Here is a 142,250-nt window from a genome sequence, read left to right as displayed (position 1 = left end):
GAGTGACAACCCTATAATACCAGTCTCCTTTGATATTAGTTATTATAAGTTACTGTTATTAGCGTAATGGCCTGGCTGTAATTAAACGCAATTAGCTACTTATTCATTAGAACAATTAAGCACTAATATCAATTTCCTTTTAATACAAATTTTACCCTGTAACTACACTTCTTGCATACTAACCACTGGTAATTTATGGCCTGCAGCCTAAATCAATATCAACAAAACAGCTATGAGATGTAGTGGCTGAGTGCGGCATGTGAGGCTCTGTCATAAATAAGGATGAGTCTGTTAAATAATGGTGATGTTGACAGTCTGTATTCTGATCTCAAAGCAAACAGCAGAATTTGATTTTTTTTTTTTTTTTAATGTTATACATAAATTAAACTGCTGACTTGCAATTAGCTGCTGTGCAGCCGTCCGCAGGGGTACACTAACTCCACCGTGCAGCTGCTCTGCAAAACCCAAAACACAATCGAGAGATGGTATCTTTTTATTCCTCTGAGCAGTGGACCATGGCTTGGCTCATTATACAGTGTCATGCCGCTGATGCCATCGGTGTAACCAAGGAGAGGCCTAAGTGTCTTTTTATCATGTCGCTCTGCTAATTCCACGTAAGTGATTGTACTAACTGGCTAGAACTGAAGAACAGGGATCTATGCTGTGTGTATCTTATGGTCAATTACAAGAATAGAGCGGTAATTGGTGACCGTTCAAAAGAAAATAGCTCGGCTGGGTGGCCTACACTGTCCCAGGAAAAGGAAAACAAAAAAAAAAAAAAAAAAAAAAAAAGCATCACAAGGAGTAATTGCTAGTGGTTTAAATTGGCCTCGTGTAGAGCACAGACAAAGTTATCTCACCAATGTTTAAATTATCCACTGCAGATAGCCCTGTAAAAAAAAAAAAAAAAAAAAAAAAAATCATTCTTTGGTATGGAAATGAAACACAAAATAAGAGTAAAAGGGAGGCATTCATTTCCTAGGGGTGGGTTTTGGGTGGAGGGCTAGGGACAGGGGTGAGACAGCCAAGCAGTTTAACCCATCTCCAATTAGCTGTGAAAGTCCTTTGATTTTAATGCAGCGGTGCAGACCAGCAGCACAGTACATGTCCCTCAACCCTCATTATTCCACAGCCTAATTTTCTGACATAGCTCGCAGTATATCCCCAGATATAACGGCGCTGCTTAATTACTGCTGCAGAGCTGGAGACGAGTGGTCGGCAGGATTGAGGAAGAGTGAAAGCGATGAAGAACCACGGGACGAAGGAGGGCAGCTCTTGAGAAAAAGGCTGAACTCCCCGTGCCTGTGAATCTATACAGTCGTTTATCTTAAAATGCATAGGGGTGCAAACCATCCAAACAATGGCAAAGGGGCTCGGTCATCTGGAGAGTATGCTAATGAGGGTTCAATGCAAAAGAAGAAAAGCACACCCCTTACAAATAACATAGTTACATATTAATCACCAATGGGTGCACTGTCTCGTCTGAGTGCCGCTTAAAGGATGAGTGGGTACAGTGCCTGACGTTGCACCTGCACTCAGGAAATATCTCTCTTTCCCGTAAACTGACACCTTACATGACACACCAGATCAAAGCATGCAAAACACAATGCAGTAAGGTGACTCCCTGCAAAAAAAATCTCGAATCCCAATCTTGTGATTCTGTGAAGGTGACATTGCTCAAAAACTTCCCCCGTCTCTGTCTCCAACGGTACAATAAAGTCCTTTGTGACAGTCACCGGTGATCCAAGCGCTCTCTCGTGCTACTGTGATGTACAAGAGCAGCGCTAAAAGGCAAAACATAGGAGTTTCATTATTTAAGTCATAGGAATAGACAGAGTAAAAGGGCAGGGCTGGGGGGATGTCTAGCCTGAAGTTACCAAAAAGCTCATAAAATATAAACACTGAGGAAAATATTCTTTGCCACACTTGCTTTCTCATCCCGACTTCATGAAAGTGCCAAGTGTGCAGCTATTCTAGACACCGTTTAATAGTCCATAACACCAAGGCACTTAGGGCCAACTTAATTGAAGGACACTTTTCTGATTATGGCATTGTTATAGGGTTATTACAGAATTTTATATTATTATTACAACAATATAAGTGACTGTACTTGTATAGGAGCGAATTTCATCTCATTCTTATGCAATTACAAAGATCATAAAAATATCAAGATAACCCTATTAGCCATGTTACAGGGGGTGATTGGAATTTGTCTGCTTCCAATGTCTGCAAGAAGAAAAAAAAAAAGAATATTGTTGGAAAATAAAGAGCACAAGTAATGAGCTGTATTCTGTGCTCCGACTCATTGTCCTCCATTGTTTACGCCACAGTTGTTCACTGAGATAATATATTGTAACCTTAACCTTTATTCTCAAAATGTTTTTTTTGTCACCACACATTGTTGCAAAGTCAATTTATCTCTGCCATAGTTTGTCAGGAAGTAAATTGCACTTAGATTGCATTTAACTATTTCAAACATGACCCTTGCTGGTCGTCACACTCGTGGTGTGTTTCTTTTGTATTCCCTTTACAGTTTCAGCTCCATTGTGTTGCAATTAGATGAATCTCAATGGATATTTCTGGCATCAAACAGTTTAATTATCCTCTATTTTATATTCTCTCTGGTGCATTGTGTGCAGCATTGGTTCTTAATGAAATATGACAGTATGGTGGCTTGGAGAAAAATGCAAGCTTGAAACCATACATTAAAACAACACTGCATCGAGATAAATGCAGTACATTTTAAGGTAAGATTCCTCATGGTTATTTTTCCCACTTACCTATAGAGAGAAAACTGCAAGTGACAACCCCTTGGACCCATGTGTATTTTTTTTTTCAACCATGGAAGCAGTGTAAATGTTTCAGGGGTTTTGCTCTCTCCAAGTCTTAGTACTTGACATTTCGCTTTACACCAGAGTAAGAAAAAACAATAATAGCTAAACTTGATGTATACGAGAGGCCAACTGAGATTTAGTCAAAAGCAAGAGGCGGCAGTAAAGGCTTGTGAAGTATCTCGAAGGAATATACCACAAAATTCATGATTTAAATGGGTCATGCTTAAAGCAGATTTATCAAATCTCAGTGAAACTTGCTCTGTTGCAACTATCTATCCATCTAGCCATTTACCCACTTGTTTTAGCATGATCATGCCTGTGTTCGTCCATTTTATTCCTCTTTTTAGCCTCTATAACCTTAAGGCAAGCTGTAGCAATTAGGGACACAGAGACTATTACTGTATAATATATTGTTTTCACTGTGTTGTTATCAGTGCTATTAAAATTACACATTAATTTAGCCAATTACCCATTATGGCCAACCTTTACATCTTAGGGTTTTGAAGGCTAAAATAGACTTGAAGAAGGTAAATCCAGTAAATGTGCATTGGGCATGTGAGCAATAGAAGAGGTGAGCTCGCAGTGGCAAGGTTACCAGTTTCCAATATCTATGAGAGGCCTGTCCATTTATGCGATATTGAGTTTTCACCGCGAGGCCCATTTGCGTCCTGTTTCAGTGCTCATTTTACCTGATTTACTAGGCCGTGTGTGTGCTATGGCATCTATTCATCTGTGTTTAACATCTCGAGGGCCACGGGTTCACCTGCCTTCCCATGTTCCCACTGGAGCTTATTAACCGTTGTCGCTAACGGGAGCACTCATAGTTAATTACATAAATGGATATGTACATGCCGAAATGCAGCACACCCTGGTTTTATCTCCTAAATCATTTCACATAAATCTGGCTCAATGTCCCCAGGCAATGTCTTCCAAAGATGATTGCATAATTCATTCCTGTTAATAATTTTCTTTCCTTCAGGTTATTTTCTTAGATTGGACTCTTTTTCTAAGGTCACATTCTTTACAGTAAATAATTGGGTAGCAATAGTTTGTCATCTTCTTATAAATCCCAAGTACAGTGCTCATACTGTGGTTGACACAGCCGAAACAATGCCGCGGTGTACGAGGCCCCTCGTGGATTTAAGTAAGGAACGGCTTTAAGCATGAAGATACTTTGATCCTTCAATAGATGTGTCATTTTAACAGCCTGATCCACTTTCTCTCTATTTGCCTCACAAGATTTTGGTAAATGGAAGGCTTAGATAAAACCAACATTTCATAGAGAGGGTTTGATTGCTTTCCCAAGCCTCCCGGTGCAACCTGCTTTACAGCACAAACAATGAAAGTGCCCGGAGACAGAAAGGTGGAGTCGTATAAAGACACTGAATTGGCCATGCACCATCATTTATAGACGCTGATCAATCACGGAAAATGACAAGTAAGTAAAAAGCTTATAATCTGCCACGTTTAGGGAGACAGAATCATGCGTAAGGGAAGCGTAATACAATAAAATCTGTAGAGAATATGCGTCTTTATCTGCTTACCATTGCATTTGACTGAGATATCTAGAGGGACTTTTATGAGCCCACAAAGTGACCAGTTATTAATATTTCCTTTTATGTTCTAGACAGAATACTCCCACTCCCCTCCTACCCCTAAAATAATGAAATGCACAACCCAATAAAATAATGAAATAACAATTATAAATATGCTGACAAAACCCTTTGATGCATAATAGTATATGTTGCTCAAAATTATAAATAGAGGACACAGGAGAGAGGATTGTGGAGCAACTGCTGTATTTCACTAACAAAGTCACACAGAGCCGTAATGCTGTCGAGGTATTAGGACTGGGAGGCAATGCTAATAATAGCTTTGCTGCATTTTATAACAGTACCATGTATGTAAATATGTGCTGTTTTAAGTAAATATGTTCACTGACACTGTACATATACTGCCTCTATGGTTTGAAGGAGAAAAAGAATGGAGGCTGAATGTCATTTTGCTCAAGTAGAGTGTCAGGGATGCAGTTCAACCTTGACATTTTTGTTTCTGCTAGGCAAACTCCCACTAATTTCAGGCGATGGTGAACAAAAAGAAAGTTTTCCTCCAAAATTTCAACCAGTAATTGGCCTACTGCTGGTGCCAAGGTAGGGTTTCAAAGTTGACTTCCAACCTCACAGGCAAAAATCAATGATTTCCTTTCAGCCCTGAGGTGTTTACTTGTCCTGCACCACCACATAATCAGCAGCTTCATCTGACTGGTTTTCACTACCAAAAAGCCAGATTAATTTGTGCAAGCCTCCTACACTGTGAGTGCAGCCAAGAGTTAGACCCAAAGCACCGTGAACCATGTATGTGGGAAGGTTAAGAGTAAGGAGGAAAAACAAACACCACTGTTTGTGACCAAGGATGTGTGAGTCAAGTTGCGTGAAAGTAAATAATGAGGAAATTAGTTGTAGTCAGTGTTCAGGGCCCCTGCTGTTGCTCAGGAAAAATATGCCATGAATGAAAAGAAGACATTTCTTTGGGGGGAAAAAAAAACACCTTCTTAGGAAGATTCCTTACTTGACATTGAAGGGTCTATCAAAATTATGATGTACTGCCAGAGGGCCACATGGCCTCCTTGGGAGCCCTTCTCTATATTTTATATGGATCTGTCTTTAGTTGTCACTGTCCAGTCTCCCAGCTGGGAGAGACAAGGCGCTGCTGTTCCTCGTCCCACCCTATTTCACTGGTCATGTCAGACCGCAGTGTCACTCAAGCATACAGACTGGCTGCATAAGTCACTTTGGACCCCGCTACCTCCACCGTTGATATTAACCCTGCTGGTCCCAGCGGCGGGTTTGTCATGACAAATGCATGCTGCACAACCAAGCCTCATCCAAACCCATAGAGGTTTATTTTAAATTCTAGTCAAAGTCCCCAGGCAAATACACCACATATATCCTGCTGAATAACAGGGACCTGTGTATAAAATGACAGACAAAGCATGCAGATATTTTCCATTTGATGTAATGGTGCAGCCATACAACAACGGTTTTCAATAGTTCACTCATGTATTTCACTCGGTAATTGTGTGGCTTCAATGAAGCATTTAAACCAGCAGATGCACAATACGTATGTGACACTGCTGTGCAAAAAAAGTGTCGTTCTCAATCTGAAGCGACTTCAGGGGACATCTAAGGGAAAGTGAGAGTTCAGTGGATTACTGTAATATTCTCAACTGAACGTTTGTTTCAACCCCGATATTGTGTCACCCGGCAGCAGCATGCACATAAATGTATGTGGCTGAATTAGAGGACCGTCTTAGCAAATACGCCGACTCATTATCACATGCTACAAGAGTATTATCATTCATCATCTCTAATGCAGTGCAAATATTAAAAGGTGCACGGCGCAAAGTTGCAGAGGGTGACTCACCTCAACTCAACTGACAAAAACGTGGAGTAAGCACTAATAAATGAATCAGATCTGCAGTGAGACTCAACCATCAAATTACACAATTTCACTTTTTATTTATTTATTTTCCTCTTGAGTCTAAGCAGACCTCACTTTAACTGAGCCCACATTGTGCACTAAAGCATTTACTGAATATTGTCTCACAGCTAAACATTTTTAAGAATTCAGTGTTTAGTGCAGTTTTAAAGGGCTTGAGCATGTCAGCATGTTGGAAATAATGATTAATCTCTATCAACATACACACACACACACACACACACACACACACACACACGCACACACACACACATATACACATGCAGACAACAAAAAAGGCAAGTAAAAATAACTCCCTGCAGAACTTGGTATTCAATATTCAAAGTCTCTTGATGCTTTCCACCCCTGTAATGTATCTATTTATTATTTCATATCACTGAGAATGGGAAATTGAGCCCACAGTCACCACTAGTAGACTGTCTTGTCTGCTGTGCTTTCTGTGCTGTATTAGCACATACAAAATTCAAAAGGGAAACACGCAAATTCAAGAAAACCTGTTCGGCACCTGTTAAAGGAAAACTCAGACAGCCCCTCAGAGGGAGCAAGGAGACATCACAATCCTTGATATATGGATTTTAATTATATCACATACTTAGTGTCTTTCTGTATAATTGTAAGTTTGCCCCTGAAGAAGGAGAACAGTGAAACCTGATCCAGTTGAGCCCTGCGGCTTTATGGTGTAATTCTATCAACTGCTTATATGTTCCGCCATTGATCTGCTGGGATTGTCACCAATAAAATAAAATGAAATAAAAAACTATTGTTGCCCGCTCACGCTCACAAATCTTAATCGGTAAGTACAGATCGGGGAAATCGTATGAGATTTGATCGTGGTCTGTTTGGGTAAAGGCGCGCTAAGTCTCATCAAGGTTTTGAATACGAGTGACTTCCTGTTCTGTTCAGTCAGGTTCCCTTCCATCCGTTCCTAAATGTCATTTGGATTGTCTCGCTCATGGATATGGGGATTTTCGCACATCTGCCGGAAGCAAACCCCTCCAAATCCTTATCTGATCAAAGCCGTAAGCTCCGTGTGCCAATATAACTGCAATTTTGTTTCTGACATAGCACGGGTGCAGTTGGGTGTCTTTGTTTACACTTCGGCGGCGATGCGTTTTGGGAGGCTTAGCGTTTGCAGTTAACACCTGAAGGAATCTAATTAACACGGGACTGGAGTATTTAATCACGTCTCGCAAGTTCACGGTGCACCCTGCACTCTATTTATTAAAAGTGTTATGGTTTTAAATATAGCCATCATTCACTGTCATGGCTCAGGCATTTGCGTGCACTGAAGGTCTAATCTTATAGTGTAAAGATTTTTTTTTTAATCTTTTTATTGCCAAACATAAAAGTCAGCACCACAACACATAAAGAATTTCTGACATATCAATGTTCTGTCCCGATCTATAACCCACCTGAACTCCCACCTCTTCTCACCTCCCAGCCCCTCCAAAACAGCAAAAAAAAGCTCTCATAATGAAAATATGAAAGTGATTTAAGTTTGGTCTGCAGTACACACTCACTACTGTAGGCCAAATGACATCATCTTGAAAGTAATTCAAAAATAAAATAAAATAAAAGAAGCTAAATTTAACACGTAATTCAGTCTTATATTTAATATAAAATCCTCTTTTTCTCAAAGCACATAAAAAAAAACCCTGATTGAAGGATTAATCCTGATTGTTTCCGATGCACTTTTACTTGTTTCTCGGATGTTTCTGGAAACAAATATAAATGCGCTCAAAAAAATGCAGAATGAGGCAGCCGCTATTATCACAAAAATGACACTTGATTCAAGAAAATTCTGTGGAAAAAAAAATTGACTAGCAGTAGAAACAAGTGGGGCAATCTCATTCCTCTGTCATATATATATATATATACATATATATATATATATATATAATATTAAAGGACAAAGGAGCTTGAAGTCTCAATTTTTTGAAAACCTGCTTTTTAGTGTTGCTTTGTTTGTTTTTTTCAGATGTGTCTTCTATATCATGAACTCTGTTTCTATGTGTCTGATAGAGGTTAAAGGATCGCTCTGGAACGTGCTGTGACATATTAATACCTTATTTATGGGTTGCAATTCATGGCAGACCGATGCAGATATATGTTATAGGCTACACTGGGTCCATTAATTATAACCAGTAGGCTGGTGGCTGTGTGATTAAATTTGATTACTCAGAGTGGCTGTTGATTTATCCTCTCTAGGGATAGCAGCAGATGTCTAATAATTGCAGTTACATTGGTCCCAAAGTTATAGTAATACAACTAATATGCATCCACGTCTCCTGCTATCTGCTGCCCAGATGCACGATTCAACTAAGGAATTATTCTAATCAGTGGTGCATCTGACTCAAAGGCGCTGCACAGTGAATGAGTAGGTAGACTGTCAGTCTTTGTATTTAAAATCCTCACACTGCAGACACGTGAATGTGTGCGTTTCATTTCAGAGATTTCCTATTTAAAAATTGCATGCAGTCAAAATTACAGCATCGCAACATTTTATGGGAAGCAAATATGGCTGATGCAGCTGCGGTTTTGCGTCAGGGTGGGTGGCACATTGAGAACGGGATCTGCAGGAATAAAACCAAAGATGGCATTGCAGTCAGCGCGTGCTCATTGTATGGCCAGATGTGTACATAATTTTGGTGGGATGTGAAACATGTTACGCGTTTTATTGAAAATGTTCCTTTTTTTTTTTTTTTGCTAGACTTGCATGTGCATAAAATGGAGGAAACATAGAAACAAACAGAAATATTGCGGGACGGGACAAAAAACTTCCTTGACTCCTTGATTTGGATTTGTGGGTAGCAGCAGTGCTTTACCCAGGAGGCCCACTGTATGAAGGTATATTGCTATGTGATATATCAAGTGTGTGCAATACAGTGTGTGTTTGATCATGTGTGGTGAATCAACTGAGCAACTGCTTGTATTTTAGTAAGTAGTGTGTGACTACATTACATTAATGTGATTGAAATCCATGGTAGTTACTAAAAAAAAAAAAAAAAAAAAAAAAAAAACTCTTCAAAACAAATGCCATGCATTAGTTACAGGGCCTGGGCCTTGGCAGGCATGTGGGATGTTACAGCCCAGCGACTTCCTCATTTGAGTTATGGCTGGGCCGAGTGACAACAATTCAAGACAGGAAAACCAAAACCAAGACAAATCAGGTCAGAATCCAGCGCCAAAATGCGTTCTTACGAATCCATGTGCCACTGTGACCATGGAGGCGTTAATATTTCTGAAAGGTAACACTGGTTTGCATCACCACTGGAGATTTTTATTCAATTAGAGCTGGTATTGATCAGGGCTGCTTTTATATTCTTGCCCAGAAGCTGGTCACACCATTCACCGTCTGTGTCAAAAATGACAAAAATGCCACATGAATATGTTGCAGGAATGGGCTGCGGTAATAAAGCCGCTTTAAAGCTCCACTGCAGGCATTATCGATGGCGTTAAAAATGAGATTTCAAGTAACACACTGCAATTTCACATCACAAGGGTAAGCGATTCAGTGACTTTCGGTCTTTCTGTCTTTAATCACTTTAAAAATGAAACTGATTAACACTGGTGCGCGGAGGCACTTGGTGCAGCATATCTCTCTCTCTGTGCACAGCCTATTCTTTGATGTTGTTGTTTTTGTATGTTGCACCGCCCCATCATTTGAATATCACACGGAGAGGGGGCTCCTACTCGGCCACTTGCTGCGCCTTTGTTGCCGTGATTAAAGCAGGTGTCGCGCAGGGTTGTGTTTGTTAATGACAGTTTGCATTTAAATAGCTGTCACTCGCCTGTCAAAGGCAGGGGAGGAGGGGAAAATGTTTGTTTCCGGGCCTCCAACGTACTCCTAATGCATCTCTTTTACATGTGCTTAACCTAGCTTTGCAAATGAGAAGGAAAAGTTTTGAAGGAGTGTACCTGTAAAGACTCTCTACTGATGTTGGCAAGTGATAAAAGTACAAACTTTAAAGGGAGGGTAAGAGCAAGCTAACCTAATTCAAGTGTTCACTTAGAGAGTTTCTTTTTTTTTACTGTACAAAAATAAGAATATTCTTTATTCATGGATGTTTGAGGAGCCGGGGGGAAGGAGGAGGGGGGCTAGTGAATAGACAGACCACCATGTTTTGGTTCCTGCAACAGTCAGTGTGTCCATTAACAGCAACGTATCCTGACCCTGACCAGCTCACTCATCACAAGTTACTGTGGATGACAGCATTAACTAAATGCCTAAAATGTAGATGTGTCTATGAATAAAGTATGGGCGTACGAAACCATTTCACTGAATAAAGAGACTGAAAGGAGCCAGCTTCCATTTAGATGCTGCACACAATTTCTATTTAATAGTAGTGATTATGCAGACATTTAGTGGGCTTTCATCTAAAAAAAAAAAAAAGAAAGAAAAAGAAAAAAAAAAAAAAAAAAAAAAAAATATATATATATATATATATATATATATATATTTTATTCTTTATTTAGTCAGGTACATCATTAAGAGATTGCGCTACTGTTTTTGACATATACTGCAGATCCTGTCGTTTCTGTTGGAAAATGTTTGGCTTACTTTTTAATTAAAGTAAGAAATTTAGTCGACATGTAGATCTATCACCGCTGCACAGCATGTCTATATTTGAAAATTAAGTCATAACCAAAAAGACTCAAGGTTTAATGTAATGCATGCGTGACATTTTCTGAAGTTTCATGCATTTTAATAGCGGGCGTGAGGAGGGACGCCGTCCTCGGAGACCGTGTTATGAGACAACGTAACATCTTTGCGGAGGAAAGTGACACCTTGGAGTTGAGCGTGGTATTTTCATCAAATCTGATGATTTTCATGGGTTTTTAGCATATTTCTTGGACCACTGGATACTAATGAATTACTATAAACTAGCAACAAAATATGGAAATAATATAAAAATACAAGAAACCGAGGTATTAAGTCTAATCAAGGCAGGGATGGTATAGGAATTATCCTGTTTATACAGTAATAACAGCCCAGGGAATGTGCTGTTTGACTGTTTTGTTGCCCTTGATGGGTCAAAAACAAGCCATGCTCTCAGTCATTCATTCATGAGCGACTTTCATCATAACAAACTTGGTAAAAAAAACAAAGTGGATGGGGGGAAATTGCCTTCTGGAAGTAATTAGCCATAATCACGCTGTTCTGCAACCAGTGGTGGCATTAGCTTACCTTCGATCTTAATCACCATTTGTTTATAAGTACCCAAGGGGTTTTAAAGTGAAATATAAGCACAAGAATTAGCATTCAGAGGCGGGTTGATTTGTTTTGTGCTGGTGCCTTTAGCCTCAACTTGAAGCTTTGTCTGCATGTACAGTGCCTGCTATGCAATAAGCTCTTCAAGTGAGTTTCGGTAAAAAGGCAAGATGCAAGATTTTTTTTTTTTTTTTTTACATCAAAACAGAATGCACGTAACTGAAATGACTTGTGGATCCTGGCAGAAACATTTGCACCTTTATCGACACTCTCATTTTCACCAGTTGCTAACAAGCAGCTGATGCCAGGATCAGAAAAAAAAAAACAGGAGCGCTGTGAATTATGTGTTATGTTTGCCCCTTCATGTGTGCCTGTCTGACGTGCGAGTTATGAAGCACCACGCACAAATAATATTTCCGTCCCCAAATCCTCTATCCTTTTGTTTTGCAAATATGTATTCAGACCAAATGTAATTCTATTTTATTAGCACACAGAAACCAGGTTGCTCGTTACGCTCACCTATTGATCGACTCATCCTGAGAGCAGGGAGATTAGCGGTCAACTTTCAACACCTCAATCAATAATCATCTCCCTAATTGGGTATTAGCAACAAGAAAGTGGACTCCCCCGTCACATAAACAAGGAAAGAAAGCCTAAAATTATGCATCGCAAGGCAGCCGGGTTTAGCTGTTACTCATCCAGAGCTCAGTCTCCTACCTTTTACTTCCCCTTAAAGATGTGCTGCTCCTGCTTTCTGGGAAATATCATAATCCAAAGTTTACCAAACAATGCTGCAAATCCCACAGGACAGCGTCTCATGTTCTTATTATTTTGCAGACTCTTTGAGGTGAGTTTTGTTTGTGCACTGTTTGCGTGTGAAGGAGTGTCATCCACATTTCTTAGATATACTGACCGGTTATGCATTGAAAAATACACAAAAAGACTGCCAGACACTCGGTTATAGGTTATGACTCAAAATTAAAATTACACTTACATTAAAATTACTACAGCTCTGCCATAAATTTCATCTTTTAACAAAGTTTATAATGTTCAGTTTTTGCTGATGTTGTGGAGAATGTGTCAATTTAATTCTGTGTTTATTATCGAGGTTGTAGTTTGCAGAGGTCTTGTACTGAACTGCATTATATTGAGAGGTGTCTCTTATTTTTTTTATATACATGAGAGTAGAAACAGCTGTCAATAAAATGCAGTCCAGTACAACAACACCACTAACTATGAGCTCAATGCCAAACATAGAACTGAATGAACACCTCTGTTACTGTGACAAAAAGAAAACTTGAGCATTGTAGGTAGCAGAAAAGGAAAATTTTTGGCACAAAAGTTGTATTGGGTTGTATTCAATTGTACAAGTGTACCTAATAAAGTGTACACACACACACACACATATATATATGCATACATACATATATATATATATATATATATATATATATATATATATATACACACACTTTTACCTTTACCACACAAGGTTAATGTCACTTTGGCTATGCCATTTAGACAGACTCAGAAAGTACACTGAAACGTCTCAGCGTTCTTTTGGTGCACATGGCATTTATCTATAAATGATTTGTCTCTCAGAAAACTGTGAATGCCATACGCTGTGAGCAAATTCATGGCCTCTTTCTCTGTCTTCCCTGCTCTCCCATCTGGCTCCCCATCCAATCAGAAAAGATTCAAGGCAAGCATAAAGTTACACAGCTTCACAAACAACTCTATCTCGATAATTGAAACAAATGCCCATTTCAAAACACTGCTGTCTGGTTAATTTACAGCCAAGGCAATCCTAACGCATCTGGGGGGCAACATCCTCCCTCCATCGGTATGTATCCTTCATAACCACTAACAATCTAGCCGCACTCAAAGCAGGTTTACATTGTGGGGAGAACATAATGTAACAGATGAAGTAAGTTCTTCCACTTGCCGAGAAGTTGACAAATAAACAGAAAACAATGGTCAGAATACATTAGTTTTAATTGGAGCCTGGTCTCCTGAAATTTTGTGGAACAAGGATGATGTCTTAAAATGCAAATATGTGCTCAATGCACAAAAAGTGGGAGAAGTACGTTCTCCCACCATGAAAGGATTACGTAAAGCAAACACAAGCAGTCACCGGCAGCAGCTTGACACTGAAATGGTGCAGTGGAGAGTGAGAGTGTGGAGGCTGGTGGTGGGGGGAGGGCAGGAGTAAACGGTTACCCTCGGCCTGCAGGTCACAATAAAAAGTTTATTACTGTCGGTGAAGTTTACATTTTGAGTTTTTTTTCCCTTATTTGTTCAAAAATCTAAATCTAACCCTAACCTTTGTCACATGGCTAAACCAAACCCACCGAAGGCAAAGGGAACAACATCTATTTTGCATTTGCAGTTTGTATTTTTGTCATCATATTCAGTTTATCTGTATAATTAAAATATCCATTGGTGTTTGCAGCTCCACTCTTTGGCGCTCACGTCTCTCAGCTGCGGCTGATGCAGTGCCGTACACAGTTTTCGGCCGAGCAGCTGTGCAGTGTCACTTGGGAGCTTTGCTCACACGCGGAAAATAGCGTTCAACACGATTGTGCCCGGCTTGACTGGCCATGACAGCACATAGAGGCATTTAATGGACAGACTCCATCATGATTTAAGGCAGACATTAAGAGTTTGTGCATTGAAACGGTGAAACCTTTTGAGACGGTGAAACCTTTTGTTCAGGCGGGATTTGTCTTAAGGCCCGTTGTGTCATGCACCAATATTTCTACATTAATCTAATATCAATAATTAGCCTCATGTCTCATGTAAATCACTGCCAAATAAAATTTAGTTGAGGCTAATCCTAATCCCATATAAGTCATAGGTGGTCCATGTGGTGTTGAAGAAAATAAGAAAAAAAATTCCATCACTGACCAAAAAAAATCAATCAATCAATCAATAAAAATAAAATTACAGTAAATAAATTCCCTCTTGCCTCTCAGGGCTCCCTTATAACCTTCACCTTGGTCAAGCATAACTTACCCTTCTCTTACCTGCTGGATAATCTTTCCATGTGACAAACAAGTGAAAATAGTTTGTCCAGTGTATAGTATAATGCAGTTTCTGGTTGAGATATAAATGAATTTTGTCCACAGCCTTTCAGAGTCCCTTTTTCTCCAAAACTGTGTTGTTTAATTCACCTAACTTTAACTCAGGGAAGAGTTTAAGTCTGCCTCTTATGACTAAAGTCGAGGTCCTGACCGGGCGCTGCAGGGGACCTTTAAAAGGAGTAGTGGTCCATGCCTTGAGCCGGTGTTGGCAGGGGAGCCGCAGCACCCCTTCCCCTCTATCGGTTCATCTGGCTCCCAAAGGACCGCTGGTAAACACTGCACGTCAACCCCAAGGCCAATTAGCCTGCAAGATCAGCTCGGTGAGAGACCTGCTGCAAGGGGAGTTGGGCTTAATTCAAAGAGCAGACTCTGTGAGAGTTCAGTTACCCTAATCACTAAAAGAGCTAAATTCCCAGGAGTGCGATTCAAGCTTTCAGGAAAGTATAAGGGAGTTTTAGTGTTTGTGAAAAGTGGCAAAACAATGCAAGGCGATGCACCACATGATTTATTTAATCATGTGCTGTTATATTATGAAACACAACAAGCAGGCGAGCGATATCTACAGAGAGGTTGTTAGAACATGACCCGAGAAAGCAGATCCGCCCACAAACCGGGCCTCCAAACCACAAGACAGCGCGTTTGGTTTATGTAATTAAGGCCGCGATTTTAGAAATGGAAGCGTATCTTTAATTTACAGTGCATCGTCACAATGGCTGCACCTCTTAAAATGTAATAGACGCACAAGTCTGGGGAGGCAAGGTTAACAGGAGGGCATGTGAATCACAAAACTGTTAATTAGAGGTTATTGAAGGCCTGCTGTATCCAAGCAACAGTTGCAGGGCACAAAGCGAGATAAGTTTTTTTTTTTTTTTTTAATTCATCTGGCGGGGTACCATCCTGCTCCTGTCGGCTCCACATGACCTCTGCTCCGGGATGATCGTCTCCGCTCTCGCACCGTTGGATTCCACTCCCAGATACGGAGGCCATGATACAAAAGTGACTGGTGTTGTGTGGGCGACATGCACAAACAGCAAGATGTGACAACAGTGGTGTTTCCTATCTGGTTCATGTGCAATCATTGTATGAAAATTAGTTTCTCTCTCTCTCTCTCTCTCTCTACAAAAATACAAAGTACAACGACTATGCATTTGAAAATATAAGTCCTTTCACAGCTACAGTTTTAAATTTAATATGCCTATTTGAACTTTTGGAGATCATCTCCTGAACCAGAACATGGCTACAGGCAGAAAGTGAACAACAGAAATCCTAAAAATCCACATCACAACTTTTTTTTTTTTTTTTTTTTTTTGGTAATTATGTAAGCATACTGCAGGGAGAAATGTTTCATGTATTCATTTTGACTAAATATGATTCAGAATTTCAAAAAAGAAACCTCTACCGAGACACGAATGAATTAACAATAAGGAAAATGCAAAAACAAACAAGATTGGGAGTCTAATGATTTAATCTCTGTGTGTTTTTGCTTCTAGTCTGTTAAAGAAATGATTTTGTGTCGTCTTTAAGGAGATCTTTGAATTCTGTGCACAGACGGGTTTCAGCACTGGATATGAACATCCTATTAATTACAAACTTTATCACTATATCCCCATAGAGCACAGTCTTATCGAGTCATATGTCTTAATAAATCTCATATTCAGTGTTAAAATCTTGATTTTCTTCTAACAAGTGAAAAAATCTGCCAGTCTGACCCCACTTCACTTGTTTCCGGTACAGTTTCACATGTTTCAGGAAAGTGGAATAAGGCAGATCAGCCCACTAGGATTAAAAAAAAAATAATAATAAAATTTAAAAAATAAAATGAATTCAAAAAAATTCTGGAAACAAGCTGATTAGCATTGGGAACAAGTAGGAATATCTCATCCCACTGGCAGGTCTTTTTCACTTGTTGAAAGAAAAACAAGGTGTTAAGGCGGTGTTTTACAATGGTTTCCAGATTTTTTTTTTTTTTTTTTTTTTTTTACTTTTATTTTATTTTTGCATTCATTTATTTATGTGGTAGGTGTCAGCATATAATAAAATAAAATAAAATAAAATTCTTTACCAGCCCCTCAAACATGCCCAAAACCTACTGAGAAGGTCAGTCCACTGTAACATTTTTTCTGTCCTCCTGTGTTATGATCGTTGATTGTGGACTTGTGCTCGACACAGACCTTAACCCCTCGCAGAAACCAGCAGCCTAACAAGACTTAAGCATGTCTGCTCCAAGACACGGTATGGTTTCCCTCTATCTTTTTGTTTCAGAAAATGAGAGGAGCTTCTCAGAAATGTGACTCTATAACAGTAGCCTGTGTGTCCCCAAGGATGCCGAGCTAGCACGGTCTGCCAGTCTATCACACAGGAGCACACTGCTTTTGTGACAAACTGGCAGACTAACATCTTTCATTCCTGTAGCTCCTCTGTGCTCTTCCTCTTCCCAGACAATCCTCACAATAACCTCGCTGGTGAGTGCATGGCTACACAGTGTTCCCCGTTGCTTTGTGTTGCTTCAGCGCAGTGCACTGGTGGATATCAGTGTTCAAACACTCCACATTCATTAAAAAAGTGTGTTGAATACACAGCAGTGTTTTCTTGAACTGTCAAAGCTCTGCAAAAGGTCAGAATACAGATTTAATTACTTTTGTATACACGACGCATGAATACCGGCCCCAACATCCCCAGCAGCCCTGTAGATCATTTGTTAACTGTGGAAACCTCATCCTTTGTCAAAGTTTTCCAGAGGATGGACTTGCGAACAAGCCCTATTTCATAGGTGAGCGGCCCGGCCATCTCTAAATCCTTTAGAGGCTGTATCCATTACAGGATCTATGAGAGGTAGGTAAGAGGCAGAGAGCATGGAGGGACTGCTTCACTGCACACCACACAAGCTCTCTTTACACTCTAACTGGCAATTGTTAAATTCACACTGGTGTCAGTCTTCTTCACAATTTAAAGCCCTGTCAGGTATTTCCTTGTGGACAAACCTCCACCCCCCCGGCAATCATACATGTCTGAAAATGAAGCTGCACTGTGGTTATGTTGACTGATGTCGCTGTTTTTCTCATGTTTGCTTATTACGCGTCCTTAAAGATTCATGAGGGGACTTGCATTCAAGCACGCTTAATATCCATCCTGTTTCATGCTGCTAACAACACAGTGTGGCAGTGAGAAGTGAATCATAGTGCCCCAGTGACTTGGAAGTGCCCAGATATGCAAATGTGCGTGTTGGTGCAACAGATTATTCAAATGCATGGGTGCCTTGCCTTTGGGGTTGCCCTTTTGTCAAGCCGTGGTCACTCCCCGTGTGTAATAACCCCCTCGTGCTGCCTTTCCTCTCGAGGGTCGGGGGGGAGAGGTGACTGTTACCAGACACACGGGAGACACAAGGTGACACCGTCTAGCCGGTGGCCTCCAAGGCCACCCACGCAAGAGCTGTATTGACGGCTGACGATCTTTTTTAGACCTTCAGATGATGCCGCCCGCGTTACTACCAAAAACGCACAAACATGTCTTTGGAATCGTGGATGGATGTTCACATAAAATAGACTCTTTTGTGCCTGGCATCAAATGAAGCCTTATGTAACACGGTTTGCCAGGCTCAAACAGGAAGAGTGAGAGAATAAAAGAAAAATAGAAAGGAGGAAATGGAGGAAGTAGTTTAAATAATAACATGAGAACCATGCACTGGCGCTGTCTGTGAGTCACCAAGTGGGATGATTATTCCCTGGATGATTATTCAGAAGCTTTTTACGTCATAGGGTCCCATTTTGAGCATGCAGGATGATATAAATTGTGCTTACAAACAATAACAAAGTGGAGCTCTGCTGTGCACTGCGGCTTTAATTCCTCCTTCGAGAAATCCCAACTTTCTTAAGTTCCACAATTCCCATCGATTAAAAGTGTCAAAGTGCAAGGCGTGGCTGGCACATTTTGCATGGTTATTTGTCAAATTAGTGTCTAATAGGAAACCTTCCCCCACTGCAGTTTGATCCATCTGTCACCAGTCTGAGGCTGTAACTGCTAATTGCTAACGCCTACACAAGCAGCAGGCAGGCCTATTGATTCCTCATCCTCACATTTCAAACAACTTGAATGACACCAAGAAAGCAGTGGAGATAGATCAACGCTGCCGAGGAAAAGAGGTTGCTGTGGGAGAATGATTTACTGTGATCATGTTCACACTGCATATTCACGATATCTACACTAACCCTAAACCCTGCAGACCGGGATACATTAAACGCCTCATGCTCATCACTGTCTGGCCAGGAGACAAGTGGGGAAAATATTGGCCGAAGGAAAAAAAAAAGTGTACTACTTAGTTGGCAGCAAAAAAAAAAAAAAAAAAAAAACACAGCTCCAACAGATGTAATTAAATTTCAGGTTTTAAAAAGCAAAGACCAAGCGTGTGTTTAAAGGATCAATAATGATGGACAGACAAGACAAAGGAGACTGATCAAACTGCTCAGAAAATAGACCACTTAGGAAAGCAATTAATATGTCAAGGAAATCCTGAAGGGACAAAAAAGCAGTTAACATAAATGTAAGGATGGCTTCTGGGGCTATTACCTAGGATTATCGCCATTGATTTTGTCTATATCTTTGTGTGAGTTTGATGTTAATATCCCTATTGATTTCATTTCCACTTTTGATAGACATGAGTCACGCGCACACCTCATAAAACTTCCCCGGCGAAGCTCTAGATTTCATTACATTGTCTGGACCATTTGCTCATCTCCTCAAGGAGGCTTGCAAACATCAATCTGGCCCAGATAGAAAACATAAATTCAAGCCGAACACATGCTTGGATGAAGTGTCTCAACTTTTTATATTAGCTTAATAGTGCATCAAAAACAACTGGGGCCGGGAGCCCCAAGTCAATATGGCTGCCGGCCAGGACAAGCTAATTTCTTTGGCTTTGCCTCAGATGTTTTGCATAACATGACTTAAACTGAGTGATACAAAAGTACAGAGAAAGAGAAGCACAAACAGATAGCTGGAGAAAGTGGTGCATACTCCCTTGAAAATCACCGAAAGGGATCTGAAGAGCGTAATACCGGATGTGCGGTGTTGTGCGGCATTTGTGCAGCTCTTAAAACAAGGTAGCAGTGATGACGGCTGGCGATAGCAAACACTAATCATCACTGGTTCCCCTGATGTTGCCTTTTGATCGCGAATATTGTTGTTTACAGTGGTTTTATATGCTAGACCCAGAAGGATCTTCAGATTCAATCTCCTGCTGCCTGCTTTGTTTTTGGCTCTACTGAAGCAGAAAGGTGGACTCTTAGTGGATAACTGGGGGCTTTTCTGCTCGCAATGCTCTCTCTCTCTCTCTCTCTCTCTCTCTCTCTCTCTCTCTCTCTCTCTCTCTCTCTCTCTCTCTCTCGCTCCTTTTTATCTTTTTATACAGTCCCCTTTCCATTGTCTTGCTCTTCTCTCAGGTGTTCCTCTCCTGCAGTCTCCCAAGGCATCCCAACTCAGAGCGAATAAAACATTTAATTTACCGGAATTATTACAACAATTACTACCAGCATTCAATTAGTTATGTTTTTTTCCCCCTCTCTTTTTCTCATTTCCCACTGAACGGCTGACAATAGATCATCGGCGCCGATTCTAAAGATCCCATCACCTTAGCTGACACAACGAAGCAAGGAGAAACACAACATTAGTAAAACTCTGATAGTTTCAAGTGAGTATGCTAAATTGACTTTCAAGTACTTTCGGGTGATTGTCTGACCTCTCTGGCATTTACTGTATTGTCCTGTGAGGCAAATACCACCCATCTGGTACTTCAGGCAAGTTCAAGCAAATGTTAAGAATTATTTGCAAGTACTATTTGACCCAAGTCTACTGCAATACGTAATTTCCCTCAATCCCCCCCTCCCCGTCTTCAACATAATAAACCCAGTCTAAAAAAAAAAAAAAAAAAAAAAAAAAAAAAAAGACAATAAAGGAAAGCTTCACATGACACATCTGATAAAGTATCACTGAATATGCTGTGCTGTGGAATAGGGCATTATTTGTGATCAAGAGAGGTGATTGCGTCATTTGAAAGGCATTTCAGACAGAGATGAAAACGCATCTGTCGCAACAGTACACACTCCGTCTACACTACAGAGACGCACGGCGACGGCAGATGTATAGTCGCATGATTATAGACACATAGTCCCCCGTGCTTCAAAAACAATACTTCAAAAGCGCTGGATATCATACGCAAACAGAGAACATTAAAGGTGCATAAGAAAATATGCGATGGCTATATTCTCTCTCTCTCTCTCTCTCTCTCTCTCTCTCTCTCTCTCTCCCTCTCTCTCTCTCTATGCTTTCCACGCTGATGGGTGATATGAGGAAGACTCTGGGGCAACTCACATGCCCTGCTTGTTTGACCCTGTGTGACCTCCACTGCACTGTTACTGCTGCTGCTGCTGTCATTGCTGCTGCCGTTCTTGTTGTCATTGCTTGTGTCACTGTTGTTGTTGTTGTTGTTGTTGTTGTTGTTTATGGAAGAAGACTATACTGCCAGACTCTTGTCTGTGTGCTTGCACTTTTTTGGAGCCAGTCATTTTACTTTTAAGAGGATTTTTGCTTGACAGTTGTACCTCACTACATTTTAAATCAGATCCATTACTGGGAACAAATGACCAACGACAGATTGTGGATCCTTTCACAATAAAAGCTCGGCCAGCAAAGATGAGAAGAGGAACCCGCTTTTGTCATTTCCAAAATTCCAGGTGCATAATGAAAAACCGCAGATGGTCGATGGAAGCGAGGGCCATTTAGACTCAACCGGTGAAATTATGGAATAAGTGTGAATGGACTGGAATAATATCAGTGAGTTGGCCTGACGACGAGAACCATGTAGACTCAGGGTCCTCACTTCACACCTCAACCCTTGGCAATTTTGCGTAATGCACCTTTAACAGAATGTAGTTTGTAGCGTGTTTTCTAAAAGCATGGAAAAGATCACAGCTTACAAAGTCACTGTTTGGAAAAAAGGAACTTTTACTCCATATACTTTAAGGTACTTCTTCTTTTTACTACAGTACTTCTACTTCTACGTAAGAAAAATACCAGCAAATTAGCAGTACTTCTATTTACGTAGCAATTTGCAGTCCTCTTTACACGACAGCTCTTAACATGGTACAATAATTTTGAATTTATTTGCAAAAACTTCCAAAAAATGCAAAAAAATGTTGTCACAAAAGTCATTATAGCCTATAGCATTAGTCTACTTGTATAATTTTTTTGATTATCTGGAATAAAACATGGTTTATAGAAATTAGTACAATTGGAGATACTTTGTTTTTTTTTTTTTTGTTTTTTTTTTTTTGTAAATGACCTGTTTAAAGGTTGAAGCTGCTTTTCTGCAAGTCATTGCACCTTTTAATCATTTCAGCCAATGTTGCTTTTCTATATTTTTATTTCTTTACATATACCCCATACAACATAAGACTGTAGTAAAAAAAACTACAACTCATGCTAATTAGCTAATTAACTAGCACAACAATTAAACGAGCTAAAATATGTGTAGGCACTTGCATACCAGGTGCACAACTCTACCTAAAGGAATGTAAATATAAGGAATATTATTGAAGTGTGAAGACACGGTGGCAAGAGCTAAAGTGCCACTACATATATTTTTATATTGTGTTAGGAAGTAGTAATTTGCATTGTAGAAACATATTTTGCAAGATGGTTTTAGCATCATCAGCCCTCCACTGATGTTGATGTTGATGTTGCTGCTGCTGCTGTTGTTCCTGTTGCTGTTGTCATATTGCTGCTGGTGCTGTTGTTTCTTACGTTGCTGCTGCTGTTTCTATTGATGCTGCTGGTGATGCCGCTGCTGCAGTGATTGTTGCTGCTGCTGGTGTTCCTGCCCCTGTTGTCTTTGCTGTCGCTGTTTTCACTCTCAGCTTGCTCCTCTTTTCCAGTGTGTCTCTGTGACTGATCTCAAACTCCATCGTCCTCTCTCTGTCGCTAAATATTTTCTGTGCTCTGTGCTGGCCGGCACTTAATTCAACAATCGATGTAAAGTAGAACAGAGCAGGATGGAGCCTTGTCACTCAGTGCCTTCACAAATGACCCCACCCTCTGCCTCTCACTGCTTTTCTCATCCTGAGGCCAGAAAAACTGTCGCTGGAGCATAAAGGGACTACAGAGTGTGCTGTGGCATTAATCTCTAATGATTATGACTGCAACTAAGGCTATGTCCACACCACTAATGAATAATAATTCAAACATTCATAAAAAATACTGCAAGTTCATTGACCAAAGTAAACGAGAGCTGCTTGAAGACCACATCTATTTTGCTGATATATTACTGACCTCTAGTGGTAAATAGCAATATCACTGGAAAAAAAAAATATGTCAAAGGCATTGCTGCTGAGGGTGTATTCTTAGGCAAAATATAAATGTTAACCATCCTTAAGTGAACTAGATGAGACTTGACAAGACCAGTGTTTATAAACTGAGTCCAGCATTGACTTCACTCAGTGCTTCGGACTGCTGCCGCTAATGAGGATAATCACACTGGTGGAATTTCACTGCCATCAGATAATTACACATTACACTCATACAAGACAAAAGGAGACTGATTGGGTCCCCAGTCAAAATAACCATCACTCTCCAAAACAGGCCTGCTTCTCTTAGAATCTGTTGTTGTCGTGGTCGTGTGGAGGGGATTGAAAAAATGTTGTCGAATTAAAGAAGCACAAACATCTATATTGGCTCTGCATGCCTCCTGGATAATGCGTGTGTATTGAAAGATGCTGTATACACACAGATGCACTCACAGGCCAACACAAAGACACACATGCACCATGCAAATGTGAGTACATAAACACATATTTGCAAATTAAGCTGGTGCACAGAAACGCATGTTGATGCTAAGTGTGAAATTATAGTTGTCGCCCATTTCAATCAATGCATTTTTGACAGACAAATGACAGAAAGGTAAACAAAAGTAACTGTTGCTGTAATTGGTGATTGGGTTGGAGTTATTTCCTTTGATTAAAATGTATTGCCAATGTTTTGTGAAACACAACAAGTATGCAAATGAAGACAATCAGTGGTGATTACTGCACAGTAACTTTATTCGAGTTACACACAGCATTAGATTGCTCTTTTCTTGTGTTCCAAAATTATGATTCATTCATGTCATAGGGATGGATTTTGCAGGGAAAAAAAAAAAAAAAAAAGTTCACAGCCAACATTGTGCTCTGAAGACAATGGCAACATTTTGGCAGTACAAAGTGGAATCTGTAGCTGAAGCAGTGTTGATGTCAGCTACTGTTGGGATGCACTGAATGCAAAATATAGAGATATACAGACTCGTCTTGAACAGTAAAAAAAAAAAAAAAAAACGGTGACAGTGAACAGACTCAGTGTAAACAAGCATCCTCTCATTTCTTGGGTTTCGGAGCATCATCCCTCTCCACTTCAAAAATTTCGATTTCCTTGATGATCCGATCAGCAATTTGCCTGTTGTTTGCTGAGACCATCCTTCGAGACATCAGATCAAACGGTCCCCCTAAATTGTCAAACAAAGCTCTCATTACGACAGGTTGTTTTTTTTTTCCTTACCTGTAAACAGTCTTTACAAAGAATACCGATGAACGCTGTTTGTAGCGACGGTGCTCATTAATCAACTTCTCATTCATTTCTTGTAATTGTAAACACTTCACGGTAGCGAGCAATGCTGTGTAATCAGCTGATGCTCTGTGTTTAGCGGAAAAGGTTGAGACCTACGCACCGTTGACATCCAGTAATACTCCTCCAGCTTCTTTGACGATGACTGCGCCGGCAGCAATGTCCCAGCAGTGGATCCCGATCTCAAAGAAGGCCTCCACTGCGCCCGATGCCACCAGACACATGTTGGTGGCCGCTGTTCCTGACCCACGGAGCCTGTCGCAATAGACCAAAGCAACATCATTGAACACAGAGTTTTTAATCATACCACTGCAGGAAATCTCAATTTTAACAAGCAATTTAGCCTCAAATTTAGCACTAAAATCTTGTTTTCCTTTAGAATTTCTTTAGAAAATCTGCCAGTGGGATGATGTTCCCAATGCAGTTTCGCTAGTTTCATGATTTTTTTATGGCAACAAGTACAAATATGTGTGAACAAGCCAGAAAGAGGCAAATCGGCCCACTGGTATCAAGAGAATGACCTTCAATTCAAGAAAAGTTGATCAGCGTTGGAAACAAGTGGGATTATCTCAACCCACAGGCACTTATTTTGAGAAAAACTGGATTTTTAACACTGGATATGAGACTAAATGACTTTTTTTCTAAGATGGAGAGTTTCCGCAGCGTGTGCCTGAAAAATATTTGTATGTTAATGAATTCCATATATGTAATACAGGAGTTACCCGTGCACAGGGATGCATAGGATCTTCTGCATGGTGGAGAAGATCTTGGTGACTTTTTCCTTGTTTCTGTCACATCCATGCTCAGAGATGATCATGGATTTGTTGATATCTGCCACAACAGCACGCCCATGGTGTAATTATTATATGTCACAACAGGTGGGACCATGAAAAGGTACACAGACACATGAGCAGCACAATATATCTGACTGTACCTTTCACATCAGACACCTCAAGTTTCTCTCCATTACAGAAAGCTCCCTTCCCCTTCCTTCCTGTGTACATCTTGTCTTCTAAGCAGCTGTAAACAATGCCGAACTCCAGCTGACAACACACACACACACACACACACACACACACACACACACACACAGTCACATCGTTCTTTGATTAGCATCTCATCTTGTCGGGCATCTAGTGTTTGTTACATTGGTGCTGTGTCTATTGTAAATTTCTGTTTGATGTATTGTGTATCTATTGTGTTACATACTATGTGTCTTCATTGTAACCAGTTTTAAGTTCAATTTGGTGTCATTCATCAATCAGTAGCATTAATGTTCAATATAGTACATGAGAAAACAAAACAAATTAAATTAAATTAGGTAACATACCTCCTTTTTGACGGCAAAGCCAATAGACACTGCCACAAATGGGAACCTGTGAACAAGTTGAGCATCGCCTGCATCAGTATATATTTGAATAAAGGGGGCATTAAGTAAGCAATCTATGACCTTTAATTACCTCTACTGGTGACTAGTAGGAACTGCAACAGCATTCATAAAATTTATCTCCTACACAAGTCGTCTCTAGCCCCCGCCCCTCCCTTCCTCCTGACCTATCATGGGCTGCAATTAACTAATTGACAAAAAAAATGCTAATGTTCCCCAAATTAGAGATCTGATGGAAACACATTGTGATGTTGTGACATATTTTGAAGTGATATGTCAGTGCACAAGTTCTGTAATAATAATTAGTCTCTGTCATTTACCTGTTGGTCCTGAAATTGAGGCTTTTTTAGCCTTTGTATTTAAAACCCTTTTGTTGTTAAGTGGAAAATATAAGAGGATGGGGGAGGAGATGTTGACTGTCTTAAAATTGAATTAGTTTTGGTATTGGTGAAGCCACTGGTATTGATACACAACCCTATTATCAACCGCCTGCTGGTGAATTATGGCTATGTCACAGGATAGTAGTAACTTTTTTTTTTTTTTTTTTCAACTGCAAAATCTAATGTATCCATGAACAGCAATGTATTTTGTTGAAGTGTCCTTTCACACATTGAGATCTTACCCATGTACAAAGTTTGTGGTGCCATCCACCGGGTCGATGATCCATGTCGGGTTGTCGGTGAAGACACATGGCTCCCCAGCTGCTACTGACTCCTCTCCAATTAAACTGGAACATGTATAAGATATGATTAAGTCCATGTGCATCTCAGGTAATTTTTGTGCAGACATGGACAGGTGTATAATGGTGTTCTTGTGTGAGCACAGTGTTTGTCTGACCTGTGTGTGGGGAATTTTTCTTTCACTGAGCTGATGATGATTTTCTCCACCCGCTCGTCCGTCTTAGTCACGAGGTCTACAGAGGAGCTCTTGGTCATGATCTTCACTTCATTCTGCAGAGCATCCCTGACTTCCTGAGCAGACAGCACATTTCTGCTTCAGGCTAATTTCTCTTGACAAACATCATCGTTCGTTTTTTTGAGGTTGTAAAAACGCTCCCGACTTGACGAAAATCATATTTTAGTCATCCTGACAACCCGCGGGAAGTGTCAAGTCTGAGTGCATATTTTGTCTTTGATAGTCAGTCCTAAGGCATGGTAAAGATTGAGACTATGAAATGAAATGTAAACCATTGCAGACACTGCACAAGTACCTCTCCAGCTTTCCTTGCCACAGCAATAGCGTGTTCGAATGCCTCCTGCCATGGGTCAGCCATGTTACTTTGCAGAGGGTACTAGCTGATGAGAGCCTGTAAAAATAAAAGCTTGTAAAACAGTAGCAATGACTTGAGAAGCAGAGGTGTAAATTAGCTCTTCATTAGGAATGAAATATAAGATAACCAGAGAGTGTGAAACAATTAAAAACAACTGCAATTAGAGGCAACTTCTTTTTAATTGTAGGTCATTATATAATGTGAACATAAAATTTAATGTTGCACACAAGTTTTAATGGCACTCACTGTGTGCAAGGCCAATTCCCCTCAGGGCAATAAAGCTTTCATTCATTCAAGATGCAAATGCAACAGATGCACACTATGCAGCACAATAGGCTTATCCCATTGTGATATGGGTGTCACTGAACACACCATCTCTGAGACCCACAAAAGAATTGCACAAATCATGCATGCTTAGCACACCTCTCCTGCCACGGAATGAGTTACGTAACACTTCCCTTGCTGCAGGGATCTGTCTGTCCTGTGAGAAAATTGTTCCTGAGACACTGCCGCCAGATGCAACAAGTTTTAGACGTTAAAAGCACTGCAGATCTAAATATGTTTCCCATTAGAGGCAGAGGCATTAGGGAATGTTTTATTTTCTTGATGGTGGGGTTTTCAGCGTAATCTGTCACGCACAGTTTAGTCCATTTTATTTCATTTTACTTTTAATTCAGTCACTTCAATGATTTTATGAAGTTCAAAAACATTCAAAGGCGGTCTGTTTTTAATAGTACAAACAGTACGCAGACAGGATGACCTGCGGGTTGAGGACACCACACCCCTCAACCTCACAGCACCCTGTGAGACGAGAACACAAAGTTCTTAACTTTTTTACTTCGTGTCCATTATCTCTCAGTACTTTTCATACTGGTTTGTGAACTTTTTTTTTTTTTTTTTTTAACTTTGTATGCATTATCTCTCAGTACTTTTCATACTTTGTGAACAATCTACCCAACCTGGAGCACTGTCTCTTAACTGACGGTTTCAGCTATTACAAGAATTCAACAACTAAATAAATATACTGGACAATATGTTCCATTGTGATGAATGGTACACACCTGGACACCTTTCATGCTGATACCTGTATCATCCATGCACTGCTGAAGATAAAGAATGAAAGAAAGAAAAGTGAAGAAAATCTTACCGTGGAAAGTCAGGTGGGGCTGTCAAAGGTAGTCTCCAGATGCTACCCTTTTTTGTAAATGCTCAAGTGTAAGTTGCCCATTTGAGAGGAGCTGTAGAAAAGCTGGCATGAGAAGGTAGGAAAAGTACTAGCACCGCCCTCACACATTTCCTCATCGACAACAGTAAGAAAAAAGTGCTGCCCTTCTAAAGGCAGACCTGCAACAACATGATGCTTAATTTGGTGACTGATGAATGTATGGAAAAAAACAACACTCTCTGTGGCTTCCTGATACTTTAGTCGATGAAGATCTCACAGAATAATACAATGAGGTGCCACTCTCCAAGTCACACCCTATTTTTGAAGGCACATTTTCTACATACAACAGCAGACATGACAAGCAACTGAATGCTGAAGAGAGCAGAACGGAAATTTCCTTACTCCGTTTCATGCAAACTTGTTCTATAATTAGATGGGAATTAGAGTGATCGTCTGCCAATAAACTACTTTAACAAAGATTTGCAAAGGTAAAACACATTTTAGAGGTTGCAGAAACTGAAGGATACATTCCAGTGCCTGACGTAGTTTTGACATGGGATTTGCCACATTGATATTACAAAGTTTCTGTCAGTTTCATGTTTCCTGAAAGCTTCCCAGTAATTGTTTTCACGTTATGTGCCATTGTTGTATTCCACAGCTGGAAAAGACTTTGAATGGTCCCTTGGTGAGCCATTGTATTTTTGTGAGCATGCATGCCCATTACTCTTGCTTTGAACTCAGAAATAATCACATGCACAGACTGACTGATAGTACTGTACATGTACAAATTGTCCACCTATCTTTATCTTCATCAGCCTGTATGTATGATGACAACACATTTCACCAGAAGTTATTGTCTGAACAGGAACAGACATGCTGTGATCATATCTGCGAGGCATAATACTAAATTGCATTACAGTGCCCGGCTTCTACTCAAGAAACTAATTGAAAACAAGAGATTACCGCAGGGTAGCATCATTTATGCTAGGCTTTAAAACCTACCAAAGGTGCATATTAAATGAACATTCTGATCACCATGCTGAGTTTGACAGCTGTCAAAGATATGAGCATACTCTACGCATGAGAAAGTCCGATGAGAAAGCTAATAGTCACATGACATATCAACAGTTGAGTCATACTTCATACTTTGCTGCAAGGTTCCCTTATTTCAAATGCTTACTACATCTTAAAAAAAAAAAAAAAAAAGCCACAAAACCAGGTTTAAAGATGCAGTAAAACAAAGATTGCAGTAAAAATGCAATGTCCGGTGTGTGATTTTGCCATACTGATGTAAAGGGCAGCAGCTTAGCAAAGTACAATGTAGGGCCCAGGCTGAATCATGTACAATTATGAATTTGGATTTGAAAACGTGTAGCTAATGAACTCCAACAACTCCAGGCATTCTAAGTGAACAAAAACACCTACATTAAATATTCAGTCATTAGTTGTGACCCCAAACATAATTACACTTAAGTGTGAAATTGTTATTTCTTGTATTTCTCATTTCTTATACCAAATTATCAAGTTTTGAAGTATCATTCCAAACTTGAAAAATACAGTAGGCCTCAAAGTAATAAAATAAAAGTAAATAAAAGTAATACCATTTATTTCATTGTCTATCTTATAATGATACTGAACAAGAAAGTATCAGACTGGCTTTAACTGAGATGGTGATGATGGTAAAAAAAAATCTCTTTTCACTACAGATGTATTACCAACTATACTTTCCAAACTTCAGTGAAATGAAACTCTCCAGTGCCTTCAGGTGTTTATAAAAAGAAGAAGAGGAACATTTGTTTTGTTAGGACTGGTTTAGACATGATCTTTATTATGGCCACACCTTGCATAACTCCTATCCATGAGTTGAGACACACATGGATTGTCTCTGCTGTTTGCTGTGACTTGCACACTCTCTGCTCTGTAGAGAGTGTGCAGAGAGTGTGTGTAGAGAGCTCTGTATCTCGTGTGTAGAGAGCTCTGTATCTCATTACTTTAGAAAAAGACACTGAATTCTGTTTGTTGCCACCAATTGTTGCCAATTCCTGGATCCACCATAAATCTAGGCCACATTCAGGTACAGAAGATTAAAAAGGCCACCTTGGAAGACATGCTAGATGAGGGCACAGGGGGCACTAGGCAGATAAAGGTTTCAGAGTGCTTCTGAAATGGATGTACATTAAAAAAAAAAAAAAAAAAAAAAAAAGAAATTCTTTAGTCTGGAAAAGAATTGTGAGAACAGCTTCATTCACTGCCTTTGCTTAAGAGCAGGACAAGAATTTACAGGCCCTACAGAGATCAGAGAAAGGCTGCAGAGTTGTATTCGTTCGCCAGCTCTTAGTGTACAGAGCATTTAATAGTATCAGAGTACTACAATGGCTTTGTGTGGCCACCAAAGAAGGCTTGACCCTCCGTTGTCTCTAAGTGGACTCTGTCAGGCCCTGCAAGACTTGGAGAAAAGCCATGTACCTGGAATGGATGGGTTTCCTTGACATTTACAAATTAGCTTGGGGTCTGAGTCCTCTGGTCTGATGTGAACAAACTTAGTGAATTTTTTTTTTAGACCATGTGGACTTAATTCTTGAGGTCAAGGGCTGAGATAAGAACCTTCACTTCCAAGAGGCCTGGACTTGGAGGTGCATGCAAAGGAACTGGGGAGTATTAGACCATGTCCTCACTGAGCTCGGTAAATTCAAAAACACATCTCAGTTTTGAACTTATGTCTGCGCAAGGCTGATATTGGTACCAGATATGCTCGAGCTGTTAGATGTGCTGGACGTCCTGCGTTGACAAATCACCTATCACATTATGACTAGTTATGCTAGAAAATGTCCAGTCTGATTGGTTAAAGTCAAAAAAGGAGGTGGAGTGCAGGTAGCTATTACTAGCTCATGTTGAACCAAATTACTTGGATATTATTTAGACATCTATCCATAGGGTAAATACAGTTTTTATGCTTTCATGGCTGACAAACAAACACAAGACTGATTGACAAGGGAATAAAGAGTTGTCTGCAGTGTGAATACACATATCAAAGTTTTACATGTATGACTATGTATATCCAATAGGTAACTAATTTTCTAATTGACACTTTACTGTAAAAAAAAATATGTCAAAATGTCAAAAGGTTCCTTAATGGAAATGGAAATCAAATGTAGCCTAAGTTAAAGTAGTAGACATTTGTGTTTATTAACTCTTCTGTTTAAATCAAGTTAACCAAAGAATATTTTTTTCTGTGACAGCGTTCCTAATCTACACCAATCATAATGTGAAGGGTCATTTGTAAAGGAAGAACCCCAAGCACATCTGATGCCAACACTAGTATTTGCCACTCATAAAATTTAGGCTTTTCAAGAAGGCTCTCCAAAAAAAAAAAGTAGTATAGTGTAGTGTAGTGTGGCAGTATAGTGGGGAAAAAAAAGGTATTTTTTAAAACGCTTCTGGTAGGATCATCATATGATATAGGGCTTTAAGTATTTGGGACATTCAGAGAACAGGCTTTTGCATAACTGTCTGAAAAAGCTTGTCTGGTACAGCGTAGATTGAACACCAAAATGGCATTTTCAAATGTACCTGTTTTAGCATGGACATGGTCACAGACCCAGTTTAGACCTGGTTTTAACATATGTTTCAGTTGATCAGATCACAAGTGAACGGTGCTAAATCAAAGTGTAAGCAAAAGCAAAGTCGCATTGTGAACCAATCGCTCAAACCACTGGCCAAGGTGGTCTGGAATGCATTTTTACCATATATCATTTGTAAATGCTAATGCATCCTGTTGCACCCCTGACAAGGACGTAATCAATGAAGTGATGCAGGCAGTAACAGAATCCGAGCATAAGTGGTCAGCTGAGACACGCTGGAGACCCATGATACAGACAGGTGTGAATGGCAATGTGTCTCGGCTGTCCACTTGTGTTCGCATCACCCAACGCGCATGTTAAAACCAAGTGTCAACAGGGTCGCATCGATGGTCCAGTGACAATGTGCAAAGGCAGCAATGACTGGTACCCCACAGGGGACACACACCATTTTCAGCACCTTGATAACTTGAGCACTATGTGTCCAGTTAAGTTTTTGATCGTCCATAAAGACTAAAACATGAGGTTCAGGCAGATTTTTTTTTTCTCCCGCAGGTATCACTGCCACAAGCCTAGGAATCCTCCTTAGGCTGGAAAAGAGTGGGCTGGATTTAGTATATCTGGTCAGTCAGGAGGCTGCCTTCTGTTTCCATTTTGTGCAGAATTTTTCTATGGCACAGGGGAGGGAAACTGGTAGGGAGACAAGCATTATATTCTACCAAGTGGGAGTTTTTCTTGATCGAGGGCTGCTAGGTGTCTTAATAACCTGCCACCATTCTACAGTGGTCTGCATATGGAGCCTCAGGAGATCACAGAGACTGGCACCTTGCGTGTCTGTATTGGCTGCTGCAGGAGCCTCTGATGTATAGTGCACAGCTGGAAACCACATCAATACTTCCAGGCTGTCAGACTTTCAAGCGAGCAATCATCTCCACATTGGGAGGGCTGCTACAACCGGCAGGACCTGCTTTACAAGTGGTGGAGTCACTTGGGGTGAGGTCAACAAGATTTGTTGCGCAACTGGTGGCGATGGGTCTTGACAGTGGAGGACTTGGCTTTTGTGCATGGCCATCAGCAGGCTGACTCCAGGATGCTTTCCAAAAATCGATTATTTGATGATTATACCAGACATCCCTGTTGCAGACTACCAGGGACCACCGATGTCTTTGGTTGGGATGTGGGAGGGGGGCTGAATGTTTGAATGAGACCGGACTGTACTGAAGAAAGATGTTTTAAAACACATTTGTTAAAGTCTTGAGCACCAGTTGAAAAACAGACAATACTCCACAGAGAGCAAAACCTGTTCAGACAGCACATGAGCTGTCTGAACGAGTCTATTACATTTTATGCGCATGTATTATCTCCTTAAGGCACAACCACTGAGTAAGTGAACAAGGGACATAAACTGAGGAATTTTACATAACCTAACAGCCATAAGTTCTGAGTAAGTCTTTGTATTTTTTATCAACTCAGAGACAGGTTTCCACAGTTCTATGACGTGTCAGAGGCTAAGGTCTGTTTTCTGTTATTTGGTACTCTGCATATTGCCAGAGGGAAGCTTACTGTGGTCATTTTCATTTTTATGGGCGTCATTACAAAGACAGACCCAAAAAGAAAGTCGGTTGATTTCTCCAAAATTAACACTGCCATTTATCTATGCAGGAAATATGATACGCCTGATACTAAATCAGGATGTAGTGGCTTGTTAGTGTGAGAACCAATTTATGTTGCCTTCTCCAAAGCAGAGATTTTCTCACGTTTGAGAACATATGGGTTTGCAAAGCATTTTTTTTTTTACTGTGTCACAGGGGAGGAGTTGTATTTTACAGGAATGTTTGACTGAATCAGCAGAGATGGGAGATGGTTGGATTTTTTAGTACTCTTTGTTCCCCTCCTTCATTTATTTATTTATTTTTTTTTCTTGGCTTGTTTGGGTGTGTATGCTTTTGTTCTAGCCTTCAGCTTACTGACTGCCTGCTGGCCATGCCACTGTAAGCTCTTGTATTTGTTCATGTTAACTCTCAGATTACAATGCCAGCTATTCCTCTAATGAAATTTGATACTACAGCTGTGGTTCTACAGCTCTTTTTGGTGTCTAGTTGTAGTACACACTGATGCATGTTGACACATGCTGTCCCTGCACAGCTTTAATGACAAGGAATTTCTCCATCTGGAGTAAGTTAAGGGACACTAGCTGGAAGATATTTATTTGTTTACTGACCTCTTTACATCTCCACTAAAAGCAAGCAAAAAAAACACAGAAGCAGACCACATGAACTTTTCTAAACAGTGTCAATGAAATAAATAATACACAGAGATAAAAGCAGTTATACAGAGTACATATTTGTTTGTATTAATGTCAGTGCAAACTATGTAATAGAATTTACCTACAAGTAATACAATAAATTTAATAATTTTACTAAACAATACAGTACCAAAATCCCTTTAGGAAAACAAAATTACTGGTCAAACTTTAGTATTTCTTCATTGTTAGAATTGCTATAATCAGGACGTCACTGAAAAAAGATACCTTGCTCTCGACTGACACTCCCTGAATAAATAAAGATGAGGATGTACTGAAATAAATAAACATAAAGTGCAATGTTTTTAAAGTTAAGTATTTTGATTATCTCCTTAAGATTGCTCCTACAAAAACTGCAGTAATTACTTGACGTCTATTGTGTAATATGAACTGTAATGGACTACACTGATCAAATTCCATGATCAGATTCTGGCTGCATTGTTCAAATAACAATAATAAAAAAATAATAAAATGAAAGAAGGAATAAAATAGCACAACCCTTGAGTGTCTCAGTTAAGATGCACGACGACGAATGCGAAGAGGAAGAACACTAAAAGCGTTAACACTGAGGGTTTTCACAAATCCACTGAGGTGTTTTTTCAGAGGTAAGTATATCATTCTGGTTCTTAAGGCAAAGACAGATATCCTGACCTGTTTAAAGTCAAACGGCTAAACGTGTGTGCTCGTGTGTGCACATGCGTGGGCGGATGAGACTGGCAGGAAGGTGTGCTAGTCCTCTGCGTCGTCCCTTCCACACGGGAACTCTGTTATCTCCTTGGCGATGCGTTCTGCTATTGCTCTGCTGCTGGCTACGACCAGCCTCCGAGACATCAGATCAAAAGATCCTCCTGGTTTAAAAAAAAAACATTTAAAAAGCATAAATTTGAGCAGATACATCAGTGTGTTTTACTTTGAACACAAAACAAAGAACTCACAATGTTTTATTTACTGGCAAGCATCTACATGTGCTCACGTTGCTAAGAGATGGTAGTATTTATATTCAGAGTCATATTACATGCTCCACACAGACTGGCATGAGACAAGACTTCATGCCAGTCTGTGTGGAGGACTTGTGGTTGCAGGTTCAGTTACCATATGTTAAACCACTATTGGCTGGATGCTGTTACAGACCACCGAGTGTCAACAGCTTGTATCTGAGTTAATTGTGTGATATGATTGACAGTCTCTGCGACCATGGAAACAGATTCTACCAAATGTGAGACCTGAACATTAATTGGTTGTCGCAGTCAAGTTTTTAATGTAGCCAACACATGTTATTTAACACAAGTCATTCATCAGCCAACAAGAATCCATATAAACAGTTTTAGCATAGATCATATCTTTACAAATGCTGTGGTCATGTGCTTGAAGGGAATCTCTGTTCCTATTCGGTGTGGTGATTCCAACTTAATAGTTATAACTAGGAATGCAAAGGTAGCTAAGGGGAAACCAAAAGTAATAAGATCATATAAGAATTTCTGTCAGGAATCGTTCTGTACTGATGTAAATCATTTATGCTCATCTGATGTGTATGAGGAAGACCAGCCTGATTATGTCAGTAAGGCTTTCGAAAACATGCTCTACCCTGTAGGGAACAAGCATGTATCTTTAAAAAAAAAAAAAAAAAATATATATATATATATATACACACACACACACACACACACACACACACACACACACACACACACACACACACAGTAAAAAATGTCAGGGCACCATGGATTGATAATGAGCTGCAAAGCATTATGGTTGATTGAGATGTGGCAAAGGGTACTGTAAACAGGACTGGGAATAAGGATGACTGGCAAAACTATTGTCAACTGAGTAATCAAGTCACTAAAATCAATAGGAAAAAGAATAAAATGTTCTTCAAATTCAAGATAAATGAGTGTAAATACGATGAAAAAAAAAAAAAAAAAAAACACTGTGGGGCACCCTAAATGAAAGCCTTGTCAAACTCAGTCTTTTATTGATGCATGTGACTCATCTCTAACAAAACCACATGACTCTGCAAATTATTTTAATGATTTTTTCAATCAATAACGTGTACAAAATGAGACAAGACAAGCCATTTATGAATCATAGCCCATCGTATAAGTGCAGAATTGCTAGATCTAAGGCTTTTGAAACTGGTGGCCAGCTTTCGAACTGGTGGTTTGGCTGGACCTGTTTGCCACATCTTTATCACCAGTATTAATAAAAGTGTTTTCCCTTCAACATGGAGGAAGGCTAAGGTTATTCCACTACAAGAATGCAGTAGTGGGATTTAGTGGTACAAACAGTTGGCCAATCAGTCTGCTACTGATTCTTAGCAAACTGTTTGTGGTTTGTGAACAAATACACCGTTTTTTTCAATGAAAATAATTTAACAACTGACTCTCAGCATGCCTGTTGCGAAGAGCATTCAGCTGGAACAGCATTAACATAGATGACAGATCACTGCCTAACATTTACTGACAATAATAACCTGGTGGGAGTGGTGTTAGTAGATTTTAGTTCAGCTTTTGATGTACTGGGCCACACATCATTGCTGGATAAACTTAAATGTTATAAATTTGCACATCACACTCTATGGTGGTTCACCAGTGATCTGTCCAACAGAAAACAATATGTATTTTATAATGGTACTTTTTCAAATGTGAAAGAGTTACAATGTGGTGTCCCACAAGGAAGCTGTTTGGAGCTGTCACTGTTCTCTAAATTCACCAATGATCTTCCTCTTTTTCTAAATGAAGCAAGAGCAGTGATGTATGCAGATGATACAACAGTTTACTCACCAGCAGCTGTAATTGTCTAACGCGCTCGATAGGGAATTACAATGAGCTGTAATGTGGGCATGGAATAATAAGTTGGTTCTTAATCTATCAAAAACAAAAAGTGTTGAATTTGGATCAAACTTTAGCCTTAAACACAAGCCTCAGCTGAACTTGTCTGCACAGGGAGTGCCTGTGGAGCAGGTAGAGGAAACCAAACTCCTTGGAGTGATGTTATACAGCAAATTGAACTGGTCAAAGCAGATTGAAAAAACTGTTGCAGTCATGGGGAGAGGTCTGTCAGTTATTAAGAGGTGTGGATAATTTGCAGCAGTGTGGTCAAGAGCATCAAATAAATACTTGGACAAAATACAGTTACTCCAGACCAGAGCCGCACACCTCACTCTCAACTGTAACAGAAGAGCTAACATCATAAGGATGCATGTAACCTTAGGCTGGTCATTGGTGAGGGACAGGATCACTATCTCTCTGGTCTGTTTTATAAGAAATATTTTATCGTCTAAAATTCTGAATGCTTTGTACCATCAGTTTTCACACAGAAATGACCATTACTTTAATACAGGGTTTTCTATTTCAAAAACGAATTCAGGGCAGCATACTGTTGTGTACAGGAAAACGAGAGAGTGGGTAATTGGTCGTTGGAGTAATTATTGTTATTGGAAGTCTATGCTGACTGTTTCATTGCTTTATGTTTGTTTGCTTTTTTGCATTAGGATGTCATTTTTGTGTTGCGATATAATGTTTACTTATGTGGACCCCAGTAAGGGCAGTTGCTATCTTGGTAGTGAATAATGAGGATCCAAATAAATAAACAAATATTTTCATTTGGTCCTTGATGAACTGCACATCAGAAATATTTCTAGTCCTAACCATTACAGGAAAGCTCATGGCCTGGAAGTTACAGCTCCTGCTGGGCCTATTTTTCAGTGCTGCCCCCCTAGAAGGCTGATTTTTCCATTTCTTTGTAATTCAAATGGCTTGTGAAACTGTTTCACGAGCTAGTCAAGGATTCGTTCCAAGTTCCCTCATTTCCTAATAAAGTAAACCATGCCATTTTGCTTGCATGCTTGATTTGGCTTTCCACATTATTTCAGCTTTCTCATTGTAAGTAGGCTTAATGTGCTGTTGGAGGAGTAACATTACTGTGCTAGACCTCGCTAAATGTTGCAAAATACTAAATGTTGGCAGCAGCTAGTCATTAAAGGACCATACCAGTGAATTTGAAAGTTTGGCCCATTTACTGTAATTTTCCGACATTTTACATTGCAATAAATGTAAATCTGCAAATCATGTGGGCATACTACAGCTTTCACAACATATAATCAAGATCCTTCAATTTTCAATTTGTAATTTTGGTTGACACTCCCACCTTCTAATGTTCTGCTTCTGTGACTGACAAAATCATCACCATTCATTAACTACAGAACTGATAATTGGATGTGTGAAGCAAATTTTCCATGGTGACTGTTTCCAATAGATAAATGGTTTCACTCCATCCAGTTTCAAGTGATCAAAGCACAACAGCGCTACTGCTTTCAGGAAAACTAATGTGGACAAACTTATTTCACTGATGGAATGCTGATGTGAAGAAAGTCCCAAGTCTCTGAAAGTTCATTTTCATATCGTAATGGAATGAATGGAATCCAATGGCTGGTTAAAAGATAGGAAAAATTGTCTGAGTTCTAAATTACAGCTACTTTCTTTGGCAAAAGATGGCAAGTCTTCAACTGGTATGAAGGTAGTTTTTACACATGCCATGTGCATCACTTTTAAGCATCAATGTTTCAATGTCAAATTAAATTTCATACCTCAGTTACTGTAAACAACTATGGTCATGGTGATAAGTGACAGTCTCTAACTTCGCATGTTAGCGGTAGTGTTTTTCAAAGAGGAACACATTTATCAAAACCCTGCTGTTTCCTGTTGCACAGATGATGTTGCTGCTTTGCCACCCCCCACTCCCCCCTCTCCATCCCTTGCAGTGCTTTACAGGCATTTGATTTCAAGAACAAGATGGATGACAGCAGATAGCTGAATTAATAAACAATTATAATAAATAGATCATGAACAATAATAGCTTCAACCCTTGAGCTCTGTTTGCAGCTCTTTCATTAAGCCATCTCCCCTTGTGCTGTAAAGCAATAAAGCAGACTTCCTACCAATCCACATCCAGTGACAGTGTAAAATCTAACACTCAGTAGTTGCTGTAGAGGCAGGAACCACTGGTCTTGTTTGTAATTCTATTAAAATATCAGAATGAGTGTAGAAAATTTCTTAATGAAAAATGATACACACGGCAACCTGAGCGGACAGGGAGTCAGTAACTTGCTGAAGTCATCTCTCTTCTCACTAAGCCACCCTGGTGAGTGCCTGCTTTATTTAATCTGGTGACTTGGTGGTTTTTAAAGGTTCCCACAGGTAAAGTGATCTTTGAAAAGTTGACTCCGCTCAGTGACTCACCTGAAATGTCCATAATAACTCCTCCGGCTTCAGTGATGATCGCTGCGCCTCCAGCCATGTCCCAGCAGTGGATACCCATGTGATAGTAGGCATCAGCTGCTCCGCACGCCACCAAACACATGTTTACTGCCGCGCTGCCTGGGGATCGGATACTATAGATGGACATAAAATGTTCACTGTAATTTCTACTATACAAAACAACTTTACCTTCCAGATGGTTTAATTAACAAGCTTTGTTAAGTGTGTGTTTGTATGTGTGTGTGTGTGTGTGAGTGTGCGCACAAATGCGCATTCGTGTTTTTTTGTGTGTGTTTTTACCCATGTACGGGGATGCTGAGGATTGTCTTCATGTTAGCCATCATTATTCTGAAGTGCTCAGGATCATTCTTGAAGCCCATTTCTGTTAGTACCAAGGACTTTGTGATATCTTAAAAAAACGAAAGAGAAAAATATCAATTGACAAATCACAGCCTGCTCACAAAGTTTCAGAAAATGCAGTCACTGAGTCAAAACATTGAATCATAATGTATAGCTGTCCAAAGATACACTCAAATACTATATAGAGCTGTTACTCTTCTTAGACTAGGTCTGGCTGTATAACTATGGATGATGCCTCCACCTAGTGGACGTATTTATAATTACAACACCAAAGTCTGATGTGTCAGTATGCAAAGGGAACCTTCTTGTCCAGACACTTTGATGGGGACTCCATTGCAGAACGCTCCTTTCCCTTTCCGTGCTGTATACATTTTGTCCTCAATGCAGCTGTAGACAATGCCAAACTCTATCTGGGACCATGATAAAGCACAGAGAGAGGAGGCTGATTTATGTGGGAGGATGGCTTAGAATTAAACAACAGGAATGCATCAGGAGGGGTAAAAGCAAAACCACCATTCAGCCATTATAAAAATGACATAAATAAGCATAAAAATATTTATGATATGCATTTTAATGTTTGCCTTCTGATATAATTATCATGTTCATATTTTTACAATTAAAGCCTGTATGGGTAACCTTTTTACTTCATAATTTTGACAAATCACCATTTTATACAGAAGATACGGTCCAAACTGAATGCACCGACAAAAAAAAATCCAGTCTCTGAGCTGTTCCTTGGGCTGTAATTTCATTTGTTAAAATGCGTTTACTGTCAATCAAACAACCAATCACCTCAAAGAAACATCGCAATTTAATCATGTGTTGTGCACATGCCCATGCAGTGCTGCTCGCTTCCCCTCCCCAAAAAAACTCTGCCTAGCCTAAAGTAATTTAGCTCCTACTTCCTACTTTTCTGATCAAGGTCCACCCACGCTAAAAAGTTACCTACACAAGCTTTAAAAGGTTAATGTCATTGACCCCGTGTAATATGAAGAAGAAGAAAAAAGATAAATCACAAACAACCTACCTCTTTCTTCACAGTGAAGCCAACTGATACAGACACAAAAGGGAACCTAGAACAGAAAATGTATAATCCGGTAATTCACTGAACTCCTTGAGGATTTGAGTCTAGAGGAATCAATTTCCATTATCAGTTCAGTTTCATCTAGGTAGGCTAATTATCCTTGACGGAGAGGTCACTCCGAGACAGAAGCTAATTAAAGATAAAAATAGAGTTAAGGAGCTCTAAAACCAAAGCAAATTCTGCTCAGTAGTAACTTTATCAGTAGTTCACACAACAGTCACTGTATGGGATTTTTGAAAGTACCAGCTAACTACGAGCGGCACCTGTGAACAAAGTTGGTAGTCCCATCGATAGGATCGATGATCCAGGTAGGATTGTCACTCAGGATACTGGGGGCGCCTGCTGCCACCGACTCCTCCCCTATGAAGCTTCACAAAACACACAACACAGTAAAATGAAAAAGATACACAAATGTTTATTTTTAAGGATATGAACATATAAAATTCTATGATCTCAACTGTAAAAATAATGTATATCTCTAATTGTTCAGGATATTGTCTATGCTGTACAGCCACTTTTTCACTACAGTTGGTTATGTGATATAAAGTGAGTGATTTTTCCCAGCGGCATGGCACTAAAACGTATTATGATAAACGACCATCCAGACTTCAAACTATAAAGCTGTCAATTTCTAAGCTAATGCAAAGTGAAATAAGATGTGTAGTGTCAACAGCTGAATGAAACATAGGCTTGCTTGCATACATTACATGAAAGGCCACTTACAATTAACTAGATAGCAAATTTTTAAACACCAGACGCTGCTGGTGGTTGTTACTGAAGTATTCTTTAATTAAGCTGCAGAAAAAATCTCCATCTTGTCCCTCATTGCTGATACCTGTGTGTGGGGTACTTCTCCTTGATTGAGGATATGATGAGATGTTCCACCCGCTGGTCTGTTTCGGTCACCAGATCCACTGGAGAGCTCTTCTGCATGATGGCAATGTCTTTTTGCAGCGCCTCACGGATCACCTGGCAGAGGCACAACAACAACAACAACACGCTCAGTCAAGGGATTTCCACAGATGAGTGACTGTATCTGCCATTTTCATCTGTTTCACAGAATTACGGTTGCACATTACTGGCGCGCCATGTCACAAATGTTAAATTGTCTGTGCTCCAAGCATATCTCTGGCTTCATACATATTTTTTGACAGACTGTGGATATCTCATTTCTATTATATAGTATGTCACATGCAGACTAGTGTTTTTCCAATTAACAATGATAGCACTGTGGCACAGAAAAACACATAATCAGAGTGCAATGTTTCAATCCAAACTAGGTGTTCACCACGATATATAAGCATCTTGGCACTTTCTCACCTTGCCAGCCTGTCTGGTGACTTCCACACAGAAGTCCATGCACTCCTGCCACGGATCGCTCATGTTGATGTGGGAGGAAAAAGTAAAGACTGTCCACAGATGCACAGATTGAACTGTATCCTGTGACAAAGAAGGAAGATGGCTCAAGTCCACCGATGGTCTCATTTACGGTAGTAATTGTGTTACAAATGGAAAGCCAAATAATGACCAAGCATGCAAACTAGCGAGCGAAAGATGCTGCACAATCTAACGTAACTTAGCAACAGCTAGCTAGCTAAGTTACTTCAGCTAATTAGCTCAAGTGAGGGTGGCGGATAAAGTATAAAAGAGCCTGGTGTTTAGTGACATACAGTGCGAGCCAAATAAAGTATATACTTCTATTAATTAGTTGTAACATAGCTCTTAACTTACTTTCCTGCAGTTTTCCTCTATTCACCGGCTTTTTCACGGAAGCTCAACCTGCAGCCACTGACTCTTGACGAGACTCTTCACTTCCACGGCTACAGAGGGCGGGACTAACCATAACTCCCACTCTCATTGGTCAATCAGTACCACTTGATGCTGAAAGCGTCGCTTTCATTGGCTGGAGCAGTGTAAACGCCCCCACATAACGAACCACAGCAAGGACTCATTTAAAGGAAGAAAGGGGAATCACATGCTGTGAATGTCAGAGTGTGAACTAGAAGAAGTGGTAATAACAGCAACAAAGTGTATAAATATAGCCGTAAAATAAAGTGACTCATAATCTTTACCTTCACACAGACTGATTTTTAATGCCTTGCAGGGAGAAATTCAACAATACAGGATGATTGTTAAGACAAATTATAATCAGTAGGCTTATAAATCAGGCAGGCAAATACATCATATCTGAAAGTGAAAGAAACTGAAGTCCATGTCATTATGATTGGGCTTAGTAACAATGTACAGTACAGGCCAAAAGTTTGGACACACCTTCTCATTCAATGTGTTTTCTTTATTTTCATGATTATTTACATTGTAGATTCTAACTGAAGGCATCACAACTATGAATGAACACATGTGGAGTTATGTACTTAACAAAAAAAGGTGAAATAACTGAAACATGTTTTATATTCTAGTTTCTTCAAAATAGCCACCCTTTGCTCTGATTACTGCTTTGCACACTCTTGGCATTCTCTCAATGAGCTTCAAGAGGTTGTCACCTGAAATGGTTTTCCAACAGTCTTGAAGGAGTTCCCAGAGGTGTTTAGCACTTGTTGGCCCCTTTGCCTTCACTCTGCGGTCCAGCTCACCCCAAACCATCTGGATTGGGTTCAGGTCCGGTGACTGTGGAGGCCAGGTCATCTGCCGCAGCACTCCATCACTCTCCTTCTTGGTCAAATAGCCCTTACACAGCCTGGAGGTGTGTTTGGGGTCATTGTCCTGTTGAAAAATAAATTATGGTCAAACCAAACGCAAACCGGATGGGATGGCATGTCGCTGCAGGATGCTGTGGTAGCCATGCTGGTTCAGTGTGCCTTCAATTTTGAATAAATCCCCAACAGTGTCACCAGCAAAACACCCCCACACCATCACACCTCCTCCTCCATGCTTCACAGTGGGAACCAGGCATGTGGAATCCATCCGTTCACCTTTTCTGCGTCTCACAAAGACACGGCGGTTGGAGCCAAAGATCTCAAATTTGGACTCATCGGACCAAAGCACAGATTTCCACTGGTCTAATGTCCATTCCTTGTGTTTCTTGGCCCAAACAAATCTCTTCTGCTTGTTGCCTCTCCTTAGCAGTGGTTTCCTAGCAGCTATTTGACCATGAAGGCCTGATTGGCGCAGTCTCCTCTTAACAGTTGTTCTAGAGATGGGTCTGCTGCTAGAACTGTGTGGCATTTATCTGGTCTCTGATCTGAGCTGCTGTTAACTTGCGATTTCTGAGGCTGGTGACACGGATGAACTTGTCCTCAGAAGCAGAGGTGACTCTTGGTCTTCCTTTCCTGGGTCGGTGCTCATGTGTGCCAGTTTCGTTGATAAGGCACACCTGTGAAGTGAAAACCATTTCAGGTGACTACCTCTTGAAGCTCATCAAGAGAATGCCAAGAGTGTGCAAAGCAGTAATCAGAGCAAAGGGTGGCTATTTTGAAGAAACTAGAATATAAAACATGTTTTCAGTTATTTCACCTTTTTTTGTTAAGTACATAACTCCACGTGTTCATTCATAGTTTTGATTCCTTCCGTGAGAATCTACAATGTAAATAGTCATGAAAATAAAGAAAACGCATTGAATGAGAAGGTGTGTCCAAACTTTTGGCCTGTACTGTATATAGGCCAATTTTTTGTTTACAAAGTAGATCTGGATTGTTTTTTCTCTGTTATCAGTCTAGCAAGATCTCTGGATCCAAATCCAAAGTCTGTCATGAGCTCGGCCTCTATGAGGACTACACTGAAGCGACATATGTAGAGCACACAGTCACTCCTTGACCACCTAGTGAGATCAGACTGCGATGCTTTGCAAATCCCTCTTTCAAGGGTAGGAGCGCAGCATACACGGATCACAAAGCAGGGCCTCTGTCTCTGACATACTGAATCTAATCCACAGGATGCAAACCACACTGACTCACTCTTTACCCAGCTTTTTGACCCATTATTGCATCTAAGCTGCCGTTATTTTTTACAAGCGAAAGAATAAGAAGCTACCTGTCCTGTGGAGAAGGATAAAAAAAATCTAATAATAAATAGCTACGCTTGATGATATGTCATTTTAAATGGGGTCAGCAGTCTCAATCATGTAAGAGATTCCAGGTGAACATCTTGAAAGGACTGAATGTGCAAATAAAGTGGAGTAGCAATAATAACGGTTAAAGGTGCACTATGCAAAGTTGCCAGGGGTTGATTTAAGTGAGAGCAGTTTAGACTTTGTTGACAAAAAAAAAAAAAAAAGTAATAAGCGTGTAATTTGATGGTTAAACCGACATGGTTCTCCTCATCAGTCTGACTAAGTGATAAATTATATATGCCACATTTTTTTCTCACTTGAGTCTCAAAGTTCTCAACTTTGTCTGTGTCCTTTGGAAGAAAATGACCAAAAACACTAACTTGTAATTTCATGATACCCTCAGTGACAGGGGAAAATGAAGTAAGAGAAAGGTGGTGAGAAAACAGTGTCCCCTTGAGAAAAATCGCCGGAGTGTGTCAGCATGCAGATTACTTTTGACAGCAGCTTGGACACGGAGGACCGACTCGGGTCTCTCCGTTATTAAGCTGATTAAATCTGCTTTGACATTTTTATATCCATCACTTGAATGAGCTGCTGACTGAAAAATTATTGGTGCCATGTAAACAATCAATGTTTGCTTTTTCCTCATTACTATAGTATTATGTGAAAAAAGCCAATGCTTCAGGAGCCTCGTGTTAAAATAGCACCTTGCTCTCCACCCGCCCATCACCTGTCAGGAAGTGATTGATGTCTGTTAGAGAAAGATGATGAATTCACCAAAGTTACATTGGACTATAGCACAAGCACATATTTATGACATGAGACATATATGAAGTGTCACATCTGGAGTTTTAGGATTATAACATTTTGAAAAGATTTTGCTTTAACGTGATATGATTATGTTTAACAAGACAGAAGTTAGAAGATAACTAGTATTAAAGGTGCGCAATACAGTTTTGACTATGACTGTGACTGATGGCTGATTATAGATCTAAGTCAGCCAGTTCTCTGTCAAGTCCTTTAGATCGTGCTTTGTGATGAGGGGCTACATCAATTAATTTGACTTGACTCGACTTGGCTAGAATGGTGCTCAGCCTCAGAATCTGCCATCCTCAGCTCAGCAGTCTCTTTCCCCAGGGTCCGAAGGAGACTTTGGCTTTGTTCAGCAGCCTTTTCTTCCAGGCTCTTCTCATCCACTTAACCCCAAAGTGCTTTCTGTCAATAGCCCGGGTCAGCCCGGTGGAGATGCTCTCCGAGTTGTCCACAGCGGCCTGTACGGAGCACTAAGAGCACAATTAACTGTAACAGCAGAGCACAACCTCTCATTCACACTCTCTAAAGACTTCACCTCAGGCTACCTGTCTCTTTTAAGTGGAAGAAATCCTATACCGTCAATGAAAAGTCTGGCAAAAAAAGAGAAGAAAAAAATCACTCAACCCAAATGATTGTTTTGACACAGGGGAAATGACTGAGTGCAAGATATCTGTGAAAATAGAGTATGGAAAAGTAAATTGAGTCAAGGTAAATCAGTGCTCTCAAAAGTGTTAATTTCCTGTAAATTGCATCATAGTGGATATCATGACATCATATCATTATCAAAAACAAAAAATCATCGATCGTCATTGATGAAACGACAGCAAAGAAGGGGACTATCCCTTACATAGCAATTGATAACAAATACGTCACCTTGTTTGACCTTCAATTATGGGATGGAGGGATGACTAATTTTCTCACATGTTGTCAAAACCTGTCAGCAGTGTATGAGATATGTGGCACATGGATGAACAAAATTACAACGCTGTTCTTGGGCAAATAATGTAATTTTGAAAATGCATTATTCTTTCATGTTTTGTCAAAATGCGGCCAGTGGTGTCCGAGGTTACCAGTATGGTGCATGAATAAAAATAAATTTTTTAAAAATCTGATGTCGTTCCTGATTTGGGCGCATTAATGTAATTCTGAAAATGCCGTGATGCAGAGGGAGAGGTGCATCATTTCATCAGTTCAGGTCAGAATTTGATCAGTGGTGCATGTCTGAGATATTGCATGCGGAGAATGCTTCCCTAGTGCAAGGAAATGCCTCATATGTGTTGTTTGTGAATGCAGCCCCAGGCCTGACTCCACCTCCAGCCACTTCCCTAATCAGAGCTAGAGGATAATGCTCCTGTTTTGGTCTACGCTCAATCTCTGGGGTTTTGAGAAGTGGTTATCGGTGGTTTGTGCGTAAACTGATTTGTGGCTGGACTAAAAATGGCAGGGAATAGTGATGGGGATGGTGGGAGTGTGGTTAGGGTGCAAATGGCTAGACAGAAAAAGAAACAAGTTAGGAGGCAGTGGTAGTAGTTCAGACGTGGGAGAAGAAGGTAGGGTGGTGTGGAGGAGGTTTGGTGAGAATGAGGGGGTTTAAGCTAATTTTAAGGTTTAAGGAAATGATATAAGGAAGGTTTGTTTGGTGGCATTGACCTGTGGGTTGAAGGAGAAAATTGGCACCATTTTGATGGTGAAAGTGTTGGGTGATGGCGGCTGGGTAGTCAAGGAGCAGAGAGAGAAAGCGATGAAGTTGACTAAAGTGTGCAACAAAATATTGGAGACTGGAGAAAGCCAAGGAGACAGGTGATGGGCCCTTTGTGAGAGGTTTTATGGAATCCCAGTGGAGAAAAAGTTGCAGGATTTAAGGGCAAATATAAAGCTGTTGCCTGATAATAACCCTATGTCCCACTGCCTTTGAGGTGTATCAAATGCCAAAACTATAGGGATAGTGTGGAGGAGACGGAGGTGATCATGAGTATGGGAAATGTGAAGATGGAGCTGAGATGAAGTGTGCCCATGTGGCCTGTGGTGGCTGTGATTTGAGAGAGAAGGCAGTGGAAGTGAAGAAGATAAGAGTGAACATGGATATATTGTACACAGAGGCAGTAAAGGTGGTTCAGAGGGAGCACAGGGTGGAGAGGAGGGAAAAAGAAATATCAGAAGGAACAGTCACTGGACAACTTCTGACACAGAGTCAGATGGGAAATGGAAATATAGTGGCTAGTGAATAAGAATTTTGTGTGTTTCATCGCTGGAGTAGGAAACTGCATGCGCCAAGCGAGGGGACGATCTAAGAAGCTTGAAATAATCGGGAAGACTGCAGCAAGATATTTAAATATCCAATGATATCTGGGATGGATGTTATGGAAGAGCTTAAAAGAATAAGAACAGTTAAGCAAAGAATCACTTTCACAGGATTAGCTTCACTAATGTTAATTCTGCTGTCAAGTGGCCAAGATTTTAAAGGATTTCTCAAGGGTTTAGAATGTAAACCTAATATAATATGTGTTGAAGAGACATGGCTTAAACCCAATTTAGATTTTGTGATTTCAAGGATATGTGTGTATAACAAGGGATCAACCAGGGGGTAATGGAGGGGGATAAGACTTGAGACTGATAGGAATGGTTTGATGGTGGTGGATTTAATGGACTCCTTGGCACTTGTGTTTAAATGATGGGGGTTTCACAAGGATTGATTGTAGATCAGGTAATGAGTCAAGTTTAGACTTGAGATCAGCCACACAGTCTTTAACAGGTAGTTGTTTGGGGGAGGGAATGAATCATACAACTAAAGTAGGTAGCAGGAGCAGAGTGTGCCTAGGAGGTACATTGAAAAGACGGCTATTTGGAAAGGATCAGTGGATAAATGGGTTAAATGGGAGATTGGTTAAACAAGTTTTGGAACGAGCTGTAGAAATATTTAATGAACATGATGCTATAACTGGGTCATTAGAAATAAGGATAGTGAAATGGGAATTAAGCTTCAACAGTTTTGCCATTTGCACCTCCTTGGTTATTGAACTGAGAAGAAATGAACATAGGGGAAATTGTAGGGTCTTTAATTTGTAGATTAGAGGGATTATTACAGTTACTTACAGATTTAGATGGTTTTGGTTGCAGATGGTTGCAGATGGTTTTACAGATGGAAAGACAGGTAGAACAGCAGCAGTAGTAATGATGAGTATGGGAAGAGGCTTATTTATGATCTGTTTTTGCATGTAAAATGATGGCCATGGTTACTGCCTTGCAATGGGTAGAGGACGACAAGCCAGGGAGAGTGGTAAGATCATCAGACTTGTGTGCAGCACTAACGCGTTTGAAACCTTAATCAAATCAGCTCCAGAAGTAGAGAGGGTTTATTGTTCAAAATGCTACAATCATTATCCAGAATTCCCCAAACACATTCGTCTTTTAGTTTTTTTGTGGGCTCCTGCTCATGTTGGAGTTGATGGGAATGAGATGGAGGATAAAGTAGCAAAAAAGAAGCTTTGAAGAGTGAGAGCAGTCACATTAATATGAATATCAGCAAAGTGGAAGCTAAAGTGGTGGCAAATCAAAAAGATGTGGCAGAATGAGTGGAATGAAAGAGAGTAAAAGAAGATATATTTTTAAAATACACCACCAGTTGGGAGTGCACACTCTGGAGGACAAAATGGGAAAGACGAAAGGGTCCTAACAAAATTAATTAAGGAATGGCCATCCCGATCTAAACAGGCCTGTATGTGACTGGACCGCATAATGATGGAAAGTGTAAATACTGTGGAGAGGAAGAAACAGTGGACCGTGTTTTACAGTGCTTCGAGAAGTATTATTCAGAGAGAGATATTTTAAAAATGCCCTAAGAGAGACTGGAGAGCAGGCGATGCATATTGGAAACCCCTTTTTAGAGTATTTCGGATCAAGAAGACTAATGAGCAGAATATGAGGAAAATCAGTACTAGTTATTTATTTTTGTGTTTACAGTTTTTTTCAATTGCTTACACGCAAAGAACATACTCTTAAACCAATGTGACAAAACTTGAACTCATTGGAACTAAACCTTAAACACAGCGTGGCCATACCTTAGACACAAGTGCTGCTTTAAACTGTGTTTGCAATTCTGCAACACACTTCCTCCTGAACACTAGACACTATTTCCTACAGAAGACACCTCGCTCAAAAATGAAAGCATGTGGTTACAATTGGGAAAACACTTATGTTCAAAATATAAAACACATCAGATTATAAGAAAACCTGAGACACACACGTGAAAGCACTTACTTAGAAAACTGAACACCAATCATTCAGGGCCGAAGCACTACAAGCAGACCCCAGGTCAGCCATTTTGAGAACTTTGCGTGGAGGCAGTGAGAGAAAGAGGCACAGGAAGGCATCGTATGCGATGTGGATGAGATTTTGTAGCTGTACGTAGTTTGATTTTGTTGTACTGTTTTATTTTTGCTTTACATACTATGTATGTATGTTTATTTATGTTTGTCAACTCACAAACCCTGGTTTCAAAACAGTAAATCCATAGGCCTAATGAGAGGCTCTCTTCCCAAAATAACACATTTTGTTTGCAAAAGGCTCTTACCATGACAAAACATTTCAAACATGCAGCAAAAGCACATTTTGTCACCGCCCAATACAACTAATCCAGCCACTCACTCACTTCATACTCAACACCAGAATGCAACACAGCCTTTTCAGTCTGAGCAGGTTCAACCTTACTTTTTCCTGCGTGTACGGTAGTCATATTTTTTTGACGATTTACATCGTCACATTTTGTAAAGCAAGTAGCAAAAGCCAATATTTCCCTCAAACAACTCAACTTCTGCCCAAATGAGTAGATTCCTTCAGTCAGCTCTACTGTACTGTAACACAGCTGACAGCAGAATACAAAATACAGCTGTCAGTTTGAACAAGGTTTTCCTGTGTGCTGCACATTCAAATGTGAACTTATAGTAAAGAACTGCATCCAAGCTCAGAAAGGCTTTGAAGTGAAATTTTACTGTGTTGATGGAAAAACTGAAATACTGTAATTCACATACAGTATTACACAGAAAAACTCAAAGGAGTTGAAAAAAATACAGAATACAATTTATAGGCCCTTTTTTTGTAGGTGCATACTGACTGATTGGTGATTGGTGGAAAGGGCAGTGATGCAGGTGCACTAGTGGTTTCATAGAGATGCAGGTGCAAAAGAGTGTGAAAAATGTGTGAATCCAATGAAAAGGTATGAACACATTTGCAAAAGAAAACCTCTGCTGTGGTTTGGAGGTGAAGTTGACGACAAAGTGGATCCCAGTTTCATTATACTGGAAAAAGTGATTGAAAAAACTGTACTGTAAAGTACAATATACTGTATACTGTATACAGTTGACAGAGTTGACACCTTTCTTATTTATTTTTATTTTTTGGTTATTTTGGAAACAGCTGTTACTGTGAAAAGATGCTTAATTTCTGTTTTGAGCTTTGCAGAATTCTTTTTGAAGAAATAAATGAAAAGCAGTAAAAACTGCAGTGTTTTGTGTTAAGTATGTTATTGTGTTGCTTGCTGCTGTGAAAGTGTGTTCATATTAGAGAAATGTGTATCCTTTTGTTATCAGAGTTGCATTTTGACAAAGGATTTTTAAGTTTTGATGACTGAGTTTCAGTTTGCCATAAATGTGTATGGTTTATTTCCAGGTGTTGTGTCTTATTTGCGTTGTGTTTAGAGTTTTGGCACAGTGAGCAAAGCATTTGTAAAATGAGTTCAAGCAATCAAAAAAAAAAACTTTATTTGATTCCCTTTTTGTATTGAATTATGACTATTGTGGTTGTTGTTTTGACTGTATTTTTTTTCTCCTTTTCTTTGGAAGAAGTATTAGAGAGGGGTTGGATCTCCAGTCCACAGTCTAGATCAGTGGGTGGCAGTGATGCACCCAGAACTCACATTCTTGCTCCTGTCCCTTGTCTCTGTTGTTGGTTGTTAGTGTTTGGTGTTTCAGGTATGTGGCTGAAGCACTCACTTAACATGCACAAAGACAGCTTTTGCATAATGCATACTTGGCTGACTGCTTTCTGTTTGATCCTTGACTTGACCTTCTGGTTGAACATGTTATGTGTTGAAACCCCACTGGTGTGTAGTTTACAGACCCAGTGGCTCATTATGTGTAGAAGCCAGAGAAATCAACCTTGTCTGTATTAGTTGTTCTGCTCAGCCTTACTGGTGCTGTGTCAGTAGCCCGTACCAAAGGTGGTGAGTAGGATCACCAGAGGATCAGTTGCATCAGTTTCTTTTCTTTTCAGTGGAGCAGAGCGCTGTATTTTGCCTTATTTTTGAGGTCCCCATACTTACACTTACACCCTACACATGTAGCTTGCAACATATTTTCCTGGGATGATTGCTGTGTTGCACCTGGGGCGAGTAAGCGGTAGCCTCCCTGCAGGGGGCGCTCCTCAGTCTGCCTCTCCATAAGTGGCCTCAGCTCACTGCTTTCCTCCTCTTTTGCTTAGTTTTGGTCAGAGTTTTATATATTAAGATTGTTACTGTTATAGATTTTGTACTAAGGCCTTATTTTTTGCTATAATTGTAAAAGAACTATTCCACCCCCCTTGGATTTAGTTTCAGTGACTTTAATTTTTTGTCTCTTAATATTTTCCCAGTAGCTCAAGTCCCTGCCTATTTAATTATTTTGATTATTCTAATAAAACATTTTTTGGTTTATTCTGAGAAAATGTCAGTAACAAATATGTGTGCCTTATTAATTTTCAAGCAATAGTCAAGGTTTTTGGTACTGTACTTCCTGAGGTGACATTCCCTATATGTGGTATTAGTCATTTCCTCATTCCCTCCGATTGCCCTCATCACACATGTGACATATGAGTTTGAAACTCTTTCAACACTCCTATGATCTCCTAGGATTCAGTAATCTTCAAGTGTCATCAAAATCCAATCAGCAGTGTCTAAGATTTTGTGGGGAACAAAAACACATGCTGTAGAGAAACCCAAACTAACATAAAAGCACATAGCCTTTACCACATGAACAGTATTTGATAGAACTTGCAGTAGGTCAATAACAATAACTCATCAGTAGTTGCCTGTGGTACCTCATTCATAAATGGATGGCCACGCTCAACTGTGAGGCTGTTCTGTTTCACAAACAAACCCCGCTCCGGACCACCCACAAGCCTCCGAGCGGTACTGCACACCCATGTCAAGACAAAAACTGTTTTCCGAACAGAATTTGTCCTAAAATGAAACAAGCATATCAAGTTCTGTCCTCTCTCCCATGCCATCACTCCTACAGGGAGGTCTGTGCTATTTCCATGGAGAATTTTAAGTGTCATCGTGATGAGAGTCATGCGGCTCAAGCAGTCAGACAAAGAAGCTGAAGTCTTAACTATTTTCCAGGAAAGGCTCTAGGATGGGAGAGAGTTGTAAAAAATAAGAGGCAGCATGTCTATTAGATCACATTTCGCCAGGACTCTGAAGACTGGACCAGCCAGAGCGATCAACACCTCTCCCCTTGAGTTAACCGCCTCATCTTCAAGAGACTGAATCTGGAGATGGTAAGGATTTATTTTTGTAGTGTGTGGGATTTCCAAATGATGCATTTGTATTCATTTGCTGTGTTAAAACATTACCACGAGTCAGTGGCTGGAGCTTGAGAAACGAACTAGGGCCTTTTGGAAGCCATCAGGTTGCACAGACTCTATGTAAAAATACATCTTTGAGGATGTTTTCAGCTGAACTGGTTGATAAAAGATCAGCCTTATGGCTTATAATTGAGAATAATGAAGTGCCATTTGCTGTCATTAATGTAAAAAGATATCTGTCTTTGAGATCGGCTGTTTTCAGCTGCACTGATTCTAAAAAGACCAGTCTCATGACTTTTATAAAGTAGGAGGCAACTAAATGCCACAGGATTATTAGATTTTAACAATCATGCAGGAGCACACAAGCAGCACTGTGTTTTCCGAGCCAGGGCAGTGTTTACTGGCCTGGTGCCACAACCAAAATTGATGCCAAAAAAATGCTTTTGCTGATCTGATCTGATCTGCAGTCTACACCACAGGAAAAGAGCCGAGACGTCAAGACTTCCTGAAACACCACAGCCTACTCTCTCACGCAGGTGCAAACACAAAAAAAATGTTTGCAATGCACACAACCACTGCCTTGATCTTGCTCTTGTGCTGAACCCGTAGAAATGGCCCAGTTTTGAAGAGCAGTGAGTGGTTCCAGGGTGGCCCTTGTAACATCATGTCCTCCCATCAAACACCAGTGTCCTCTGCTCCTATGTTCACTGTTCCAGTATGTAAGTAATGAGTTTTGACAAAAAAAAAAAAAAAATTATAAAACTAGTTGCAACATAAATGTAAGCTCTTACTTCCACTCACAGCTTCCTTTCATCCTTTCTTTCTCTTTCTTTTTGCTATGCCCCTCCCAAATTGGTTGAATGATACCTGTTTTTTTTTTTTTTTCTTTGTCTCTATTTCAAAGGGTTTTGTATGCTTTTGCTCTGCCACAATGAACTGAAAGCAGAACTGGGAACAACACCCAACATAAAACAGATTGTGGTTGGCCGGTGCTATAATTATATCACACTAGTTAACCCTAGCTTAAGGTAACAAACTATGCAAAAATGTCCCTTCATATCATAATATTTAGTGTTTCTATTTGCCATACTTGCCATGAAAGTGCTTGTCTTACAAGTGTGTGTTTTTTGTCTGTGTTTTGTCTGTGTGTAGGTTTGACTGTGAGGAGATCTGGAGAGAGTTTGAGGAGGTTGTTGTGCAAAGGTCCGCTTGCAATGTGAGGGTGAAGGACTATCATCGTTTGTTTCACGCAATGCCACAAACCTGGCCTTGTGATCGGGTGAGCACAAGTCAAAATACAGCGTATCTATTTTGATGGGTATTAACGTCATCCTATGACTTCTGCTGTTCACTGTGTCCTTGTGGAAGTGAAGTTCACCTCAGTGCATCCATCACAAATCGGGGTCAATCGGGGTTTCTTCTCCCTCTTGGCTCTTTAGTTTCTCTTCTGGAGTAAAACCAGGACTCTGGTGCACAGTTACACAGCTGCAGTTCGTCACTTCTGGACCCTGGAGGACACACTGGTGGGCTACATATTCAATGACCTCATCTGGTGTGGCCAGGAGGAAGACCAAGGTAGATCTTTCCTAATGTGATCACAGTAGCATTAGAGAAGACATCACAAGTGAAAGAAAGAAAGAAATAAAACACACAGCGTCCATATCAGCCACTGAATGCAGCTGAGACAAAAGCAAAAACAGCTGTATCTCAGTTATGATACAGCAATGCCAAAAATGAGCATAAGTAGCAATCAAAAAAGCAGATGCACATTGTTTTTGGTTGATTTGACTCATTATTATAATCACAGTGATTATTAAAAAAACATTGCATCATTGATCCTGTTATTATTAATTGTTGCAAGTTATTTATTGAATAGAGGATTATCTCTGGGAACTCTTATTATCAAACCAGAGCAGTGTAAATAAAATAATGCACATGACATTTTCATTTATTATTGTGTTCATGTATTTCATATCATGAGACCAGAGGAATATTCCATTAAACAGGATTAGAAAGATGGCCAGATAACCGTGGAAAAAGTTTATGCAGATGTTGGGTTTAATAATATAATTCAGTCATCCATGTTGATGGTTGTTAATAACTTGCAACATTTCACAAGATATCTTTTATCACTTTTTAAAGTTATATGGCTGACGTGCTGATCCTGGCGTGTGACATAATCTCAATGTTATATAATAGCAACCGCAGCACAAACATTTTGTTTTTGTGCATGGTTTTACCATGAAGGAATGCGTAATGAGAGGTTCACTTGAGCGCCTGTCTCTGTGCATGCAGATCGGTTGTGTAGCACTGGGATTCACATTGGAAGCATCACCGTTCAGGCACCTGCAGCTGTAGACCCAGATGTTTGGTTTAAACCTTCATGCTACAAGTTTTGCAGACTGATTAATCTGACCATTTCATGACAATGATACAGGATTTTTCTTTTCCTCTTTATGCACATATTCATGTTGGTGTTGTCTATTAACAAGGTAATGACACCCAGCCTTTTAACTGAAAGCTGTTTATTTGATACACAGATTTTGATTTCAGTTCTTGTCCGGAGTGGTCAGCATGTGTTAATCATCCAGTGTATTCCTTGTGGAGGCAAGCCTCACAAAATGTAAGTTTAATGATACGACTGAAAAACAGTTAGCGCACCACATTTTCATAATCATCATCATCATCATCATTATTATTATTTTTTACCAAAATTATCCGGTTGTCCTTGTGACTCTGTGTGTCTACTAGTTTGCAGAAACAGCCTGTGGCAATATCACAGTCCTGCTGAATGGCTCTATTGATCATGCTTTCAACAGGAAAAGGTAACGAAAGGATCAAGTCAAACAAACATGCGAGCATCTGAGGTTATTAAGTATGTAACAAAATGATCTCTTCATCTTGCAGCATGTTCGGGAGTGTTGAACTGGACAGCCTCAACCCTCGAATGGTGAATCATGTCAACATAAAGGTGGTGGCCAATCTAGAGGGACCCTTTATGTAAGGATGAGTACTGTGGATACTGTAAATTTCAGCCGGGAAAGTTGATGTTACTGTATGTGAAAACACCCATATCCAAGAACAGAGGTTGTTTTTTTTCCGTCTTACAGAGAATCGTGCACTCAGGGCTCCATTGTGGATCTGATTGAAATCCTGCAGTCTAGAGGTTTCCGCTGGACCTGCACAGACAACGACCTGTGAGTAACACCAGACCTAAATAATAAAGTAGCTGCTGTAAGGGTATTATTAAAAAAACAAAAAACAAACAAACAAACAAACAAACAAAAAAATAGCATGGTGCACTTATCCCCTGTGAAGAAAAAATAGGTAGTGAGGTTATAAAGTTACATCATGAACTCATGAATACAGATGCAGATACAAATGATGTTTCTTTATTGATTATGAACGTCCTGCTTTATTTTGTGCACAGGACCCTGATGATCCTTCAGTGTGTGCAGAACCCCAAACAGTCCTCCTGCCAGACATGTACAAACAGCCTTTTACACACAAAGAGGCTGCCACTCAACTGAACCGTCAAACACATCTCAACATGCTCACAGTTTTCAAGAATGTTGTTGTCAACCTGTTTATTTTTTAACTCAGCTCATGCAGAGAGGACTTTCAACGAACTGTTTTATCCAGTTTTCGCAACTTTTTCAGTCCTGGTTACCTTTCCAAGATGAGTATGCCCTTAGAATACAGTTGTAATAATTGCAGTGAACTATTTATAGCGCACCTTTCTTTTGTTACAAAGTGCCTCATGAGAATAAAACAAATAATAATAATTAGAATAATTTAATGAAAGGCAAAAAATGAAAATTGTTTAAAAAAAAAAAAAAAAAACAGCACACATTACAGAGAAACCAATACAATAGCTGGAAGACAAAAAAAAAAAAAAAAAAAAAAAAAAAAAAACTTTACCATACAAGTCTATGGTGAAAACAACAACAGGAGCAATTATTCCAACTTGATCATGTAATTGTGTGTGGCGTGCGATCATTGAACTTTGGTTAATTCATCACGTTGAGAGAGACTGAAGATGTCTACAAACTGTTTAGGAGGAAGAGGTTTGTATATAGAATGGATTTCAAAGCTGGACTCCTTTTTGCATGCAGGAGCAAAGCAACAAGCAATTTTATCGTTTGAAAATCATGTACATTTTTAACTTTTACTTCAGAGACTGTGTGTGTGTGTGTGTGTGTGTGTATGTGTGTGTGTGTGTGTGTGAGAGAGAGAGAGAGAGAGTAATGTAGTTTTTTCCAAAGATTTTTTAGTTGATCCCTGATGTTGAAACTTGATCCTGAAACCTGAAACTTTTTGTTTTAGGTGAGTTATGATTTCTATCATTTGCAAACCTCAGTGCTATGCCTTAAGCTGTAAATATAAAGTAAGTTTCTACTATTTTATTGATGGACTTTGAAGCAAAGATAATGCTGTTGTTGTTTGTCACTAGATGCCCTTAGCCCTAGGATGATTAATATTAACATTTAATTGCATGCATCTGCTGTAGCTGGGATACAAACATTCAAAGCCTCACTTTGTAACTTTGTTCTACTAGAAACTGAACCCATGTTTCCTCAGCTGAGTGAGCCCTGACATCAATGAGCAGACATCGACATTAAAAAAAAAAAAAAAAAAAAAAAACATACTTGAGAAGGAGTTTGATTCCCACTACCTTATACACAGTAATTTGAGGATTTACAGTGCAGTTTTAGATACTATTCATAAGACCACCCACTAAATAGTTGATCATTCAATGCTAATCTTTTGCCACATCCTGAAAAAAACAAAAAACAAGAACAAGGATGTTATTTACTGAGCAGCCTATAATTTTCATGCTTGTCCTGGTACTAGGGCAGATTATTTCCCATCATGTTCACGTTGCTTTACGACGACCTCATCCTCTCCAAATCTTATTTATGTATCACAGAAACAAAAGGGACAAAAAACTGGTTGCTCACAGTTGATAAGTCGTAAACTCTGAGGTGCTCTTGAAGTCAAAACGATCAGCTAGAGAAAAGGGGCCCCGGGGCTGACTTCAGGCACAGAGGAATCAAGCCCAGGATGTAGTTAAAATGCCTTTATTGGTTTCGGGCATATCAAAGTTGAAATCACACACACAAATTGAGGAGAACACCAACCGGTCTTCCTGAGGGCGTGGCTGCAAAGGCGAGATGTGATTCCCTAAAGCAAATAGTGGCCAGGCCATTTTGCACCGTATAACCCCAACCAACACTGAAAGCTTAATAGCAAAAGACGTCTGAGATACATAGAAGGAAACACGTTATTACCAGATATATTTGTTTGTGATCATTTTATTAATTGTGACCCTCTAAGTGTTGTTTACTGCCGGACTTGCCCATGTGAATGTTTTTATATTGTATGCACCAAGAGGCTGTTGAGAGATAGTTTACCCTGTGGCACGGCATTTTCATAATTGTCACAAGAGGGGAAGTTATTGAGCTTATTGATCAGTCTATCAGAGGTGGTGATCATGTTCAGATGTTAATTCTGAGAGAGACTTTTTGGATTTTCAAGTTTGATGCTTTGGTGTATCCAGGGAATAGCCTTTTTTTCTTTTCTTTTTTTTTGTAAATAAGCTTTCATAGGCAGTTGGGGTTATTGAGCTGATTTGTTGTCATGGTTTTAATCACTACTATCACTATTGCTATTACCAATTTCTTTTTCATATGGTCAACTTGCTGTGTACATTTGTGTGTGATGGGCTGGTGCAATTTGTCCTATTTGCCCTAAAGGAAACATGATTTTCCACCCTGTTTGACTCTTCTCTCCAGCCATGCCCTGAGGGAGAGCCGGTGTGGGCCGAAACCATCCCGCATTCTCCTGACCCTCCCTGTGTGACTGTAACTTTGATTTGCCCTGACCAATAAAGGCATTTTAATGCATCCTTGGGTTGACACCAGTGTGCCTGAAGTCATCCCAGTGGCTCCACTTGTCTAGTTGTTTAATTTTTGCTGCCTTCCCACTCAGGTCTAACTGGATTTAGCAGCTAAGTCAATATGGATAAGGAACAAAGATAGGAACAAAGTTAGTCAACATCAGCTTTGTAAACGTAAATTGGATATTTAACTGCCATAAGATGGGGTTACTGAACGGTTTCATGCCATGCATGCCAAAATACATTCTAATGTGATACGATTTGTGTCCCTGTTTTCCCTGTGATATGATTTCACCCATGTTAGATTCAGTTTGTTATTTGGAAAGCAGCGTCAAATTATCTCGGGGAGGAAATTAAAATGCAGTCGTCATTTTGCTCGAGACTGCTTGGAGCCCGTTCAAATTACAGGTGATACAAGTATGGGAGCAGCAGCCATAATAGACCAGAGCTCCTATTGGACGAGAACCTCGGGCGCACTTTGACCATTCGTCACTCAGTGCGTGCGCACAGTGACGGCGCGTCTTTATAAATAGACGCGACATGCTCCTCCATCCGCCAGCGACGTCCTCGGTGCTGATTAAACACCCGAGAAAAAAAAATCAAGGGGAAATTTTGACGGGACTGGCGTGTGATGGAGCATGGGGAATACAGCCGTCCAGGGAAGAAGAGGAACACTCGCTGCCTGGCCATAAGTGTGTGCGCGGCGCTCCTCATTGTCATTGTCATAGCTCTTGCACTGGGACTGTCGCTCAGTCACAGGAATGAGGGATTTAAGGCGACATTCATTGCCAGATGTGAGGGGTTCCACGGGAAAAGCAAAGGGTAAGCATTTTGTCTTGATCTGCTCTTTTTAGAGGTACTTCATTTCCTCAGTTGCTTCAGGGAGTGAAAGCCTGCGGGCAAGTTTATACACCTTGGAAATTAAAAATAAGAATTACCACTGGAGCACAAAGTATTTAAGTAGTTAAATTAGTGGGCCAGTGAAGGACTAAAATGGGACAAATGCCTGAATCCCATTACACCAGTTTGTTTGTTTGTGCGTGCGTGCCTACGTGCACATGTGCATACTTGCGTGCCGGACCAACTTGCCTGTGGTACAGACAACACTTAGCGTGGGTTGTAATGAATGTCAACATCAAATAGGTGTGCTTGTCACATAATGCAGCAAGTGCCAGAAAGTTAAGGTTATCCCCTCCCACACTCACACACAGAGACAAAGAAAAGTATTTGAACTTCACTTTGAAGGGATTATTACTGTTAACTTGGCATCTGGTAATTTAAAACCCACGCTGATACTCCAGGCAAGGTAAAACAAATTTCAAAAGGTGTTAAGAAACACCATTTAACCTGGATCTGTTTGGTATCAAAAGACACTGCAGAGCTTTTTTGCTTTTTTCCTAATGGTTTCACTTGACTTGTTGCAAAAGGAAACTCACATCGCCCCTCTCATCCAGTGCAAACCAGCTAGTAAATCAGTGAATGTCCTGGCACAATTAAATAGAAAAGTGATCTATCATCCAAAAAAAAAAAAAAAAAAAAAAAAAAGGGCAAAACTTCTCATGCCGGATCCTCTCAGGTTTCAAGTGTGAGGAAGGTAGCTCTTGAAAAAGAAAGCCTATTGTTCCACTCCAACAATATGTAGGCCTAGAGTATCAGCTGCATAGCGTTTTATCTCATAGACCCACACTGCAGCCACTAATCTTTTTCATTTTGTTTTTTAAGATATGACTGTCAGAAGATATGGAGTGCGTTTGAGCAAGCGTATGTGGGGCAGGACCCATGCAAAGTTCCAGTGGAAGCCTATGACCCCCTCATCGCTGCAGCACCCTTTGAACCCGCGTGCAACAGAGTAAATATTAATCATCATCGGACTGCCTGTGTGACATCAAGGTTCACGCTGTCCAGTTTAAGTAGAGGCTGTTTGTCTTTGGCTTCATAATGCAGACATAATAACACTGTAATATCAATTGTTCTTTTGGATTAGATGATGTTCTGGAGCAAAACACAAGATTTTGTGCATGATTTCACTGAGAAGAAGGACTGTTTTGTTACTCTGGAGGACACTCTTTTGGGCTTCACCCTGGATGGACTGACCTGGTGTGGAAAGGAGGGCAGCAGCGGTAAGACTCTTGAGGGACCCTGAAAATAGACTTCCTCACAAACAGGGGTGCAGGTTTAGTTTGGTGAATAGTTGTATGTATGGTTATGAAATGTGGCAGTGACTTCACCATAGGATAAATTAACTGCAATTAACTGCTCTGATGACAAACCCGAGATTTCATATTATTTCATCCTCAATATGTCCCCTCTCCATTTTCAAATTTCCTCATGTCAGGACCTCCAAGTTGATTTTTGTTAAGCCCCCAACACCGGTTTGGGGTGATTTTGCCCAAGGAACCTTCATATGAAAGGATAATCTGGTTTGTGTTTAGCATCAAATCATTTAGATGTCATACTTTAACACGGCCAAATTGCTTCAGAGTGGTGAGATTAAAATCTAATGTCAAAATAACGACTCATACATTCAGTGGAGCACAACAAATTCTTGTGAATTAAATGATACTGAAATTAAACAACTCCTCATTTTGCTCGGGACCCCCTGGCAGCCTCTCTGCTCCACCGAGACAACTTTGAAAACCGCTGCATTAATTCACTGATTTCAGATCACAGCTTGAAATGATATTTTAGAGCCCACTGGATACTGAGTGATGGATTTAAAAAGCCTTTTAATCCTTCAAAATAAAGCCCGTCAAATCTCTTTAATTGATTTTTCACCATGCAGACAAAAGACTCTGATTTTGCAATATCTCAAATAATCTTGTAATTTAAAAAAAACTGATATTACTCAGTATTACTGATGACCAATGCACAGACTGTGGCTCTGTTTTCCAGAGCAGTGCAGGCTATTACATTTTAATGGATTCAGTTCAAGGCTGCAAAACCAAAACAGAGACATTGTGCTTACTTTGTGTGTGTGTCTGTGTGTGTTACCTTAGAAACATTCACTACTGGGTGTCCAGGATGGTCGCAGTGTGAAAAAAACCCTGTTCGCTCATTCTGGATCCGAGCCTCAGATGGAGTAAGTGCACAATAAGAGACATAAATCAATAGTTTTCCCTACAAATACAACTAATCTGGGATCAGTCCATCTACAGGGATCAACATGACACACAGGAAGGACTCCAAGTGATGAAATGTCAACCTGCTCGTAAGTTATTGTGATGGAGAGGAGGCAGGAAAGAGTCCCTCTGCCTGGCTCTGAATCAATGGGGCTTTGTGTCAGTCTCCATGGAGGCACATAGCTCAGCTCTCTCCTGAGCGAGCGGCATCCCACGCATGCAGAAGAAACCTCACTGCTTGACTTTTGTTGCCGTGATATTTAGGAATGCAAAGCAGAAAAAAAAAAAAAAAAAAAAAATTCAGGGACATGAAGTAATAGTTTTATGTCCAGAGCTGCCCTTGGTCAAATTGGGGCCTTAAGCAAATTTTTGTTATGAAGGCCCCCTGGTGTACACTCCCACCTGTCAGTGTATGATAAGTACAAAATCAGTGCATAACATTTAACGCAACAGTTTTTATTAATAACAGCAAACAACATCTGAAATAATAAATTAGGTCATCAATTAATAATGACAAACAATATCTGGCTATATTAACATTGAATTGTTCTGGAAAATATTGAGATTTCATAGGTGGATGCAGAGTGCAGATAAAGACGTTAACAGGACATTTAATGAATACTAATGTCTGAATCTCCAGAAGCCTGTACACACAGACTGGACTTCTCTCATGTCATGAATTGCAGCTGAAGGGTGTAATATGGCCAAAGTTTTACATTTTTACAAATAACAAGGATTCAAATTGTGTTTTCATGGCCATCTCTTCACCTGCACTGGCGCCCGGCACTGAGCAGGGATTGGTCAGATGCTGATTGCCAGTTAATACAGCGATACGTGCAGTAGATGACTTGACTGGGCACATGCGGGTCTCGTGAGCGATGGCTTGGGGGCCTTGCCGGCTGCTCACACCTGGGGGCCGGATATGAGGCCCCCAGTGCAACATGAGGCCCTGTGCACAGCGTGTGCTACATTTAGGGAGGGGCGGCCCTGCTTACGTCACCTTAGGAAGTGTGTTGGAGGATATTTCTGAACAGGATGTCAGGATTTCAATATGACACAGGAAGTCACACCTCAAAGGTCACAACACTTCAGCTCACAACAAAACAAGTTAAGCTTGTTTAATTTTTACCTGTTGATGAAACACATATTGACACAGTTTTACTGTACCAGTCGGGATTGGCTGACTGCTGAGGGACATTTTGGACTAGTAGGATTCTGAGACAGACCACCTGCTTACTGACAACTGTGTATTACTTTGAAAAAAACAAAAAAACAAAAAAACAAAACAAAAAAAACAAACAAACAAACAAAAAAAACACCACAATAATACATTTAAGTTATATTGGGCTTAATTGAAAAAAAGGAATAATTACAACAGCTACAATTTTCGAAGCAAATTACACAGCATAGAAATAAAATAAAATAAAATAAAATAAAAAAATAATTAGTTCAAAGGTTGTCATGAAGTTTCCTTTTAATATTATCAACACTACACTCCCACTAAACACATAACAGCCTTAATGGCGTACAGGGTGATAAGATTTGAAATACTGTGACTTGCCCTTTTACGCAGAACTGATTTGTTATCTGACACATAAAGAGACAGCAAGCAGAGTTTCAATCAACTGAATCAATATTATTGTCATTATTTTGACCTTGTGAACAAATTTAATAATTAAATTTTTAAAAAATGCCTACCTTATTCACATTGTCTTTTAAATATGCATGTTGACATTTCAGCATTATGAGTTGACGGCAACACACACACACACACACACACATACACCACGTGCTTTGCCTCCTGTGTGGTTTAGGGAGTCAAAGTCCCCGAACATCCAATCCACCTTTTCAACTCTGCACTGATTCATTTCAGGGACGTTTCGGTCACAAGGACCTTCCTCAAGACAAGATCTATGAGTTACGAAGTGACACGGTGCTTAAGTACATTCCATAATTGCATAATATGTCACAGCTGTGTTGGAGGTGTGTCCCTGATTGCAAACAAATTAGTCAGTCAAGACTCCCCCGACCAACTTGACAGCAATCTAGTTAAAAAGACTGAAACTAAGAAAACAATTAAAATGCTAACTACATGAGAACAGTGGCACACTAAATCAAAATTATGTAAAAATGTAAAAATACTTTGTTACAAGCTGAAGTCCTGCGTTCAAAACCTTACTTAGGTAAAAGTACAATAGTATTAGCCTCAAAATATACTTTTACTCAGTATGTGGAATCACATATATCACGTTACTGGGCTGTAATTATTGATGCATCTGGTGCTCATCACTTTAAGGTGGAGCTAATTTGAATTACTTTTATACTGCTGGGTAGCTTAACCTATAAAATGTACCATAATCTATTAGTTGATTTATAATTTGTATTAATAATCTAAGTCAGCAAAGTAACTAAAGCTGTCAAATAAATGTACTAGAGTAAAAAGTACAGTATTTCTTTCTGAAATGTAACGTAAATGTAAATGTAATATAGCTAAAGTACAGTACTTGGGTAAATGTGCATTGTTACATTCCACTACTGGTTATATTTATAGCTTTTTAGCCAACGACACATTTTTATGGGTTCAAAACACCTGCTGACATTGTCCTCATGTGTGTAGTTTGCAGCTAGCGCATGCGGTGACGTCACAGCGATGTTAAATGGATCCATCGACACGCCGTTCAGTCCCACAAGGTAAGTTTCAATAAGAAGAGGAGCCAAAACTGCACAGCTTTAGGAAATATTTAATAAAGTGGCAGATGTTAATATGCCATCTGCTCCCCAGAAGCATCACCGAAAGTGTTTTAAAATCTTGTATTCAAGTGTTCACACAACTACTGTGGTATTCTTGCATTTTCATTGTACTAAATCATATGAACGACTAAAGCTCTACCAATCAACATATATTCATATATTCATATTCCTATATTAGCTCAGCTGTAAACTCGCATGTTCCCACAATGAACAGTTTTGACAGGCGAGGATACCATTGGCACTTTCTGTCTACTTACCCATTAAAATTAAGTGAGGAGGAAAACCCATTCGGCAGAGAATAATACTTGCGGAATAACGCAAGAGAATAATGCTTTGAGATTACCTCAAATCCTCTCATTACCGCAGCATTTCGGGAGCAATTTACAGCCGAGAGTAGTCCTCATCAGAATATAAACGGGGGATAAATTGAAATGAGAAGACACAGTCGCACTGACAGGAGGAACACCTGAGAAGAAAACATAACGAGTATCTGATGAGGTTTGGATTGCGAAATTCTTGGGAAAAAATAGTCCCTATTCAACACTATTCAACCTTTAGTTAATATATTCTAAATGGAGTAGATAATATATATTATCTGGACCTATAAGTAACCTGTTCCCTGTAATGCTTGCAGCATAACCAAGATCTTCTGTATATCTTCTGTTTTATTGTCCATTATATCATAATCTCAGATACAGTGTTTCTTAAAAATGCCTGCAGAAGGTCCTGACTTGTTTTCCTTGATTGCTGAATGCACACCTCAGTTACTCTTTACAGACAAAGTGTTTCTGGTGGCTCAGTTTGTGTTGAATGCTTGTCAACAGCATATGAGGATGCTTAATGTTTAAAAGTTATCTTTTAGAGGTGTGATGCCCTGGGAGCTTGTATTCATGTTTGGTTTGGATATTGTTAAACATGTAAGATGGTGTTTTATACTCATCTTTTCGCTCTCATTATATTATTGTTCTTGTCTGTTAAAGTGTCAATTACTGCTACCATGGCTACTACTATATTATATTATTACCAAAGCACCTGTTTGCTGATGTTCTGTAGTTTCTCTAAATTGTGGTATTTTCTTCTTGGAAGCATTTTTGGGAGCATTGAGGTCAAGAGATTCAACTCCACCACGGTGAAGACCCTGACTGTTGTTCTGGTCACGCAGGAGAGCCCCACGTAAGGTTTTCACTTCACACACTTGCCATTAATAGTTATCTTTTAACCAACAATTTTTCATGTATTTATGAAAGGTCTCATTTTTGTTGTTTGATTGCTGTGTTTTTTTCAATTATTAAAATATGTGAATGTATAGGATATGTTTAAAACAAGGGGAAATCTTTGGTGGGGTGGGAGAGGAAGAAAGACAAACCACGCCAAAAACTCACAAAAAATTGTCCAAAATGACACAAGCTAATCTTTTTTTTTTTCTCCATCCGCTGTGCATTTGTCATCTTAAGGACAAACTGCACCAATGCATCTTTAAAGGACCTACAGAAAGAACTGGATCAAGGAATTAAATATACGTGCAAAGACGTGCCTGAGTAAGTACAGGATAATGTAGAGCACTGAAATATTGTATATGTATGTTGGAGTAGATTGATTGATTTGCTGTTAATTTGCCTCTTATTGAAGATCCAAGATCAACGAGTGCAGCTCCCGTCCTGACGTACCGTGTGGAGCCTGCTGGTAAAGGAGTCCAATCACAAGACGCAGCAGGAAGCACCTTGGCATTGTATTTGTGTTTGTCTTAATGTCATTTCAAAACTTTGTAAATTCATGAATGTCTGTGCTAGATTAAATATATTTTATACTTGTGGACGAACTAAATTTTAAATGTGATCAGCGTTGTTTTACAATACAGAAATTTTACTTTTTGTATGATGTCTTTTTACACATGACTCACTGACACAGTCACAGCCTGACAATAGCCTTTGTATTTTTTTGGTGAAAGGGAACTGGTGAAATATGTGTTTTAAGATTAAATAAAAGTGCTGCTGACAAATTATCGTTGACAATGTCACACTTTCTACTTCATGATGAATTTCAAAAACTTTTGAATAAAATGTTGAAATAAGCTTTTTATGAAGTTTTGTCTTGGTTCAGGAGGCCTTTGTAAATGATATGCTGAGGTTTATTTTGAAGAGTCTCGTTAGAAAGTAGATGCATTTTGCCAAGTAAACCTCGATGCAAGCTGGAGGGTGGGACAGGATCACATTTAGAGGCAGTGCACATTTTACAGTTGAACGCAGCATAAATACAACGTAAAATACAAATATGCAGCAGTTGTTTACATCAAAGCTTTTATACCTCAATACCAAATATGTTTCAAATAGTGTTTATGTACATTTTCGCCATTTTCACTCAAGTAACTCTGCCCCTTCAGTGTTTTATTGGTCAGACAGCCTGGTCACATCTGATTTTGTCCAATGATATGAGCCATAGGACATGTGAGGAAAGCACTACCTGTGAAATGTTATGTAAATGCTTTATTTTTGGGAGGGGTTTGGGGGTTGATGAGAGTTTAGTCACAAAAATTTTCCACCTGGTAAAGGAAGTGCTCAACTGTAACACTGGCATTGGCTGGTTAACTCTGTCCTGGCAAATAATCAATAGGTAGTTTGCTGCTACTGGACTTGTCTCAATGCTCAAAGGTCCTCAAAAGGACATGGAAAACATGGACCCAAACATGGAGAAAACAACATAATATGATGGCTGAGTCAATGTTGGGCCAACTTTATGAATAATAGTGCTTATTCCGGTTTTTGTCAGTTGACTCTAAATGGTGCTTTATTTATATGTAAATGCAATTTAATTGGAAATTGTATGTGAAATGTGCTTTCTAAATACAATTGTCTTGCCTTAAGTCACCCCTCAACAATTTTTCATAGTGCATGTTTCAATCAGATAATTATTACCACATAATCACCTATCACAGCATATCATCGTTGCTTACTCTGTTTATGAGTGTGATAAAACTGGATGAACATGCTCAATGCAGCCGTTGTATTGGGTGACCGTGCAAATTCACAGGTCAAAGTGTGCGATATGAGAACACCACACTAATGGCAGGGCCTAAATATGTTAATAAGCAGTCTCTCTTATAAATATAATGAAATTCCCCTCTCACTCCATGTGGGTGGTATCCTCAAGCGTGAGTCCACTACCAGAGACCTGGCAGAGTGAGGATGTCTGCGCAGTATCTTAGCTGTTCTTAGCACAGCTCACTTTTTGTTATTGGAGTCTGTTGGAGCCATCCTCCCAGTTTGGGGGGTCACAGCCCCAAATGTCACCACTTGGGACACTTTGGTCTTGACTTTCCATGTCTCCTCCAGTTCCTATTTCAATCCCCGGTGCTTCTCATATTCCTGCTTCCTGACATTGTTTTCGCTGGGAAACACTTCAGCCACAGCAAAAACAACTCAGAGGAAAACCCACGTGACCCCCAGGGAGAACGTGCAAACTCCTCACAGGGAGGACAGAGTCTGGGATTTTACACCAGGACCTTCTTGTTGTGAGGTGACGGTGCAAATTGCCGAGCCACTGTGCTGCCACTGTGTAGTTGTGCATAGAAAATATCAAACAATGTGCTACTGTTATGCTGTGTCACACTGTTGAACAAAGCACAATGATTTCCTCAGTGTCTGCTTACCTTGTGGATGCAGGATTACTTTACCACTATATCCCTTGGTGCAAGAATATTAAAATGGTTGTATTGTTGGAGCTATGATTTCAATATGTATGAGTGTGAAATTTTTAGCCTGAAAATGTTTCGTGGCCACAGGAAGGATACACAGCACAGTGTGCCTCCTCTTTCCTCTCTAATAAATTGCTGCTGTGTCACAAGTACTGTAAACACTGTGCTCAGAGCTGGTGCTGGGAAGAGAAGCATGGAACACTTATTAAATATACATTATCACATGAAATAAACCCCTTTTGGCAAACCACGTCATATGGTAATTGTGCAGTGACCGTAAGCATCAATATACTTGAAATCACACATAAAGAACATGGTTTATTTTAATCTGACCACAAGAAATGCAGAAATGTGTGTCAGTAGTACTGGGTAGCAGAAGTTCCCAAACTTATCCAAGTGAACCTCAGGCTGTAGAGTTTGTTTAACTAAAAATATCCCAAAATCAGCCGTAAATAGCCTGAAAAACAAAACAAGGTCCATTGCTAGGCTTCAGTCAGATCGGGGGATTTTTGGCAGCACATTGATTTATTTGCTGTTAGTCACCCTTTCACACCATAGCATCGCATTTATTGCTGGTCGAGGTCTTACACAACATGTTGTACTTTCCTTTCCCTTGATAAAGGCCATGGGCACGCACGCCCTGTGCGACTACACTGCCACCAGGTCACTAGGAGGGAATCCCAGCATGTAAGCGGATATTTATGGAAGGTCTAACACTTCGCATGAGATCCTCACTATAGTCACTATGCAGACTGACACACTTTTTCAAACCTCAGCCTGTGAAAACCTACACTAGTGCGAGATGTGTCAACAAATTCAAAATATTCATATTCACAGGGTGCCTAGTGTTATAGACTGCTGTTGTTGTATCATTGTTTCCAAGAGGTCATGCAGCCCCAGTGATATGCATGACCTAATTACAAACTGAAGAGTACGTTCTCTTTGCACTTGGGTTTGATATATGACACTGTATACCACGCCTGGATTCCCAAGATGGCATGCAGGGCAGCCGGTTTGGAGAGCACCCACAACCCCGTGTGTGCGTGTGTTTATGTACTGTTCATATGTTGATAACGTTGTTTCCAAAATATTAATTCGCCCTCTCACAGGAATTTGCATTGCTTTCTCAAGCATGCATTGAGTGGGAGAAAGGTGAACACCCTGGGAAGATTGCCAGTCCAGGTTTTATCTCACTATAATTCAGCAGCAATTATCCCTATAAGGGAATGTGTAAGCTCACCAGTCAAATCATATTTCACTCTCATCACTATTTCCTCCTCATCGTCAGTGTATTCAAATGTGGAGTTCACAGCTCCACGTTTGACTATAAAGGTGGCATTTACAGAAAGTTTCCCATATTTGGTTCAGTGGGCACAGTTAAGTCATAGGCAAGATCATCATGGTCTTACACTTGTGTGTTTGGGGGTCTGTGGTATGAAAACAGATACGGCCTATAGCCTCTGCTACTGCCCATATTTGGGTGGCAACTTGACATGGTGAGAACATAGCAGTGAAGCTGAAGGATCAAATGAGGATAACATAATATGCATGCCCTATATATCTACTGAGTATATTTTATTTTATTTATTTATTTATTTATTTATTTATTTTACAGTGCAGCTTCTAAATCAGGCCTTTGCCAGCAGCCTTACTTTTCTTTTAAAAGAAGTGTAACTAAGTCCTACACAGCTGTGGCTTTATTTGTATGGGAAGGGAGGATATAGGGAAAGACAACATTTAATTGTGCAACTTGAAAATTAGGAATTTGCCCCTAGGTCTTGCCTGAATTAAATACCAGCATAAAAACGTCTTGGTGTTCACTGAGAGAAAAGTACATAGAGTTGATAGAGATGAAAAAAGCTCCACTCATGTGCAGTAAAAAAAAAAAAAAAAAAAAAGCCCCTATTCTGTGGGCCACAACATGTTTTATATGCTGTCGACTAATGCGTACAGGCCACAAGAAGCCTTGAACAGGATGGGGCGCACAGCAGACACACTCTGATTTACAGGTGTGGTTTAACAGAGGAGCACATGGACCTGCTGATGATTTGATTGCATGGGCCTATAGCCGCCTGCGGAGGGAAACACCGGGAAGATCAACAGCACATCTCACACGACTCATAGTGAGTAATTCTCGAACCAACTGTGGCAAGAGACCCCGTTGCAAAGCAGAAAAAGCCCCCAGATATCCAACAGGAGTCCGTTTTTCTGTCTCAGTGGAGCCGAGATGAAAGATGCTGCAGGTGACAGATGTCCTCCTCCGGTGTTTTTTTTTTTTTTTTTTTTTTTTTTTAATCAAATCTACCTTGTGGTCTCGTTCTGTAACAAAACCGGTTTTATTATGATTCATAATAGATAGATAGATAGATAGATAGATAGAGCTGTCCGTCAGTCATGTGATTTATAATAGTGGGAAAACATAATGTGTGTGCCGGTTTATTATCAAATAGCCTGACTTCTCCCGGATTGAATCTCGCTATATCCTGTTTTTGAGTTGTATTAAAAATTCTTGCTTTGGGCCCATAAATAGGTTTATTTGGAGAGCTCGAAACTGCAGCTGAGAGCGTGGTGACCTGCCGTGGGCGGAGGGAGGAGGAGGAAGAGGAGGAAGATGATACAGCAGCCGGGGCCACACTGCCTGCCTCCTCCTTCCTTTCTAATAACTTGCCGCTGTGTCACCACCAGTACCGTAAACACTTAGAGACCAGAGCTGCTGCTGGGAAGGGAAGCACGGGGTCTTTTTCTTTTCTTTACTTTTTTTTTTTTTTTAACACCAGATGACAACACAGCCTAATGTCAAACGACTTAAGACGCCCAGTTCCGCCTAGAAAACACACTGCGCTCACATGAGAAAGAACTGTCAAACATAGAAATGAAGGGGCTCCCAAACGTTTTTGAGGCCCTGCACAATAATAATAACACGGGTAGGCTCGATGCTCACTTGATAAAATGTTGTCCATGAAAGCCATTTGAGAGGATATTTATTGTTAGACACATCTTTATGCAATAGAGCCCTATAATTCGCTTATCCCGCTTATTGCAGGGTATTTGGCACAGAAAACGCATGTTGCATAACTTTATTAGAAACTTCAATAAGTGGCTGATTCACACGATTTTAATTCAGTAATAGGCTACGATCTGTATGAACTTTTTTTTTTTTTTTTAGCAACATAGAAATCAAAAAAGATACACAACCCCTTGAGTGCTATAGTCTACTGATTGAAATGATTAATAAATTTAGCCTATTTATTTTTATTTACTTATTTACTTGTTTATTCGGTTTCTAACATGAACGTGCGCTCTGGATAAATTGGAAGTCATGCTGAAAATATACAGGCATGGTGATGTGCAGCACCTGTGAAGTGAGGTGTGTTAGCCGCAAGGGGTCGCTGTTTTTATTTTATCTCTTTATTTATTTTTATATATATATATATATATATATATTTAAGGTAATAAAATAAAATGGACTGCTAGTACCCTGTTGCGCAGGGTGATATAACGAGAGGTGAGGCAGCGCTGCGTAATGAGGTTATCGATCTCAGCTGTGTTCACTGATCGATCAGACCAATCAGAGCAGAGGATTGGCCGAGGGTGAATTCTGCTAAGTCACCTACAGGAGTGACTGCCCGTCACCAGGGAACCAACAGCGGGGGTAAATTTCCCTTGAGTTCCTTCCCTGAATAAGTGCGCTCTGAGTCAACAGCCCATCGAGAACAGAGAGTTCAGAAAACACTGTGTGACAAGATAAGCCTGCGTGATGTGTGATTTCCCCACCGCTTAAGTTTTGATTTTTCAACACTTCATCTCGATATTACTGACTTTGCATATTTTCCGGTGTCTTGCTCTGTTCCGTTCTCTCACTATAACACAACGGGGGATAACCTGCCGCTCATTTAAAGACACACTTGACAAATTACCAGCCCCTACAAGGATATTTGCTCAAAGTATGTCAGTGCACCGGCAGAGCATTTTCTAAATGTAAAGTATTAAATATAAATCAGAGGAAATTAAATTTAATTCACACCAAACAGAATAATCTTGCTCTGTAACAATTTCCAAATCGTGTAATAACCTAAATGACTCATGGTGTGTCTGTGGGTAGTGGCCTACAATGATAATATGGTAATTTACATTACATTAAGTTTATGTAATGTAGAGTAGGCCTATGTATTATTAGGATAACATTACTCTATAGGAGCAGTGATGGGCAGATTTTTTTTTGTAGGGTTTATTTTAGCTTTTTTTTTTTTTTTTTTTTTTTTTAAATTTTATGTCTATATATGGGATTTGATTGAATAGAAAAAGCAACATCTGCCAGTGAAGTATGACTGAAAAATATCCCCAAAACAACTTGATATTGTCAGTAAAAAAAAATCTTGTGTCAAGCTTGTATTTTTTTTTTTTTTTTTTTGCACTGTATTTTTTTCACCCCTGTGGTCATATAACTTAACTCTCGGTTTATTGCCATTGGAGGTGTTGAGCAACTTGCTGGACTTTCCTCTCCTTCAGTGCTCCAGCCGTGCGTGACTGTATGTTGGTACGAGGCCATGGGAGGGAAACCCAGCAGGTGAGTGGGTAGTCAAGGGTGTGTCAGCTGCGTTGCGTCACAGGGGAACCTCTGGAGGCATATAATCACCATGCAGACCCACACACACTGTCAGAGCTCGGCGTGTGGCAGATCTACACCAGCACCAGCTCTGTTGACAGCCAGCGGTGAGTTTACTCTTATTTTAAACTACCCAGAATGTGTGCCTGTACAGTGAAGTCCTAAGTTTTCTCCAGAATAAGTGCTTTGTGTGTTTTTTTTTTTTCTTTACAATGGCTGTCATTTTATATATCATACCAAAAAATATTCCAGCAGGACAGTCTGGAGTATTTATTTTTAACACAAAATGTTACAGGCATTGCATACTACTTCTTGGTAGACTATTTTTTTTTTTAGTACAGTTTGCCTTAAGTATAGTCAAGTTGCTCTAAATATGCAGTTAACATTAAAATGAGGAGTTTATATTTCGCCATAATTCAGTTTACTAGAAATGATGCCAGACTGGCAGTGTTTATGAATGACTGTTTGACTAAGGTTTCACTCTCACTGTTGTTAATTTCTCACATCAGTCAGCAGTGAGGCTCTGTCCCAGCGAGTCAGGATATTCAAATGACAGTCAGTGGGCTTATATGCGCCGCTTGATTGGGTGGGACTTGATGATGACTAGTTACTCAAAGGTCTGGACATGCTCAGAGTTTATAGAAAGCACAGATATGACATCCCCTGACTTAATCCCTCAAGAAAAACTTCCTCCGCAAAAAAAACCCAGAAGCCCAAAGCCACTGTACAGGATCAAATGGTGAGAATATAACATGCTTCCAGTACAAGGATCATCAGAATCAGAAGTACTCTATTGATCTCCGGGTAATCTGAGGCACTGCACGTTGTGTTTTGGAGGTTTCCAGTGTCTGAAACATGATCTCCTCTTTGTTTTGACAGTTCCTTCACAACAGCACAATGGAGCGGCCTACAGAGAAATGCCAGGCCGGTGACAGGATTCCCACAGTGGGCACTGAGGTCGGCAAAAAGCAGACCACCAGACTGTATCCATCACTGCCGCACACAGAAAGGTGAAGTTCATGGAAACAGGCTGACATACTTAACTGTCCTCTCTTTGCACCGCTTGTAACTGAAATGGACATTACTTATCATCTATGCCTTACACAGGATTCTCCTTTTGATTTAGATGATGGCTGAATAAATCCAAATGTGCCTTTTACTGAACTAAATAACCAGAGATTTGAATAGAATAGAAAAGAATGGTCTTTTTTGTCATTATACTGCGGTGCAATGAAATTTCACATGGCCTCTCTCAATGTAGTTGTAGTAAATAGAAGCAGTGCTAGAAAAACAGCTGTATTATAGTAGTGGCAGTGGCTTAATGAACAAGAAAACACTGGCATCGGCAGCCTAATGTTTAAGAAAAAGTGATGAATCAGTCTGTATGATTTAGAGAGAAAATGCTGTAACTAATGTCCACAATTTGTTATCAGGGTTGAGGGCGTCAAGCTGGACAACTCCATCACAAAAAAGTTTCATGACAACTGTCAGCGCGAGTCACTGCTGGGAATTATGACGGTAAGGATGAAGGATAATGTCGACAAATGAAGTAGTTTTGCCAGAAGGAGTTTCCCCCGTCACGTACATACTCATACCTCTGATTAGTTCCCCAACCACAATTATGGCTACTAATGACTTTATGTTACTGGAAACACTTTGGAGGAAAACTTCCAAAAATATGTAAAAGGAAGTCAGTGGACGCAGCATCTACAGTAATGTTATTGCTCATACAGACATGAGGCTGCTGATGGATGGATTATACAGCGTTTGAATGGTTCCTCTTTTTTTTTTCTTCTTCTTCCATTTGTTTCAGACAGAAATTTCTGCCGCCGACACTGACAGCACAATGAAAGCACAGATCGCTATCCTGAAGCGGCAAAAAAGAGAGGTGAGTCAATTTCTGTACTCAAATTCATATTCATTAGAAGCACCATTACAGCTGTTACAGATGACTGCTCTCTCTGTCTCGCTCAGCTTTTTTCCATTAATGAGAAGTGGGCCAAGGAGTACCAAACCATGGTACAGCATTACAAGGAGAAGGTAAGGGCAAGATTCACAGTGTAATTTGTTTTAATTCACTCTTGTAAACCAGTGTGAACAGTGCACTTTGATGTCCTGCCAATACTTTCCACCTATTTTTTTTTAAATTCTGCAGAATTTCATGATTTTTCTTTTCCCCTCTTGTGTCTACATTGAGTCATATATCCATTTCCTTGTAAAATGTTTTAGGTGCAGTGGCTAAAAGCATTACTTCAGCTTGACAACATTCAAATGGAAGAGGAGGTGTGTGAAGCAGAAAAGCAAAGAGCATTAGAGAAACATTTAAAAAATTCAATGACAGTCAAAGACAGTAAAGAGGGCGAACAGGTAAGCACACAGATTTTCACCCGAAATACAATTTAAAACGTTTCATCGGTTCAAACCTGTAAACTGAGTATGATTAATGTGTTTACTTCTGTGCCCACCGTGTTTTCTTCTGATGGGAAACTGGTGACTCGTAGAGGGGAAGCGGTGATGTCAGCCCCGCGTTACTGAGAGCCGAGCAGGAAGCAGAGAGGCTGAGAGCGCAGAACAGCACGCTGACCAGAAGAGGGCAGCACCAGCACGAGGAGATCATGCGACTCAACAAAGTGAGTCACGGGGGGTTTTAAACCTTTTCATCAAGCTTTCATTAAATCCCCATTGGGAGGTGATCATCATCATCATCATCATTATCATCATCATTAATTTTATGTTAAGTGTTTAATTGTTCAGATGTCACACTTGAACACTGACACACATATTCAAAGGTTGATTCAAACGGCAATATTACAACAACTTTAACATAATCACTCATACATTTTTTATGTATTTAATATTTTGTATTATAACATTTTCAAGCAAATCAAATATAGTTAAATTACACAATTCCTCATTTTCCGAGGAGCCCTGGAAAACCTTCATGGACCCCTGGGACGTCCCTGTGCCTCACCTTGAAAACCAGTGATTTAATATGTTGTATTTACTGCTACAAACCTATGTAGGAAAAAAAAAAAATCAAAGCGCAAAGTTACTAACTTCAGCACCATAGGTCTGAATGGTTGTGCTGTGTAATAATGTTGTTACTGATGGTTCCTTCATCATGCTTGCACAGGCTCTGCAGGAGGCCCTCCAGACACCTCCAGCTCGAGCAGAGCACAGCAAAACACCAGAGGATGTCTGGAAACATCAGGTGGGCTCGGCTAAAGTGACGTGGAATCTCTACCCACTGTTTAATTTATTTTCTCTCAGAGCTATAATGTATTTTTTTTTATGTTTTTCCAGTCAAACTCTCCCTGATTCCCATCAATATCCTCATATCTGGTTTCCTTGTCATTCATCATCAGGCTGAGATCTACAAAGAAGACTTTCTGAAGGAGCGGGAAGACAGGGAGAAGCTGAAGGGGAAGCATCTAGAGCTGGAGAGGAGGTTCAGGAAAATTCACGCTGAGCTGCATACGCTCAAGTCTCAGGTACATGTCTGCAGACTGTGTGCTTATTATTGCAGAATTATGGATCATTCAACATACAATGGGGTGTAAAAATCAACCCGCTATAAACTTTTGCTTCATCATGTATCAAAAAAAAAAAAAAGAAAAAAAAGATAAAGATATTATCAAACAATTTCAGATATTTCATCAGTCAAAATAGTTTGACAGTATTTACTGAAAGTAAAACATTTCTCAGTTGGTGTGTCTGCAGTTTGCCTTAATCACAGTTCAGTTTCGACTCTGTCTGGCTCTCAAACAATTCACAATGTATTAGGCGCATACATGCTAATATTTGACTGAGATATATGTGACAACCATTTGAGGAAAAAAAAAATAGATATATTCAGATATTTCAGTTTCAGAGATCTAAAAAACTTTGTTTACTTCACTTTAAATAATGTATTCTTGAAAAGGAAGAGCTGAGAAAACTGAGATCTAATAACTATTAAAAAAAAAAAACAGATTTTTTTTTTTTTTTACTTTTTTGATAAATAATGTTATTGGTAGTGGACTTGGACTCTTCGACCCCACTGTTTGGCCTTATGTAAACATTTTCTGTGCCAGCACTTTTGATCATTATGAGTGTGTGTAGTCAGGTGGCATTACTGGGACTCAAAATCATAACCTCTGCCGTGTTTATGCAGTGTTTTGTCACTTCACACTATACAAGATGAAGGCATATATCCTTTGATTCAGGATACATAACTGCATCCCCTCACTATATAATTTCCCTCTTGTGCCAGATCCCTCGGACTCCACCGTCACCCAAACCTGTCACTCATTGCACCTGCACGTGTCGAGCCAACCAGGCACCCCGGGAGGGCAGCACTCATCAAAGAGCACCCCTGAATACCTAGCACCGCCGCCAACTTCAGCGGCACAAGCCTCATTCATAAATAGGTCACACTTTCAATGACAAGCTGTGAAACTCAATTATTAGCTCAGCGACCTCCTCAGGCTTTGCATTTGAGTCATGAAACAATAACTAGCTACCTGAGATTATTTTAATCTATATCTATATCTATATCTATATATATATAAATGTGTGTATAATAAATTTTTGTGTAATAATCTTTAGTGCACTTTATGGAACACTTTGGTACATATCAAATACACTGAAGTGGAATTGAATACATTAGAGTTCATCATTGACTGGATGTGACTTTGCCAGTTTCTGAGGCAGGACGACGTTGAGGAAGTGGGCCCTGTTCTGTTTCAGTCTCTGGCTGACTGTCTGCTGCAGGTTCAGGATCAGGTAGTTTTCACTGTGGTTGTATACAGGCCACTCCACCAGTCCAGGCCCATTGGGGGACCTACAGCATGGAGAGAAGCAAACACTCACAGTAAAATGCTCTAATGGCCTGTGAACAAAATACAACGGTGAAACTCTGGCCTACACAGCGGCTCAGTGGGAAAAAGAAGCGAAGAGTGAAATGAGATACTGTACCCGGTGCGTGCAAAGTTTGTGATGTACGCCATGGCTGTTTTACTCAGTTCCTCTTCTTCTTCAGTCACAAGTCCTTTGGGAGATATATGTTTACAGTATAAATAAAACCTATTGACACGCATAATGTCTATCAAAGGGTCTAAATGAATGAGTGATTTTCCTTTGTTCAGTACCTGTGACTATAGTGTGCCCGTTACAAAAGCAGGCCCCGAGGAAAAACAAAGCATCATCAAAGTGGTCTGCTTTGACAAAGCTGGGTCGCGTTTCTTTGTGCATCAGTGGTGAATGCTGAAACTCATACACATGCACAGGTGCTCCTGCATCTGTTAGGGGTTAAACAGGAAAAAATATTGTTGGCCATTATTCATTGTTACAAAGCCAATACAATTTTCTGGACCCTGTATGTTAGATATACATTTTTTTTTTTTTTTTACCTCTGTGGTATGCAGCCACTTTGAGGATAGGCAGGACCAAGACCAAGTCTCCCAGTATTTCTGTGAAAGCATCCCGTATGTTCTCCAGAGAGTCATCATTTTGGAGGTACTCATTCAGTATTAATTCATGCACACCTGCGGTCTGAAAGAGAGGGTAGAGATGGTAGAGGCTGTGGTAGAAGAATCAAAGACCAACAGTGCTTACATTTCTAAATAATTTTGGATGCTGTTTTATTTTCTCTTTCCTTAAGTTATTACAGAAATAAATCTTTGAACAGTACACTATGTGTGAATTTCAAACATTAAAGTAAAAACAGTTATTGCCTCAGTAACATCGTGCTAAAGAAGAGGGCTGACACTTACATGAGAAGGGAAGAACGTGTCCATCACTGAAACCACAGTCTGCTTCTCCATACCCTGATCCCACCCAGGAGGTCCTAAGAGCTAATTATGAATGGGCATGTTAACAGTGAAGAAATTGAAAACTAACCACAGGAAATACTTTTTCAAACACTCAACACACACATACATGAAGTGCATCACAGATGTCCTTTGAGGAGTAGAGGGTCTGTGAAGTTTACCTGAGGGAGGATCCATCCAAACTCATGATTGGTCACTCCGAAGAGCAGAGGAACCTTCTGGAACTCACTGTTCTTTAAAATGCGCTCAGGCGGGCCTTTTAGGAAGACGCCATCAATAGCCGGACCTAAAAACACCTTAACCTGAAACACAAAGGCTTCTCACAAAAGGGCCCTATACATGTTTTTAATGTTGGTATTCATTCATGCACTTTTCTGCTGAAAAAATGTCCAAGAAAGCAGCATCATGATGGACATAAAAATTAAAGATTTAAATACAAACAACATACACAAATGTAAAGTGGAAAACAAACTAGAGCTCACCTGTTGAATGGCATTGAGTATGTCCTCCTCAGACTTGCTTTTGATGCATTCGACAAGTTTCTCGGTATCGTTGTTATCACACTCGGTCAGATTGGCTATCATCTGCAAGAGGAAAGCTGAATGAGCAATCAGCTGTGAATCAAAAGCAGTAGCACTGTTCACTGCATCTATGTTCAGTACCTTGGCCATGGCCAGTGGGTTGTTGGTATAATGGGCCTCCAAAGGTACAACTCCACTCATGGCAATAGCTTTGTGGAACAACCCCTCTGCCAAAGGGGACATGACCTGCCCAAGGAAAACAGATTTGTCAAAAACGTGTAAACCATTGTATTTCATCCTCAGTGAGAAAAATAAATCATATTGCATTGCTATTTTAACTAACTAATTCCCTTGATACTTGCCAACAAAGAGACACTGATTCCTCCAGCAGATTGTCCAAAAATGGTGACTGAGTCAGGATCTCCGTTAAAGGCCTCTATATTTTCCTGGACCCACCGAAGGCTGGCTATCTGATCCAGGAAGCCCCAGTTGCCAGGAGCATGTTCATCTCCAGTACTTATCAAAAACATTCAAACAGCAGTCACTCGATTGAACCGATACTATCCATTAATACTGTCCTCTAATGGTGAGCTGCGGGAATTGCAGCAAGCTCAACCTCTGTATTATCTCCCACACAAGTCTGATACACAGCCTCCCCACCCCTCCCATCCCCTTTTAGTTTGAAAACCTGTAGCTGACATCAGCAATAATGTCAACTTTTCACATCAGAAAGGACTAAGTGAAGAGGTTATTTATCACAATTTAAATGCTGTAATAGTGGTCTTTTAGAAACATCTTGAAATTTTTCCACCTCCAAGACAGAGTGCAAGCCGGATATTTAGTTTTGAAAGCCAAAAATCTCAGCACCTGGAAAAGTAATCACTGTATCATTTGGTATTTATCAACCAATCAACCTCTTGCAGATGCAAGCCACTAACTGAGAAAGGATGTATGATAGTCAATGTTTTTATTAAGTCTAATACCTTAGGAACCCCAGAATACTGAGGCGATACTGAATGACAACCACAACCACGTTCTGGTAGACTGCCAGGGGTGAGCCATCGTAGTAGAAGGTTCCTCCTGCAGCCAGGCCGCCACCATGTATCCACACCATCACCTGGACAGCAAAACAACTGTCATTCTATGATAAATACACATTTTTCTATTTTTAACCTCTGTCTACCCTGGAAAGCTTGCATGCTTTCCATCCGCAAAGTCCTGTTTCACCTCGGAGCTGCCAACGACTTCCACAGTTTTCTCTTGTTAGATATTTAGCTGAATATGTGTGTGTGCACTGGGTATGTGTGCACGAACCGGTAGCTTCTCTCCAGAGCGAGTTCCAGAGCGTCTGTACACGTTAAGATAAAGGCAGTCCTCAGACACCTGTACTGCTGGGAACGTAACAGGATAGGTTTTCCACAAGGCCTCTGTAGACTTTGTATCCTGTAGACATCTTCCATAAAGAGGGGGAGAGAGGATCTGGTGAGATGGATTGAAGTTTTTCCAGCATGGAGACTGAACTTTTACACCAAGCATGTCACGCTGAATTATGATTGATTTATGCTTAACCAAATGGAAAATCTGAAATCTGAGGCTAGCTATGCATTTAAGTTTATTGGTCGACACTACCAGTTGAAACCTCCAGCCTAAGCGGAAACCAATTTCCAATAGGATGGAAGAATTTTGGTTCCGATCAAGTCAGTTTTGATTGAATTCCCAGATTGTATTTCAGTTGCATTGAATGCTCTAGCAGCCCTCTGCAAATTAGGCATTCTCCAGGCACCAAAGTTGATGTATACGCACATGTTAGGCAGTTTGGTGGCATCCCTAACCCCTTTCCAGGGCTGAGGTGGTTGCGGGGCGGCAAAGCGCAACGGCCCCAAAGGTGGACGGGCAAAAGGGATGCCCAGGTACTCCTCCACCAGCTGGTCTGTGCCCCTCACTGTCCTGTAGTGACCCTGCACACTACCAGTCTTGAGGGTCACTACTGGGCCAGAGCGATCTACAAACACAGAAGCACAATGTTTTCACAGCTGCATAGTTGCTTGTAAGCACTACCCACCAAATGCATTCATTAGCAATTCAGATCAGTTTAGATTGAGATTGAGCTTTTCATGTTTTATTTTGGTTCATGATATATTCATACTTGCCTGCTTGAGCCAGTGAACATATGAAGAGCAGTGCAATCAAGCACCTGGTGAGCAGAACCGTTGTCATACTGGACAGATCCTTAAATCTGGTGAAGAAGACTTGGAAATGTTCCTGGATTTATCAAATTACAAACCCCACTTACATTCGCCACTGGCGATAGCTTCACACAGAAGTACACTGTTACTGAAGCAATAGTGACTTATGCAAACTCTGTCACAAAAATCTTCGTAAGCCAGCCAGCCAAAGGGCAAAGTATATGTGTATGACATCACCGGTGGATATGAGCTAAAGTCAGGTTCACAACCATATATCAGGTGACCGGTATGTTTAATTCAGCCAATGGAATGACTAAAGGAGGCTTTTTCCGCCTATGTGCATATAGACACTTTGACCCTTTGAGCCACACAGTTAATTCCTTAAAGGGGAATGCAACCCTATTTATGAGTCCATATATAGTATTACTTCATATTTGTGGTTACATATTCCTGATTATGTGCTTGTTATCATGCTCACAAACACATAAGCGACCTTAAATGTTTTACAGTTAAGTAATATGTCTGGAAACCCTGTCTGGTAATAAATGGTGCAATAAAACACTCAGAGTTGGACAGATTTTGAAGGCATTTATTGGCGCAGTTATAGCAGCAATGTGTTCCTGTTCATTTTAAACAATGATTGCATACCACTTTTTTTTGTATTTGGCAGTGAGATTCCTCTGGCTAGTGATGAACTATACTCAATAGTACTTAAATTGACAAAATCATCTGAAATATAACACTTTGAGCTCAGTGGAAGTGATTGTCAGTAAAATTGCTTAAAGTGCATATGCACATAACATAAAGGAAGAACATTTGAAGTACTTAGTGAAAATGACAAGGTTATATTTTAGACCAGATCTGCTTTTGTTGATGGATTAGCTACATTCTTAGTGGTTTATTTTGAAGATACTTGCTGTTTATAAATAAGTGTAGTAATGTATGATACTGATTATGTTTCAGGGCCTTAAAGTGATGATGAACAGAAAAACAAAGTATATTAAAATGCATTTACACGGTAACACATCTGTACCCAGTGCTCAATGTTGTAGCATAGTCATTACATTGCAAATGGTGACGTGGAACAAAAGGTAATACACTGAAACACTGTAATTCTCCACCTTTTTACAGATAAATACGTTAAATACATTCTATTGAAGTATTTTCAAAGGACAGCATTATCAACAACCATGCAGATTTAAAAGAACAACTCTGGCCAATATTGCACACCAGTTTACAACCAGCTCTGACACATCAGCCCTTAAAATCTGCCAACCAACATCATTGCAGGAATATTAAAACATCCACTTGTCAGAAGGCCAATCCAAATCCCCCCTATCTCAGTAGAAAGCGGGGTTTGTGTGCTCAATGACACAGCGCCTGCAGTGGCGTCTGACAAATCGCAGTGCCTCTGGTGACACCTCACAGTCCTGCACGTTGAGAAGCTGCAGCTCACAGCAGTTGGCCGCCAGAGCCCGAAGTCCTCTGCCTGTCACGCTCTCGCAGGCCCTCAGACTGACCCTCCTCAAGCCCTGGCAGTACATAGCCAGCTGCTCCAGCCCACTGTCCGACACCAGGGGACATTTACCCACATCCAGAGACTTGAGCTTGGGGCAGCTCCTGGCCAAGTGGCCCAGGCCGTGGTCCGTCAACCCCTCGCAACCCCTCGCATTCAAGTAGCGTAGACGCGGGCAGTAGCGAGCTACGTAGCGCATGCCCACATCCGTGATGCGAGTACAGTGGGCCACGCTCAGGTAGCGCAGACAGCCTTCCAGGCGGGCTACCTCACGCAGGCCAAAGTCCCCAACCAAGCGGCAGTCACTGAGGCTGAGCTCCCTTATGGAAGGACAGTGGAGAGCCAGGTGACGCAAGGCTTCATCTGTCAGCCTGGTGCAGCGACGCAGGTAGAGATGTGTTAGCCGGGGGCAGTGGGAGGCAATAGTGCGCAAACCCTCGTCCTCCAGGGAGAAGCAGTCAGTCATGTCCAGATAATGGATGGAGATCTGCTGGCCATGCAGTGGGGACAGCTGGAGTGAGGCCTCTTGGGTAAGGCTGATGCATGTCACCTTGGAACAGCCTGGAGGAAGGGTAAGCAGAGTTTATGGCTAAATCTCATTCAAAAATCAAAGAAAAAAAAAAAACACTCTATCTCCCATGTATATAGGCACAGGTACTCCTGGTACTGAAGACTAAGCAAAGCTAGGACACGCCACTTGAGGGTGCCAGAGTAAAGCTTGCTCTTTTTGGCCAAGGGCCTGCAATGAACTGAACTACAGGCATAAAAAAAAAAAAAAAAACGTCTAACTGCAAACAACTTGAAGAAAACCAAAAAGGAGTCGGTTTTCAGGGAAGAAAATGTCTGCAGATAGCCTTTCCAGTTAAAGAAATATACTTCATTTCATTATTTTGAGCCTTTTAAATAAAACCGCAAGAGTTTGAAGCTATTTTTACAACAAAGGGCCCACTTCCTCTTGCTAATGGTGCAGACTTTGTTCTGCCACCAAGGCCCTGTCCAAGTCAGTGTTTTTTGTGTCACTTCCTTAATGAAAGCAACAGACTGGTCCTCTTACTCATGTTGAGGTAAGTCCTACTCTCAGCTAAAGAAAGCCTTTCTTCTCCCACATGGGAGCTTAAGGCTGGCAGAGCTTCTTCTGGTCCTCTAATGTTTTTACCAGCTTCAGGAAGAATGGCCAAGAAGGACCGAGAAGAAGAATTCTTTAAAGTAGGGTCGGCAGATGTGTGTGATGTAAGGTAGCAGCCACTCCTCAGAAGAAATGTGATTAAGCCTGCCCTAAGTCAGTAATCGGGTGGAGACGGCTTCTGTTGTTGTTTTAACTTGTTGCCTTATGGAATTTCAGTTTTATATACAAAATGACAAGCAAATGAGTGCTTCTGAAATGTGTTTGTGTTTTATTTACCTGAGAGGTTCAGGTGTTCCAGGTTAGGACAGCGAGACACCACCTCAAACACAGCCTCGTTGGAGATGTTATAGCAGCCGGCGACCTCCAGGCGACGTAGCTCAGGGCAGCACTGAGCCACCACATGCAGGCCCCGGTCGGTGAGCCTTTTGCAGCCACTGACCACCACCGTCTCCAGGGTCAGGCAGACATTAGGGGTGTCCTGGCACAGTCGATGCGTAAGAACCCTGATGGCGCGGTCGGCATGCAGCAGCTCTCCGGTTAGCCGGATGGTGCTCCACAGTCTAGGGTCCCATGCTAGGTTGTACCAGCGCCGACACACACGTGCACAGCGGCACAGCTGATTGGTGGGGAGATGGGAGAAGATCTGCAGGAGGGTGTGGTCCGGGAGGAGGTCGATGGGGGCGTGGTGGTGGCTTTTGGATTGTCGGGAGCGTGCGTGGGTGCCCGGCTGAGGGTGGACAACGGCGACAGTCTCAGCAGGGGCAGAAGAAGAAGAGGAGGAGTTGGTCTCGTGCCCGTTGCTGGAGAGAGCTGGTGAGGAGAGAGAGGATGACTTGGACGGGAGGATAAGACCAGGGCTGGGGGTGCTCAGTGTCCGAGTGCTTGAGTCCAAACCTGAACATATTGGATAAGAAGACAGACAGATAAAGAGATAGAGAGACAGACAGGCAGACAGAGAGATTTAATATAAGAATGCAAAAAGACATAATAGAGATGAAAATTTAGATATCAACCAAATGTAAAACCCAGATACAAGTTTATGTAATGCGGTTATTGTTTGAAATTTAGTTTTCCTATTTAACAGTTTATGTCATTAATCATACCTATACTCCCAAAAAGGATGCCCTGAATGTGGGACCTACTGCATCAACTTCTTCTATTACAGGAAAATTCTACCCTCGGGTTCTCTTACACTGTTAAATATCATCAATCTGTGATGTTCAGTGCATCCCAGAGGTTATTTCTTGTAACTCTTGTAATTCTGTTTAATGTATCCACTCTCCCCTCAGCATGCCTCCTCTAAATCAGTTGGTGATTTCCTACATATTCCTACATATACTTTTGGCAACTTACAGACAACAGGCTTGTACTATTCATCTGTGGACTTTACATGTAGGTGGAGAGAGCAATGGATGATAACAACAGATGTACAAAGAGCAAGAGAGCTTCCAGCTGAGAAGAAGCCGGTGGTGCAGACCTTGGTCAAAATGCAACAAGTCATGTGGCTGCATTGTATTGTGGGCGATTGACTGTGGAAATTATTATCTCTTCCTCCTCTGTGATGGGTTGAATGAATGATTGTTGAATATTGGTGCAAAATGGTGAGACTAGCAAGAGCCCTCCCTCTTTTATTCTGAAGGACTGACTCCACAACCTGCCATGTCCCATGAAGATTTTAGATCAGTGAAATTTGGCTCTCTAATTAAACTCTATTGTAGCTGTAATGGAAAATACATCAACATGATATCAGTCTACATGGGACCATTTATGCATGAGAATAAGAAATACATATCACAATGCAAAATAGGTATAGCGATGCAAGGTTTATCAATAGCTGTTTTTCATAGTGGATTTTTCCTTCAAGTGTAGATGCTGCTGCAGCCACAAAGGCATTCATCATCAGTGGGAAAGTGTTATGCTTTCCTTGGATCTTGTTATCACATTTTGGGTTGTGTGTGGAAGAAAAAAAACAAAAAAACAAAAAAACATCAAGTGTCAAGGTTATCTTCCAGGCACTTGGGCAGCAGTCACAGGGCCTCCTCATCAGAGGGACTCGGTGGGTTCAAAGCGAGCAGCTGAGGGGTTTGGTGCTGTGGCTGACAATGTACGGTTAGCCCTGTGTAAACACTGAGGCCCTCCTGACAGATGTGCGCTGATTGCCGCCACATTTGGAGACGCAGCCGTGAGAAGCGGTGGCTGGATCCCATCACCGTGGCGTGAGACGGTGGAGACCTCCGCCTTCTACCGCTGGGGCGCTAGATCTGATTTCTGGGGTCGACCCGTCACACTGGGACACTGAGTGCTCTCCTCCGATGCTATCTATGTTTCCTCATCACCTCTCCAATCCTCCTTGTCCAATCTTGAAGAGTTCACTCGGATTGATAGTCATCACCGAAAGCCTTTGAAAGCAGTCACAAGGATGATGATGTCACCTGTGGCTGGGGAAACCTGAAGGCATGTATCAACCAGAAACTTGGTATTATCATCTATCTAAATAGATATCTTATGTCTGAGACCTCTTGCTGTTATGTGAAGGTTGGGGAATGCTTAGGATTTAATCAATTTCTTCTCTTGAGCGAGTCTTTTTGATGAAAACAAACTTGTTGGAATTGTTCTCAACTTAAGACTTTAATCCCCAAATGCAATCTTTCCATTTTGGACAAATAACCCCCCGTAAAGGGGGGTTATTTGCTGCCATGGGCAGCATGAGTGAGCAAAGTGGGTGCCTATTCTACAAAAACGTTCATCACATGGTTGCAAAGCTGTGCACGAGGACACACGATCATGCCACGAGCATGGAAGTGATGGCGTAGACAATGTTGTGTGCAGAGGGAGGGATTAGGATTAGCCTGTGCACTGTTCCAGGTTGTTTTTTCCTTTCTGCTCGCTCAATGGCCATGTTGGAAAAAGTAATACACAGCTGAGTTTGGGAGGGCAAAGACACGAAAACACGACTGTAATATGGAGTAAAGAAAACTCAACAGGAGACTCCACATTAAAACAGGAGAAGCCTTTTGTACGCTAGAAACAAAAAAAATCAGAAAATATTTTGCAGCTTTTTCTTACTCAAGTTAGGCCACTAGCTGGTCTAGCTACTGTAAGTTACTTGTGTTACAAAATTATATTGTGCTGGAAATTCTAGTAACTAATGGAAGTAGATGGTATGGTTGCCTGAGACACCTGTAATTTAGCCTGTCACTCAAATGAAGGGGCTGGAGCTTCTTCTCCAAGCCACTGCTCTAAGATCGTGCGCATTGTGGCTTGGCAACCTTTGAGAGCATAAATTAGCTCAACATAATCCCTGGGCCTTAACAACAAACTACACATGTGAAATTATTTTTAAAAATCCACGCTGTTTAGATGGAAAACTGCATTGTAGTAGTGTTTTAATTTGTTATCATTTTAAAGCAATTCATTTTTTTTTTTTTTTTTTGCTGTACTCCTATTTTATGCTCCATTTTAGTCTAGCTTTTTTCTTTCTTTCTGCCTTTCCATTTCTCTGCACTTTTTAAATCTATTTATTAACTATAATGATTTTAATTTATTATTTTCTTCTGCAATGTTTTTTTTTATTGTATGGATTTTCTTATTTTCTTTGAAATGTTTGTTTCTTCTGAATTGCTTTCACTTTTCTTGTTTTTATGTAAAGCACATTGAGCTGCTCCGTGTATGAAATATGCTATAGAAATAAAATCGCCTTTCCTCGCCATTGGTCATCTTCCATGCTTGTTTGGTGTTAATTTAGTGATATTAGAAGCTGATACCTTCAAAAATTAATTCGTTCATTAGTGAGATTTATTTTATTTTATTTTGGACAACATTCAGGTTTCAGGAGTAAATGTTAAATATCTCACTTTACACTAACATTTAAAAACATGTACAAGTTAAAATAATACAAAAATTGGAATACTAATAGTTGGATTGTATCAACACTGTGACAACAATGCATTAACATAACATTAGGTCACTTAATTAATACTTTAACAGAACTGACTGAGTATTAACATGTGCATGTTCAGGGATGAAGACAGAGCACCATTAATTTATAATGCCAGTCATGTAGATTCAGGAAAGTTGGTTATTTGATGTTTCCAGACAGACAGCTAGCTGGTTCTATGAGGTATGTCAGCATTTACATGACTAATGGACAGTGTCCTGCGCCTGTCATGTAGATTTGTGTGCTAGGACAGACGGGCGGGCAGTGACACTCCTAAAGACTGTCCTGCAGATCTGTATTCCAGGTCTGCTTCTGATGACATCCACAGGTTCATCCTCTCGGGGGAACATGTCCTCAGATTCACAGCTAAGCACAACTTTAAAACTCCCTCTTGTAATGCCCCGAAGCTCTCGCGCACACAAACGCAATCAAAATAAACATGAGCGCCACTGTCCGACCGGCATCAAACACTTGGGCACGTCAAAAATCTGCAATTCGGTTTGCGGTGAACACATTTCATTTAGCTTTCACGAGGATGTTTGAAGTTTAGGGTCCTCGAGGGCTATGGCTGACCTCGGTTCGGGTTTGAATCCACGGCTTTCTTGTGGGTGGTCTATCTATAAAGTGTTCTACTTGAAATAAGCGGCATGTTGAGCATTAAACACCAATAAGAATAGGTTACTCTCAAAAAGTCATCTAATTTGACTTGGTCTGTGGTGCCTTCGAATGGCTTCTGCTGACGGTGTTACATTTCATAGCTTACACAAAGGATTTTACGGTCTGAGGTCAAAACTGATTAAATACCTCATCTATTTCAAATTTCACACGCCTGTCTAAATATTTCATGACGGCAATGGTGGTTGTAAGCCCTTGTGTTTATTCAAGAACTTCATAAATATTGGAAGATTCCTGAGTTAATACCTAGTGTTTGTGGATTTATCCAACATGACTCGCACCACACACTGTGCTGCACAGCGCTATACAAACAAGTGAGAGTCAGTATACTCTTGACATCTGGTCCAAAGGCGCCTGTGCAATTCTGTTTGCTTCACTAAATAATATGAATATCGATAATATGATATACGTCTGGCTAAAGGCCAAATTTAGGGATCAAAGTGGTATCAAAATATCTGCATATTTGGGTCTTGCAGTGCCAAAGTCACAACATGCCGTAAAAGATCAGATTTTCTGGAGCCTTGTGCATGCCTGATACAGAAACATTACTTGAACCATTAGTTTTGATGGATGAGTGAGGCACACTTTTATTATCCAAATCCAGGCTAATGCAGTGGATTTTGCACGCAGGAGACAAACTCATCTGCCACTGGCCAAGGAGCAACATCCAAATTGCGTAATTACATGTGTCACTGATCACAAGAGCGTTCCAAGCCAGGAGAATCACAGTGCTACTAATTAGAGTACATTTCCCCCCTTCCCTCCAACCACACATTCACACAGCTGGTGGGAAAAGTTAAATGAAGACAGCTTTCCATTTGCTTTGTTGCAATATATTTTAGATACGTAGCTGCTGGGCTTTGTTCAGGAGAAGTCTCATTTCAGAAGATGGATACAAGAGAGGATGATATCTAAGAATGAAGTTTTCCCGGAAACACGCTGGTGATGTCGCCTGGTTGACTCAGGCATCTATTTTTGAAAAACACCAGTGACCATTATTGCTGTGTGCACTCTGCAGTTGCAGTCCATTTTTAAGAGCTGGTCTTGCAGAATAGTACTGAAACCGACATTCTCACCAAACAACACACACTACTGTTTGCAGTGGCGCCCAACCTCAGCAGTTATAATTTGTGAGCCTGATTAAAAACAGAGTTTTGCAACAAATTGTAGATTCCATCCTTTTGCGTCCGTCAGCCTCCACTACATGGAGTATGAGTTAAAGAGGCTGAGCTGAGAGAATGTCTCTCTGTGGATCTGCATGTTGTCTGTTATACTGGTTAAAAACATTCGGTCCAGTCCCAAGAGTAAGAGAAATGCACACAATCTTTTAAAGCCATGTAAACACTGCTTTTAACAAGCCAAATTCATTATTATTCCACTGCACACCGTTGGCTTGTGTAAATAAAGAGCCATGGCCTGATATATAAGGAGGGTGCAGGCGATAAAGTTCCAGACATAGCACAAAGATAAAGATGAAACAAATTGCTGTACCCGCAATAAGAAACTATCACAATCCTCCAGGTACTGAGAGTGTATTGTCATGCCTGAGAGGGTATAAAGGTTAAAATCCTCACATCTGGAAACAGATTGTGCTCTAAATGCTCTATTTCTTTGGGAAAAAATCCAGGACCACCACAAAATCCATTCCACTGTGTCTTGTATGTACAGTAAGCCTCTCGACTATTGTACTGTCTGAGAAAAGAAATACTAATACTATTATCAACAGTTGGGCAGTTTGAATAATTTCTACCAATAGACCTAAAACAATTGCAGCTATCAAAGTTATCATTGTTTTTTTGTTTTTTTTTTGGAAATGATGGACAAAGTAGAAGGATATAACAACAGTTACCTGAGCATGAGCGAATGAAGTTATCTGTGATGTTCAATCATTATTAAAATCTATACTGAAGGCAGTGGAGCTGTGTTTTACATCTCTACACAGCTTGCAAATCGATATTTTACAGGACAAATATCGTGCAGCTGGTTAAACTTCTCCTGAAGGTGCTGGGAGTGCAGATGGTGGAAGATTCATTTTGGTTCGGGAAATCAGAAGGAAAATAGTCGAACATCTGGTCTTTAGCCTGGACAAAGAACAACGGGGCAGTGGGAAATGAAAGGGAGGCTCATGCATTTTGAATGTGCATATAGCCACAGCAAGGCATACTTGGCTGAAATCATTTGCCACTAATGCCCAAATCTGTGATGATCCACAGCAGTCCCCACAGCAGGATCCAATTAACATCAGCTTTACCCCAACTTCTGGGCCACATGTGGATTATCCTTTGATAGCAAAAGTTTAATGTAAATCAATCAGTGATCATCAGTAAAAAGACAAGATGAGTGCATGATGAAGAGCCTTAGCTGATTGTTCAGAGTGTTGTAAATGACACAAATTGTGATTTATTTCACAGAAGTGCTGCACACAAACAGATATCGAGCCAGCGGAGGGAAAACAGAGGGAGTGAGAGATTTCAGGGAATCGTTTCAGGGCCTCAGAAGAAAAAAAAAAAGGAAGAGAAGCAAGAAGAGAAGAAAAAGGGAAGATAAATTGGCAAAAGAGCCTGCAGACTTTACCAGAGACTGAGACAAGTGCACAGGCAGGGTCAACCCAGACTTTGACGCAGTCTGGTCATAAACTAAAGCTAAAGGGATTCAATTCAGGATCTTGCAGTGCTGTGAAGCTCTGCTAAGACCCTGTCTGGAGCTAGTGGGATTATTACTGCTGCATCTGGCAGAACAGACCAATCCATTACCTCAATGCCATTAGCCCTGTGACATGTTCCTGCTCCTCAGTCTCCTCCACTCAGCTCCTTCCTGCCAAGTCCATGGGGTGGGGTTACAGTATACGATAGCGTGGTGTACAGTAAGTCAGGAAATCAGTGACACTCATTTCCTAATCCTAAGTGGTCAGAAATAGCGCAAAGCAAATATCTTCCAAATCAGCTAGGGGCAGTTAAGAGTTACACAGAGAGTATAAGCTAATAAGCAGTAACCACGGAGCAGTGATTTTATTGAAAGCGACGCAATGCACAATGCCCATAATGCATGCATTTAAATTTCTCAACCATAAAAATCAGGTCTGCAAACCCATTTGCCTCGTTTTTTTCAAAGAAAACATCCGACAGAAACGCAGAAAGAGTGCTATTAGGATAAAAAACATCTGGGTCTATCTCGTGTTTTATTGAATACATGGAAGTTGATATTACTGTACAGTGTGGCGGCTTGGCTATCAGCAAGCCTTCACTACAGGAAAGTCTTGCGTCACTGGACAACCTGAAAGACAATAGGGCCTGGTGGTTTCTTTACAATGTGCACACTAGGACAGGAAACAGAATTCTCAACCCCCATCGCTCCCCTATGTCTGGGCTGCAACTAGTCTCCCACACTAAAGCAAGACATTTTTGAAACTTGTGCAGCACCAGATTTCTCTGCATGTGTGCCAAGTCCTTTGACATGCATCCCCCCAAAAAAAACACTACTAATTTCCTCAGGGCAGACTTGTGCTTCGGAAGACCCTACTATCTGTTCCAAGGACACAAACTTCTCACCACATTGCCGTCTTCACTTTGTAAATCCCTTGCCAAGGAGGACTGCAGACAGTCAGACATCTGAAAGCCAAGCCTAAAGGACTGCTCTGTTCTATTCAAAGTCACCACTTCAGGGAGGGGTTGTGTGCTGTATGGACAACTATTTATCAGAGCATTAATTCTCCAGAACGGAGATGACAGTCCAGATTCCAACAGCAAATTGGCGCAGGAGACAAAACAGATCCAGACTTTAAATCCTTCAGGTTGAAATATAAGAAGGTGATGTGATGTTTTGTTAAATCAGGATGTCAAGATAGGGAAATGGAGGTGGAAAGATCTATGCAGGGGATACTGAGTGTGCATTCTATAGATTTACCCTCCTAGTTTTGGTTCCGGTGTGTGTGAACAGTGTGTGGAGTTACGGCCATGAGAAATAAGAGAGGTAACACTGGCTATGCACAACACAAAAGAGCTGCAGATCAGACAGGAGTGGAAAAGCGTACACCAACCCAAAGAGTTGATTTGGTTATGATGAGGAGCAAATGTAATGATCTCATGTGGTTAAAGCAGCAGAAAAAGGGAGGTGCAACGACTTGGGAAACTCGAAAGCAATGTTCACTTCAGTGGAACTGAAAAATGTGAAGCTATACACGCTTGACAAAAAGGCTTCACTGTAATTCTGGAAAGTCTTTTTTTGCCTTGTATAGTCGCAGTGCCATTTTTGCACTATAAAAACTCTTTAGGTTCCTCATAGGGCCTTTATGTTATAAATAAGGCATAAGAAATTGAGGAAATGCTGCAATTCATTTGAATACAATTCAACAAAATTACCTGTTTTTAAGAACCATACTGGGCTGGATAAGTCTAACATGTTTTGCCGCACAGCATGGATGCCGAATAGTGAAAGAACATAAATCATCAAATGCAAAAGATCAATATTTTAAGCACAGAAAAGTAAATGTTACTTTGTTTGACTGCAGAAGGGAAGTATTTAGTCAAACCACTGAGTAACCATTTTACTCTATGGAAGGACCTGGTACTATATGGAGCCACTAAAAGATCCTCAAACAAATAAAAAGAGTCTATTAACAGGTGGTTCTTGAAACAGTGATGGTTCTATAAAACACCACTTATTCTGCCGAAGACCTTTGAAGAACAGCGTTGAGCAGGGAGCCATAATTTCCCTCTCATCTACATACTGTTGCAGCTTCAGCCACAGCTAAAGCTTTCCTGCTTACGTAATGAGACAAGCCACAGAGTGAAAAGGAGTACATGAAGTCCGATGTGTCAGTTCAGCTGGTCCACAACTGCGGTCATATTGCCACATAAAAGCCCAAAGACCCAGGTGTATAATAGTAAAAACATCACTTGTGAGCCAAAATCTTATAGGCAGCAAGCATATGTTTCGGCCAAGTGGCATGTATCCCAAGCCCTGTCCAACGTGCTCTAGTAATAGTATTGAAAAATGGGATTCAGTTGAAGAAACTAAAATGGCAAATGCATTCAAAACAAGTGGGACTGTGTTTCCTCTCTGAGACAGAGAATAAGAAGACTAAGCAGTAATCAGAGAAGAGTTATGAGATGGAGCACTGCTAAACTGCCTTCCTTCCCCTCCTCCTTCAGTAAATGGCTTTCACTTGTTTTCTTTTTCTTTCGCCGCCCTTTTCTGTGCATTTTCTCTCAAATTTCCTGGCTCAAGGAGCCAGAGAGAAGGGAAGGGGGAGGGCCCGGGACAGCTGATGGAGAAAATATGGGGAAAACAGCATTGACATTCTTTTCCTCTCAGTGTTCCCCTCAAATAGGCAAATTCTAAGAAGAATTAGGTTGCAACAGAAGTAAACCATCGATAATTCTGTTTATAACTGCTGCAGATGGGCATGCTGAAAAAGTCTTAAAATAACTACTCTGTGCTGCTTTGTGTCCGAGTTTGAAATGGAGAAAACTGACAGGTTTGTCTTCCAACAATCCTGCCCGCAGTCTGCGAGCACAAAACTTCTTCAGGCTCTGAACGTCTGTGCATGAAATCAAAGAAATCTCAAACCCTGCTCCTCCTAATCTGCCATGAGCAATCAAACACAGCATTTGAGATCTGTAACACTGGCAGTGTCTCACCTGCCAAACATTTCCCTGCAGAAACAGTGAAGCTTCCTCTTCAAACAAAACAAACTTCTCAGGCTGTTGGAGCTTCTTTCAGTGCAGCTGTCGAGCCGCACAGCAAATGCAGCACAAAGTCTCGGCGAGGCTCTGAAGTGATGAATTTGTCACACTTGCTTGAGGTTTGCCCAGTGTCCATATTATTGTTTGGCTCAGATATACTGCAATGGTTAGCACTGATGAATGATAAATGTTTGACTTACAACACCAGTAGAGGATACCCAGTTAGATCTTTTCACAGCAGTGCATGCCCTGATGACAATGACAGACACAAACACCTCATTCCAGCCTCTTTCACTTTTGGCGTAGCAAAAATCAACACTGAAATGCTATATATCAAGTTGAGTAAACACCACTAAACGTGACATCAGAGCATGGAGTTCGTTTACAGATGAAGTGCAGGGGATTTGTCGCCCTTGGGAGGGCAAAAATATTAACATCTTGGAGACAGTAGCTTTCTCCTGCTGAGCTGTTTGGACTGCACAGCTGACCCGGAGTCTGACCTCAGAACAGCCAACGTGGGAATACTGTGAACTGCAGCTGATCAATGTTATGGGGCTATTTGCAATATTAGATTTGAGTCTGTGGTTGTACAGCCATCATTGGGAAGCTACAAGAGCTAATCAAAACATGATGTATTTCAGATATGCTGGTTAATAGGTGACTAGATTTGCCTCTAGGCTGTAGCCTTAATATCACAATACTGACTCACTGAAATTCACACAATTCTGCTTCTTATATCTGCTAAATTAAATGTTTTATGTACATTAATTGTACATTAATCCAAAAGGTCAAGTGTGAGATCAAAATTACCTGTACACACTTTAACTGTGCATTTGTTAAACTGTTACACAGGTAGTATAACTCGCAGTGAGTATTTAATTAACTTTTTTTTTAATCAAACAGAAGTTAAATAAAATAACGAGTCTTAAACAAAAATCAATATTAAATCAAAGAAGCACGTTCTTGAAAAGACTGCAGAAATGGTTATGCTACTATTACTGGATATCTGAGAAACCTCACCCACTGATAAAAATGTTAAGGCTTCCAACACCTTTCAGAATAATGCTGTCAAAATACATAGGCTCAATACTAAAGACTAGTTTTGCATAGTTATTCTGTTTTATTTTATTTTATTTTAAGAGGCACAGGGCCTAAAAAATGTCCAGTATTATCTTCTATCTGCCCAAACATTGGCATTCCAGCTAATCAAAACATAATGTTGATTAGATACCTGCATGCTGGTTTTATAGGTAGACTTTGTTTGGTTTTCAGCATAAAATGAAGAGTAATCTGGAGGGACTGGTGATTTCTAATATTTAATTTGCATAGAAGTGCTGACATGTTTCCATTGTAATCTTGTTTTCTGGTGTGCACACAGAGGAGCTCTTCCTCTTTGCTGTTATCACTGGTTTTTGGTCCTTGGCAGACAGAGAGGAAGTAGGCATGTGCATTGTTCCCACCGTTCACTGTTTCTCAACTACCTTCCTGGTGCCATAACAAATGGATGAAGGCGTTCGTTCCATAGTACAGCGGCTTTGAACGTGCGTGAATGTGTGTTCCAGCCCTGCCTGAAGCTTGACACCGACTCCAGCTGATATAGCAGGATCAAAACAGCGATTTCCCAAAGACACAAAATAGCAGTAAAACATCTAAGGGTGTTGTCAGTTTTGCCTCCGCACGATACTGCCATGTCTGAGCCACATTCCTGAGGTACCCCTTAGTATGGGTGTGCCAAAGCAAACCCTTGAGGCCCAGACGCTAAAGGGTCACAGTTTAACCCCTGCTGTGAGACGCTCAACTTCATCCCACAGGAAGGATTTACTGTACAGCACTGTGCGTTTCAGTCTGCAGCTAATAAGCAACTCAACTGGGTCAGGCCACCGCAAGCCCTTCTAAATAATAAATGAAAACAGAGACACATTGCAAAAACAAGCCAAATGACTGCCCTGGCTCTTTTTTTGTTTTCAAACTTGGTGATGAAGAAAAATGAGCATAACTTCCTCGTTTTGATATTGTGGGGAAAACATGTCAAAGCAATGAAAAGGGGCAATGACCTACTTTCAGTCTGCACACAGTTGTAAATTAGTCTCAAGAGTAAGTAGGCCACAATTATTCCAAAATACATACATTTGTATTGATGCACCAATACAGATTAGGGCAAAAAATGCACCTAGTTAAATGAAATCTTCTGGTCCATTAATATTAAGTCCAGCAGAACGACAATACTCATGAACAGCAGAATATTTTACTAGGCCCTTCTAATCTGAATACTCCCAACGTGTGGTGGGGATACAGACCAGACTGCTTCCTGATTAGTTTAGCGGACCACAGGACTGGGTGGGCATGGAGTATGTGATCTGTCGGTGTGTGCATGCGTATGTGCATGCATGCATGTGTGTGTATGCCTGTTTAAGGAGGGGGGATTTGACTGTGGCTGTGGCGGTTCCAGACCATGTAATTACTCCCACTTAGCAGGGAGAAAAAAATAACAATTTCGGTCATAACACAGGAGGGAAATTATGGTCGGGTAGCCACTGGCCACGGTCTGTACTCTATATATCTATCTGCACAGGTTGTTCTCCAAGCAGACACATTCTGGACAATTATAATTTTCTCCTAATCCCTCGGTTGGGGGTTCCAGCAGCTCTTCGATGGAGAAATCCCAGTGAGTCAGCACTTCCGCCCCACATGAGTAGCAACAATCTGCCTTGTCTGAGTGTTGCAGAACAATCCAAACTGAACTGACCAGCAGGGAAAAGCTCTCCATGTGGAGGGTGGACTGACAAAAAAAACCCGAGTCAGTCGCAGCACACAGATAATCCGTCATACTGAAAAGCAAGCATACTAATTCACACGCATTTCGCATGAAACCAAAATTATATCTGATGATGTGTGAGGAGTTTTCCTGATGCATTCTTCTCCCCGCTCCATTCTATTCTGTCTCAGCAACACCTTGAAATCTTGAACCGAGTGACAGTTACAACTACCGGCTACGGCTGGTATTTGTTTTCTTGTGGAGAACCCGGAGCCACAAGAATACCCCATTCATCACACTCTAAGCAAATTTAAGATTGTTGATGGCTATGCACAAGGACTTTGCATGCACACTAGGAGTATGTGTGTATGTGAGTGTGTGTGTGCATGCATTTGCCATAACTATATGTAAGTGGTGAGAGGATTCTGTGTCAACAGCAAAAAATAGATACAGTATAATGCCATATAGCTGACATGATATTAATCTCAGTTATCACTTGTGCATCAGAGGAAGGCAGAGACATCACTTTATGTATTCTAAATTCACTAAATTGTTTAAAAAGTAAAATAACAAACATTTTATAGCCTTATCACAAACTCTGCATTAAGTGCCTGCATGTGGTGGAGAGGCTTGTTGATCAGTACTAACTACTCAACAACTGCTCCGCCATGCAAGGAGATTTCTGGCAATCCCACCTTTAGTCTGCATTTTAGAACAAAAACTTTCCATCCCACTGTAACTTCAACAACAGCCAAGGTGAAATACTGCACTGAGTAGATGTTTTCTGTACTAATTCAATTGGCTGATAAAAATGATGATAATAGTAAAATATGCATGGGTGTGTCAACAATGAAATAATGCACCCACTGACATGTCACGCCTCTTTCACTGCAGCTGATAGTTGATACTATTCCAGACATATTTGAAACATTCAAAGGCCAAGCCACTGAAAATTGACTGTAAAATCAATTAGGTTTACACTGAAGCTGACTTGTTTGAGATATAAGGGTTTTGCAACACCATGAGGATCTAGCACCTGGCATTATAATACTTTCTGAGCTTTAACCATGAGAGCTGAAGCTTTGAAAAGTTGTACAAAGCATAGCATGAACTCAAGAAAAACAGAGCCTTTTTTCCGCTGTGGCTTGTCTTATTCTGCTGAAAAAAGGCAACTCCTTTGATTGGCAGACTGTTAAAAAATGTACCAGACAGATCCTCATTCAAGACAGCTGCTGACAGGAGGCTTCAAAAGGCATCTGTCAGCCGCAAAGTATTTTTGAACTATTACAGTGAGCATACAGTTTACATTCGTAACACATACGCTACTCACAAAGAGGAGCAGTTCCCTGCTGTGAGGCTGCCAGGTTGGAGGATTGCCTGGTTAGGCAGGGAGCTGAGGAGGAGAGAGGGAGCCAGAGAGCTGGAGAAGAGTAACAACAACTAGAAGGTGAAGTTTGACTCTCTCTTTCCCGTTTTCACTCCCCACACCATCTCTGTCTCCTACAAACTCCCTCCCTCTTTCTCTTTCACACACAACCGCCCTTTGCTGGCAACACTTTAGGCCTGATATTACCACAGTTTAGATAAGCATTCTTCCACAATGAGTAGCCAGAAGTGTTTTTTTTTTTTTTTTTTTAAACAACACACAAGGAATGCCTCTGGCTTCTAGGCTCAGATGGGAGCGGTGAGTTTGTTTTCAATTTAGGGTTATCCCAGGAACACACAGGTTTCTCCAAAAATAGGCAGTACAGAAAGTGGATGTGGGGAGGTGGGATGGGAGGGGTGGGGGCATGAGAAGAGGAGGGAAAGAAAGAAGGGAGGGGAGTTTGGTTAATGAGCACCAGATGCCTTACCTTCGGTGGTAGCCACATTCTTTGGAGCTTTAGTTGGTGTGTGATCTGTACTCGAACTTATGTCAGAGGAGATGCTTGAGCTCCCTTTACCTGCAGGGAAAATGTCAAGAAAGAAGCTATAGTCACACGGTGGAGCAGATTTAAAGTGATGAAACAACTGCATGTCTGACTTACGGCTTAGTAACGTAACGTCATGCACTTTGTTGTGTGTTGCTCTTGTGTAAACAGCTCACAACCCCAGATTTAGTGTCTTCCTCGCTCGACTTGAATGTTTGCACAGCACTTTGTATGCAAAACTAGAGCCTCGCATGTCAACCTGAAAATGATTCTCTTTTTGTTTTTCCAAAATTCCCTGAGAACCTATTTCTCTTTGTAGATAAGGGCATTACATTTTCAAGAGCCGCCGTCTTACACTGATGATGTTTTAGTATGGTAAGGATGTATGAGGTGCAAGGAAAAATGAGACCAATCGCTTTCTCCGTTCATGACTTTTATGTTCCTCAGAACTGAATGAATAGTTAGCCTTGGCACATGCACAAAGTCCCTGCTCATTTGTTTGAGTAAGTGTCTCGTCTTGATGTTTGGAAGAAGAATAAAGTTGCCAGAAGTCCCTTTTTAGCTTTTGCTTCCACGGGGAACCAATGAGAAAACACTCCCGAGTTCTGAGTGAGACACAAGCCTTCAGTCTACGTGATGTATGATTACAGTTAGACGTGTCATCAACAGCATACTTCTTGAGTCATGCAGGCTGCACAACAGCCACTCAGAAGGGCCTTCTACCGCCTTTACACGGATTTACAGCTTCTACTATATGAGCCATGCTTGCATTAATGCATACATATACAGAGTATTGCAACTAAAGATATAACGCTGGTGATCTTTGATTGGAGAAGTGAATTTCAAGATGTTGTTTCAATGTGTGCCTGTTTGCTGCTGGAAAACCATATACTTGAAAGCTATGCGGACTGCAAGCTGCCTGTGGAGCAGTTGTTTATTGCACTTCATTCCTCTGTCAGATCATAAATGCGGCTTTGTGGCTTTCCTGAGACTAAGTATGTGCCTTTTACCCAGCATGACAGGCTGAGAGGTATTCCCAAACACTCACACCCACATGCACGTCAAGTGCAACCATCTAAATAGACTCGACAGTTCCCAAAAAAAGAAGTAAATAAGACGGCTTGTGAAGGAGAGAGGAGTCGGGAGTCAACAACCTTAGTAATAATGTATATGCAAGAAAATGGTTGGTTGACAAATTTCAGGTTTAATCCCATTCAGCAACCTGTGAGTACATGCTCCTCCCTCCAAAATGCACACACAGGCGCAAACACACAAAATTACTCCAAATGAATGCAACTCATATGGTATGAGTATGGTATAAACGACATGTTGCGGTGACATCACTGAGCCAGCACATCTGCTATGGCTTCCACTACAGTCCTCAGAAATGAGTCAGACATGCATGAATGAGGAGCTTGCAGATGTCCACTTGAGAGCACTCTTCTACCAAAATCTAGAGTATAAGGCATATGGCTGCACCACACAGGCATATTCTAAAACATGGCACAAAAAAACAGAGTGAGAGCAAGAGAGAGAGAGAGAGAGAGAGAGAGAGAGAGAGAGAGAGAGAGAGAGAGAGATAGAAATTATATTTTGTTTTTTTTCTGGTTTCAGGATTCCAAGAACCTCACAGCGCCTTAAATTGTTTGCTGTCTTTAATGGAAAACCAACTTTGACAAAAGCTCCAACTTCCTGTCTTATGCTTATATAATGTGTTGGAGGAGAGCTGCTGCATTTTTGTGACCAAAGTGAAGTTAATTGTGGAGTTGGACTTGAAAACAGATGTGGACAGAAGGTCAGCAGTATCTCGGACTGGCAACTGATACACTGGTCTTCAACGCTATCAGGTTGACTGTAATACAAATACTAGCCTATGCTTTATTCTCTTTTGAGAAAGCATGTCAGAATACTTTGAATACTTGGCATGGACAGCTGTAGGCTACAAAAGTGTAGTGTTAAATTTAGATACGGGATAATGCTGCATACCGCTGGTTAGCATCCTCTTCCAATATTGAACTATCCAGTAGCCATGTTGTGGTGATTTATCACAACCATGGTCATCCAATGTGTCAGATAATGTACCCTAAAAATCTTCAAAAGCCCCTGAAGTCACCCCAGACATGCTCACATCTATGGTGTCACTTTTTCTGCAAAGTGGCTATATTTGGAAATCCACAAAACTCCACTCCAGAACTAGAAATGGCACATTACATTATGACAAATTGCAAGTGGAATGTGTGCGACCAACACAAAAAGTCAATCTCAAGAGGGAAAATTAGGTCAGAGCTCCAATATAACCATCTTCACTTGTGGCAATTCCACATCAACAAAAAGCCTGGAGGTCTATCGTGACACGAGCAGTAGCACTGTGTTTCCACTGAGCTGTTTGATTTTAATACAGCCTGCACTGCTGTGGGATGATAGAAAAATAATGACCTGCTGACCTTCCAAGATCATGAACACAATGGTCATGGATGAATGAATAAAAGTTCAAGTCAAGGTTGCCAGTTAGCTAAACTGAGCTCTGAAAACCCAACGGTTCTTTGGCTTCGCCCAGTGAGGTCAGTCAGTGAGATCATTTTTGTCTCTGGAGCATCAGCGGCCTTCTCTGAGAAATAATTTGGATGACTAAAAGATGAGTTTCCAGCCTCTACTTTAGAATATTGGTGGTAGTGAGCAAAGCAGCTACTCAGACACAGACACAAAAACTATATCCATAAGTATGTATGAGCCTGTTCAGAGCAATATTGGACAAACTTTTATTTTATTTTATTTTATTTTTTATGCAACCATGGATACCTGAAACACCAGCAACTTAAAATGTCAATCAAATGAGGAGGTGGGGGTTTCTTCATCAAGCCACTTCAATCTACTGCAAATATAAACTCTATAGCCTTATAAACATAAAAATTAAGACTTTACAATCCCTCTATGTAGGTGTATCCCCCATTTAGAGAGCAAAAGAGGCCTTTTATTGTAAGAGGTGTGGTATTACAGGACATTGAAGCAACTCTTCAGAAAAATTTGTGACAGCCTCTAAATGTGCATGGTAGGCTATTCCTTGCAATGCAGTCATTTTGGGGTTTTCAGTGTGCCTGATATACATTTCCAGAGGGGCTTGTATCATATGGCAGTGATGTACCAGCACAAAACTGATCCAAATCAAGCAAGCATGCTAAATGGTTGGAAAAAAAATCTATGGAATTAGCTCCTACTAAGATAAGAGAGACTTGTAGGCCACATGGCAAAAACACAGACTGGTCTTTTCAATGCAACTCAGTTAGAATTGCAGGGATAACCCTTTGTTTAAAAATCCCTTAATTTTTTTTTTTTTTTTTTTTTTTTTTTTTAAATGGAACAAGACTCTGCTGACTGTTCATTTGTTGTCAACTACCTTGATGACTCATGGTTGCTGCTGAAACAAAAGAAAACGTTGACTGTGAGAGATCTGCAGCTTTTAAGCGACAGAGATGTGTGATAAATATTTGCTTAAAAGTCCCTTTATTCACATTTAAAGTGTATAAACATTCACATTGTGCTAGCAGCTCCTACTACAAGTCAAATAATCCCTGTGCAAGTAGACTTGCTTGGCCATGTTTCTGTGGGAATACTCAGGAAACTGTCTTTACATGAACACGATGGCCAGAAGTTCAACTAGGAAAGTATATTTCCTGGGGAAATGTGTGGGATTACTATAAAAGAGAGCATCTTTAAAAAGTGTTTGGGAATGAATTCATCTTTCAGACTTGTTTGAAATTTGACCGCCAGATGTCACTACCCACTCCCTGCCATTGGATTCCATGAGGAAAAAATAAAGTTGCACATCTTTTAAAAAAAAGTATGAAAAAGTTAAGGATGAAAAGTTTACTGCAGGAGCACATATCCCCAAAAGCTGAACACTGTATCTGAAAACTGTGGGATGGAGTGTCCAGCGATACATATGTTAGATCTAAACTTTTGGGGAGTGAAAAAATCATAGGAATAAATAAATGAGGGAATAGCATGAGTGCCGCTATAGCTTTAGCTCAATTATACTGTAAGGCAACTTCAAGGGTAGCCCATCAGACCCGAGAAAATGCGCATTGTTTAACGCTGGCATTTTCAATTTAGCTGCACCCTCAAACAACACCAACTCGCCACAAACACCGTTATTCCACCCATTAAGAGCCATTTGACTGGATTTATGGGCCAAAAAGCTCTTAAATAGCTCCATTTAGAGAAAAGGGAGCAGATGTTTTACTGATAATTACAGCACTTACCCTCGCTTCCATACTGTTTTCCATTGTTCGCACCCATTTTAAAGAATACATAATCTACGCGCAAAACTCGAGTTATCAACAGGAGTTAAATTCCACAGTAAGAGACGGTCTTTCCATAGGAGATGGGGTTAGATATTCAGAGTTTTGCGCAGGGCCGCTGACTCTGACTCCAAATAGTTAATCCAGATGTTGGGCAGAGAATGCCTCAGCATTTCGCAAACCTACGATCCCAGACTTTCAGCGTCCAGCAGCGCAGACTTTTCTACCTCTGAAACATCTCCCCCGAAAAGCTGCGCCGTTCACCAAAGGTCCCGATCCGAGGAGTATCGAGAAAAAAACTTTCTCAACTGCCCTAAATGGTAAGCAGCTGTTTATCAGGTTGGAGTGCGGGCAGTCACAGCGGCCAAGCAACTTTCTTGAGGACGCGGAGCTCTCGTCCAGTGGATTTGGATTTAAAGAGACCGCAGACCAGGGACGGGGAGATGTGGCCGGGCTTTACACTGAATTTTTGAAGAGATACAGGCACGACACGGAGTCCTTATTGCTTTTATAAAACTGCGGTGAAGGCGAAATTATAACAAATGAATGCTGTAAATATTTTCATAAAGACATAATTATCGACTGTCATGCTATTCTGTCACAAACAAGCCCTTGAACAATCATTAGTATGGTTTTCGTGTGATTTACAAGTACCGTTATGCAGCCACAGGTGTGCTTTCAGGTATTTGATCAGCGTCAGATGTCCCAGCCAATCAGAATGGAGAACTGCAGCTATTGTATCAACAAGAGCCCACTGAAATAACTCCTCTTAAATGGGTCATAAATAAATAACCCCGAAAGAATGGTTGGAATGGTTTCATACTTAATGACAAATGCTTGCCTTTCAGTGGGCTAACAGAGGTATTTAGGCCAATAAAACAGACCCAAATTCAATGATGAGATGCATACAGAGGTTCTCATTTCATACCAAATCTCTACCATTCACAATGGGTGGAGAGGCAATTTTCTCTGTCTGATGAAGTGTTGATGCAAAACACATAGCTTGCTTCTGTGTGTTGGATGGCATAGTTCTGATATAATTAAGAGTGTGTGCTGGATTAGGCCTACTCACATATTTTGGACTGTATTGGTTCCTGCTCTGGCTGGCACCTAGGAAACGCAGCAATGCTGTACACAGGTTACTCACTAATTCTTTGCAGTAATGTAATTACAAACCATAGTATTTCCTTTCCATAAAAGAAACAAACACTTGTCTGGTGTCACATCTAGTTCATGTCATCACTGTACCAAACATCTCGTCTCAGAATTTAAAATATTATAAAATAAAAATGACAATGCATTGGGAATAAATGACCAGTGGTGACCAAGATGACTTCTATTTCATTCTCTTGGGAAGCGTTAAAATGCATGTTGTGTTTTAACAAAGTTTGATTGGCTCACATGGTACCAATCAACTGGGCTCTTGGCTGTCTCGGAGAGGTCAAATGCCAAGCCTCAAACCCATTTACAGCCAGCCATCTCTGCCGCACTGGAATGCATACCGAGAAAATGTTCTACATTTAAGACTTCTATTGATGGATGTGAGCACAAGTGAATTAACAAATAGTTTGCTAAACTCACTATGCTGCAGCTGTGCAGCATGTCTTGCTGACAAAATGATCTAATGTAAGACAGACATTTAATTAAACATGGCAGGATGCAGGTTAAAATGAAGTTGTTACAACCAGGCAACCCAAGTTCAAACAAATCTAAAATGGAACCAGTGAGTCAGATAATTAATGAAAAACTCAAACTCTTGAGCCACAACAACTGTAAGATAAGGCATACTACATGATTTACATGGCAAAACACACTGATTGGATGCATGAACACAACAGCTGCTTGGTCAATATATTTAATCAGTTCTAAAAATACTAAATCAACAACTTCAAGGCTTAACTGCTTAAAGATATCACATGTAATGCACTTATGAACTTTAGATCAGCTCTGGATGAGGGCAGTTATTGGTAATTCAATGTGAAAACACACCCACAGTGGTAAATGGATAAGGTTTGACAGGGGGACTTGTTTTTATTTCAGGAAGAAGCTCAGATGTGGCCACAGACATGACAAAGCAGGCTGGAGCAGGCACTGTGGAGCTGTCCTCTGGCCCTGGTACACTCTGTGAAACTGGAGTCGAGGGAGCCGCAGGACCACAGCTGGACTCTGCAACAGTGGCGCTTTCGCTGTTGGAGGACACGAGGACAGGAGAGGGAGCTGGCCGGTCGTCTCCAGCCTCTGTAGTGGCTGGGCACACAGGAGGAAGAGGAGAGGAAATCTCCCTCAGCTTGCCATATAAAGCCCTCATGGTGACGGGAAGTGACAGAGACCTGAGTCACAAAAATATTCCAACATTATTTGTGAATTTGTGGAAAAACAGATGTAAGACGAGGCTGAAACTCGAATGCAAAGTTAAAAGAGAGCTCTCACACTCAGTAGGAACATGCTGCAAAGAGTGTTCAGGATGTCCAGATAAAAGGGTCACAGATTCCCTGAACACTACAGCTTTTATTTATGTTGTGCTTTGTGTGCACTATTAAACTGTCTAATGGCGAGCCAGGTGAGGAAGATATGAGTTACGAAGCTATACCTCTTCATCACACTGGAAATGTATTCATCCATGGAGGGATCGTCAATTCCAAACAGGCTGCATGTAACCTGATGAGAGCCAGGAACATCCACTAGCACTGCAGACAGGAAAGCACTATTAATTCAACAGGGGACTTTGTCACGTGTTAACCAAAATAAATAAATAAATAAATAAATGAACAAATAAATAACATAAAATAGTTTCTCAAGCAAATGCTCACAAACAGCAAGGGAGTCGATGTCAGGTCGAAGGAAGGTCACAGAGAAGCTGGTGTCAGACTCTGGAAGGACTTCGAAGTGCAGGGAAGGAACTGAAGCCAAGGAGTTATAAAGATGTCATATACATACCATAAATATCTTGACTGCACCTCACGACAGGATTCATCAATACAGATTCCAGAACTAGTAGCTCATAAAGAATATTATGTCATTTCAAAACAATAAACTTTACATACTAGGATGACCTTTCTATATTAATGTTTATTCTAAAATGTAAAAATTCAGCCTGTATTGCAAGTTTTTACCTGGACTTGCCCATTGGGAGGTGGCACAGCTACTTAATAAGGTGTTGATTGTGCACTGATGACGAAGCAGCTCCAACAGGGCGGGGACGTGGGCAGGGTGGGTGAAGGGAATGCTCTTCACCACAGTCCCTTTTAGGGCAGGCGCCTCCCATGCAGCTCCAGGGAACACATAACTGTGCATCATTTCACCAGGAAGAGGCTGAAGACAGAAAAATTCAGCCCTGTTATCCCTTATTTTCTTTGCAGGCTTGCCTGAGTTTGCCTGAATTAATGCGTTTTGCGTGAGCATCTTCCTCATGAGCATGCTGATCAAGTCAAAAAGAACAATGTAAGACACGTGTGTACCACCATAAAAATGGTATCCTGCTCATCAAAAGTTTCCCCAGGACTCTTTGTGTTCAGTGAACTTCTCATCAGAAGCTTGGGAAAGGCTGCCCACTGCAGGTCAGCATCTGGTATAGTTACATCTGTGAACAAAAGGCAACAAAAGACACATATGTGATATGAGTTACACTCTTAAATGACTGCACATTTAAATCTCAGGAAACCTGGGTAGTGAAATATACAAACTAAAAGTAAATCAATTCATTAAAATAAACATTCTCTCATCCTTCAGTGACACGCAATTTCTTCATTGTAATGCTTCTCTTGAGTTGCCATTATCCACACCTACAACACTATGGCTGTGTTATGCAGCACCCCATGTGTGTAAATACAAAACCCCTTCATCCTGTGTGAGGAAAAAAAATAGAGAAGCATGCACATCCATTGTTAATACAGTGGAAATATTTATTGTGCACGGTGACCAGACCTGTAACCTGGCTTAGCTTGTTTACAAAAGAGGAGAGCGTCGGCAGGGCCGGCTGTAGTCTGAGCAGGAAGCAGGCAGGCAGAGTCTCATGCAGCACCTCACTCAAAGGAGTAAACACGGGATGACTGCCACAAGACATAATTATATCAACACCAAAATACAGCTCTTTGGCACTGACAATCAAATTCCTTGGGGGATCTGTAATTAATATAGTATCCTGCCGACTGACAGATTAAGCAAGAACACATTATGCACCGGCAGGCAGAGATTGTTACCCTTGGGGATCAAGTTGTGGCATCAAAGAGGCCATCTGAAGCTGGTGTGTCGCATCACTGAGACCCACAATCACCTGGGCTGTCTGGACAACTGGCTCCACATCTGAAATCTCTTTAATTACAAGTGCATCTCAATGGAAAATAAATAAATAAATAAATAAATAAATAAATAAATAAATACATGTTTAAAGGCCAGCTTCACACACCAGGAATAGGCAGTCATGATTAGTTCCAACTCTCTGGTTGAATGTGTGCTAATCAACAGAGTAACCTACGGTAATTAAAACCTGCATGCTCTCAGGCCTCTGCAGCACGTGATTTCCCTTCCTCGCTCCAAGACTTCACTTGCATATGGAAATGCACCTGATTCTCATAAACATAATAACTCTGGTGGCGTGCCACGAATGTGTTTTCAAGCGCAATCAAAGTCCTCAAACGCCTGAGTGCGTTGTCTGCATTCAAACACTTAAGAGATCTATATTAGGCTTTGTCTGCATCTGTGAAACTGATAATTGGATTATTAAATATGATTGTCTGTTGCTGCTTAAGAGATTTGGCTTACTTGAATCTGAGGTTTCCAGAACTTCAGTGGGACTGATGTAGAACTGTACAGTCAGCGGGAAACCTGAAGTGAGAAGTTTAAAAAAAAACAAAATAAAAAAAAAACATTGTCAGACTATCATTAAACCAAGTGAAGACATTTGTTTGCATTCTGATCTTTTTGCTTCTTGGTGTGTACCTTCTTTTCTGGCTATTAGACGCCCGATCCTGCCGTTGAGAATCATGTCCTCTTGGCAGTCACACTCCTTTAGTGCACTGAGGGATAGGGGTGAGACTGTGTGTGAAGTCAAATCCATGTAAGTACATTTTTAGGCCTACTGACTCCTTGTCACTTACCTTGACAAATGTGATATTTTCTGCAAATCTTGCCCGAGGTTCTGCAGACATGTAAACAGTTTTATTTTGGTTTCACTGGGGGAAAGAAAAGACAGAATTAGCTACATGATGACAAGAGATCCAAATTATTGAAGGCTAATAAAGTTCAAAAGGCAGCACTTCTCTCCAGGGAAGTTGTAAAAGGCAGAGAGGTCAGCCAACTTCACTGAGAACGCCACAAAGTCTTTCAATCTGTGTTAAAGACCAAAAAGTGGTTTTAATCAACACAAAAATCATTTGCACAGCACTGTCAATTAATCTCTATAGTCTCCAGGGATTAAAAACAGCGCTGTTGGCTGCTCTATGAGGTAAAAAGTCAAAACAGAAATTTGCCATCACAGCATCTCTTACCTCAGCAGCTGAAGAAGGGACTCACTCGACTGCAAAGCAAATGCATTTTGTCAGCAAACGGAGTAAAAGGGTGGTGGTGAATGGATTTTTAGAAAATAGACTAGTCCTCTTACCATGGGGACTTCTCCATGTGGGGCCACCTTGACATCCTCCACCCCTCCCCCCTGCAACAGCACCACCTCCAGGTAGAACAGGTCGGCTGTCAAGTAGCACGTGGCCTCGGTAAAGTGAAAGCCCATGCTAGCGAGAAAAGCGGAACAGGTCGGTGTTATCACTGCAGACATATGAATCAGTAGTCTGTATGTACTTAAAAATAAAGACCTTGTAGCTTATTTTCTGTAGGTTAATTAAAAGAGATGATGGCAAAAAGGAAACGGAGTAATAGCTCAGCTCTTTACCCGTTTTGTTTAGCTATCAGTTCCAGACGAGACCTCATGCCATTCACCGAGGACACTGAAACAAAGAGTCTGGCTTATCCAGAGGCAATATATAATGAAATTTCATAAAGTGCAATGCTGATAACAGTGAGTGTATCAATGCTTTAACCTTTTTGTTGTCGGCACAAAATAGAATCATCACTATATATGCTTGTTTACCATGCAGAGCTTCGTGGAGCCGTTCCATGCAACGAACCAGTGTCTCACGAGGCTTGGAGTCATCTCTTGATTTGTCCTACAAAAAAAAAAAAAAAAACAAGAGCAACAATGAGCTGGTTGTGTAGCAATGGCAGCCTTGTGTATGACTGGCCCCTCTCACTGCAACGCACAAGCTGTCATTATTGAAATGACACCATAGCAACAGCAGATGTCGAAATGTTGATGTTTACCACTGTGGATCAAACCAAAGAGAATGCAATCTTTATGCACCTGTTTCACTTGAAATTATTTTGCGCATTGCAATGACGATCAGAAAAAGCAGAGAGTGCAGCCTTTTCAGCCATTTCTTGAGAATCCCGTGCAACAAAAGGCCTGCTGACAAACAACTGTATGACCTGACCCAGATGCCTTATCTCCTTGGACCACACATCACTAGACTATTTAGTAAGCTCGTCTCTCCACCAGATCCTAGCGACTACCCTCTGCCAAGCTTCTTATTAAGCCGCTCCACCCATGACAAATCAAAATGAAGCCATCCTCTCCGAACTGCAGAGCCTCAGAAAGCCCTGACAGGAAATGGACAGCTTAGTACAGCCATACCAAGTGTCACACACTTTTCCAGCTTCATACTTGCTGTCTGTGTCTTGAATGTTAAACAAATAGGACTGTATGAGACATTGCTGGTCATGGGTTCCCTGAAGCCTAGATCCAAATGTTAGTGGAGGACATCCACTGATGGAACAGCTTCAAAAGAATAGGATACTCTGCGTTTAAATACTGCAAAACCAAAAGCAATTGAAACCAACTGAATGCAATGTCTTTCTGAACAGGACTCAGTGTCCAACAATGGAAACAAGTGAGGTAAGAGGCCAGCATGAGCAAAATAAGGGGAGACAGTCGACCAGTTTGATTTTCTTTTAATTACCCATCACAGGCCCAGTGGTTGATGAGAAATGAACTAAAGTAAAGGCTTGGTGATGGTCAAAGCATTGAGTGCTTTTTGGACAAAGACAAAGTGTTCCAGGATAGCAATGGTGATCTCATTCTTAATGCATCACCACACCAGTTTCCTCATTCAAAGCACATCGCCACAGCAGAGAACCCATTCAGTAAGGAGCCCTTCAAACAACTATTATTCATGCAATTATCATGACTTCATGTAGAACAAATGAGGGTCATATTCTACGCTAATTATAATTACACTCAAATAATCCTCATTTCAGTTGGGAATTTTGTGAGGTTTTCATAATTTGCACAACCTGAATGGTCAAAGAGCGGTTAACATGTTACTGTGTGGGACAAAATGAAGCAATTGGGTGAATCTGAGGTAGGAGAGATCAATATATGTGAAGGATTAGTTTCTCTAGTGGAATCACATCTGTTGCAAAGCCATGTAACTTTTTCAGAAATGGTCCATGTTTACAGAAGGTCTTACCATGCATCTACGGACAAGCTGAAAGGTGTCGCTCCAAGTCTTCTCTGCAAATTTCAAGTGCAGGTCAGCGATTAAGGACTTGGCTGTCATCACTAATGCACACAACAGGAGAATCGTTCAGTAATCTGCCACACTGAAACTAATCAGTATCCACAGCCTGCAAGTGAGTCAGGTTTATTTTAGGCAACATGACACAAAATTGACTAAATAGCCAAAATGAATTCATTTTCATGACTCATGAATGTTAACTCTTACTGGACCTCAGTTGGTTCAAAGTGCTTAAGGACAGCCTAATTTGACTAAGTTTATTTGCACGAGTGCATTTCTTAATCAAAATGTTTCTAGTCCAGATTCAGTGAAGTTTGTGTTGAGTTTACATATAAGGTCTCAACACTTAGACCAACAATACCTGGCCTTTGAAATGCCATTTTAATTTCGTACAGCACTTGACGAACTCCTTGACAAACGTGCCAACATTTAACTTGTTTGCGGCATTGCCAATTAATCAATTACCTGGCATGTTCAAGCAATTAGCTTTAATCTGGAGCACATGTTCAACCATAATCCAATTATCATAACCAAAACTCATTAAAAACATTATTAACCCCGGAATCATGTTGGTGATTAATTCTTAAAGTCATAATTGGCAGAGAAAACTGCCATGTTGTAAACATATTTGTGTGTCTCTCCCAGGCGGGCGGGCGTTGTCGAGTCAGCCGGAGCCAAGCCCACAGGACATGCAGTCTGCCTCAGAGCTGCGAGCACTCACTGGACTTAGCTAGCGAGCTAGCCATGAGCTAACAAGTAGCCAGCTAAAGTCTTCTCATTTTGCCACAATAATTTAGTCTTCGCCAAACGCTGTGCCAAGGTGAGCTTTATTCACTTCCACTCCGGTTTGTGTTGTTTACACGAATGCTGTCGTTGCTGTGGTTACCGCTGGCAGTGTTTTTGTGTCTTTTTACATTGCATCATTTAGTTCTGATTAGCTGCTGCTTGTCGTTAGCCCATTTAGCCGTTTTAGCTAGCTGGCTAGCAGATAGCATATGTTAAGAGAGGCTGCCCAGGTGCTCAGCTTGACACGATCAACGAAATATCTGTAGCCGGTTGTCAGTTTTGCAGAGCTGTCGTGTTGTTTTACAAGCAGTCCGAGGCAGTATCTTCGCCGGGAGTTTAGTTTAAGGTTAATTGACTTACTAGCTGGATAGGTTAGCTTGTTAGCCATCACGCCACTGTGGTCAACACAGCTGTCATGTCACCTGCTTAAGAGCTAGCTAGCTAATAAGTTAACACGGATATCAGTGCGTGCACGTCTGTCTTGTAATCAGCGTGTTTATTGTGCGCTTTGTTTTAATAATAAGATGGAAATAGTAGCGTTAATCACTTGAGCCAGCCAACGTTAGCCAGATCAGCTTATTGTGCTCTTCCAGTGCCTGTGTATTAAGTATTAGCCAATTTTTCGGCTTAACTGATGGATGAAACCGGTAACACAACGTTACACCTAATTTTGTGGGCAGGACTGTAATGTCTCCCGTCCTGGCTATTTGTCTCGCCTTCTCTCGTGACTAATGTAGCTGAGTACCTTGATAGCATTAATAACTTTCCTTGGGAATTGGTTATTAAGGTTGCATAGATTGTCTCCTCGGAGTTGTACAGACAATCTTTCATTAACATTGGAAAACAAGTGACTTCCAGATGAATGCAGCTGCTTTTTTTTTTTTTTTTTTTTTTTTTTTTTTTTTTTTTTTTTTAATTCACGTAATCATAGCAAAGCCTGACTAATATAATATAGTGAAGGTGGTATTCACATAGCCTTTTCCGGATGTTTTATTGTAAGGATAATGCTCCACTCACTATACAAATCGATTGCACAGTAATACCTGACTGAAGATATTAGAAAAGAAGTTGGCATCAAAGCAGTGTTTCCTATAAAGAATTCCTTTTTCCTAGAGTTGCTTATTCTATGAATATGAAGGGTAAATGGATAAAGGTCAAAGGACAGTATCCTTGGCTCTAAATTGTAATAATGACTTGCATTGCATACTGTTAATTTGTATAATGGCATACTGGCTACATTCCCATCAGCTTCATCCCTATTAGCCGGTGTGCTATGCCTGTGATAAGCAAAAGCATTAAAGAGGAACCTTACATACTTAAGGAATTAATAGCCCAATATGTTGAACTGAGCCACTGTTGCACAGTGCTTGTCAATTATTTCAATATCAGCACACTTGGGAAAGCGCTGGCAGATGTTGTCTAGAAGCAACAGTGGCTTGGTGAAACTTTTATTTCCTCTGCAAAAATGTACTTCCCAGGTTCCCCCTTGGCTGAGCTGATTGAGCTACTGTGTGTCATGATATACTGAAATATGCTCATACATGTGTCATCGCTTGATCATTGTAAAAGATGTCATAAGTAGGACATTTCCAGCATTATGAGTTATTCTCATGAATTGCTTTAAATGACACATTACAAAAAGTAAAGAGAGTCTATGAGAACAGTATAAACCCCAGTGATGTTCTTCATTTGGTTCAATATGGAAGGTTTTTGCAGGTGCATTCAAAGCTTCAGGGAGGGAAAATAATGAAAAAGCTGATTAAATAGCAGTTCCCATGCATCAGTCTAATACCAATGGTCATTATCACAGTGTATTTGCAATAATGTAGGTCAGTTACAGAAAACCATCCATTGCACTAGCCTACATCTTCTGTCTGATGGCAGTGTCTATTTATTTATTGCGGTGTATGACAATGAGCCATAATGATAGCCATGCAGCATAATTGCACAGATGGAATCTAGAGCCAAGGGAATAATAATACCCATCTTGTAATTCTTTTCTTTTTTTTTCCTCCCCCAGGAATAATAATTCTGCCCCTCACTGCAGCTGGGATCTCTGGTCTAATTTCACTGTCTTAACTTCGCAATTCTCCCTTCCTCTTCCAATCCCACCTTGAAATTTATCTCTCCCGCACTTGGAACACTTGGGTGCATTGAGCCATGGCAGCTGCAAAGCCAAAAGGACAGAACTCTCTAGCCCTTCACAAAGTGATCATGGTGGGCAGTGGGGGAGTGGGAAAGTCAGCCCTCACTCTCCAATTCATGTATGATGAGGTGAGCAGAACGATTTCTGTTTGTGTTTGAGTGTGATTTCATCAAGTGGCATAGAAATCAATTAAAAAATCTCTTCTTCTTTTTTTTTTTTTTTTTTTTTTTTTTTTGGGAACACTTTGAGGAGTGCTGAATTTTCTCATTGGCATAATGTATATCCAAGTTGACAAAAGTTATTCACATAGTTTGTGTCGGTGACTACCTGGTCTCATGTTTCACCTCCGCAGTTTGTTGAAGACTACGAGCCCACCAAAGCAGACAGTTACAGGAAGAAAGTGGTGCTGGATGGAGAGGAGGTACAGATTGATATCCTTGACACAGCCGGGCAAGAAGACTATGCAGCCATCCGGGATAACTACTTCCGCAGCGGCGAGGGGTTCCTCTGTGTATTCTCCATCACAGAGCTCGAATCATTTGCAGCAACAGTAGACTTCAGGTACAAAAGCACAAAAGGGTTTCATGAATGTCCTTCCCATTCACTACAGTTCTATGCCATTTGTTATGGCCTATTCTTCTCCTTCTAAAGTGCATCAACAGCTATAGACTACCGAAGGTGGTTCAGAGCCTCTGTATCCATTGCCTTGCCAGAATAATGGGAGAACTTACTGTTGTACAGAATTACCACCTCAAACTAGGTCCTGGTGCTGACTGCTTTGCTTAATGACTTTCGATTTTGCATGGATGGATGCCTTTTGTTTGTTTATGTGCTGTGAATAAGTTTTAAGCCGCAACAGGGAAAACAATGTGAATACCATTGGCATTAGCCAGCTTAGCATTTAAGCAGTTTACATTGACCTCATGTGCATGTTCTTGATTTGTATGTAGCACAAGTTGTAATGGTTATGTATGTAGCACAAGTTACAGGGGTGATCTGATAAGCATTTGCACTGTGAAAAAGTTAATTTATCAGCAGTAGTTAGTTAATAGTGAATTTTAAAAAAAAAAACAAAAAAACAATTTTGGTTGGGGGGGGGAATACTTGCTATCCAAATGTCAGTCTCAGGATGCCAACACCACCTAGTTTGTCAGCAAATATATATTCAAAAATTGATGACGTCAATATCATATAACAAAACCACCCTGTGGTCTTTCCCATGTCTCAGTTTGACATGGGGCTGCCCCCTGACAGTTGACAAGTCAAATCGTCAGTCATAGAGCTCTGCTGTCGACTCAGAGGATGGAGTGGAAGTGTCCATGCGCTTGGACTATATCATAATAGGGAATGGAAAAATATATATATTTTTTTAATATCCTCTCTAGAACTGGACTGTCAAGAAAAGGCAAGTGTATTTCCACAGTTTAACCGCGGACAAGTAAAGCAGCATTTGACTGACATAGTAGTGTTAATCCACTTGTGCAAACACAATCTGCATAGTTCATGGGTAAATGCTGTTTCCTGTTTTGCAGGGAGCAGATCCTGCGAGTGAAGGAAGATGAGAATGTGCCCTTCCTCCTGGTTGGTAACAAGTCAGATTTGGAGGACCGGCGGCAGGTCAGCGCGGACGAGGCAAAGGCACGCGCTGAGCAGTGGGGTGTGTGCTACGTGGAGACTTCAGCCAAAACCCGTGCCAATGTTGACAAGGTTAGTGTGATCGACTAAAGACGAGAGCTGACTTGACTAAAACTGAATTTACTTGGCAGGTATTTGATGCACAAGGAAATATGGAGCTATTTGTCAAAATTGAATGCAATTTTTCTTGCAGGTGTTCTTTGACCTGATGAGAGAGATCCGGGCAAGGAAAATGGAGGACAGCAAAGAAAAAAATGGAAAGAAGAAAAGTAAAAGTTTGGCCAAGAGAATTAGAGAGAGATGCTGTATTTTATAGTGGCAAAAGAGAGCAGGATAACTGCTTATGTACATATACATTTCTCAGACTTTTGCATTTATTTTGTGCCCATACCTGACCATGACTTTCTGTGCTGGTTGCCAGGACATCTGACCATGTGTCAGGAGTAGTAAGGTGGCACTTCATACACCATTTATAGCTCAATTTAACTTTTTATGTGCTGACACTCCAAATAATTAATGTACTTTCTCTCTCTCTTACTCTGACCGCGTTACAGAGTGTAATAAATGGATGGTGTTTTTAATTTAGGCCTAAGCTTGAAATGAGGCTAAACCCCAAGCTGTTTAAAAAAACCTGTCATTGTAGAGTTTGATGTGTATGATATCTTCAGACAACTGTGCAGAGGTTGAACAGAAACAGGAGCTGATCTTGGAGGGCCCCAAATCCATATTCTAGTCTACCTTCTTTGGTAGTAATTGTACGTTATATGTAATGTTAGACTCAGCAGTGTGGTGTCAACACAGACTTCCTTTGAGTGCCACCAAGAAAGCGCACATTGCACTGATGAATCTTAAAGCGTTTTTAAATTGAAACATAGACCATCGTCTATCATTTAAGCCAGAGCTGAAATTTGATGCCATTCCTATTTGTCGTTTTTACACCTTAATTGTGTTACGGATTTTAAACACACACTTTAATTTGTGAGTTCAAAGTGTTCTTCATTTGTCTTTCTTTCTAAATCTAGGACACCAACTAGTGTAAAATAAGCGCACTAATATTTCCTCTTTTTTTCCCCTTCCTATTTCAATTGCACAAACTGCATCGATCATTACCCTTAAATCTGTGAGGGATCATACAACACTTGAAAATACTTCACTCTAACATTTCATTTCAAAAGTTTTACCTCACTCAGTAAAAGATTTTCATTGCCTTTTTATTGATGGAGGAATCCCTGGTGCTCTGATAAAAGGTGATTCCGTAACACTAAATCCTTGACATCTGCTGTCTTTAACACATCTTGGAGTTTATCAAATACATTGATTGCAGTCATTGAAGGATTTTTTTTTTCCTCCCTTAAAACACTAACCTTGTATTCCCTCTTTTATTTATTTATTTATTTGTTAAAATTGGGATTAAAGTGGGAATAAAGTCATGGGTGGACTTCTTGAGCGAAAACAGATGCAGGCTCTTATCAAAGCAAAGTGGTACCTGTCTGACATGGTTGTGCTTCATCACCAAAGAAAAAATGCTATCTAGTGCAAACAAGTGCCCACTTTAGCCACCATAATTAAGCGAATGACAACTCGCCATAAAGAGTATGCACCGCCGTGCATCTTTTTAGTGTACTTGATGCAACCCAGGGCTGTGTCTGTGTAAAACTTTTCTTTGTTGCCAGACGGACGATGGCGGTGGTCAGAGGGAGGCGGGTGGACGCGGAAGGGTTTGATTCTGAACACAGCCTGGGGATGAATGCAAGGATATGAGGGGTTTACTTATTCTTGTACAGTACATCGCTGTTGCCTCTGTCCATTGTGAATGTGAATGATCTCCCCCTACCCATCCCAGTTGTCTGTACTCTTCAGTTTTCAGTGATACGCAAACTACAGAGGTCATCTTGCTTTGTTTATCTTTGTTATACTTTGTGCAAAGTTGCCCTGTGTAATAATGCTGTAACAATACAACTTTTTGGAATATCTGATTGGTTTATTTAATGTTGCTCTTATGGTTGGGTTATGTTTTTTGTTTTTGTTTTTTTTTTGTTTTTGTTTTTTTTTTTGTTCTTCAGTAAAGCGGAGATTAAAGCAACATAGAAAATTGGTAAAATGAGAATGCTATATGATTACAGCTTAATTATATAGACCAAAACCTACTGCTAAGTCTGTCCCTCCATTCTCATCGCTTCCCTTTTTGTCTCTTAGCCACTTTTTCCCCACCATGGAAACCTTATCAAAGAGTTGATTTCATCTTTTGAATAGTTTTTAAAGTTGATCACAGAAAATCTTCCCATTGAGGGCTAAAGAGCTGCCTCTTTGTACTCTGATCTGGTTAAAGATTTTTTTTTAAGTTCATACCTGTTCACTACACTCTAGACTAAATGTGGTGTGTGCTGCCAGGGGAAACAGTCCACAGCTTCTGCTGAATGATTTCTGCAACCAAAAGGATCCTGAACACTGTAGACTATGCAAAAATAACTGCAGAGGGGAAGCCAGTACAAAACGTGGCACAGCTCAAGATATCGTCAGTGTATATAGAATATTTTTATATAGTCTTTGGCTGTGTTTTGGCATCCTTATGAGTGTAGAAAGGACTTAAAACTTGAATGCCGGTTAGAGATTTGGCCGCAGTTTGGAAAACCTAACATTGCTCAAAGACTGTTAATGAGCCATGTTTGAATATACTCAAAAAAAAAAAAAAAAAAAAAAACTCTAAACTGTTGCATTGATTTAACAGTCAAGCATTCCTGGCTTTGATTATGTCCCCTTTTTGAAGAGTAATTCAACTGTTTGTGTTATTGTACTCCACTGCACCACAAAATGAGAGGAATTCAAGAATGTTTTATGGTATTTCTGCTTTAATAAATAGCACACAGTCGAGAGAGAGAGAGAGAGCAAGTTAAAAGGTGAGAGAGTGAAAAAAGAGATGATTTATTGCGGCTTACAAGCCAGACTGGAACACACAGCGTCATGAACCCATAACCTGTGCCGAGTTTATATCAGAATGTGCAACTTCAGACATGTTAAGCAAGTCGTTTGGTTCAATATACTCTAAGGGCTAATACACAGGACACCGTGCCGTGATTTAAACCCCCCTGAAAGTTAAAGAGACTGTACACCAAATGAGGTAAAAGTGTGAGAACCACAGTCTTGTAATGCAAATTCAGATTTGATTCTGGTATATAGCGTATGTTGCCTATAGTGTAATGATATTAAATTAAGTGCTGTGGCTCTCTATTTTTGAGGATTGCGGAAGCTATACTTATGGTGACCACTATGGTGCTTGCTTAATTTAACACCGGCTTAACTGAGTTGACTTCTTGTTCTAATGCTTTGTTTAAAGTCAAACAAACTCATTATTCATAATTGTTATTGTACTCTTCTTTTTTAATAGGGTTCTTTTTTTCCCTAATGTATTGGTTAATGGACTTGATGGCCCAAATGTTTGCAGCAGGATTAAAGAGGTGATATTTAAACAGTTGTCTGCAACAATTTGTGACATTTGTGTGAGAGCTATGAGCACACTGTTATTTTTTTGAGTATATAAATAACTTGTTTTGCCTTTTATATAAATACCCTCAGAATAAAACTGTATATCTGTGTTTGACTGGATGGTTGTATGTATGCCATCAATTACATTTGTTTCCTTCATGTTTACTTATTTTAAACATAACCACTAATGTAGCCTATCTGTTTGTGACTGCAAGAAATGGAACATTTCAATTCATTTTTGTGAGCTATTTGGAAATGGCAAATAAAGTGGATATTACTAATAACATTTTCCAAACCTATTCAAACAATCCTTATTTGGCGAGTTGTGTCATGACTCAAGAATGATCTTCACTTAAATTATTGAACAGTGTGTTGGTGAAGGGAAAGGGAAACCCAGCAGGTTCAAACCCCTGTGACAGCACGCTGCTCTGCTGAAGTGCTCCTGAGCAAGGCGCTGAATTTGTGCTAGCTTTCTGGTGTCATTCCACAGCTGAACCTGACCTCTGACCATCCCGAGGGAGGATTTTCTCCTTGAGGAATCAGCACTGTATCATAACAACTGTAACTTAATAAGCTGAATGCATTTACATCAAGGGGGTGCAGCTCATAGAGTTGAAACACAGCTGTTTTGTCCTTTGTGTATGCTGTTCCCCCTTACTTTTTAATGACGCTGTACTTTCTAGAAACACAAAACTGCTTCATAAAACTGCTGGTGACAGCACTGATTTTGCATTGCTATGTGACCGCTATTGACCAGACGGGGGCGCTACAATTATGAAAACAGTTTTACACCATAAGCAGTGTGTGAGACTATCGCCCAGTTTCTCTTGTGTTAATGAAAGCAATGCTCTCTCGCCTTTTCAGTTTTTCCTATTGGGTTCTCCACAGATCTGCGTGATGCAGATGTGCTAAGACAACAACTCAGTGTTTACACAGCCGATGCACTCACATGTGGAGCCCTATGCTTGCTATGTGCCTAACAGTGAGCGACAGGCCATGGCTTTGGCAGTGTCTCCGGATGGATGCTCTTACTGCTATCAATGATAAAGACAATTAAGATTTATCATTAGGTTTCAGCCTCTGCCGGATTAACACCAAGGATTAATTGGGACTCTAATGAATACAATATATATTCGGCAAAATGCATGATTCTGTAGTAACTTTGCATTATAACAAATCTTTCGCGACTGAAAATGAGAAGTTTGTTTACAAAAAAAAAAAAAAAGTGAAATTAACAGTATGAAACTATGAAACAATCTAAAGTGTGTATCTACAGGTTTAAAAATACCACGCAACTCATTTTACAATTTGTTTTCAATAATAAATAAATAAATAAATAAAAAGAAATGCATAAGCACACTGGAACATCCTTGTAGCTGTACAGTTGCTGTTATCATATTTTCCTTTGGTGCGTATGAGGAATTTTCCAAAACAATGCGGTGACAGGTCGGTACGTCCAGTTTCCGAGTACACGGAGTATTTGTAATCTGAAGGCAGGGGGTTCCTCTGGAGGTGACGTAACCGCTGAGCTGGATTACGCATACGGGTATCATTGGTTAACACCGACGCACAAGGCCTACGGTTTGAAAGCTCTCAGGGCCCAGGCGAGCTGTAACGCTAGCTACTTTTCGAACAAAGTTGAAATATTTCCCCGCAAATCCAAGTGTGTACCGGGCCATTCAATCCCAAAAGGCACGCGCCGCTCGTCTCGACAATGCGGTTGCTAAGAGGAGCGCGGAGTCGCCGGGACGCGGAGGAGCAGATGTGTTTTTGAATGGCATTGTTGTACCGCATCTTGCCGGAGTTGACTTGAACTCCACGCAAGGAGAAAGACGAGGCTAGCTGGCTAAACCCGCTAGCCGCTAGCTGGTTAACTCGCTAGCGGCTATCTAGTCAACTCGCGTGCTAGTCACTTCCTTGTTGCACATTGGGGTGTGATGGAAGGAGTGAAGAAGTTTGTGGGAAGGAGGGATAGTTTTTCCACCCGACTTTAACTTTATCCGGCGAATGGATTTAAATGCTTACTTGAAGTGCAGCCTTTGTGGGGAAGCTGATCTTTAAATTTGGAGGGTCTCTGGGCCTGAGCTTTGGGCATGAAAAGGAATGCGACTGTCTAGCTGGGCACAGTTAGCTACTGGTGGCTAGCCAGGCTAATTTGACTAGCACTAGCTAGCAAATCTGGGAGATGTTCAGCCCGGGAACACAATGGTTGATTGTCGGCTGGCTCCGTGAGTAAACACTTAATAGTGGGTTTTGTACGAGCGTGGACGTTGCTATGGACAAATGTGATGGATTATCATCTGGAATAACACTCCGAGCTGGTCAGTGACAAGCCTCCAGCGAGCTGGGTCTGGAATGCTAACCTTATGCTCGTAATTTAACGTTAGCTGGCTAGCAGGGCTGGCTGTGTAATTGTGAAATTGCTGTTACGTTAGCTAACTAGCTCGCTATTCGGCTAGCCAAATGTTTTGTTTCACGTTGCACCGAGGGCCATAGCTTAAGCGGAGATCTATAGCATAAAGAATATTCCCGAACGTGGCTAAATTTGATATTTTAGAAATAAATGCCTAATTCGGAGGTGCTTCGTGAGGGTCGGGGAAGGAGCCCCTCTGCACAGAGAAATGCTAATAGACAGGACAGGCGCAGTAAACCTGGAAGCGGAGCTGTTCAGAGAGAGAGACACCGTGAGAAGAGGCGGTCATCGGCTTCCAGGAGAAAGAAACGCAGACAGGCCAGGGAGAGAGACTCATGGCATGCCGGTACACCAGAAGAGCAAGATAGTGAACGAAAAGGCACTTTGGAAAGAGAGGGCGAACTTCGGACTTTAGTGGAGTATGATGACGTGAGCTCCCAGTCGGAGCGTTTTTCTGGGAGCCCCTCTCCTAAACTTGACCCACATGCTGATAGGCTCTCAGTGGACCGACTCAGCGATGTTGACTTGGTTAACTACAATGGACCAGCATCCCCTGACAGAGGTCACCCGAGAGATCGGGATGTAGTGCACGCCTCAAAGGACGAGCAAACCAGAGGACCATCGGAGAAGGGCAGACAAGAGAAGGAACCAAGAAAAAAGGACCGTCAGAGCCGCGAGAGAGACTCCTCCAAAGCTCGAAGTGGAGGTAGCATAAGTGGCTCTAAAAACAACCGGGACACTACAAGGGGCAGTGACAAAAATGGCAAAAGGACATCTGCAACTCAGCCCCCACTGTCTGTGGAGAAAAGGGATTCCAAAAGGCACAGAAGTAAAACAAGATCTGAGAGATCTGACAAAGAACCCCCATCTGCATACAGAGATGCTCCACAGTCTTACAGAGATGACCGTGAAGACCTCAGGGCATACAGGAGGAGTCCTGGTTTCAAAGCAGAAAGTCCCTATGGGACATCATATACATATGGCTACCAGTCTCCGGGCGGCTATAACCAGCTGATATCTAGACGAAGCCCAACTTATGGGAGCAAAAGACTGTCTCCAAGTTCAACGTATTATGGTCGGGATTCAGAGCTGTATGGGGCATACAGCGTTTCAAAATCACCCAGTTCATACTCAAGCAACAAACGGAAGCGGTCCCCAGTGAGTCCAGTGAGCTGGCGCAGGTCTCCAAGTTATGGCCGACATAGTCCATATGAACAGGGGGAGTTTGGTTCAAGTCCATATGGAAACCGCAGGAGATCACGAAGTCCATACAGAAAGTCACTGAGCCCAAGTCCTGATGTCAGGTGAGCTCTTAACATAAATCTCCTAAATTCAATGTTTGTGTGTTTCAGTTGCTGGCTCCCCTACATCTGAGTTGTAGTTCCATTATATGCTGTAATAAAGAAAACACACCAGACAGCAAAGATGACAGCTGATGTTTGTTTAGTCTTACCCGACACTGGTGTGTCTCATTTATTTAAGGTTCTTAAACACAAACTTTGCTCTTAAAATAAAATTCAAAACATTTATGACTTTTGAAATGTTGCCTGGTTTAGCATTAATTTTCTGCAGCTGCAGCAATAAATGTCATTTGCACCATTTAACTTGGTGCAAATGACTTTTATTAACTTACAGTAAAATAATATTTGTGTGAATGAGGCCTTGCACCGATATAACTGGCACAGCCATGGCTTTCCATAAGTTTCAGACTTAAGGCCTTAATCTTGCATGTGGTGTATTACACAATTTGATAGGGAGGGGTGAAATATTTGCCTTGCTTGAATAATGTTTTTTTCTTTATGTTCATAGTTCAGGACACTATAGTCTTCACTGGCTGTATTCAGTATTCACTCCACCAATTTAAACAAACATCTATTAATAGCAATTTTATACACATGCAAGTAAATGACAGTGACACTGACTTTTGTGATGTGATATAGAAACAACATCCAAAAAGGTGCTTGTTTGTCCTCTCTAGGCGATCCGCCAGGTCACGTAGCAGAAGTCCATACTCATCCTCAAGACATTCACGTTCTCGCAGCCGTCACCGCCACTCTCGCTCCCGCAGCCGCCCCTCTAGCCTTTCACCTAGCACCATCACCTTCAAAACCAGCCTGGCTGCTGAACTCAGCAAGCAGAAGAAGGCTAAAGCTGCAGAAGCAGCAGCCAGGGCCAAGAGCTCCAGCAACACCTCTACTCCCACCAAGGGTCCCTCATCTGCGCACCAGCCCAGTCCCAAGTCTAATCATACATCCAGGAAGGGCCGCCCTCCCTCTCCACCACAACCTGAGAAAGGTCCCAGGACTCCCACATCCAGCCAGCCTCAGTCCCCCACTGAGCGGCCCTCCAAACGGCCCGCCGAGCACCAGCCGAACAGGGACAGAGAACGAGATGGAAAAGGGAAGGATGACTCTGTGCATCGGGACAAGAGGAAAGCACCAGCTCCTGGACAGAGCAAAGACAAGGAGCGTGTAACTGGCCCCGTCATCTCAACACTATCATCTCTACCGTTGGCCCAAACTGTTCTTGAGCACATAGATAAAGGAGAAAGGTATGGGTTAAGGTTTGGATAATGTGAATTAGAATTTTTATACACATGTCATCCTTAATACTTGATTTTCAGTGATGGTCTCACTTTATTTCTGCATGTTTTCCTCTGCTATCAGTTTGAAGGACAGCTTGCTCTCAGGGAAGAAAAAGCCAGAGCGCAAGGCCCGTCAGCTTCTGACCGACTTGCCTCTCCCCCCTGAGCTTCCAGGTGGCACATCCTCCCCGCACAGCCCACCTGAGGAGAAAAAGACACTTCGCCGCAGGCCTAAGTATGTCTCGGATGCATTTGGTATCATACCACATTATTGTGCTGATCTTACACTCAGCTGCTGTGTGTTGTTTAGTTACTGTGCTTCCTTTGATCTGGTGTTTTGTTTCATTCATAATCCCCAGAATCTGTGGCCCACGGTTTGGTGAGATTAAGGAAACTGAAATAGATTGGGGCAAACGCTGTGTGGACAAGTTTGAAATCATAGGAATCACAGGCGAGGGCACATATGGCCAGGTGTACAAGGCTAAAGACAAAGACACTGGTGAGTTTTTTAAAAAATGTTACTGGTGGTAAATATCACCGTCCTTGAGTGTGCATGACAAATTGTTATGGATTAGGCTGTCACATGATCGTCTTGACCTTGAGTTCCTTCTTGTATAACATAGCTGAAATGGTGGCTTTGAAGAAGGTTCGATTGGACAATGAAAAGGAGGGCTTCCCAATCACAGCCATCAGAGAGATCAAGATTTTGCGACAACTCAACCACAAGAGCATCATAAACATGAAGGAGATTGTTACAGACAAGGAGGATGCTCTGGACTTCAAGAATGACAAAGGTATGTTTTTCCCTTAATGAGTAAAGCACATAGCGGCTATGATGCTTATGTTATCACGCCATACAATACTTAAAAAAAATAAAAAGTGTGATGATAGACCATGCTAATAATCAAAGCAGTCATAGTGAACATTTTCATTTTGAGCATTTAAAATCTTTGATATTCAGTGAGATAACTTCATAAATGACTTTGGTTGAAGGCGAGTTTTATTTGCTGACACAATGCATTTGTCAGAATATTGTTTTCCGGTCAGGCTACATGAAGCTCTTAAAACTTTTTAAACATTAAACAAAAATTAAACAGGCACATGACTCTTTGACTTAAAGAATCTCAGGCATCTGGGGTGGGGGCTATGAGAGATGATTCAGAACATCAACTTTCCTGAGAAATAACCACATTTGTTCGATTTGAATATGTTTTTTTTTTGTTTTGTTTTTTTTGTTTTTTTTTGAGAAGTAAATCTTTATTATATCCTCTCTAGGTGCTTTCTATCTTGTATTTGAATACATGGACCACGACCTGATGGGTTTGCTAGAGTCCGGCCTGGTTCACTTCAACGAGAGCCACATCAAGTCTTTCATGAGACAGCTGCTGGAGGGCCTCGACTACTGCCACAAGAAAAACTTTCTGCACAGAGACATCAAGTGCTCCAACATCCTGCTCAACAATAAGTGAGTCGGCAGGAAAGCCATCCTCAAACAAAAGCAACATAATCTCTCAGTGCTTTCTCATTGTATAATTGACACAGAAATTGTGTGTATTGAGCTTTTTTGTTTTGCTTCCTTGTTTTTGTGTTTCATCCTTCTGTTCTGTGATTTATTATTGATTAGTTTCATTCTTTGCCAAGTCCTTTAAAGCTATCTACATAAATGAATTTGAACTTAAATTCTCCCACCCCCTTCCCCCACCAGATTCGATTAAGAATGTTTTTTTTTGTTTGTTTGTTTTTTGTGCTAAACAGGGGTCAAATAAAGCTTGCAGACTTTGGCCTGGCTCGGCTATATAACTCTGAAGAGAGGTGAGCTTTCTATAGGCTATGTGCCTGATAGATTTGACCACTGTGCTTGGCATTTGATGAACGACACCTGTTAAGCTGTCTGCCTTATCCAAGGTTCATGTCCATGATTATTTGCAGCCTGGTGTATATATTTAGGAACTGATGGATAAAATTTCCCGTCTGATGTGCTCTCATTTCTAGTCGACCATACACCAATAAGGTGATCACACTGTGGTACCGGCCTCCGGAGCTGCTCTTGGGAGAAGAGAGGTATACACCAGCTATTGATGTGTGGAGCTGCGGGTAAGGACAAGAATGAAAATAACACAGATTCACTTTCATATTTGATCCTTTGTGTGTGGGTGGTGATTTTTGGGTGGGATAATCATGAATTTCATCTTGTTTTGTACATCCTAGATGCATTCTTGGAGAGCTTTTCACAAAGAAACCTATCTTTCAAGCTAACCAAGAGCTTGCCCAGTTAGAGCTCATCAGGTAAGACGAGGCTTGTAAATCAGTTAAAAATTCCATAGTGTTAAATAATCATACACTTTATTCCTAGTGCATATAGAGCTTTTTTTAAATCGTTGACCCATTTTCCTTTTTAAACAGTTAATTTGTGCATAGGAGAACACAGAAATTATACACCGTTGTGGACCAAAACAGTCCTATCCAGAACTTCTTGAGAGAGATCGGTCTTTTATGTTTCCTAAAGGTGTTTCATTTTGAGTCAGGATGTGGTCTTCCTACAGAAAGCAACGCATGGATTAAATGCAAGAATTAGTTCTTAATATTTGCATGTCTGCAGCTGGTTGAGAGGGCAGAGTATACATGTTTCTTAAAAGTCTTAACCAGCAGATATCCCTGATCTCCTGAAAGATGTCATCAGCAAAATGGCGTAATAAATGCAAACACAAGCACAGCAGGCAAAACTGTTTAGTGTGCCTTAACAATAGACTGAGTTAACAACATAATATTTTTCCATACAGCACAATTTTGACACAGTTGTCTCTGGAGCAATCTGGCAGATGTGCCATATTCTGACTCCCAGTGTTTCCCAGAGAAATGTTTTGGAGATGTATATAAAATATTAAAGATTTGGAAAAGTCATGACATTTGAAATAATATGTTTTTTTTGTCCAGAAACTTGAAAATAAAACTAAATCTTTACATTTGTCTGTAGTACTATTGTCACAAAATTTTTGTGTGAAGTTATGGAGAAGTTCTGAAATGATAAATTTGGGAACCCTGAAATCCACAGTCCTCCCTCACAGTTCTTCAAAGCATCTGGCTGGGTCATCTCCCCACTGTATGAAAGATTTTTTTTGGAAAACTTAATTTGCTGCATGGTAGACGAGAGTGAAAATATAATTTTTTAAATACATGTTCTCATTGTAAAACACCCTTAACAAATTTAACATATTTATTAGAACATTGTTGGAAAAACATTGTCATGTTTGATGTACTGTTGTCATTTTAACAAAGCAGAGTGCATTGCTCTACTCTTCCTAAACAAATTATGTTTTCTCTCGTATAGTCGAATCTGCGGCAGCCCCTGTCCTGCTGTCTGGCCAGATGTGATCAAGCTTCCCTTCTTTAACACCATGAAACCAAAGAAACAGTACCGGAGACGATTACGGGAAGAGTTTGCTTTGTAAGTTAATGTGCACACTGTTTTATAGTAACAGCTGAACTCATTTATTGTATCAAGGACTGGACTCTTTCCTGCAGTCATTTTACTATGATTTTGTGCCTCTGCCATTGCACAGTATCCCTCCATCAGCCTTGGACCTGTTTGACCATATGCTAAACCTGGATCCCAGCAAGCGCTGCACAGCTGAACAGGCACTTGGCAGTGAGTTCCTCAAGGATGTGGACCCAGACAAGATGCCACCACCAGAGTATGTTTTGGTTTAATATTGTATCACCTTTTTAAGCTTCTGCTTGAATGTGTTATATCAGTGTTACAAGATGCCAAGCATTTTCTCACTATATTTATGACAACCTTTTTCACCTCTTGCGCTCTCCAGTCTTCCACTGTGGCAAGACTGTCATGAGCTGTGGAGTAAGAAACGTCGGCGGCAGAAACAGATGCCAGAGGAGCTGGCAGCCCCTAAGGCCCCCCGTAAAGAGCTGGGCCTTGATGACAGCCGTAGTAACACTCCTCAGGGCTTCCCCGCTCCTGGAGGCATCAAAGCCCAGAATGTGTCTGCTTCTGCGCTGCTGGGTGAGAATATATCTAGTCATTCTGTCTGTCACACATCTTCGTTGGTAAGACTTTGATTCAAACATGTTTCAGATGTTAATGCCAGTGCTACACAAAATACCTTGTAACATGACACTGCATTGTAGTATAAATTTACTGTGTCCTCTTGCAGATCCAAAGGCTCCCAACTCACAGTTGACCCAGGAGCAACTGGCTGTCCTCCTTAACTTCCTTGGCCAGCCCAAGAGTGCAGGCAACACAGCCCAGTTTGTTCAGGCTATGAGCTCAAAGGTCAACCAGGAGACACTGCAGCAGCTCTGCAAAGTCCTCGCTCCCACTGACCCAGAAAGACCCGCTGAGCCTCCTCCTCAGCCCACACCCACAAAGCCTCCACAGCCCTCTGCTCCAGCAGGGGTGCCCCGCACACCCCCTATGCCCAAGCCTCCTTCACCACCTCTGTCCGCACCATCAGGTGTTCCAGAAGGAGAGGCTGCAGCCGCCACCCAGACAGCCATGACCGTCCTGCTGGCTCAGCTCCTTCAGGCTCAGCAGGCTCAGAGGCAGGAACCTTGTGACGGTGGAGACGGGACAGAGAGTATAAACCCTGCAGCAGGATCATCTGGGGGAACAGAGGTCAAACAGCCCCCAGAGCCCAGCCCAGTCTCTCCAGGTAACCCCTGTTTAGGGTATACAAACCCCCCCATGGGGTGCATTTTTAATTTAAAATTTGAATGCCTTTCTCAGGCCACTGTCCTAAGACTGAATATTGTGATATGTGCAGTCCTATGCAGTTTTGTCTTCAAAACTGCCCAAGCACATTATTTATTCAGTTGTTAGTTTGATTTAATAAAAAGTTTGCTTAATTCTTAGCACTGTACATAGTGGCAAGTTCAGAATCAGAAATACTTTATTGAGCTCTGAGGGAAAATTGGGTAAATCAGAATCTGATTCTGATTTTAAAATATTGGCAGTAAACATAAGCATTTGTGCTGTGTCTTCCAGTGTCTGAGGTAGGTGGTGTGTCCATCCTCCCTCCAGACCAGAGACCCCCCGAGCCTCCAGAGCCTCCTCCACATGCAGACTTGGACTACCGACAGCCACCGCCTGAGCCCAAGACGGGCCATGCGCCTCCTATTGCATCTACAGTTGGAAGTGACGGAGGGAGACCCCCAGAGCCAGATTACCCACCGCTCCCGACTCCAGAAGGGCCAGGATATGGGGGAGACTACAGTCATCCGCCTCCTCCACCCTTTACTCCTGCAGGGTTTGGGGAGAGCTACATGGGTCACATGTTAGGTGGGGGCCTCCCGCCTCACACCCTGAGAGAGGTGTTCGGCGGGGCTGCCCAGGCCACCAGTGCCTCCTCAGCTGCAGGGGCGCTGCCAGCTCACCAGGACCCGTACCCTCCAGGCACAGGATCTGCAGGACCCAGCAGCATGGTGTTCACTGGGGACAAGGACCACCGATTTGAGTACAATCACAGCCCCTTACCTGTGGAGGGACAGCCTAATCCCACTGCTATCCATCTGTACAACCACACTATGGGTAGAAAGGATGGTGTACCCCCTCCCCCACCCATCCCTGCACCAGGCCAATCTTGGGGTTCCCCTTCCCAGGCGGGGGCTCCACCACTTCCCCTTGGCTTTGTCCCGCATGTGAACTCAACAACAGCAATCAGAGGGCGAGGCCTGCCCTTCTGATAGACTTTGGATAGGAATTGGCAGTTTATGACAATGGACATAGACTAGAGGACTCAAAATATTGAGCCCGAAGCCTCTCAGGCCAGACCAGAGGGATCTGGAGATGCACACTCAATTTGTAATAACTTAAATCTGTGTAAGGCATTGTATTCCTCCTCTATCTGGAATGTGGAGTACGTTGTAGAAGGACAGCAAAATAACAACGGAGGAGCTTTTCTTGCTCATACCATTTTCATATTTTTTTGTAATCTATTCTGCTGTCTTTTAAATTAAACTTTTACCTTTTTTGAGTGTACATTTATCAGGCCAGGTAAATTTTAAATCCCTACCTTTGCCTTTCTGTAATTGCTCCAGGGCAGACTAGTATTAATGTTTTGCACTACTGACTCAAGTAGGCGGAAACTATTTTAGCTATGAAAGGAAATGAATGATGTGCTTTATATGCACAATTAGGAATATGACCAGTAATGTAGTTTTACTCTTTTTGGTCAAGACTATGTTGAAACAATGATGGCTCAGTTGATTGGGTTAATGGCTTTGGGTAACAGGATGAGGTGTCTGAAAAGGACTGTTGATCCCAGAAAGACTGGTAGCACTTGGATGACTGCAGTAAAACTGATAGCTACTGAATGACTTGATGGAGAAAGGCTGTTTTCACTTTAAATTCCACACGCCTTTTTGCCAATAGCCATTGTAAAATCATAAGCAAAACCGAAACGTATAACCCAACTTCAAAAAGGAGACAAACAGTGTCTTTTTTGTACTAAAATGATTTTGTCCCACCCCACCCCTTTAGCAAATGTTTATTAAAGAAATGCCAACAATGTATTGTGGAAGTATCTTTCTTTCATCACTGCGTGGTGAAATTTCTGTCACTGTTGCACATATGTCAAACATGATGCATCGCCAGTCATTAGTGTAATCACATCATGCATCACACCACTAGATGGCAGTATCGTGTCACACACCATCACCCAATCGCACCTGATGCTGCAAGAAATTAATATAATTTCTGCACAGTCAGACAAGGAAATTTTGTTTAAATGCAGATTGACACTTGATGCTGAGACTGGCTGAAGGCAAATGTAATAGGCTGTCCATCTTGCTCACAACAAATAGGACTAGGAGTGTCACACTGACTGCCACACCACTGGCACCACATCCTATTACCTCTTCAATCAGCACAGAGACCATTAGTATGTTGCTGAAATGCCTCTGACTCAGTATTATGCAGATAGACAATTTGGCAATACCTGTAGCATGAGAACATTTACTTTTGAAATACACTTATTTATCAGGTTACTGCTGGTGACACTGATTTTCTTTCAAGAGAGCTGTGGCCACAAAGATAGCAGCAGACATCAGACTTCAGATAAGATAAACTCAAGAGATATACGGTAGATCAGTGCAACTGTCAGGAAGAAAGAAACTGCAATAGATGACAACTCCCATTGGACTCATCTTCTGGAGCTTTACCTCGTGCTTTGAACTGTGCAACAGAAACAAGTTTCAAGTCTGAAGGATTTGGCATACAGTGTTTTTTTCCGCTTAAGTTTGATCCTCAGGGACAATCAACAGGACAAAACTCTTTCCTATCTTGAGTCCTAAAATATCCTTGTTAATTAAAGCTTCACAACATGTATGGGCAGAGGGGGCACATCTTTGATGCCAACTTGGATATAATTTTCCTAAAGGTCAACTGTGTCATCTTTTTTTTTTTTTTTTGCTGAGTTGATGCTCTACACAACCAATATTCTTTGATTCCTCAGTCTTGTCACAGAACACATTGAAGATTCAAGTACCTTTTTCATCATGGTTAAATTTAAAATCAGGTTATTTGTGGTCAGAAATATCAAGCCTACTGGAACTTTTCATAAGGTATATCACCACACATACATGAAACAAGTTAATGGATTATCATGAACTGCTATCGCTAAAAAAGGGGGAAAAAAAGGGGGGGGATGCTACTAAAGCAAGTCAAGCACTCTTGAATTTCTAATACACATCCATCAGTTTCTGTACTCTCTTCTGAACACACATGCACTGTTTCTTTCCAGTCACGAGGATCAGAGAGCAGGATCAGAGTGCAAAGACTCATATTAGGAAATATTCAAATGTTGGCAATTGCTATTCAGACAGGCATTAAAGGCTGCCTAATCTAATTTACCTCAAATGCTATCAGTCTCACAGTCATTCATCCATCCAGCAAAGATAATACAAACCATGCAGGGCAGCAGGGGCTAGGAAAACCAAAGAAAAAAACAACAACTTGATGCCCCAATCACACTACCTCTTGGATGTAATGGAGCCACAAATGCAGAAGCAAATCCCATGGAATGATATTTTACATGGTGCTAAAAGATGACACACGCTGCACACACATCTGTCCTTTGTTTTACTCATGCCATCCAAATATGAATTTGTCACGTCACACGGCTGGTGATGAAAAAGTGATTATCTCAGAGGGGTTCCATTCTGCAAAGCTAATTCGGAGTGTGATGGCAGCTAGTCTGTGATTAATATGGCGTGGATGATGGATTGCAGAAAATCTACACTAGCTTCAGTGAGAGTGGCAGCATCATATTTTCTTGTTCGGGACTGAAACAACAGTGAATACGATTTAATGAGAGGACAGAAAGCAAGGGCAAAATTGGGAGACGTGATGCTGGCAGGGTATAGAAGATAAACACCAGTGTACGATTGCTTGTCGGTTTGAAATAAACCAGCACTGTTCACCTTTTGGAAACTCATATCCAATTACGCCTGTGTTGCAACTTTTGAAAAGGACAAAATTCCACTTTTCAATCCAATCTCTCCGACTGCCAAAACCCTTATCAACAGAGGTGCACACCAAGTTTAACAAGATGTGACACTGGGCCTCCCAACCCGATGCATGTAATTAAGTGCTTTGCCTATCTTTAGACCTTATTCCCATCAATGAATTTGAATTAACGTCACACTCAGCTTGCCCTATCAGGAAAAAACATTGTACTGTGGCACCAAGATGCACATCAGACAAACATCAAGAATCAGAAAACCTTTTAACATTTCTCAAATTCCCCACTGATACAACATCTCAAGAATGTAAAGGGATATAGTCGGAGTGCATACATTCCCAAGGTCCTATGTTCTATGTTCCCAGGGCCCGTTATTCTCTAAAAGTAATTTTTTTTTTCATCTACTATTTCAAACATATAGTTTTTTTCCTGAACATGCTGTCAGATTATGCATGCAACAGGAGCATGAACAGCATGAGCATCATTCAACTTTTTATATTAAGGGAACATTGGATCATGTATGTTGCAAATGTCTAATGTCACATAGACCAATGTGGCAAATGCTGTTCATGCCAAAGCAATGTCAGTGTTTTGTTTTATTAACAAACCCTCTGTTTAAACAGGGTGTCTTTAGAGGCAGCTTGACCGTAAATACCATTTTAGATATTATTTACTGAATATGTACTATCAGATTGTGCTTTAAAAAAAATACAGACAGAGATATGGAAAGTATTATTTTTATGTTGTGGAACATATAGGCTTGAGGCAATGTTTTCTTTTTTTCCAGTTTGAGAAAATTACATTGTTGGGAACAGAGAACTTGTAAACAAAGGACCTTGGGAACATAGGGCAAGGAAACAAAGGATATGGGAACAAAGGGCTAGGACACATAGGACCTTGGGAACATAGGGCAAGAAAACATAGACTTTGTGAAAATAGGACTAGGAAACACACAACCCTGGGAACATAGGGCATGTTAACACAGGGCCTGGGATCACAGGAGACTGGGACCATAGGACCTTGAGAACATAGGAGACTGGGAACATAGGACTTTGGGAACATAGGGCAAGGAAACATAGGACTTTGGGAACAGAGGGATGAAAAAATAGGACCTTGGGAACATAGAAGACGGCTAACATACGACCCTGGGACACAGGACCTGGGAACATAGGACCTGCCATCATAGGACCTTAGACATATCAGGCCTAGAGTAACATAGGAATTTGGAAACATGGGCCCTTGGGAACATAGAGCCAAAAATTACTAGCACATCTTCCAAAGAGAGTTTCCCAGAGAGAGTGTGATGTCAATACGAACGATCTCGCTCAGGCCCCCTGGAAAGCATTCACACTTTTTCATGCATACTTCTCAAACAGAGAGCAACTACCCATGAAATTTAAGGCATGACCTTAACAGGATGAGAACAGGAAATTCAGATGACATGCATAACTTCTTGGGGTAGATGATAAATGTGGCTAAAGAAAAGGGGAGACAATAATCAAATCTGAATCCAAACCTAAGCCCAATCATTATACTGAAAATGTCCTTACCTTCACACACCCTGCAAATTGTATTTTCTATTGCTTTTGTCTCTTTTGGTTAATAAAATAACAAACAATATGAGTATGATGTGTGAATTCTTGAATGTGATGAATGTGATGTTTCTGTAGGACTGTGTAAACATGCGCATGCAGTGTATGCATGGATGTGATAAAATGTACAGATATATGCTGTTAAGCTCTAATCATGAACAGGCACGCGTGTGCGCGCACACACACACATGCACACAGCACACACACCTAAAAGTACCCACACTTGAACTATTGCTGCTGTACTGGCCAAATCATCCACAGTGTGGCGCTAAAAGATTAGAGAGGAGGGATGAGAATGTGCCAGAGGATGAGAGGCATCTCAATCCATCAAATGCATTTCATAAACCTTGTGAAAGTGAAAATCATGACTGAGATATACCTTTCATCCTTGGACCAAAGCCTATAAATAAAGACACATATCCATTAATAACAATCTCTGACAGCTGCTCCTGACAGAGAGAATTCGCTCTCACCTGGGCGATCGAAAGCATGAGGGTAATGAGTGCCTTCATACACGAAGAGGGCTGAGGCTTGTCCTGAGCTTAGCTGGATGCCTGGCTGTTGTTGGAAATGGAATATTGCCAGGAATTATTTGTGTACATGAATTTCATTATCATCCATTACCTTATCATATTGGCTAATCAGAGACTCACACATGTAGCTGAGCTTGTTAATATACAGTAGGACAGAATTAGCACTCCACACTGTTTGAAGATGGCATGAGAACAGGACGTGCAACTTGTGTTACCTGTTGACACTTGAGTGGATAATAAAATTAATTGGACTGTGGAATGATTTACTGAATAATTAATGTGTTGACTTTGAATTAACCTTTGAAATGTTGTGCTAAGTGCAGTATAATGTGACCTTCAGCGCATCATGGCGCCTCGAGCTGCCTTGCTCCTTCAAGAGGTGAATCAGCCAAACTAGTGGCTGTGCACTGGCTAATGCTCAAACCTTGTTTTTTTGTTTTTTTTTTTCTTTTTTGTTTGTTTTGTGTGTGTATGTGTGTGTGCCTTCAGAGAGAGAGAGAGCGAGGGAGGGAGAGAGCGACAGCATGCTCATGCATGAACTTGAGGAGATGCCGGGGGCTGACATTTTAGATAATGTTTTGTTTACAATTTTTGTCTTATTTCCTGAATGATTTCCTCCTCAGGCTCTGTTCAAAGTGTTTTTAATTAAAATGTGAAATCTAAAAGCAGTACTAGTGAAAGAATAGTTCTGCAGTCATCCAATTGTGCATGCAGTAAGCTTACATGGTCTCAGTAATTATGTCTGCATATTATTTGAGCTTACATAGCATACCAACTATTAATGGAATTGGATTACAGGTGTTAATCTCTCATAATTAACAGTTTCTTTTAAAAGAGAGTGTTAACTGTCTTATTTCAGAGATAGTGATTTACTTAATATTCATTGAATGAGGAGCGAAGCCCTCTGAGCAAATCAATCATGATGGAGTGTTAAAGTGCAGCTTTTGCTTTCCAGGGATCTATAAAGGTCTGTTCAGTGATTGGGTGACACTCAGCTTAAAGGTCACACGGCACTGGACTCTGTTGTTCTACTGTCACACAGAGTGGCAGCATGGCCGATGGTTTGTGAAACCATCCCGTTATCGAGTGTCCTTCAGCAAGACTCTCATGTGCAAACAAACACATTACCTTGCCATATGCACATGCTCAATAACACCAGCCACTTTATGTGTCCTCCCCTCTGCAACAATTCTTTGCCTTCTGCTGCTAACTCGGCCAATGCTGTGTTTGCTTCAACTCAGAACTCAGAATTTCCATCCTGTAAATTTCCGACTTGAGACAACATCGCGTTCTCGGTGTCAACTCAGGACAAATGGATGCTCTTTTCCTTGGAAGTATCCCCAGCCAAAAATTCTTCATCTGTTGAGTGTTTGTTTATCCTTATGAACATCTATATGGACAAAAGTATTGGGACACACCTCTTAATCACTGAATTCAGGTGTTTCATTCAGTCCCATTGCCACAGGTGTATAAAATCAAGCACCTAGTCATGCAGTCTGCCTTTACAAACATGTGCGAAAGAATGGCTCGTTCTAAAGAGCTCACTGAGTTCCAGCATGGTACTGTAATAGTAATGTAATAGGATGCCACTGTTGCAACAAGTCAGCTGCTGAAGTTTCTTCACTCCTAGATATTCCACCATCAGCTGTAAGTGGAAGCATTTAATAACCACGGCAACTCAGCCACCAAGTGGCAGACCACGTAAAGTTACAGAGCGGGGTCGCCGAGCCCTGAGGTGCATAGTGCATAAAAGTGGCCGACGCTCTGCTGACTCAATAACTGCAGAGCTCCAAACCTCCTCTGGTATTAACATCAGCACAAAAACTGTGTGCCGGGAGCTTCATGGCATTGGCTTCCGTTGCCAAGCAGCCGCATGCATCCTTACATCACCGAGCACAACGCCAAGCATTGGATGGAGCAGTGTAAAGCACGCTGCCACTGGACTCTGGAGCGGTGGAAACATGTTCTGTGGAGTGACCAATCACGCTTCTCTATCTGGCAGTCTGAGGGACGAGTCTGGGTTTGGTGAATGCCAGGAGAACGTTCCCTGTCTGACTGCATTGTGCCGACTGTAAAATTTGGTGGAGGAGGGATAATGCCATGGGCTTGTTTTTCTGGGCTCGGCCTCGGCCCCTTAGTTCCAGTGAAGGGAAATCTTAATGCTTCAGCTCACTGAGACATTTTGGACAGTTCTCTCCTTCCAACTTTGTGGGAACAGTTTGGGGAAGGCCCTTTTCTGTTTTCTAGCATGACTGAGCCCCAGTGCACAAAGCAAGCTCCATAAAGGCATGGTTGAGTGAGTTTGGTGTGGAAGAACTTGACCGGCCCGCACAGAGCCCCGACCTCAACCCCATCCAACACCTTTGGGATGAACTAGAACAGAAACTGGGAGCCAGGCCCTCTCGTCCAACATCAGTGTCTGACCTCACACATGCTCTTCTGGATGAACGGGCAAAAATGCCCACAGACACACTGCAAAATCTTGTCGAAAACCTTCCCAGAAGAGTGGAAGCTGTTAAAGCTGCAAAGCGAGACCAACTCCATATTAATGCCTATGAATTTAGAATAGGGTGTCATAAAAACTCCTATAGGTGTAATGTGTAGGTGGTCCAATACTTTTTTACATATAGTATATTTTGTGTAAATTTACAGCACAGAAATCCTGTCATCCAAGTTCAAGTGAACGCAGCATTTGTCAACTTAGCAGCAGAATGGCATGGATTCCATTTTCCATTTTTTCCAAGAAGGACATTTATAATAGTTTTTGAAGCTGAAAACAAGTGCCCTGTTGGATTATGTTGAAGTATAGCAAGAAGCTGCAGCAGAGTGTCAAGTTCTAGTCAGTAAAGCTGGTGCTGCGGTTGGTCTGTGTATGGCTATAAATGATGGGAATCAACATTTTAATACAGCCCTGGGTGAAAAATACCAAACCTTTAACTTCAAAACATGAAGACAAAGAGCCCTCCAGGCATTTCAAGTAGGTATAAGCCTTAAATGCCACACTCAGTTTGATTTTACACCTCACCTTTGGCATCTCGGGGCAAGTTGTAGATCATTATCGAAGCCAATATGGACACACTGTCTTTACCTTCTGACTGCTTTTGGAAAGGCACATCAATGATAAAGTTGTTAGATAGCATTCATTAATAAAAAAGAAAAGGTCAGATTTGACTGGTAAAGCCCAAACACACCACTTCTGCAGTTTCCACATGGCTTAGACTTCGTTGTTGCTCATGTTTGCACTGGAGAGCTGAACTGTTGCACAATATTAATGAGCATGTCTGAGGTAGGATGATCTTGTTGAGCTATCCATGAAACCATCTCCCTATATCTGTGCCTCTTTCATTTTCTTCCTCTTGGTCACACACTTACATACATAAATACACACACACACACACACATGCACCTAGTTTTGGTCAACTCAAAGTAGGTGTCCTGTGTTTGCTGCCAGCTGTCAGCTAAATGAAAGAAAAGGAGCTTCGGAAATCACTGGGCATAGTCACCACGGAAGATAATGTTTTTACCTTTTCTCGCCTGGATTCATTTCTTTAGTTTGCACTCTATGATGGCATTATCTTTTCTGCAAATACGGAATTATTCAATATCTCAACTGGAAGGGATTTATGGCTCTGACCCCATGCGGTCTGCTACTGGTTGTGCATAATGTTGGTGACTGAAGTATTTAATCGTATTCTACTTATGCATTTACTGTGAAATGCTCTGGAGAAATGTAGTTTTAAAAGTGAACTGTGTAAAATTGCAAAGGGTGAGGACCCAGGTTAGACTCACAAAAATATGGAAGAGGCACGTTATTCGATGGGTCTGATGGGTTTGAGTCGACACGGTAGTGCAACTTTAAGATACTGCATGGAAAGGGAAAGGGATGGAGACTGTATTTATTTATTTATTTATTCAATCATTTATTCATTCATTCATTTATTATTGTTTAGCAGTGGTAGTAGCAGTTGTAGTCGTAGTAGTGGTAGTAATAGTAGTAGCAAAAATAGTGATAGTAATAATATTTGTAGAGGGAACAGTAGCAGTATAGCTATCATTATTAGTAGCATTAGTCTTTTTGATATATAAAGAACTGTGAATGTATTTACCAACATGTGGTTATGATTATGTTCATGGTTATAAATGCTGTCTTAAATTAACTGGTTACTGTAATATTTTTTAACAATGATGTGTAAGTAAAATGCTCTGCTTTGCCCCACACAATACTGGATCTCTGAGGTAAAACAATGACCTGTAACAATGGCTACAACTGTTTTATAAAGCAACTTCCCACACATTATGGCTGCCTTAGCCATGGCAAAACAATCTCCAGAGCTATTAAAGTCAATTGCATAAACAAACACAAATGCTTTTCTATGAATGTGGAGAGAAATATGAAATCAACCGTGAAATGTAAGAATTGCATTCCAGAGAATTATTGTGGTTCGTGGGAGATGGATACATTTATGTACTTTAATGTGTTTTTTTTTGTGTGTGAGTGTGTGTGTCTGTATGTGTGCACGTGCATGTGTGTGTGTGTGTGTGTGTTTGTGTGTGTGTGTGTGTGTGTGTATGCAAAAGAAGATGCACACACAGAACAGACAACCTCTTCGAGGTGTGTAAGCGTCGATAAGTCAATAAGACAACTTGTTTATGATTCGTTGCTTGTCCTGTAGATTAAGCCGTGTTCAAATACTGCACACTCTGCACTCAGCATCTCTGTTTGTCATACTGTAAGACCTTAATATTGTACTTGCAGATGTACGACACTGTTATAGAGACAGTATGGATCTTGTTTTGCTGCTTGTTTTTCCTTCTGCGCTTATGGGAGAATATGGGTTACATGTTGAATTAGTGCATTTGTGTAAATATGCTGCCTAGGAACCAGCACTGACATCTACTTGAGTGAACAACTCATATTTTAGAGACCTGGGGTTGTTGTAATTGTGCAGATTGGACTTTATACAAGATATTAAATTTAAAAAATGCCAGCAATACCTAACTTACAGAGGAAAATGCTCTGCATTCAGTCAGGGTGGTGGTGTTAAGGGTCGCAATCCATAATTTCCCTTTGGAGAAAAAAACATGAACTTTTCTCTCCCCTGTGAGACCAAAGGATAGGCTCAATGCCCATGACCTTTATTGAATAAAGACTTGCACCTTCACTTGTTTTTGCATTTATGTTTATATTAGACTATTAGATGAGATTAGGTAATGGGTGCATGCACTGCATATTTTTTATTGGCTAATATGCCAAAAAGCAGAGCTTCAACGCTACAAATGGAGAACAATCCACATTCACACAGTTATATTTCACAGAGTTTTAAACCTTTAAAGTTGTTTGATAGAAAAATAATGCAGTTGGTTTGTTTGGGTTTCGTCAAAGTAGTGACTGCACCTCTCTCAATACATTTGCATGCAAATCTCGGCAGTAATAATGGCCTTGGAGTTTAGGTTGCAGGTAAACGGTGTCCTAAAGTTCATCTTTGAATGTGGGGGCGCATCTGACTGAGAATGCAGGATAATTAGAGAAAGTACAATATAAAAAGGGGTCACCCATTACAGTGTCCCCGTTCTTTTTAATCATATCTTTGAAGATGTGGGCTATTGTGTGTTGGACAGTATGCCTCTGAGAACACAAAAGCTTCTAAATGTGACTTCTCTAAGGAGATTTGACATTGGCATTTGAGAGGTTAGGGACATCAGGTGAATTGCCACTTTCTTTGAATTGCTGGTGTATGTTGACAGTTTGTTGACTGATGAAAGTTCTCCTCTGAATCACAAATTCTCCTTGGTCTTTGAAACTGTCTAAAATTATTGTTAGCAGCGAGGACAGAGGGGGGCAAGCTGCCTGCCCTTATTACAAAAGCTGCTTTGCCATAAAATAGAAGTGCCTCTATTAGCATCCTTTTATGACCTTTGTGTTCAAAAAAGTTGGTTCACTGTATCGTACTGTAGGTTTAACTTTGTGTTGATACCGGCAGTGTCCATTGCAGTTTATGTAAGAACCAAGATAAAGTCATCAAAATGCCTCACTGTCTTTGGTTTAATCCACAAAGGGAGCAGCTGAACCGGAGTCATATAATTACTTTGCGACCCTTAGAAAAAGAAGGGAAACGCATAAAATCCAGGCTGCACTCGTCTTTCTTATGTCTGTACAATTCCTTACATTAGAGAGCACATCTTTCAGGAAAACCACTGTGATTAAGTGTATTTTATTTTTATTTTATTTTATTCTTATTTTTTCAACAGATGGGTGAGACATTGGTGGGGCGTTCACTGTCTCAGGCGCCTGCTCAAGCATCGTCTTGCCTCTGATTTACAACACAGATGCTGTCTGCCACTGTAAGATTCACTGGCTTGATCTAATGAGACAAAATGCTCAGATAGATGACGTCTGCTAGCAGCAAGACACTTGCTTCTTCAAAAACGGAAAAGCTTTTATTATTGGATTTTTATGGTTCAATACATTTTATTCTATAAAAAAAAGTAAAAAAAAAAAAAAATCGACACGGATAGTCACTAAATGCTCATAAAAAGGATTTGGTGACTAGCTTGATGGGCACTGAAGAGAGATGTTACATTATATCATCATTATCATTTATTACTGCAGTCTAGGCATCATACTTGCCGCTAAGATGCAGGCATATTAGAGCGTAAAAAAATTGTCTTGTTATGACGTGTAAGATTTAAGGTAAGGGTGTGAAGTCATTCCATGCCTCGCTCATTGTTAGTGCTATTGTAATTTTTTTGCAGCCATATGAGCGGGAGCTGACCCCTAGCCCTGCTTATGAGTCATTTATGACCCGGTGTGGTTTTTCTGCTGTAATAGCGCTTTGTGTAGAGTGCTGAGATGAGGACAAACTGTATATTTAGTGTTCGGTCCAGTCTCTCAGAGTGTGATTAATGAGAGAGCAGACAGACATCCAGGGTGCATTTTAATCACCCACAAGGACAAAGAGTGATAGAGAGAGAGAGAGAGAGAGAGAGAGAGAGAGAGAGAGAGAGAGGGAGATGTCTTGTAGAAAATGGCTCCTTGCAGCGTCTCCTGCAGCGTGCATTCTACTGGAAATTTTGTAAACGGACAATTCACCCCGATGAACACATGTTGGTTTTATAACCGTGCCTTGGACAATTCAATTTTCTCCCTCAAAAATAAACAAGGACATAATCTGTGAAGTCATTAATGCCTAGAGCTGCTCCTTCCTGGGGGCGGAAAATTTACGGACAGTGTGACAATATCCTTGGTGATGCAGCCATTTCTTGCTTGAGAAGTGATAGCAAAAATGATAAGCGGGTAAAAGCTGAAATGTTGTCTTCAGTCTAAAATTCACTGGTAAAGAAATGCCTCAAGTTGTGCCTCCTAATAACATTGCAGATTCATTGATGGCATTATGAAATGCATCCTTTGTCATGTTTTTTAAGCACATAAATCAATATTATATTGTGTGATGTTAAGATGAATATAATGGGAACATAACTGAGCCTACATTTTGTCTGTATTATTTGTGA

General features: G+C 40.8%; 10 protein-coding genes across 19 annotated transcripts; 5 read left to right on the top strand and 5 right to left on the bottom strand.

Moving 5' to 3' along the window:
• Window positions 1–23,689: 23,689 nt before the first annotated feature.
• Window positions 23,690–28,196, bottom strand: LOC115378956 (inositol monophosphatase 1-like). The gene is made up of 9 exons (XM_030079552.1): window positions 28,074–28,196; window positions 26,867–26,962; window positions 26,494–26,627; window positions 26,279–26,383; window positions 25,600–25,645; window positions 25,204–25,312; window positions 24,992–25,100; window positions 24,373–24,524; window positions 23,690–24,150 (listed from the first exon to the last, which is right to left on the bottom strand). The coding sequence occupies exons 2-9, from the start codon at window positions 26,927–26,929 to the stop codon at window positions 24,023–24,025; spliced, it is 846 nt and encodes a 281-aa protein (XP_029935412.1). The 5' UTR covers window positions 26,930–26,962; window positions 28,074–28,196; the 3' UTR covers window positions 23,690–24,022.
• A 5,649-nt stretch (window positions 28,197–33,845) lies between these two features.
• On the bottom strand, window positions 33,846–42,511 carry LOC115378957 (inositol monophosphatase 1-like). Its single transcript, XM_030079553.1, has 9 exons — window positions 42,402–42,511; window positions 41,991–42,110; window positions 41,506–41,639; window positions 40,934–41,038; window positions 40,614–40,659; window positions 39,888–39,996; window positions 39,527–39,635; window positions 39,209–39,360; window positions 33,846–34,819 (listed from the first exon to the last, which is right to left on the bottom strand). Exons 2-9 carry the CDS (start codon window positions 42,051–42,053, stop codon window positions 34,701–34,703), a joined length of 837 nt encoding a protein of 278 aa, XP_029935413.1. The 5' UTR covers window positions 42,054–42,110; window positions 42,402–42,511; the 3' UTR covers window positions 33,846–34,700.
• An 11,447-nt stretch (window positions 42,512–53,958) lies between these two features.
• LOC115379017 (ADP-ribosyl cyclase/cyclic ADP-ribose hydrolase 1-like) lies at window positions 53,959–56,723 on the top strand. The gene is made up of 8 exons (XM_030079670.1): window positions 53,959–54,074; window positions 54,199–54,325; window positions 54,486–54,621; window positions 55,587–55,669; window positions 55,798–55,871; window positions 55,954–56,046; window positions 56,157–56,243; window positions 56,477–56,723. The coding sequence occupies exons 1-8, from the start codon at window positions 53,959–53,961 to the stop codon at window positions 56,574–56,576; spliced, it is 816 nt and encodes a 271-aa protein (XP_029935530.1). The 3' UTR covers window positions 56,577–56,723.
• A 2,744-nt stretch (window positions 56,724–59,467) lies between these two features.
• On the top strand, window positions 59,468–66,887 carry LOC115379086 (ADP-ribosyl cyclase/cyclic ADP-ribose hydrolase 1-like). The gene is made up of 8 exons (XM_030079765.1): window positions 59,468–59,767; window positions 60,668–60,794; window positions 60,930–61,065; window positions 61,942–62,024; window positions 64,682–64,755; window positions 65,902–65,988; window positions 66,270–66,353; window positions 66,445–66,887. Exons 1-8 carry the CDS (start codon window positions 59,577–59,579, stop codon window positions 66,500–66,502), a joined length of 840 nt encoding a protein of 279 aa, XP_029935625.1. The 5' UTR covers window positions 59,468–59,576; the 3' UTR covers window positions 66,503–66,887.
• Window positions 66,888–73,093: 6,206 nt separating this feature from the next.
• Window positions 73,094–78,210, top strand: LOC115379085 (TNFAIP3-interacting protein 1-like). Its single transcript, XM_030079764.1, has 10 exons — window positions 73,094–73,219; window positions 73,992–74,122; window positions 74,546–74,630; window positions 74,926–75,000; window positions 75,087–75,152; window positions 75,342–75,479; window positions 75,614–75,742; window positions 76,246–76,323; window positions 76,478–76,603; window positions 77,365–78,210. The coding sequence occupies exons 2-10, from the start codon at window positions 74,010–74,012 to the stop codon at window positions 77,476–77,478; spliced, it is 924 nt and encodes a 307-aa protein (XP_029935624.1). The 5' UTR covers window positions 73,094–73,219; window positions 73,992–74,009; the 3' UTR covers window positions 77,479–78,210.
• Window positions 77,757–81,660, bottom strand: LOC115379219 (carboxylesterase 5A-like). Its single transcript, XM_030079940.1, has 13 exons — window positions 81,594–81,660; window positions 81,247–81,445; window positions 80,758–80,896; window positions 80,427–80,560; window positions 79,806–79,959; window positions 79,585–79,689; window positions 79,405–79,506; window positions 79,084–79,224; window positions 78,866–78,946; window positions 78,503–78,644; window positions 78,242–78,391; window positions 78,069–78,141; window positions 77,757–77,934 (listed from the first exon to the last, which is right to left on the bottom strand). The coding sequence occupies exons 1-13, from the start codon at window positions 81,658–81,660 to the stop codon at window positions 77,757–77,759; spliced, it is 1,665 nt and encodes a 554-aa protein (XP_029935800.1).
• A 560-nt stretch (window positions 81,661–82,220) lies between these two features.
• si:dkey-192l18.9 (F-box/LRR-repeat protein 7) lies at window positions 82,221–104,041 on the bottom strand. Its single transcript, XM_030078826.1, has 4 exons — window positions 103,492–104,041; window positions 99,176–99,265; window positions 84,548–85,165; window positions 82,221–83,706 (listed from the first exon to the last, which is right to left on the bottom strand). Exons 1-4 carry the CDS (start codon window positions 103,526–103,528, stop codon window positions 82,970–82,972), a joined length of 1,482 nt encoding a protein of 493 aa, XP_029934686.1. The 5' UTR covers window positions 103,529–104,041; the 3' UTR covers window positions 82,221–82,969.
• A 1,328-nt stretch (window positions 104,042–105,369) lies between these two features.
• Window positions 105,370–112,294, bottom strand: med1l (mediator complex subunit 1-like). 9 transcript variants are annotated; one of them, XM_030079544.1, is made up of 17 exons: window positions 112,242–112,294; window positions 111,048–111,139; window positions 109,613–109,688; window positions 109,415–109,469; window positions 109,130–109,256; window positions 109,017–109,045; window positions 108,786–108,857; window positions 108,627–108,701; window positions 108,469–108,545; window positions 108,292–108,354; window positions 107,730–107,859; window positions 107,455–107,579; window positions 106,989–107,110; window positions 106,644–106,842; window positions 106,341–106,430; window positions 106,121–106,217; window positions 105,370–105,860 (listed from the first exon to the last, which is right to left on the bottom strand). In XM_030079544.1, exons 1-17 carry the CDS (start codon window positions 112,267–112,269, stop codon window positions 105,503–105,505), a joined length of 1,815 nt encoding a protein of 604 aa, XP_029935404.1. In that variant the 5' UTR covers window positions 112,270–112,294; the 3' UTR covers window positions 105,370–105,502. The 9 variants fall into 9 exon arrangements, with proteins under 9 accessions (XP_029935404.1, XP_029935407.1, XP_029935402.1 ...); XM_030079547.1 differs by having other exon boundaries at window positions 111,048–111,091; window positions 112,242–112,284; XM_030079542.1 differs by lacking the exon at window positions 112,242–112,294 and adding an exon at window positions 111,561–111,693 and having other exon boundaries at window positions 107,730–107,841.
• On the top strand, window positions 111,674–118,352 carry ralaa (v-ral simian leukemia viral oncogene homolog Aa (ras related)). Its single transcript, XM_030079550.1, has 5 exons — window positions 111,674–111,915; window positions 113,902–114,155; window positions 114,380–114,588; window positions 115,560–115,734; window positions 115,856–118,352. Exons 2-5 carry the CDS (start codon window positions 114,042–114,044, stop codon window positions 115,976–115,978), a joined length of 621 nt encoding a protein of 206 aa, XP_029935410.1. The 5' UTR covers window positions 111,674–111,915; window positions 113,902–114,041; the 3' UTR covers window positions 115,979–118,352.
• A 2,361-nt stretch (window positions 118,353–120,713) lies between these two features.
• Window positions 120,714–130,665, top strand: cdk13 (cyclin dependent kinase 13). 2 transcript variants are annotated; one of them, XM_030079539.1, is made up of 14 exons: window positions 120,714–122,862; window positions 123,537–124,109; window positions 124,225–124,377; window positions 124,502–124,641; window positions 124,766–124,936; window positions 125,418–125,607; window positions 125,898–125,954; window positions 126,135–126,236; window positions 126,351–126,428; window positions 127,471–127,587; window positions 127,703–127,834; window positions 127,964–128,160; window positions 128,312–128,809; window positions 129,178–130,665. In XM_030079539.1, the coding sequence occupies exons 1-14, from the start codon at window positions 121,709–121,711 to the stop codon at window positions 129,837–129,839; spliced, it is 4,224 nt and encodes a 1,407-aa protein (XP_029935399.1). In that variant the 5' UTR covers window positions 120,714–121,708; the 3' UTR covers window positions 129,840–130,665. The 2 variants fall into 2 exon arrangements, with proteins under 2 accessions (XP_029935399.1, XP_029935398.1); XM_030079538.1 differs by having other exon boundaries at window positions 120,715–122,862; window positions 129,142–130,665.
• Window positions 130,666–142,250: the final 11,585 nt, after the last annotated feature.

Source organism: Myripristis murdjan, chromosome 20, assembly GCF_902150065.1.
Source record: "Myripristis murdjan chromosome 20, fMyrMur1.1, whole genome shotgun sequence".
Classification (NCBI taxonomy): domain Eukaryota; kingdom Metazoa; phylum Chordata; class Actinopteri; order Holocentriformes; family Holocentridae; genus Myripristis; species Myripristis murdjan.
This window is presented reverse-complemented; position numbering and strand designations above follow the sequence as displayed.

Coding starts and splice junctions, on each gene's coding strand:
- LOC115379086 (XM_030079765.1), top strand. CDS start 59,577: ATGGAGCATGGGGAATACAGCCGTCCAGGGAAGAAGAGGAACACTCGC. Junction 59,768..60,667: donor TTCCACGGGAAAAGCAAAGG/GTAAGCATTTTG, acceptor TTGTTTTTTAAG/ATATGACTGTCAGAAGATAT. Junction 60,795..60,929: donor TTGAACCCGCGTGCAACAGA/GTAAATATTAAT, acceptor CTTTTGGATTAG/ATGATGTTCTGGAGCAAAAC.
- med1l (XM_030079540.1), bottom strand. CDS start 111,663: ATGATTCCGGGGTTAATAATGTTTTTAATGAGTTTTGGTTATGATAAT. Junction 108,546..108,626: donor AAAATATCACATTTGTCAAG/GTAAGTGACAAG, acceptor CCTATCCCTCAG/TGCACTAAAGGAGTGTGACT. Junction 106,218..106,340: donor CATCGACTCCCTTGCTGTTT/GTGAGCATTTGC, acceptor TCCTGTCTGCAG/TGCTAGTGGATGTTCCTGGC.
- LOC115379017 (XM_030079670.1), top strand. CDS start 53,959: ATGCTTTTGCTCTGCCACAATGAACTGAAAGCAGAACTGGGAACAACA. Junction 54,326..54,485: donor AAACCTGGCCTTGTGATCGG/GTGAGCACAAGT, acceptor TTGGCTCTTTAG/TTTCTCTTCTGGAGTAAAAC. Junction 56,244..56,476: donor ACCTGCACAGACAACGACCT/GTGAGTAACACC, acceptor TTTTGTGCACAG/GACCCTGATGATCCTTCAGT.
- ralaa (XM_030079550.1), top strand. CDS start 114,042: ATGGCAGCTGCAAAGCCAAAAGGACAGAACTCTCTAGCCCTTCACAAA. Junction 114,156..114,379: donor TCCAATTCATGTATGATGAG/GTGAGCAGAACG, acceptor TCACCTCCGCAG/TTTGTTGAAGACTACGAGCC. Junction 115,735..115,855: donor CCCGTGCCAATGTTGACAAG/GTTAGTGTGATC, acceptor TTTTTCTTGCAG/GTGTTCTTTGACCTGATGAG.
- cdk13 (XM_030079538.1), top strand. CDS start 121,709: ATGCCTAATTCGGAGGTGCTTCGTGAGGGTCGGGGAAGGAGCCCCTCT. Junction 124,937..125,417: donor GGACTTCAAGAATGACAAAG/GTATGTTTTTCC, acceptor TATCCTCTCTAG/GTGCTTTCTATCTTGTATTT. Junction 127,835..127,963: donor GACAAGATGCCACCACCAGA/GTATGTTTTGGT, acceptor TGCGCTCTCCAG/TCTTCCACTGTGGCAAGACT.
- LOC115379085 (XM_030079764.1), top strand. CDS start 74,010: ATGGAGCGGCCTACAGAGAAATGCCAGGCCGGTGACAGGATTCCCACA. Junction 76,324..76,477: donor AGGATGTCTGGAAACATCAG/GTGGGCTCGGCT, acceptor ATTCATCATCAG/GCTGAGATCTACAAAGAAGA. Junction 76,604..77,364: donor TGCATACGCTCAAGTCTCAG/GTACATGTCTGC, acceptor CTCTTGTGCCAG/ATCCCTCGGACTCCACCGTC.
- LOC115378957 (XM_030079553.1), bottom strand. CDS start 42,053: ATGAGCGATCCGTGGCAGGAGTGCATGGACTTCTGTGTGGAAGTCACC. Junction 41,039..41,505: donor GAGAAGTACCCCACACACAG/GTATCAGCAATG, acceptor TGTTTTGTGAAG/CTTCATAGGGGAGGAGTCGG. Junction 40,660..40,933: donor ACTACCAACTTTGTTCACAG/GTGCCGCTCGTA, acceptor TTTCTGTTCTAG/GTTCCCTTTTGTGTCTGTAT.
- si:dkey-192l18.9 (XM_030078826.1), bottom strand. CDS start 103,528: ATGGGTGCGAACAATGGAAAACAGTATGGAAGCGAGG. Junction 85,166..99,175: donor GAATGTGGCTACCACCGAAG/GTAAGGCATCTG, acceptor CAATATGTTCAG/GTTTGGACTCAAGCACTCGG. Junction 83,707..84,547: donor GGAACACCTGAACCTCTCAG/GTAAATAAAACA, acceptor CCCTTCCTCCAG/GCTGTTCCAAGGTGACATGC.
- LOC115378956 (XM_030079552.1), bottom strand. CDS start 26,929: ATGGCTGACCCATGGCAGGAGGCATTCGAACACGCTATTGCTGTGGCA. Junction 26,384..26,493: donor GAAAAATTCCCCACACACAG/GTCAGACAAACA, acceptor TACATGTTCCAG/TTTAATTGGAGAGGAGTCAG. Junction 25,313..25,599: donor GCTTTGCCGTCAAAAAGGAG/GTATGTTACCTA, acceptor GTGTGTTGTCAG/CTGGAGTTCGGCATTGTTTA.
- LOC115379219 (XM_030079940.1), bottom strand. CDS start 81,660: ATGACAACGGTTCTGCTCACCAGGTGCTTGATTGCACTGCTCTTCATA. Junction 79,960..80,426: donor AGTATTCTGGGGTTCCTAAG/GTATTAGACTTA, acceptor GTTTTTGATAAG/TACTGGAGATGAACATGCTC. Junction 78,392..78,502: donor AGTGGCTGCATACCACAGAG/GTAAAAAAAAAA, acceptor AACCCCTAACAG/ATGCAGGAGCACCTGTGCAT.